This window comes from Lampetra planeri, chromosome 34, assembly GCF_965212315.1.
Source record: "Lampetra planeri chromosome 34, kcLamPlan1.2.h2, whole genome shotgun sequence".
Classification (NCBI taxonomy): domain Eukaryota; kingdom Metazoa; phylum Chordata; class Hyperoartia; order Petromyzontiformes; family Petromyzontidae; genus Lampetra; species Lampetra planeri.
Window position 1 is genome coordinate 1 of NC_136140.1, and position 136,615 is coordinate 136,615.

General features: G+C 53.0%; 5 protein-coding genes and 1 long non-coding RNA gene across 9 annotated transcripts; 1 reads left to right on the top strand and 5 right to left on the bottom strand.

The window, feature by feature from the left end:
- Nucleotides 1-20,601: 20,601 nt before the first annotated feature.
- Nucleotides 20,602-45,650, top strand: LOC144729984 (sialate O-acetylesterase-like). Of its 2 annotated transcripts, none has more exons than XM_078610406.1 (11): nt 20,602-20,819; nt 22,385-22,506; nt 22,744-22,935; nt 25,257-25,447; nt 26,235-26,373; nt 26,895-27,081; nt 27,561-27,646; nt 28,495-28,628; nt 29,060-29,214; nt 41,118-41,313; nt 41,593-45,650. In XM_078610406.1, the coding sequence occupies exons 1-11, from the start codon at nt 20,755-20,757 to the stop codon at nt 41,974-41,976; spliced, it is 1,851 nt and encodes a 616-aa protein (XP_078466532.1). In that variant the 5' UTR covers nt 20,602-20,754; the 3' UTR covers nt 41,977-45,650. The 2 variants fall into 2 exon arrangements, with proteins under 2 accessions (XP_078466532.1, XP_078466533.1); XM_078610407.1 differs by having other exon boundaries at nt 22,388-22,506.
- Nucleotides 45,651-46,056: 406 nt separating this feature from the next.
- On the bottom strand, nt 46,057-61,523 carry LOC144729945 (FYN-binding protein 1-like). The gene is made up of 19 exons (XM_078610373.1): nt 61,101-61,523; nt 60,197-60,359; nt 59,029-59,098; nt 58,651-58,778; nt 57,750-57,802; nt 57,285-57,325; nt 56,952-57,042; nt 56,144-56,306; nt 55,850-55,931; nt 55,662-55,675; nt 55,331-55,379; nt 54,829-54,915; nt 54,100-54,125; nt 53,755-53,803; nt 50,585-50,663; nt 48,813-48,969; nt 48,170-48,212; nt 47,256-47,287; nt 46,057-46,943 (listed from the first exon to the last, which is right to left on the bottom strand). Exons 1-19 carry the CDS (start codon nt 61,521-61,523, stop codon nt 46,936-46,938), a joined length of 1,758 nt encoding a protein of 585 aa, XP_078466499.1. The 3' UTR covers nt 46,057-46,935.
- An 18,988-nt stretch (nt 61,524-80,511) lies between these two features.
- LOC144729946 (cyclic nucleotide-gated channel alpha-3-like) lies at nt 80,512-86,229 on the bottom strand. Its single transcript, XM_078610374.1, has 3 exons — nt 86,108-86,229; nt 84,739-84,845; nt 80,512-83,143 (listed from the first exon to the last, which is right to left on the bottom strand). Exons 1-3 carry the CDS (start codon nt 86,227-86,229, stop codon nt 81,696-81,698), a joined length of 1,677 nt encoding a protein of 558 aa, XP_078466500.1. The 3' UTR covers nt 80,512-81,695.
- Nucleotides 86,230-110,909: 24,680 nt separating this feature from the next.
- On the bottom strand, nt 110,910-117,473 carry LOC144729985 (uncharacterized). Its single transcript, XM_078610408.1, has 4 exons — nt 117,237-117,473; nt 114,647-114,818; nt 112,981-113,063; nt 110,910-111,733 (listed from the first exon to the last, which is right to left on the bottom strand). Exons 1-4 carry the CDS (start codon nt 117,402-117,404, stop codon nt 111,110-111,112), a joined length of 1,047 nt encoding a protein of 348 aa, XP_078466534.1. The 5' UTR covers nt 117,405-117,473; the 3' UTR covers nt 110,910-111,109.
- A 6,339-nt stretch (nt 117,474-123,812) lies between these two features.
- On the bottom strand, nt 123,813-132,656 carry LOC144729986 (dual specificity tyrosine-phosphorylation-regulated kinase 2-like). 3 transcript variants are annotated; one of them, XM_078610412.1, is made up of 4 exons: nt 132,581-132,656; nt 130,196-130,293; nt 127,994-128,932; nt 123,813-126,491 (listed from the first exon to the last, which is right to left on the bottom strand). In XM_078610412.1, coding segments are annotated over exons 1-4 (1,824 nt in total). In that variant the 5' UTR covers nt 132,582-132,656; the 3' UTR covers nt 123,813-125,705. The 3 variants fall into 3 exon arrangements, with proteins under 3 accessions (XP_078466538.1, XP_078466537.1, XP_078466536.1); XM_078610411.1 differs by having other exon boundaries at nt 132,577-132,652; XM_078610410.1 differs by lacking the exon at nt 132,581-132,656 and adding an exon at nt 131,098-131,200.
- A 2,075-nt stretch (nt 132,657-134,731) lies between these two features.
- On the bottom strand, nt 134,732-136,124 carry LOC144729987 (uncharacterized). Its single transcript, XR_013587776.1, has 2 exons — nt 135,989-136,124; nt 134,732-135,803 (listed from the first exon to the last, which is right to left on the bottom strand). It is a non-coding gene; the product is annotated as an uncharacterized LOC144729987 (long non-coding RNA).
- Between the last annotated feature and the right edge of the window lie 491 nt (nt 136,125-136,615).

Here is a 136,615-nt window from a genome sequence, read left to right on the forward strand (position 1 = left end):
CCTAACCCCCCTAACCCTAACCCTAACCCCTAACCCCTAACCCTAACCCCTAACCCTAACCCCTAACCCTAACCCACCCCTAACCCCCACACCCTAACCCCCAACCCCTTACACCCTAACCCAAACCCCTACCCACCCCTAACCCCCTAACCCTAACCCCTACCCCCCTAACCCCTAACCCCTACCCCCTAACCCCTACCCCACCCCTAACCCCCTAACCCCAACCCCCAACCCAACCCCTAACCCCACCCACCCAACCCCACCCTAACCCCTAACCCACCCACCCCTAACCCAACCCCTAACCCCAACCCCCCTACCCACCCCTAACCCCAACCCCCAACCCCAACCCCACACCCCTACCCCTAACCCCCAACCCCTAACCCCCAACCCCACACCCTAACCCTAACCCCTACCCCAACCCCCAACCCCCTAACCCCTACCCCTACCCTAACCCCTAACCCCTAACCCCCTAACCCTACCCACCCCCAACCCCTAACCCCTAACCCCTAACCCTAACCCCTACACCCCTACCCCCAAACCCTACCCCTAACCCCTAACCCTAACCCCCAACCCCTACCCTAACCCCAAACCCACCCCAACCCCAACCCCAACCCCTAACCCCCCAAACCCTAACCCTACCCCTAACCCCTACACCCCAACCCTAACCCCTAACCCCCTAACCCCTACCCACCCCTAACCCCTAACCCTAACCCCCTAACCCCTAACCCCTAACCCCTACCACCCTAACCCCTAACCCCAACCCTAACCCCAACCCCTAACCCTAACCCCCAACCCTAACCCCTAACCCCCAAACCCCTACCCCTAACCCCTAACCCCACCCCAACCCCTAACCCCACCCCTAACCCCCTAACCCCTACCCCTAACCCCACACCCCTAACCCCACCCCCAACCCCCAACCCCTAACCCACCTAACCCCCTAACCCTAACCCTAACCCCTAACCCCCTAACCCCTAACCCCAACCCCAACCCTAACCCCTAACCCTAACCCCCTAACCCTACCCCACCCCTAACCCCTAACCCTAACCCCTAACCCCTAACCCCAAACCCCTAACCCTAACCCCTACCCCCTAACCCCCTAACCCCTAACCCCTAACCCCTAACCCCTAACCCCAACCCTACCACCCCTAACCCCTAACCCCCCTAACCCCCTAACCCTAACCCCTAACCCTAACACCCTAACCCCCTAACCCCCAACCCTAACCCTACCCCCTAACCCCCCTAACCCCCTAACCCCCTAACCCTAACCCTAACCCCTAACCCCTAACCCACCCCCAACCCACACCCCAAACCCTAACCCCCAACCCCTAACCCCTAACCCCTAACCCCTAACCCCTAACCCCTACCCAACCCCTAACCCCAACCCCTAACCCCACCCTAACCCCTAACCCAACCCAACCCTAACCCTAACCCCCCCTAACCCTACCCCCTAACCCACCCCTAACCCCTAACCCTAACCCCTAACCCTAACCCTAACCCCTAACCCCTAACCCTAACCCCTAACCCCTACCCCCTACCCACCCCCTAACCCTAACCCTAACCCCTAACCCCTAACCCCCTAACCCTAACCCTAACCCCTAACCCTAACCCCTAACCCTAACCCCTAACCCTAACCCCCTAACCCTAACCCCCTAACCCTAACCCCTAACCCTAACCCTAACCCCTAACCCCTAACCCCCCCTAACCCTAACCCCTAACCCCTAACCCTAACCCCTAACCCCCTAACCCCTAACCCTAACCCCTAACCCCTAACCCTAACCCCTAACCCCTAACCCTAAACCCCTAACCCTAACCCTAACCCCTAACCCTAACCCCTAACCCCTAACCCCTAACCCCTAACCCTAACCCCTAACCCTAACCCCTAAACCCTAACCCTAACCCCTAAACCCTAACCCTAACCCCTAACCCTAACCCCAAACCCTAACCCTAACCCCTAACCCTAACCCCTAACCCTAACCCCTAACCCTAACCCCTAACCCTAACCCTAACCCCTAACCCCAACCCCTAACCCTAACCCCTAACCCTAACCCCTAACCCTAACCCCTAACCCTAACCCCTAACCCTAACCCCTAACCCTAACCCCTAACCCTAACCCCTAACCCTAACCCCTAACCCCTAACCCTAACCCCTAACCCTAACCCTAACCCCTAACCCTAACCCCTAACCCTAACCCCTAACCCCTACCCCTAACCCTAACCCCTAACCCTAACCCCTAACCCTAACCCCTAACCCTAACCCTAACCCCTAACCCTAACCCCTAACCCTAACCCCTAACCCTAACCCTAACCCCTAACCCTAACCCCTAACCCTAAACCCTAACCCTAACCCCTAACCCTAACCCCTAACCCCTAACCCTAACCCCTAACCCTAACCCCAACCCCTAACCCCTAACCCTAACCCCTAACCCCTAACCCCTAACCCTAACCCCTAAACCCTAACCCTAACCCCTAAACCCTAACCCCTAACCCTAACCCCTAACCCTAACCCCTAACCCTAACCCCTAACCCCTAACCCTAACCCCAACCCTAACCCTTAACCCTACCCCCTAACCACTAACCTTAACCCCTAACCCCAACCCCAACCCTAACCCCTAACCCCCAAACCTAACCCTAAACCCTAATACCCTAATACCCTAAACCCTAACCCTAAACCCCAAACCCTAAACCCCTAAACCCTAACCCATAACCCCTAAACCCTAACCCCTATTACTAACTCTAAACACAGGATAGGCCTCGTAACTTTGTTTGCAAAAACATTTCCACCGAATGAGCTGGTAACTCACCTTGAAAAGCTGGTAATCCACCTGGAGGAGCTGGTAATTCACATGAACGAGCATGTGGCGACCACGTGATAGAACTTCAGCGCCCCCGTGTGACCACCACGTGATACAACTTCAACGCCACCGTGTGGCCACTACGTGATACAACTGCAGCGCCCCCGTGTGGCCACCACGTGATACAACTCCAGCGCCACCGTGTGGCCACCACGTGATACAACTGCAGCGCCACCGTGTGGTCACCACGTGATACAACTGCAGCGCCCCCGTGTGGCCACCACGTGATACAACTCCAGCGCCACCGTGTGGCCACCACGTGATACAACTTCAACGCCACCGTGTGGCCACCACGTGATACAACTCCAGCGCCACCGTGTGGCCACCACGTGATACAACTGCAGCGCCACCGTGTGGCCACCACGTGATACAACTGCAGCGCCACCGTGTGGCCACCACGTGATACAACTGCAGCGCCCCCGTGTGGCCACCATGTGATACAACTGCAGCGCCCCCGTGTGGCCACCACGTGATACAACTGCAGCGCCCCCGTGTGGCCACCACGTGATACAACTGCAGCGCCCCCGTGTGGCCACCACGTGATACAACTGCAGCGCCACCGTGTGGCCACCACGTGATACAACTGCAGCGCCACCGTGTGGCCACCACGTGATACAACTGCAGCGCCACCGTGTGGCCACCACGTGATACAACTGCAGCACCACCGTGTGGCCACCACGTGATACAACTGCAGCACCCCCGTGTGGCTACCACGTGATACAACTGCAGCGCCCCCGTGTGGCTACCACGTGATACAACTGCAGCGCCCCCGTGTGGCCACCACGTGATACAACTGCAGTGCCACCGCGTGGTGGCCACCATGCGTGTGGGTGTGTTGGAGAGTACCCACAACATTGACAGCAACACACCGGTGTGCTGTACTCGTAACGATTTGCCATGTTTTGTTTAAGTGATAAACCTTTATAATTGGCTGTGTTGGGTGGTGGCGTGTTTAACATTTATATTTACGCGATATAACCCAAACATTTCTCTATTTACTGTAGTCGTGCATTTGACCACAAGAGGGCAACACGTGACTCTAATCTATAATGCTCATATAACCACCTCAGCCCTATAGCTTTGATTTAATTGAATATCTGGCTTGCATGCCACAATGATTGTTATAATTCAGTTGCTATACTTTATTGAAGGGATTTTGGAATATAAATAAATCCCCACTCGTGCTATCCTATGCTTACCTATGTTTTTAGTACAATTCTTGGATGTAGAAATTGAAAATGCTTTTGGCCACTAACTTCACGGTGGAAATATTTTTTATCAAACCCTCCGGACAATTTGTAGCCTACAAATGGTGCAGTCAGGAAATGTAAAAACTGACGCTGGTCTCTTGGTTGCAATGTTATTGACAAGAAAAATAAAGGCTTTTTAGTAATATTTTGCTTCAGGTTTGACTTTTCCTAAGGGAAATTGTATTAACAAATTGTCAACAATGAACCTTAACAACATTTATTCTGAAATACATTTCGGGAATTTTTTTTTTGGAGGGGGGGGTTAAGGTTGACAATCACTGTCAGATTACACAAAATGAACAAAACGATCGTAGGGAAGTATATTTTTTAAAACCCTCGCAAAAAAATCTATATTCAACGAGCATGGACTCGCCTAAATTAAGCATAGACTGCGGATAATCACCACCGCAGGCTGCAATCTCAACACGTGTTGATGCACGATGTTAAACTTCATCCCTCTTGGGGATGTATTACAGCCTCCTCCTCGCCTCATTACAATGAAAAACAATCTGAGGATTTTGCGCTTAAAATAGCTTAAATGTTTCGCTTAAAAAGCAAAGGTCTATGAGTCTAGCTATTACTAACTCTAAACACAAGACAGGCCTCGTCACTTTGTGTTGACAAAACATTCCACTGAATGAGATCGTAACTCACCTTGAGGAGCTGGTAAACCACCTTGATGAGCTGGTAATCCACATGGTCGAGCTGGTAATCCACCTTGAGGAGCTGGTAATCCACCTTGATGAGCTGGTAATCCACCTTGGTGAGCTGGTAATCCACCTTGGTGAGCTGGTAATCCACCTTGATGAGCTGGTAATCCACAGTTTACTTCACGCTGCTGACAGGCAGCGTGAGAGGGATAGAGAGAGAGAGACGCACTGCCACGTGGCAACTCGGAGCCCCGCTCCCGCGTGGCCTCTCCCCTCTCTTTGTTCCCGTTCTGACCACGTGTCTTTCATCTCCACGCCTATTTAATATCCGGGTCACGTGGTACGTTTCCACCAATCCTGGTTAGCCCCTGACTCGTCTCCCCATTGGCTGTGGCCAAAGCCAGCAGAAGCAATCCTCTCCTTACAGCTGTCACCTTTCCATTACGTCAGGGCCACGCCCCTAGGCTTCCCCCCATTGGCTATGAACCAGGACCGACAGAGCCAATCATCATGACGAGTTTTGATACGTCAGTGAGACGGATATAGCCTCACATTACACATGTAACGTGTATTTTCTATTCAATCTCCTACACTTCCATAATACGTAACATACCATCTATCTTCTATTTATGCACAGTATATGAAAATGAAAGTCTGTTCCAAACACAAATCCACACCGTTAAAACAATCGCCACCAAACTTGGCTGTTGCATTAAATTCGTGGTTACGTCTGCTATGCGGTGGACATGTGCAGTACAGGCCAACACAGTTCGCCAGCAGTTGCCGCTGTCAGGCGTCACCCCGCGTGTTCCCCGTAGCTGTGAGTCGCTGCTGCTACGGCGTCCTGGCGTTAGTCCCAAGCGGGTTGGCGGCAATGAAGCCGTGAAGACGCCGCACAGCGCCACAGCTGCTGTCACCGCGACAGGCACTGCAGTGGTACCACGTGACCACACGGTGGCGCTACAGCACCATGCTGCTCTTTGGTTCCTTCAGTAAAGTCACGGAGAAAACAAAATCAAATAATAAAATACGACGTTTCGGTTGCAACACAAGCAACCATCATCAATTTCGATTTAAAGCTTTCGTGACTGCAGGGATTCATTTATTGGTTCTTTCGGTAAAGTCACATAGAAGGGAAATAATAAAAATAAAACATGATAAAATACAATTTTCACGACGTTTCGGCCACAACGCAAGCAGCCGTCCTCAGGTGAAGAACAGGTCTGTCAGAAAGACAGCGTCTGAATGAACACCACCAAGCTTGGCAGCGTTTATTTAATCTGGGTTAGAGGAGGAAGGGCGCCTTGACAAAGGAATTTGCATATCAACAGATGATTTAGCATATTTATGGAAAATGCAGATATGGGATTAGTCACTACTTGTGGAATGCGTAGAAGGTGGGGGGGGGTTTAAAAGTCATATTATGCCCGTGCATTATGTAGGATTAGCAGCATCAAAGGGTGGGAGTAGGGTTAGCAGTAATAAAGGGAAGGAATTTTAATAGTAAGAAGCTGCAGCAGCCAAACCACCACGTAAAAAAACTAAAATAAAAACTACATCAATATCATCAATATACTAAATATACTCTCCAATAAGCTGAGCTACTAACAGTAAGTCATACATTACAATTCTATGTCGCAAAAAATATAATATGCCTCCAGCTAAACTTTTTTCTCTTACATCACACGGGTCTTCCTCCTTACTATATACTGCCATAGACAAACCTAACATCTTATCTTATCTTTCTTCTTTTATATATTAAAGTCTCCGCGCACTCACGCTTGCGGGGGATTTGGCTCTTGGACGGTGGGCTATATGTGGAAAAAAAATTGCCGAGCGGCACGCCCTAAGCCCCGCGGTGGGAATAGGCTATTTCGTTTTCCTATCCCTAAACTTTAAAGTAGTTTAATTAACACATTTGTGTGGGAGGGGCGGACCCTGCCAAGGGGGACATTTCCTTTTACGTGTTTAACAGCCAACACATACACACATCACGCTGCGGATATTTCTTCACAGTGTAATGTCCTCTTCGCCCCCCCCCCCCCCCCAACACGATGTGTCCAGTTTATACTACAGAAGACTCCCTAGATAATAATTTTTTACTGCTTACATACCATTATTCTTGCACGGGCGGGGGATGCTGGGGGGGGGAGGGGTAGCGGCCCAGCCCCTAGCCTGGCAACGTGCCAACTCTGCCGCCTCGCCAATGTAGGCCAGGAGGGGGGCTACAAGGCCTCAACACGCCGATGATAAGTACAAATTTCCAAGCTTCTTACACTAACAAATCAAGTCCAATGTTTTCTATTATTAAACACATTAGTTGACAAACATTACAATAATAATGTTTGTGTGCACAAAACTTTTTATTTTTAGGTTGCTAAATTTTCCCTTTTTTTGCTGCGCTTTTATGACGCTGCGACGGTCTGCCAGTCTGTGATGTGGCCATGTACGTCCATGTGTATGTGTGTGTTAGTCCACATGTGTATGTAAGTCTATACATGTGTGTGTCACTCGATGTGTGTGTGTAAGTCAATGCGTTTGTGTGAGTCCATATGTGTGTGTTCATCCATGTCTGTGTATCTCAAGTAGATGTCTGTGTGTCACATGTGTATGTGTGTACGGCTGTGTCTGTGTCAGTCTATGTATGTATGTATGTGAGTCGCTGTATGTGTACGTCCATATGTGTGTGTAACTCCATGTGTGTGTATCTCAAGTGGATATCTATGTGTGTGTCAGTCCATATGTGTGTGTGTGTGTCTGAGTCCATGTGCGTGTGTGTTAGTTGCTGTGTGTGCATGCCTACATGTTAGTCAGTGTAAGTCCATTTCTTTGCATGTCTGTAGGCCCATGTGTGCGTCTTAGTCCATGCGTGTGCTTTATTGACCTGCTCAAGGCCTATGATACCATCAGTAGGCCTGGCCTCTGGGTTGTTCTTCGTGCTTTCTGAGTCCCTCACCCACTGCTCACCATCCTTAATGACCTTCATGATGGTGAGCGGCCCTGCGTCAAACTACGTGGCTGTGAGTCAGAGCCATTCCCTGTACACCTTGGGGTGCAACAGGGATGTCCTCTGGCTCTCACATTATTTTACATATATTTGGACCATGTAGTTCCTGAAGCCTTCAATGGCTGTACCGGCCATCCATCTAGTACAGATACAATGGGGGGCTGATCGATGCCCGGGTGCGGTCAAGGGATGGCTCCCTATTGCTCAACCACGTTATGTATGCCGATGATCTGCTAATTGCTGCTCACTCGGAGGAGGAGTTTGAGGTGCTGCTGCTGAACCTGGAGCTTGCCACCAAGAGGTGGGGCCTTACCATCAGCCCCACCAAAACTAAGCACCTGCCTGAGTATTTTCTACCATCGGACACTCCACCCCCACAACTCCCAATTGGTGATGGGGCAGTTGTGGAGACAGTGGAAAGTTTCCCATGCCTTGCCAGTGTGCTAATGACCGGCTCCGGTTTAACAGCAGAGGTCTCACTCCGAATCAGTCGAACCACATTATCTTTTCATTGGCTGCGTAACGCTGTGTGGAAGCTACCTGGTCTATCACTCCGCACGAAGCTTTAGGTCTTCTCGGCCACGGTCATTTCCTCTCTTCTCTACGCTTGCGAAACTTAGACTCCCCTAATGGATCATCTTCGCCGGTTAGAAACATTTAGGATGGCCTGCCTACGATCCATCCTGGATTTAACCAGGCTGCATTGTGTGAGGAGTTCACAAATCCTTGAAAGATCTGGACAAAGTCCCATCGGTGACCTCCGCCAGGCAAGGCTGCGTTGGCTGGGTCATGTAGCCCGCATGGCCAGTCACCACATGCCTAAACAGCTTTTGTTCCGCCGGATCGAGGGAGCTAAATGGGCGCGGCATGGGCTGGAGAAGACATGGAGTGATGTGCTACAGGAGGACTTGGAGCTGAGTCCTCTTGCGGATGACTGGTACCAGCCATGTCAAGATCGGCCACTGTGGAGGAGGCTCCTGAAGGACGCTACTGGCCAGTTGGAGGCAGTCACCCTCCAACAACAACGGAGGGCGGAGGAGCGACGCTCACAACAACGAGTGGAGCACCGGGTGGCTAAAGCACAGCAAGTTGCCACAGTAAGGGGCACAGGTGGTGCATCAGCCAGTCGTCTCAATCAGTCGACCTGTGCCATCTGGGTCTGCCCCGTGACTTCCTACCAGCAGGCGTTCGACACTTTACGTGGCCTCAAGGTGCACATAACCTGGTACAAGCATTGTGGTGATGTCACCGCCACTTACTGGCGAATGGCGGTTGTTGTTCAATCTATGTATGTGTACGGGTGTTACGGAGGGGCTGTTATAGAATGGGATCACACGGGAAAGAAACACAGTGGGCGTGGCTATGTCGGTGCACGGGAAGGTGCTCCCAGCGACGTCCGCATCGGGCAGCCTGGGGGGCTGACTCGGAGCTGGGATCCCCCGGGGCCCCACCCCTCAGCGGGGGTTTTGGTATAAAAGGGGACGAGCCGGAGGGCTCGGGGAGAGATGTTGAAGCTAACCAGTGAAGACAGAAGGTCGTCTAGATAGAGCCCTGGACTCCCCTGGATCGCAGCCCTTATCAGGGCCGAACAGGATCGAGCCAGCGGCGTGGTCCCGAGAGCCAGAGCCGGTGCTCTTGTAAGAGCTGGTCTGGGACTCCGGGTACCGTGAGCCCGACTTACCAGTGTCGGCTAGCTAGCCTCCCCTAGCCGACAGTGGAGGACCAAGAGGTAGGCTAGGCGTAGCTAGAGGGTGTATTCCCAGTTAGACGGGTGAGGGGGCCGATACCCCCTCCAGTGTTGTATGTCCAGTGTTGTGCTGTACCCGACACGGAATAAATACGTGTGCCTCCAATCCCGGTGTCCAAGTCTCCTGGAACATTATTACATATGTAATAAAAGACTCGGACGCTTCTCTCTGTCCTGTGTCCTTTATTTGGGTTCGATCTCTTTTCCCTCACTGTACTCCCCTATATACTCTCTGCTCTGCAGCCCCAGGCTGCTGTCGCTCACGTAGCCCAACTCCCTCCTAGCAGACCCGCTGCTGTCACGTCGTGCAGACCCCTGCTGCCCGGCTCCTCCCTTGCAGACCCGCTGCTCTCTGCAGCCTCCTCGCTGCTCCTGCTGCCCGGGGGTCGGTCACCGTTGGCCGACGGTGCCGATCCTCGTGGCTCGGGTGTGTGGCGATCTCGCCACTCTCTCCTCACCCTTCGCCCTGCGTGGCCTCCCACTTTCCCAGTCCCCGATCACTCCCGACTGCTTCCGGTTACCCCCCTTATAGACCCTTACCCTCTCCCCCACGTGACGTAACTCCTCCCCCCATGACGTCACTTCCGGGAGGTCGTTTACGCCCGCATTACACCACCCTCCCCCGTAGAGAAAATCCAGCCGACCTCGGCTGAACACAACTCCAATAAGCAATGCGAGCGAACACGACCGAATACGAAAAAGGACACAGAACACATGATAATATACCGAAAGAACAAGAACACAACACAATAATTAACGAAATGTGAGGGATTTCGAGCGGGTGCAGGTCGCCGGGCCGTCCCGGATGGTCGGTGGCCCTCCCGCCGAGCGGGAACGTGGCAGGGTTTTAAGAGCGACAGGCTGAAGTTCGTCTGTCGCTATTGGAGGCCTGGCAACGTCCCGGTCCCCTATTTTCGAAGGCGCAGCATCAGAGGCGTTCTGCAATCGTGTCCGCGGCGGGGTTGGAAGGGCTGCGGGCCTCAAAGGTTCCGCAGCCGTGGTAGGCGCACCCCGAGCTGAGTCTTCTTTCCCCTGCCGCGTCACGGCCGGCTCGTCTGTGAAAGGCACGACAGGCGCTCTAGCAAAGTCAGCAGGCACAGGCAAGGGCGAGTCGGCAGCAACAGACCCCGGCAAGGTAACCTCAGGAGATGACGCATCCGGTCGAGGGGCCACGTATGGTTTCAACCGAGATGTATGGACGAACCAACGCCGAGAACCAAACCGAACACGCGCCGACTGTGGGTTGGGAACCTCGATGAGGCGAACCGGCCCTTGCCATGGCTTATGTAATTTAGGAGAGGTACCTGGCCGCACCTGTGGACAATGGAGCCAGGCCAGGTCCCCTGTTTTCCAAGGGCATTCCCCTTTCGAACGTCGCGCACACCGCTCGTTCCGAGCCTGGGCTTTGGCCGTAGCCATGTGAGCCCCCACCCGCGCCGCAGTGACTCGGCGAACGGTGTCCTGAATATAATCAGGAAGAGGCTTGACAGGTCCCCTCGCTCCGGTTCCCAACTGTTCATTAATCGGCGGTACGTTTTCACGACCGTACATTAGAAAAAACGGCGAATATCCTGTAGCCGCATGCGGCGTCATCCGGTACGCTGAAAGCACCCCAGGGATATGCAAATCCCAATCCGATTGTTTTTCACTAACCGTATGGCACAACATGGCGGACAGGGTCCGATTAAGCCGTTCCACCATACCATCCGTTTGTGGGTGGTAGGGAGATGTCCGTATTTTTTTTGTACCCAGCGCCGCACACACCTCCCCCAACAATTTCGAGGAAAAATTCCGGCCTTGGTCTGTAAGGAGCCTCTCCGGCGCCCCTTTGTCCATAACATACCAAAATAGAAAGGCGTCTGTGATAGACGCCGCTGACTGGTCAGGCAAAGGCCAGGCCATCGGCCAGCGGGAGAGGTACTCCACCCCTACCAGCAAATATTTATTTCCCCTAGCGGATGGCGGAAAGGGTCCCAAAATATCTAACACCACCAACTCATTAACTCGAGAAACCTGGATGGATTGTATCGGCGGCACATATGGATGTTTAGGTGGCTTACGGCGGGCACAATCGGGACACGCGCGAACGTGCCCGACGACATCCGTCGTCATGCCGTGCCAATAGTAGTCTCGCTGCAGCGTCAATAGCGTCTTCTGCACCCCCAGATGTAAAAGCGTGTCACAATGCAGAGTCCTAATCAATTCGTACCGCAATGATGCCGGTACAACCAGACGCCAGCGTTCCTGCATCCCTTCCCTCCACATCAGCAAGCCATCACGGAGAGCGGTTTCCGGCACGCCTCCCGCACAGAGTCGCCCACTCCCCTTCACAGGCCGCTTACGTAACGTTACCAAGGAATCATCCAACATCTGTTCCCGAATCCACACAGACCTCGGGAGATGTAGAATGCCATCAGCCGGTCCCCCATCAGCCGACCCCGCATCAGCCGGCCCCGGCTCAAGCGGAGCTTCCGGCACTTCGACTGCCAGCGCGACAGGCGGAGGGGGGTGCTGAATCGGGCCACACCTATGCGTCCCCGACGCACACGCGCAAGGGGATCGCTGCGGCAGCCTGGAAAGTGCGTCTGCATTAGCGTGACGCACTCCCTTCCGATGGTGAATTTGGAAGGAAAATTCTTGCAGCGTGTCCAACCATCGCGCCAGCTGGCCGGATGGTTGGTCCATTTTAAGAGCATACTGCAAGGCCGCATGATCCGTGCGAACAATAAATGAACGACCGTACAGATACGGTCGAAATTGGTGGAGAAAAAAAACAATAGCCAAAAGTTCCCTGCGAGTGACGCAGTAGTGGGTTTCAGCGGGAGACAAAACCCGGCTACCATACGCGACCACGCATTCTACACCACCTTTGGACTGAGATAACACCGCCCCAATGCCCGTGTCACTCGCGTCCGTATCCAGAATGAAGGGATATGCAAAATCCGGATAATCCAACGTCGGTGCCGTAGCCAATAGATTGCATAGGCCTCGAAACGCCGCCTCCTCTGGCGGTCCCAAGCAAATTTGTGTCCTTTACCCGTCAGGAGATGCAAAGGCCTCGCGATCGTAGCAAAATTTGGAACAAACCTCCGATAATATGAGGCGAACCCCAAAAACCGACGCACATCCCCCACCGTGGCAGGGGTTGGCCAATCACGGACGCACGCAGTTTTGTCCGGATCTGTGGCCACCCCGTCCGCACTGACGATGTGCCCCAAATAACGCACGGAGTGTTGCAGTAGGTGACATTTCTTGGGCTTAAATTTCAAATTAGCAGAACGCATCCTGGTGAACACGGCCTCCAACCGCGATAAATGCTCGTCAAATGTGCGGCTGAAAACGATAATATCGTCCAAATATATAAGACATGTCTCCCACTGCAACCCCGTTAATACCAACTCCATCAACCTCTGAAAAGTGGCAGGGGCCGCATTCAGCCCCATTGGAAGACAGTTAAATTGAAATAACCCCTGCGGCGTACGGAAAGCAGTCTTTTCTCGCGAGGACTCGTCGAGGGGAAGCTGCCAGAAGCCCGAAGAGAGATCTAGCGTTGAAAAGAACTTCGCCCCCGACAAGGCATCGACAGAGTCGTCCATACGCGGCAGGGGATACGCATCTGCCACCGACACCTTATTTAGTTTACGAAAGTCTACACAAAATCGCAATTTGCCATCTTTTTTCTTGACCAAAACAAAAGGTGCGCCCCATGGGCTGTTAGATGGAGATATTATGTCCGCAGCCAACATGTCATCCACTGCCCCTCGAACATGCTCCCGCTCAGCCGGACTCATCCGATGCGAGTTCAACCGAATAGGGGCAGCGTCCCCTGTGTCAATATGATGGTAAAGTAACGAGGTGCGTCCTAAGTCCAAATCATCGGAGCTAAACACATCAGAATAGCTCGATAATAATTTACGAATCGCACAACGTTGTTCCCCGGAAAGAGCTGAATTCTCCCCACACAATTCAGCAATCCAGCGGTCATCTACAGCTCCGGGGCCCGAAACACCTCCAACAAACCCCCGGCCGGACAGATCAGCATGAGCTGTAAACGCAGTAGTGGCATGTGCCACAACGGTACCCGCCGGCACACACACGCTTTCGGCACTCGCGTTAAGCACCTGCAAAAACGGCTGCTGGTCTGGCCGAACAATAGTTTGTGCCCCAACCAGCGCCGATCCACCCGTGATGGTGGCGGACGGCGACAACAAAACCCCAATCGCTCCTTGACGACCAGGTACAGGCTTCCGATAACGCAACGGAATGAGAATCTGTGAGCCAGGTGGAATATCAACAGACACTTCGGACAACGCCTGCACCTGGGCGACAGGAGCAGGTCGCCCCCAGGGCGACGGCAAAAAGGCAATTTTACGGCCTTCCGGTAATTGAATGCAGTTCTCATTAATTCTAATTAGAATGGGCATTTTGGCCAGAAAATCGGTCCCTAATAAACAAGGAACCGCAAGAGACCTCGAAATTAACACAATTCCCGAGGCCGACACTCCCCCGATAGCGATTGTAGCGTACACCTGGCCCACAATGCCCATGCTACCCCCGTTCGCGGCGACGCAGGAAGCGTAAGCCGGACTCACGGCCTCTGGTGGGATGTTCAAGAGATGGAATATTACATCCGAAATAATGGTCGCGGACGCTCCGGAATCTACCAAAATCCGTACGTCCACCCCTTGTATCGACCCAGGTACGGTGGACGAACCGGTAGCGGCCGCGACGACCCGCCGAGCCAACTTACGCCACTGTGTTACCGAACGACAAGGCGCAGTCAATGGTCTCCCGTTATTAAAAACACCCGGATCGCATGACAACGGTGATGAGTGAGGTGTCAAGCCTTGCCGGGTGTCTGGTGCGCACCGACTTGCCTGTGCTGGCGAATCCTTCCTTGGAGCGGCCGCTGTCGAGGCCTCCTGCTGGGGCGGACCCGGGACGCGGGCCCAGCAGTCCCTGGCATAATGGCCCTTACGCCCGCAGCGGAAACAGTCGATGTTGTTGCGCCTTGCTGCGGGCGCCCCGTCCCGACGCGGCCGTGTCGGCGGCGCAGCCCGCGGCTCCGGCCACGGAGCAGCGGCAGCCGACAGCTCCTGCGGGCTCCTGTCGTCCGGCACATAAACTGCTTTCTTGGGGTCCCAACCCATGGCTCCCCCTTCGACGATGGGCCCACCCGTCCACACCGTAACTTGCTTCCACCGGCGCAGGTTGAACTGTTGAACTGGGCGTCCAGACACTTAGCCACAGCCCGGGATGTGAGCTTCTCGTGACCGCACACCGGCATGGGAATGCCGAGATCCCGGGACAACTCCAACATTTTCCCCAGGATGAGAAGTTCCAACAGGTCAGGCTCCATCTCCGGGTATGCGGCCATTGCCAGCTCCAGTACCGCGCCCCTATACGCCACCGGAGACTCCTCGGGTGCGCGTTGTCGTTGCACAAACCGGCGATGAGCATCATCCGGCGGCTCGTAAGCGTCTGCCATTTCGTCGAACACACCACGCAATGTTTTCTTCTTCGCGGCTTTTATAGAGCGAAAGAATCTAACGGACTCGTCATCAAGGAGAGTCGGAAGAACTTCTAATGCCTCGGCGTCAGTCCACCTTGCCGAGCGTACCGCTGCCAAAAATCTGCAGGCGAACGCACTCCAATCGCCCCCGATGGAGAATTCCTTGACAGTCGTTAGGTGACGACTGCGACGCCTTGGCGCGTTCCCTCCAGCCGCTGACTCTTCCGGTGGCATGTTCAACATGGCGTCGCAGCGTGGTGTCGACAAGATGGCGGCTTCCCGCCTTTCGTCGTGCGCCACGCCCAAGATGGCGTCTTCGTGCCGCGTGGCTGATGGCGTCGACATTGAAGACAAACCGGGCTCCTGCGGACCACCAACATCGCCTTCCGACGCCGTCCTCGGCGTAACGAGCTCACACAACTGTGCAAGTACGTTCTTGAGAGTTTCAAGTTGCTCCGCCATCTGACTCCATCTTAAATCCGCGTCCTTTGGTGCAGACTGGTCCGCCAACGCGGCGACATCTTGGACCCCTGGACCCGCACTCGTCCCAGCACGGATCTCCTCCTCTGCCGGAGTCGGGTCCACCGCAGGAGGAAGGTCATCGTCGTCGGAAGATGAAGCCGATGCCGGAGACGGAATATTCTTTTTTCTCAGTTGTTTAGCCATACCGTTACACTTCTGACACCAGTGTAATAAAAGACTCGGACGCTTCTCTCTGTCCTGTGTCCTTTATTTGGGTTCGATCTCTTTTCCCTCACGGTACTCCCCTATATACTCTCTGCTCTGCAGCCCCAGGCTGCTGTCGCTCACGTAGCCCAACTCCCTCCTAGCAGACCCGCTGCTGTCACATCGTGCAGACCCCTGCTGCCCGGCTCCTCCCTTGCAGACCCGCTGCTCTCTGCAGCCTCCTCGCTGCTCCTGCTGCCCGGGGGTCGGTCACCGTTGGCCGACGGTGCCGATCCTCGTGGCTCGGGTGTGTGGCGATCTCGCCACTCTCTCCTCACCCTTCGCCCTGCGTGGCCTCCCACTTTCCCAGTCCCCGATCACTCCCGACTGCTTCCGGTTACCCCCCTTATAGACCCTTACCCTCTCCCCCACGTGACGTAACTCCTCCCCCCATGACGTCACTTCCGGGAGGTCGTTTACGCCCGCATTACACATATGTGTGAGTCGATATGTGTGTGTAACTCTACGTGTGTGTGTCAGTCGATTTGTGTGTGTAACTACATGTGTGTCTGCCTTTTTCGCCCGGGCAACGCCGGGTACTCACCGCTATTAAATTATATACTGTATTACTATACACCACCCTATTACCTTAGACTATACATTGTAATATTACACTATGTATTATTCTACCCACCCTACTGTATACCACACTGCTATATATTCACTATACAATTAGGATACTATATATTACCTTATACATTATATTAAACATTACACTTTTCTATTATATATTATTATACAATCTGCTATACACTATACCATTGCCCGTCGCGTGAAAGGTACTAAGAGGAAGCAACGAAATATGTCAATGGCAGAGTAGTGGTGTTCATTCAGACACTGTCTTTCCGACAGACCTGTTCTTCACCTGAGGACGGCTGCTTGCGTTGTGGCCGAAACGTCGTGAGAATTGTATTTTATGATATTTTATTTTTATTATTTTATTATTTCCCTTCTACGTGACTTTACCGAAAGACCCAAGAAGATCAACCATCATCAGGTAAGAATTAATGATAAAACACAGACACGAAAACAACATAGGCAGACACGTCTTTGTGTGTGTCTCTCTCTAAATGTTGTCTGCCTATGTTGATTCAGTGTCTGTGTTTTATCATTCATTCTTACCTGATGAAGGTTGCTTGTGTTGCAACCGAAACGTCGTATTTTATTATTTGATTTTATTTTCTACGTGACTTTACCGAGAGAACCAAAGAGTAATTCCTGCAGTCACGAAAGCTTCGAATCTAGTGATGTCATATAGGGCAGTCTGTGCACAAACGCCACCCTCTCTCAGCATTTTGCTTGGGAGATCATCTCTGCCCGGTGTCTTTCCTGGTCTCAGACTCCGGATCGCCTTCAGTACTTCCTCAACAGATGGCACCTCAGCCAGCCACTCACAGGGGGTGACCTCTTCCAATATTTGAGGCACCGCAGCCTCAGCAGGGTTATCCCCACTTTGTGCCATGATGTTTTCCTGGCTGAGGGATTTCCCCTCCCCCAGGACCTCACAGAAATGCTCAGCAAATCTGCAAACCTGTTCCTGGGGGTCGGAGATTGGATCACCGTTTTTTCCCCTAATGATGGTAATAGATGTGGCGCTGCAGGTTACTTTTTTGATGGAGTTGAATAGTGTTTTGTGATCGCGGGCCACTGAGGCAGACTCTATCTCCTCAGCAACCCGCGACCACCACCCATCCTTGCAGCGCCTTACAGCTCTCCGGACCTCCGAGCAAAGGCTGAGGTAAACCTCATTCTCTCACGTGGGATGCTCTAGCCGATAAGAGTGGGCCTGTCGCTTTTTCTCAACTAACCTGAACACCTCCTCTGTCAGCCAGGGTTTCTGGGGAGGTCTGGACCGCGTACCCAAAGCAGCCATTGCAGCTGCATGAGGCACAGTCCTAAACCTCGCCCATTTACCCTCGACATCAGGAGGAGTGGGGGACGATGCCAACCCCAGCTGCAAGCGATGATGAAATTCTCGCTTGCAACTTTCATCAGCTGAGACCAGGCCACTTTTGGTTTGAATGGGGTCCTGGGTGTACACCCACCACCGGAGTAGAAGAATGGCAGGCGCAACTTACAGATGACTAGTCGATGGTCAGAGGGCAGATCAGCTCCACGGTAGGTCCTGGTGTCAAGGACATGGGCTCGCATCCGCTGGTCCGTCACTATGTAGTCCAGCAGATGTTCTTGCTTGGACCCGGCATGCATCCATGATGTTGTGTGGATGCGCCAATGCCGGAAGAGTGTGTTGGTAATTACAAGCCCATGGGCTGCACAAAAATCTAGCAGCCTCCTACCGTTGTTATTGAACTGATCTGGCCGATGCCTTCCAATCACTCCAGACCAGGTGCCAGCATCATGACCAACTCGGGCATTGAAGTCACCCAACAAGATGACTCTGTCCCGAGTGGCCACTTTAGCCAGCACCTGTCACAGGAGGTCATAGAAGGCATCTGACTCATAGGCATTTCCTGCATCCCTCCACGGATGTTCGTCTTCAGTGGGGGCATAAGTAACCACGACCACCACTCCTCGCCTCCGGTTGATGGGAAGGCGAGCCCAAAGTTTCCTGGGGCTTACATCTTCCCACAGCTCACCGCCACGCTCCCACGCCCCCTTCATTCTTTTGTTCAAAAGAAGAGCCACACCCTGTTGTTTGGCAGTCTCCTGCCCCGAGTAGAGGACTGTCCACCCCTCATGGTGGCAGGAGCCAGAACCGGTCCACCGGACCTCCTGAATGCCACAGAGATCCAGGCGGTACCGGTCCAGCTCCCGACAGAGGAGTGGCAGCCTCTCCTCCGCAGTGAGCGTTCGAACATTCCACGTGGCCATCCGTAATGGCTTTTCGTTGTTTCTGGAGGACCCTCACTAACACACACACACTAACACACACATTCATTAACACACACTCACTAACACACACACTCACTAACACACACACTCACTAACACACACTCACTAACACACACTCACTAACACGCACACTCACTAACGCGCGCTCACTAACGCGCACTCACTAACGCGCACTCACTACCGCGCACTCACTAACGCGCACTCACTAACGCGCACTCACTATCGCACACTCACTAACACACACTCACTATCGCACACTCACTAACGCACACTCACTAACACACACTGACTAACGCACACTCATTAACGCACTCTCACTAATGCACACTCACTAACATACACTCACTAACACACACTCACTAACACGCACACGCACACTCGCTAACACACACTCACTAACACGCACACTCACTAACACTCACACTCACTAACGCACACTCACTAACACACACTCACTAACACGTACACTCAGTAACAACAGAAAAAGACAAAGATCCCCCGTATAGCCTTAACAGACTGTAGGGCCAAGTGCTGTTAGCGAGCACCTATGAAGTCCAGAACGGTACACAAGGGGGTGGGTGGCCAGCACCACGCCCGACCGCCTTTGTTTCCATAGTGGCGATGTTTACACACCGCACCGGGTACTCATTTGAGGCTGAGTCGACCTAGGGGAGGCCCTGGACCGGTTCAGATAATTGTCACTGGTGGTGGCCGTGAGCGGGAATTGAACCATGGTCCCTAGGTCCGTAGCGCAGCGCGCTAACCGCTGCACTACCGCTCCCCACACACACTAACACGCACACTCACTAACACGCACACTCACTAACACACACTCACTAACACACACTCACTAACACACACTCACTAGGAAGCTCGTTCTTCACCAACTTCTCTAATCCAGCGCTCCTTCGTCCATTGCCTCACTCACCACCCCTCCTGGAAACATTCCACAAAAGCGCCGTCCCTTCTCCTCCTGGTTGCCCGCAGAATATCTTCTTTGGGTGTGGTCCCAAATAACCCCAGCGTCACCACCGTAACACCTGAACGAGGACAAAGATTCCCCATATAGCCTTAACAGACCGTTGGGGCAAGTGCTGTTAGCGAGCACCCATTAAGGCCGACACGGCACACGAGGTGGTGGAGTGGCCAGCACCACGGCCGATGGCTGCCGAGTGGCGATGTTTACAAATCACCACTCGATGATCATTTGAGACCACCTCGGGGAGGCCAAGGACCGATCCAGATAATCGCCACTGCTGTTGGCCGTGAGAGGGAATCGAACTCGGATCGCAGGGTTCGGAGCGCAGCGCGCTAACCGGTGCACCACCGCTCCCCGCGAGAGTAAGACCAAGTGCTGTGTGCTGTGTGCCCTGAACAGACTGCTGCTAGCAGAAGCGCCTGCGAAGAAGAGGCCGGAACGATCGACGAGCGCGTGGGTGCCTAGGACCACGCTCGACCGCCTTTGGGGCCATCCATAAATGACGTCACGCACCTGGGGGGGGGTCAGACATTTGTGACGATGTGTGTCGAGGGGGGGTGTGAGAAATGTGACGTCACATCAAAATGCGCAACTTTAAATAAATATAGACAACATCAGAGTGCAGCGCCACATTAAATACGCACTGTAATAACAATAGTTTAAAGCGATTTGAAGCATGTTTCATTTTGGGGGGGGCAGAGCTTTGTGACGTTATATTTGAGGGTGCGTCTGACTTTATGACGCCGTGTGACGAATGGGGGGGGTCAAAAATCGGGTGACGTCATTTATGGACGGCCCCTAATTGTCTCCCTAATAGTGATGCTTATACGCCGCACCAGGCTGAGTTGATCTAGGGGAAGCCCAAGACCGTTTCACATATAATTGTCACTGGTCTTGGCCGTAGGTGGGAATCGAACTCGTGTGGCCAGGTTCGTAGGGCAGCGCGCTAACCGCTTCGCCACCGCTCCCCACGTCCCCACGTCCCCGTGTACCCGCCCACACCTGCATCCCCCCCCACCACCACCACATGCTGCACCTGCCTCCCATTCACACGTTCACTTTAACTCTCCCCGTGCCTCTCGCACTCTCCGTGAAGCTCTCTCCCCTCTATCTCGAGCCGGGTTTCTCTCTCCCTGTGTCTATCTACCCCCGCATCTCCCTAACCGTATCTCGCTCGGAATGGAAGACCTGTCCCCATCAAACGTCTTCGCTCCCGGTGTTTACGTCAGGATAAACCAAGAGAGGTGAGACACGAGGACACCCGGGAGACACGGGGGGTCACTCAGGGAGACACTCAAAGAGACGGGGATGTGCAGGGAGGCGCCGAGACACAGGGAGCGGCAGAGATATGGGGAAACATTCACACAGGGACACGGGGAGACAAGGTGATGTAGGTAGACGAGGTGATGTAGATAGACAGGGTGATGTAGGTAGACAAGGTGATGTAGGTAGACAAGGTGATGTAGGTAGACAGGGTGATGTAGGTAGACAAGGTGATGTAGGTAGACAGGGTGATGTAGGTAGACAAGGTGATGTAGGTAGACAAGGTGATGTAGGTAGACAGGGTGATGTAGGTAGACAAGGTGATGTAGGTAGACAAGGTGATGTAGGTAGACAGGGTGATGTAGGTAGACAGGGTGATGTAGGTAGACAAGGTGATGTAGGTAGACAAGGTGATGTAGGTAGACGAGGTGGTGTAGGTAGACGAGGTGACGTGTGAATTCTAGATTTGAAGCTTTCGTGACTGCAATGATTCATATTCTTAGGTGTTTTCGGTAAAGTCACGTAGGTAAAACATCAAAATTAATTTAAAAAAATGACGTGTGAATGTTGTGCGTTTAAATACGGGGAGCGGTGGCGTTCAGGTTAGCGCGCTTCACTACGAATCCGGCGACCCGAGTTAGATTCGACTCAGGGCCAACACCAATGACGAGTAATGTGAGTTCACGGACATGGGCCTCCGCAAGGTCGACTCAGCCATATAAATGAGTAGTGTAGCTGGAACAGTGCATGAACATCTCTGCGGAGACAAAGGCAGCCAGGCTTGGTTCTTGCCACACCCACCCATTTGTGTACCGTCTCAGCCTTAATAGGTGCTCGCTAACATCACCTGCCCCAAGTATATTCAAGCCCATACAGGTACCAATGGGCCCATTCACACTTGGGGCGTTTCCCCCGAGCGAATCTTTGTTCGCGGAATCGAGTTTCGGCTCTCGCCTTGGCCGCGAAGAGAAGCCGCTTTTCCAGTTCTGTGAACGCGGCACGTGGCAGTGACGTCACGGGTGGAATCTGCGAGTCTCCGCGACTCCGATCATGCGGGTGGAGCGGTGTCAATTCAAGTCTTGACGTCGTACGACAATGGGCATTGAAAGCGATGTGTTTCTTAACACGAGACATTTTATCTCGAGTCTACTGATGTACTGAAATGTGGAACACATTTGGTGAAGAACAAGCTTTTCAATCCACACACTTTTTATTTGCACTCTAAAGTACAAAACCAATTACTTTGACCCCAGAATTAATCAAATTTGAAGTTCTGAATAAAAGTGGTGTCCTTTCGATATGTTTAATTTCCTTTTATTCAGTACTTCGAATGTGATTAATTCTGGGGTCAAAGTAATTATATTTTGTACTTTAGAGTGCAAATATAAGTGTGTGCATTGAAACTCGTGTTGTTTGCCTTGACGCACTTGCCAGTCATATGAAGCGCTTACGCACAAGTTCTAGAGGCGTTAACAGTGAACTGGAAGACGGCCTCGAGTCTTCTCTGTGAATCTATGCCCATGTCCCCCACCCTGCATGATGTCAGCAGGAAAAAACTCTGTGTGCCTGCGCTGGTGGTGCTGGTGGTGCTGGTCGTCGGGGTGACGACGGTGGCGTGCTTGGTGGTGCTGGTGGTGAATTGCACACGCGAGCCTCCTGACAACACCTGTGAGTGCTTGACACATGCCTGTACCTTCCAGTCACCTCCCCTCTGCCCTCCACTATCACCATCAGCTTCATCACCACCTTCACTACTACGGTACTATGACCACCACCACCAATACCTTCATCACTACCACCATCACCATCACCACTTATCACCACAACAATCATTTCCACAACCATCAGCACCAACATCACAACAATCACCACCGTCATAACCATTGGCACTCTGTACCTCCCCAGCCCCAGGTACCTCCACACGCTTGGTTGAAACGTTCCGCTTGGCCTCCTATTACGGGGACCACATGGTCCTGCAGAGGGGACCACGCGGCGCCTTCGTGTGGGGGTTCGGGAAAGCGGGAGCCAAGGTGGTCGTGAGACTCTACAACGCGGATGAGGACTTGCTACAGGAGCACGGGAGCAACGTGTCGGCAGGTCTCTGTCTCCGCCGAGCTGTTAACAGCTTTGTCCTGATTTGCTTTTTGCTTCATTGCTGGACCCCCCGCACCTACGACCTAATTGGTTCCTGGACGACGGTCGCAAGTGGAGCCGTCGTAAGCCGAATCCTCATCTCCCATAGGCGCAATGTTATACATTGGGGTTCCGTTCCTGGAAACCCATTACATACCATAAAATACCGAAATTGATCACGAAAATAAATAAAAATTACCCTAGCAAACATTTATTGAAACTTAACATTACTTTATATTCTTGGGTTTCTCGGTAAAGCCACGTAGATAACTTTTTTTTATTATTTATCGTATTATTATTTGATCTATCCACGTGGCTTTACCGAAAGACCCAAGCATATGAATTCCTGCAGTAACGAAAGCTTTAAGTCAAGATTTAACATTACTTTTACAAACATTTATTCAGAAATTACATTTAAAAATTCTGAAGTACTTTTCTGCACGTGCATCACATTTCCTCTTCTCAGACATAGCGAAAGGCGAACGTTTTTCAAAATTTGAAGAAAAGCATGAATGATAGACGATAGTCAAGAGTGATAATGGAGTGGCAGCCAAAGAATGGAACGTGTCCAAGAAGATGTTCATCGAGCAGATGGACTAATTCAGCTCATGTGCAGGTGCTGGATGCATTGTTGCATTACAAGATCATGAGAGGTGGTGGTGGTGGTGGGGGCTTGGGATAGCCTTCATCCAGCAGTGGTGCGATCACGACTGATGGTGATGGTGATGATGAAAAAACAATTTATGTCAAGCGGCACATGTCCTGAGCAAAGTGGGTTATCAGTTCCCTCACGACTGGCCACAACCGGTTCTTTAGCCCACGAGTTGTCATAATTAAATCTTTGAGTTGATCAAAGGGCGAACCCTTTTTACAAAGCGACGAACGCAATAGCAGTGCTTCTTCATTCGTATGGCAACTGATGTAGATGCAGAGCAACAATTTCACACACACAGGTGGTCAAGCAGCAGAGTAGTGTATCACTTATGTCTCCTTCGTGTTTGTGGATTGGGCATTGCATCATTGTATGTTGCATTGTCTATTCTACATGGCCACAGCCGTACACTGGAGAGTTTTTAATTTTGCATTTGTGCATCCAATGTGAAATTAAATCCACAACAAACCAGCTGCCATGGTTTGTGTTGATGCGGTTTAGGGTGGACCATGAGCTTCGTGGAAGATCAATACAAGGGATCGTCTGCGTTGCGTCTTTCATAAGATGTTAGTTCTTTTGAACTCCAGCTTTCCAAGCAAGCGCCATCGGAGTTGAATTCGCATTGTTTCAGGTTAAATGCATGGGTCCAAATGGGCCTGCGGGACTTGAAGTGGTGACTAGGGGCGTTATTGAGGTCCTGATGAATGGGAAGGGGACTGTTTTCCTCGATTCCCAGGACTTCCCGGAGGGTTGCGGTGGATGGGTGGGAGAGAGATTTGTGACAGCATAGGCAGCCAGGGTGCTGGGGTTGACTTGAAGGTTCCAGTGATACACCGCATTGCATTGTTCAGTGAGACATCAACACGTTAAACAAGGGCAATGATTAATCAAGGACCCGAAGACTGTGTGTGTGTGTGTGTATGGTGAGAGGTTTTGTAGCAACGCACTGCAATACAAACCCGGCGAGTTAGATTCCCACTCACGGCCAACACCAGTGATAATGATCTCAACCAGTGTTGGGCCTTCCCTAGGTCGAATTAAGTCTCAAATGAGTATCTGGCGCGGTGTGTAAACAGCACTGGGAAGACAAACGCAACTGTGTGTGTGGTACTGGCCACTCACCCCCTCGTGTGCCGTGCTGGTGCTAGCTAAGAGAACTTGCCCAACTATCTCTTAAGTCTCGCCGGTTTGCTGTGCTGTATTGGCTCTGCAAGTAATCCAGCAGTGTGAATGGTTGGTGGATGACACAAATGTTGTGAAACGCCTTTCCCATGGGTGCTACTAAGATGCCGTACAGCAATTGTGTAGACTCCAGCTGTTCCGTCTGCATGAGGCAAAGTGTTTCCTCCTCCTCGCCCGTGTGCGTTTTCTCCAGGTGCTTCATTTTCCTGCAACTTGTAAGCGCTCGTTAATTGGCCGATCACACCTTCATATATAGAGGACCACGGAGCTTGGGCAATTGTTGGCTCCGGCTCATCACGTGGCTGCCTTCCTGGTTGTCGTTCCTCGTTCCCGAGTCGTTCTGTCTGTCTCTCTACACGAGTAGGCGAGTACTGTGTGGCGTGTTACTATTATTATAAGTTTATATGGTGGACATGTGTGTGTGTGCATGTGTGTGCATGTGTGTGTGTAGAGTCAACCAGGTGGTCCGTAACCCTAGACCCCATGGATGCTGGGGGGCCGTTCTCTCTCAATGCCACCCAGTGGAGCCCTGTCAGGAACGGCACTGGGGGGGAAGTGGCAGAGTTTGTGATCAGCGACGTCTGGTTCGGAGAAGTGTGGCTTTGCGGTGGGCAAAGCAACATGCAGATGACTGTAAAGCAGGTAAAGAGGTTTCGCTTCATCACAAACCACTTGTCCAGCACTTCCCCCCCACCCAGGCCTCAGAACACGCTGCAGATAGAGCCCGCCCCAGCCACCATCACCCTTCATTCGCTGTGACAACATAATAGCTGTCTATTCTCCCCGTGTCTCTGTATCTGCATGTCCGCATGTCTCTGTGTCTGCGTGTCCTCATGTCTCTGTATCGGCGTGTCTCCGTGTCTGTGTCCCCATCTCCCTGTGTCTGCGTGTCCCCATGTCCCTGTGTCTGCGTGTCTCAGTGTCTCTGTGTCTGCGTGTTTCTGTGTTTCCGTGTCCCCATGTCTGTGTCCCCATCTCCCTGTGTCTGTGTGTCCGCATCTCCCTGTGTAACCCCGTGTCTGCGTGTCCCCATCTCCCTGTGTAACTCCGTGTCTCTGTGTCTGCGTGTCCCCATCTCCCTGTGTAACTCCGTGTCTCTGTGTAACTGCGTGTCCCCATCTCCCTGTGTAACTCCGTGTCTCTGTGTCTGCGTGTCCCCATCTCCCTGTGTAACTCCGTGTCTCTGTGTCTGCGTGTCCCCATCTCCCTGTGTAACTCCGTGTCTCTGTGTCTGCGTGTCCCCATCTCCCTGTGTAACTCCGTGTCTCTGTGTCTGCGTGTCCCCATCTCCCTGTGTAACTCCGTGTCTCTGTGTCTGCGTGTCCCCATCTCCCTGTGTAACTCCATGTCTCTGTGTCTGCGTGTCCCCATCTCCCTGTGTAACTGCGTGTCTCCGTGTCTCTGTGTAACTGCGTGTCCCCGTGTCCAGGTCGTGAATGCAAGTTGGGAGCTGGCTCAAGCCGCCAACTTTTCTCTCGTCCGCCTGTTCGCTGTCTCCTTGAATGGTTCGCTGCAGCCCCTAGCCGACTTCACGTCGGTCGCACTCCCTTGGAGTCTCCCCACAGCTGGTGAGCGCTCATCACCTCTCTGAGTTTGACACGGACAGTCCAATGATTGGCACCTGTGTGGCAAGAATTTTATTATATTGAGATATGGTACCAGTATTGTGTTGAAATCTATCGCTCAGTGGTGCGGACGGTGAACTTGTTCGTTGTGTCTATGGGACCCTTTGTGCCGATATCAAGGTGATAAAAACAAATCGAATACTTTACTTGAAGGCACATCCACTCACAGGCCATCAATTGTGCAACCAATTTGCTCTCAAAAATGTGCAATGCATTCGCACCAACAGCCAACGTTGGTCGTGAATACCTTTCCCAGGTAGACGAGCCCCAGAATGAGTGCTTGGGGCAGTGTACAAATGTCACTGAGGCAAAGGCGTAGCTGAGTGTGGTACTGGCCAACCACATCATGTGCCGTGTCAGCCTTAATAGGTGCTCGCTAATGGCACTTGCACAACCAGTCTGTTAGAGGTTACACGGGGAATCTTTGTCTAAACCTGTGTGTGTCTGTCTCTCTGTGTTTCTAGACCGTCTGGGCATGGGAGAATACACCGTCTTCTCAGCCGTCTGTTGGTTCTTTGGTAGGAACCTACACCGCACTCTGGGGGTCCCCGTGGGGTTGGTGCAGTCCTGCTGGGGTGGCACCTTCATCGAATCCTGGTCCTCACCCCGAGCCCTCGCACACTGCGGACTCAACGCACAGCCTCAAAGCAAGTACGTGTAATGGGGAAATGCGTGGTCTCACACGGAAACCCATTGACTTGCACAGAGACCCATAGACCCTCATAGGGGACATACAGACCCACAAAGTCTATGGGTGATTGTTTAAAGGCTATTTGCCATGTCGCTCCAGAGCCAAGCCACGATACTCTGGCCTCACAACACATCTGCGTCCGACTCAGGGCCAAGCATCACCTCCACGTGTCTCCACTCATTCACTGCGTGTGACGTCGGCAATACAGCTCAGTTTTGCAGTGGAAAATAGTTATCAGAGGCAACTGAATCACTCGTGGCAACTTCAGTGCACTCACTATAAGCCTTTTCTAGTCTAATTATGTTTGTAATCTTATCAGCATGGCACTGGCAGACGCCACCTCATTGGATGCTGTAACGGCATTCATAGGAGCTCGCTGACAGCATTTATCCCAAAAGTCTGTGTAGGCTATACCAGGGATCTCTGTCTTTTAATGTAGTGATCGACTGGAACCAACAGTGCTGTGGAACGCAATGATTAACCCTCTGCTCAATATGAGCCTCAAAGGGGTCATCTGGTACCAAGGTCAGTGACATACATTAACACATAAACGTAAATTAAACAACAGCTGCCATTCGCCACTTAGTGGTGGTGAAGTCACCACGGCGCTTGTGCTAGGCCAGGTGCACTTTGAGGCTATCACAATAAGTGTAATGAGGCTCAGTGGCAGGAGGTCATTGGACAGACGCAGGTGCCATGGGTTGATTGAGATGACTGGCAGATGCACCACCTGTGCCCCCGAATGTGCCAACTCGCTGCATTTTATCCATCCAGTATTTTGCTCATTGTTGTGAGCATCACTTTTCCTCCCTCTGTTGTTGGAAGGTGACTGCATTCAACTACTCATGAGTATCATTGATAATCATGTGCAAAATATAAACTCACTACTCTACAGGACGTCTGGAAAAAATCTTAGCAAGATGCAGCACGTGTCGTGATGGGTACTGCAAGATCCGACCGTGTCCGCCCGCTACTCACCGAGCTGCATTTGTTTACGGTTGCTGAATACATTCCACAAATGAACCACAATACCTTGCTGATCTCAACAAGGGGCATAAACCATCATGCTAACTCCGGTCATCCTCGCAGTAACTTTTGGCTTGCCATCGAACAAAGATGGTTACCGCATCGCGTACTTCAGATGTGCTTCTGCGGTCGTCTGGACCGACCTTTCAATATTAGGAAGCCGCTGGAGCTATGATGCACTTTTAAATCTCGATTGGAAACAAATATTTTAGAACTGATTTTTGCGTTTAGTTTGTTGTCCTTCCCCACACCTCCGATGAGCATGGTTGGCTATGTACGGTGCGAAAGAAGTTCAACATACATGTGCCACTCTAGATGCACATCTCTCTTCCTTGTTCCTTGAGCAGGTGAAGCCAACACTGGGTACAACACTGACCTCTACAACTGCAGCTTCCCGGCCATGATTAACGACTGGCGTCAGGGATTCTCCATAGCCACCAATGGCAACACAGACCCGCTTCTGCCATTTGGATTTGCGCAGGTGAGAAGTTAAACCATCCAGCAGTGTATTCGTCATGGCTGCAAATAACAACCGGCATGACTGGGATGTCTGACTTAATTACCATGGCATGGCTGAAAAAGCTTATCCTTTTAGTGCTTGTTTTTTTTTACCAACTTTTGGGAAACTCTTTGATTAATGTGTTTAGATTTGTCAAGGGTGAGTCCCTAATAGCAATACAACTTTACACTAAAGTTTGTATCATATTGGACCATCTTTATCAGAATTATCTCTCTCTGCCCATGTTTATCTCCCATGTCTCATTCAACATCTTTCTCCCCTGGTCTCTCTCCTCGAATCTCTCCCTGTCTTTTCCTGTCTCTCGCCCCTATATCGCTCAACATCTCTCTCCTTTCTCTTTCTGCGTAACTCCTCGTATCTTTCTCCCGGCGTCTCTCTACCATTGTCTTTAGATCTCCACCAGTAACCCAGACGACAAGACAGACTCGTATCCACGCGTTCGCTGGCACCAGTCTGCAGACTACGGTTTCTCCCCTAACTTGCGAATGCCCAAAACCTTCATGGCCGTGACCATTGACTTGTGTGACCGCAACTCCAACTACGGGTGGTGAGTGGCTGACTTAAGCATCGTGCTCCCTGACTCCTCTCCCTTTACTCTCCCCTATCCAGTCAGTTGAATTACTTGGGCAGTTTCAATGCCCGTGTTATTTGATTTGGTTTTGGCATTCAATGCCCTGTTGATTTGTGCATCATTGTAACCGTTCATTTGAGGCGCTTCTTTAACGTGTTTAATTTCACTTCTCAGACTATCACCATCTGACACTTTCTTAGCGCGATGAATGAGCGTCTTGATAAGAGCAGATTTCTGTGCGGGGCGATGGTGTGACTCTGCATTCAGATAGGCGTCAGTGTGCATTTTCTTTCCGTAAATGCTGTGTTAAATCTTGACTTAAAGCTCTCGTGACTGCAGGAATTCATATTCTTTGGGTCTTTCGGTAAAGTCACGTAGACAGGTTCATTGAAATAACAAACCTCCTTTTCCTGATGACGACCGCTTGTGTTGCGATCGAAATGTCGCAGTTTTTTGTTATTTTTGTTATTCCTTTGAACCTATCTATGTGACTTCACCGAAAGACCCAAAGAATATGAAATGCTGTGTTATTTTGCCATTTCCACTACGTCCAAGCAGAATATCCAGAAATGGTAGAGTTCTGTCAGCTTCCACTTCCATGGTGAACTGGGTGGATGGGTTTTGCGAGTTGAGATGATTGAGAAGTTAGTTAAGTGCATCTTTGCCATGTGGCCAGATCACCAATGTGTCATCCACATATCTAAACCAAGTAGAGGGTTTTAGTGTGCTTGAAGCTATTGCTTTTGTTTCAAAATTTCCACGTACAAATTCGCTATCATAGGAGAGCCCATTGCTGCTCCTCCCTTTTGTTTTTAGAAGTCATCTTTCCAAAAGAATAGGTGTTCTTTAGACAGTGTTCAGCTAGTCTTGGTATATCTTTGGCTAAACCTATGTTTATTACCAAAGTGTCGAGTAATTTAATTTAATTATTGACCGGAACCCTCGTGAACAGAGAAGCCCCATCAAAACATATGTAGGGGTGTTACAGAGAGCCCGTTATGCATGGCAGCCTATGGTAAACAAGCACAGTGGGCGGGGCTACGTGAGTGCACGGGCAGGTGCCCTCTACGACGTCCGCGCTTCGGACGTTACGATCCCCCGGGGCCCCACCCCTCAGGGAGGGGGGTGTATAAAAGGGGAATGTATCGGGGGGCTCGAGAGTGATGTGTTAGCTAAGAAGAGAAGACGGAAGACGTCCTAGATAGAGCCCTGGTCTCCCCATGTCAGGACCGCGCAGGCTCGAGCCAGTGGCGTGGTACCAGAGCCAGAGCCAGTGCTGGTCTGGACTCTGAGTACCGGGCCCGACTGACCAGTGTCGGGCCAAGATAGCCTCCCCTAGTCCACGAGAGGAGGACTCTGAGGCAGGCTAGGGTTAGCTAGGAGGTGTGTCCTCAGATAGACGGGTTAGGGGGCCGATACCCCCTCAAGTGTGTATGTCACAACGTATGGTGTTAAATAAACCAGTGTGCCTCCAACTATCCGGTGTGAACGAGTCGTGAGAGTTACTACACATACGAGAATACCATTAGGATTAAGCTTAATATCTTTATACTCATACTCTTTGGTTCTTTTGGTAAAGTCACGTAGGTAGAAAATAATAGATCACAACGTTTCTATCGCAACAGAAGCGACCGTCACCATGTGAGACAATCACAGCAGGGAAACTGCTGAAGCAGGCGAGGGCGTTGCCGTGACACGAGGCTATATAGGGGAGGGTAAGGGGCGGGGCTAGAGGTGGGGGAGAGGGGGGCGGGGCTATATAGGTAGGGTAAATGGGTGGGACTAGAAGTGGGGGAGAGGGGGGCGGGGCTAGAGATGGGAGAGGGGGGCGGGGCTAGAGGTGGGGGAGAGAGGGGGCGGGGCTAGAGATGGAAGAGAGGGGGCGGGGCTAGAGATGGGAGAGAGGGGGCGGGGCTAGAGATGGGGGAGATGGGGGCGGGGCTAGAGATGGGAGAGAGGGGGCGGGGCTAGAGGTGGGAGAGAGGGGGGCGGGGCTAGAGATGGGAGAGAGGGGGCGGGGCTAGAGATGGGAGAGAGGGGGGGCGGGGCTAGAGATGGGAGAGAGGGGGGGGGTCGGAGAGGTCGCCAGATAGAAAAATAATCAAAAAAATCACGACGTTTATCTTGAATTATGTTTACGAGATGATGAATGTATGTGGCAGAGTCTATTGTACTATGGGTCTTAATGGTACATCGGGTTTGTGAATTTTTGGTAGCCCATAAAGTCTTGGTGGTTTTACGCCCTTGATTTGATCAGGTATTGCTCTTCCTTGGGAATTGATGACTTGGCAATGATTGCTGTTGTTTTACGTTCCAAAGTGTTGGTTGGGTCTCGTCTAATTGTAAGGTGGGTACCTTCATCAAGTAAATCTTTGATTTATTATCGTAATCCTCACGGGGCATCACAACAGTTGATTGGCCCTTATAAGCAGCAAGAATTTGGATATCTGTATTTGCTCTCAATTCTCTTAAAGTTTTTGTCTCACTGAAACTAATATTTGTTCTTGTAAATGTACTGTTCTCAATCATTTTGGCAACCTCATGCCTAATAATCTCAGCTTGATTGTGGGAGCTGTCTAACTGCTGATTCCACTTCAGCAGTTATCTCTGATCGCGGAATTATCCGATCTCAAAAAATATCTTAAAATCTGCGATTTTTCTGCAGATAGTTTGATCTCTGTCCCCGCAGGCAACAGGAGTTGCCGAGAACTACGCCGTGTGCCATGTGAAATCCCGTTCACCCGCAAATTTGCTTGTGTTATTTGAAAGTGTGCATCATTTTTCAATTGCGTCAACACAAAATTTCGTAAACCAAACGTTAATAAATCTAGGGATACTTGAATATAATGTAGTGTATAGTAGTGTAGTATATAGTGTAGTGTAGTATATAGTGTAGTGCATAGTAGTGTAGTATATGGTGTAGTGTGTAGTAGTGTAGTATATAGTGTAGTATATGGTGTAGTGTATAGTAGTGTAGTGTATAGTGTAGTATATAATGTAGTGTATAGTAGTGTAGTATATAATGTAGTGTATAGTAGTGTAGTATATAATGAAGTGTATAGTAGTGTAGTATATAATGTAGTGTATAGTAGTGTAGTATACAATGTAGTGTAGTGTATGGCGCAGTGTATAGTAGAAGCAGTATATAGTGTAGTGTATAGTAGTGTAGTATATGGTGCAGTGTAGAGTAGTGCAGTATATAATCTAGTGTAGAGTAGTGCAGTATATGGTGCAGTGTAGAGTAGTGCAGAATATAATCTAGTGTAGAGTAGTGCAGTATATGGTGCAGTGTATAGTAGTGCAGTATATAATCTAGTGTAGAGTAGTGCAGTATATAGTGTAGTGTATAGTAGTGTAGTATATGGTGCAGTGTAGAATAGTGTAGTATATAGTGTAGTGTAGAGTAGTGTAGTATATGGTGCAGTGTAGAGTAGTGTAGTATATGGTGCAGTGTAGAGTAGTGTAGTATACAATGTAGTGCTAGTAGTGTAGTATATGGTGCAGTGTATAGTAGAAGCAGTATATAGTGTAGTGTATAGTGGTGTAGTATATGGTGCAGTGTAGAGTAGTGCAGTATATAGTGTAGTGTATAGTAGTGCAGTATATAGTGTAGTGTATAGTAGTGCAGTATATAGTGTAGTGTAGAGTAGTGCAGTATATAATGTAGTGTATAGTAGTGCAGTATATGGTGCAGTGTAGAGTAGTGCAGTATATAATGTAGTGGAGTGTACAGTAATGTAGAATATAATGTCGTGCAGGATATAGTTGTGTAGTATAAAATATAGTGTAGTGTAGGAGATCATGTGTTGTTGTGTATTGTTATATAGAGTATAACGTAGTGTAGTATATAATATAGTTTACTGTACAGAAATGTAGAATATAATGTTGTGTAGTGTATAGTTGTGTAGTAACGCTTATGACTCGTTCACACCGGAGTTGGAGGCACACTGGTTTATTTAACACCACACGTTGTGACATACACACTGAGGGGGTATCGGCCCCCTCACCCGTCTATCCGAGGACACACCTCTAGGCTAACCCTAGCCTGCCTCTGAGTCCTCCTTTAATGGGCTAGGGGAGGCTATCTTGGCCCGACACTGGTCAGTCGGGCCCGGTACCCAGAGTCCAGACCAGCACGGGGATCTGGCTCTGGTACCACGCCACTGGCTCGAGCCTGCGCGGTCCTGATAAGGACGGCGTGCCAGGGGGAGACCAGGGCTCTATCTAGGACGTCTTCCGTCTTCTCTTCTTAGCTAACACAACACTCCCGAGCCCTTCGATACATTCCCCTTTTATACCCAACCCCTCCCTGAGGGGTGGGGCCCCGGGGGATCATAATGACCGAATCGACCCCCCAGGGTGTCTGGCGCGGACGTCGCAGAGGGCACCTGCTCGTGCACACATGTAGCCCCGCCTACTGTGTTTGTTTACCATAGGCTGCCATGCATAACGGGCTCTCTCTCTAACACCCCTACATCACTCCCCCCCGCATAGCATGCAGCCGTCCCGGCTGCCAACATACAAAAATTTGACAATAAAGGTGCCTTCACCCCCTGACCGCGCGTGTGCCTCACTATTTTTGAACAATAACAGGAACCAGAACAAGAACGCAACAGCAAGATGAGAAAACAACCCGTCGCACCCCCCCCGAATAAATACGAATTCCGTAAAAAAAAACAGCCTATATACAATCAGCAGGGAACCCACCACGCACACACAACACACGGTGAAGCCAACATATGTACATCCGAGGAGTGGGGAACACACCACCCACACAACATCCAATGAACACAACAGCTATGTACACATTTTCCGGCCTCACAACAGTTTGCGCATTTTAGCGCGCGTCCTTGCAGCGGGCCCCTCACACGGGGTAACCGCGCGTGGCGGACCATCAGGTGGCAATTGTCCGTCTTGGGGTGAGCATTCATCCGACTCCGCGTGACCCTCGGTATCCGCAGGAGGGGTGATTGGGCGTGAGCCCGTCACTCCTGATGCACCTGAAGGTGGCACAGCCGGCAAGGCATTAGGTGAGAGCGACGGAGACGGACCCAGCGAGTCGGCCGACCCCCCACATGCTTGGCCACGCGCGTGTGAAGTGTGATTGTGTACCGCAGAGAAGGGTTTTAACCTAGAGGGGTGCACGAACCATCGCCGCTTCCCCCACTTGATGCGCACGCACTGCGGTCGTAACACCTCCACCACTTCCACAGGGCCCCGCCACGGCCGCACCAGTTTAGAGGAGGTTGCCAGTGGCACCTGAGGGCAGTGCAGCCATGCCTTGTCCCCCGGCTTCCACTGCAGCATGTGCGCTCGACTCAATCTGAGGCGCTCATTCGCCTTCTGACGGAGGTCAGAGTTTTGCATTGCAGCATCCCGTGCCTCGGTCAATTTGTCCAGATTAAATTTAACGTGGTCAGCCAGATTAGTTTTTCCCTGCGGCACGGGGATCTGCAACTGGGCACGAACAGGCGGGTCTGGTTCTCGGCCGTACATGAGGTAAAAGGGAGAAAACCCCGTAGCTGCATGGGGTGCCATCCGGTACGCCGCCAAGACCCCCTGAATTTGTAGGTCCCAATCCGTTTGCGAGTCCGAAACTTGTTGTGATAACATGGACGTGATGGTGCGATGCAACCGTTCGACCATCCCGTCAGTTTGTGGGTGATATGGGGAGGTCCGAATTTTCTTTGTGCCCAGGAGATCACAGACTTGTCTGAGTAGTTTACCGGAAAAATTTCTGCCCTGGTCGGTCAGCAGCCTCTCCGGAGCACCTTTGTCCAGGACATAACCCTGAACAAAGGCCTCCACGATGGCTGCTGCCGACTGGTTGGCCAGAGGCCAGGCCATAGGCCAGCGTGTAAAATACTCGACACCAGTCAACAAATATCTATTCCCCCTGGGGGTGGCGGGGAATGGTCCCAAAATGTCCAGAGCGACCAGCTCGTTTATCCTGGACACTTTGATCGATTGCAAGGGCGGGTTAGACTCCCGTGCCGGCGGTTTGCGTTGTGCACATCGAGGGCATGATCCCAACAAATCCCCAACATCCCTCGTCATGCCAGGCCAATAAAAATCAAGTTGCAGCAAGGCGAGAGTCTTTTGGGTCCCCAGGTGTAGGAGGCGCTCATGAGCGGCCCATACCACCCTGCCCCGCAACCCAGTAGGGACCACCAGCCGATGTCGACGCGACTTCCCGTCCCAATGCATCAGCAGGCCTTGGCACATTTCCCATGCGTCGGAACCACCTCTTTTTCCCCCCGCCGCACCGCCAACGTGACGTCGCCACCCGAGGAGGGACACATCCTCCATCTGGAGGCGCCCCCAGTCAATGACGGGCAACCCCAACAGGGAATCTTTGCCCTGTTGTTCGATCAAATTAGTAACTACTGTATCGTCGTCGTTGGCGGCCGCCAAGACAGGAACCGATGTGTCCCCTGGAGGTCTGCAACGTCCAGACCCCAGGAGGCATGCACACTCGGAGGTGGTTGGCAAGCGCGACAGAGCGTCCGCGTTGGTGTGGCGAACGCCCTTACGGTATGTGGTTTGGAAATCGTAATCCTGGAGGACCTCCAACCATCGGGACAATTGTCCCGATGGCTGTTGAACCCTCAGGGCGTACTGCAGTGCCGCATGATCTGTGCGGACGGTGAAATGCCGACCGTACAGATATGGGCGATACTGTTGGATGAAATGGACAATTGCCAACAGTTCCCTACGGGTGACACAATATCGTTGCTCCGCTGGAGACAACACCCGACTGCCGTACGCAACCACACGTTCCACGCCGTCAACCACCTGGGAGAGCACGCCCCCAATACCCGTGTTGCTCGCATCGGTGTCGAGCAAGAATGGTTTTGAAAAATCAGGGTAAATCAGGGGAGGAGCGTTTACCAAAGCGTCCCGAAGGGAGCAAAAAGCAGCTTCCTCCTCCTGACCCCAGCAGAACCGAACCCCTTTTGATGTTAAAGCGTGTAGGGGTTTTGCTATAGTCGCAAAATTAGCGACGAAGCGTCTATAATACGACGCAAACCCAATAAAACTCCTAACCTCTCCCACTGAGGTGGGAGTCGGCCAGGAGCTTACACACTGCGTTTTGGCGGGATCGGTAGAAATACCTGAGCGTCCCACGATGTGCCCCAAATAACGCACTGACTCGCGTAACAAATGGCATTTTTGGGGCTTAAATTTCAAATTAGCAGCCCGCATCTTTAGGAAAACCGCCCGCAACCTCTGGAGATGTTCATCAAAAGTTTTGCCAAAGACAATAACGTCATCCAAATAAATCAGGCACGACTCCCATTGCAATCCAGCCAAAACCAATTCCATCAACCGCTGGAAAGTTGCCGGCGCTGAGTGTAAGCCCATCGGCAACCGGTTGAATTGAAACAGGCCGTGCGGAGTACGGAAAGCAGTTTTAGGCTTTGAATCATCGTCCAGAGGAAGCTGCCAGAATCCCGAAAGTAAGTCCAATGTGGAGAAGAATCGCGCTCCCGCCAAGGCGTCAAGCGATTCGTCCATCCGTGGGAGCGGGTATGCGTCGGCAACCGTAATTTTATTAAGGCGCCGAAAGTCAACGCAAAACCGCAACGAACCGTCCTGCTTCTTAACCAGGACGATCGGCGCTCCCCAAGGGCTGTTGGAGGGAGAAATGATGTCGGCGGCTAGCATGTCATCAACAGCCGATTTGACATGGTCCTTTTCGGCGGGACTCAACCGAAAAGGATTCTGGCGTATTGGCGCGCTGTCACCCGTATCAATATGGTGACGCAGCAGATTAGTGCAGCCCAAATCGTATTTATCCCGACTGAAAACGTCGGAAAATTCCCTTAGTAGTGTCTTAAGACGTTGACGCTCTAAATTTGACAGGTCCGTCGATCCCGCACAAAGCGCCTCGAGCCACCCTTCATCGCTGTCCGAATGTGGTCGCGGTGCAGGGACAGCGCCGACATGACTCGCGACGGGTTCCTCACAGGGCACCGGCGTTGCGTGAGCAAGCACGGTCCCCTGTGGGACCACCACCGTCTGCGAGCCCACATTGAGGACCGCGATGAAGGGTTCTCCTTCCCCTCTCACTATGGTCTGGGCCGGGAGTAAATCAGGTCCACTGACCCCGGCCCTAGACGGTCCCAACAGAACCCCTTGAGCCCCAATGCCCTTAGCGAAGGGCCGCCGAAGTTTCAAAGGAATCAACATTTGCGCCCCCGGAGGAACGCGCACCGTTCTATCTACGAACGCCGGCACCGTCGCGAACGCCGTCCGGCTCGTAGCGGGGGATGGCAGAAACGCCATGCGTCGGCCCGATGGGAGCTCAATGCATCCCTGGTCGATTAATATCCTAATCGGCATTTTGGCCAGGAAGTCCGTCCCCAGCAGGCACGGAACCGCCAGCGAGGAGGAAACAAAAATCGGCCCAGACAATTTAATATCCCCGACACAAATTTGGGCACGAATTTGTCCGATGATGCCAAGTGAACCCCCGTTAGCAGCAAAGAATGGCACGTTAACAGGCATCAAAGGACGGCTTTGGGCAGGGAGAATGTTATAAATCAACTCCGAAATAATGGTCGCCGATGCTCCTGTATCGACCAGGATGCGCACCTCGACCCCATCGATGTGGCCCACAACGGCCGACGACCCTGATGACGCGGCTACAACCCGATGGGCCAACACGGACCACTGGCTGGGTTCAATCTGAGTACCCAGAGCGGTGCGTGTTGGTGCCATGGTACGCGATATTGGCCCCCCCTTCGCTGCGGTGTTTGAGTGTGTGACGGGCGTGTGCGTGGGCCAAGCATGAGGGGTGCCGCGACTCGCCGGATTATGATGGTGGAGCTTGTGACGAGGGCCGGCGTCCCGTTGAGGTGTCGTCCTGCGCTGCCCAGGAGAGCGGCACCCCGAGGCGACGTGGCCCCGGATGCCGCAGTTGTAACAGCGTGGAAGCGCTGGTGACGACGATGGATGTTGTAGACGGCTTGAACCGGCCCGGTCCTCCCGTACTCCCGCTCCATGCTGCCGTTGATGGTCGATGGCGCAAACCTCTTTTTTTTTTTTTTTTTTTTTTTTACGATCAGTGGAAACAAGAAGATGCTCGGTGTATTCGGCACTTTGTTTCGGTCATCATTTCGTAAATTTTTTTTTTTTTTTTTTTTTTTTTTTTAAACTGGGCTTTATGTAGCCCTCGCTCGCTCTTTCGCTCACTCTCTCGCTCGCTCGCTCTCTCGCTCGCTCTCTCGCTCTCTCTCTCACTCGCTCTCTCTCTCGCTCGTTCTGTCGCTCATTCTCTCGCTCACTCTCTCGTTATGTACGGCGCCCCCCTCGCAGTCCGACGGCCTCTGACGGGTAGCTCATAACAGCATGCAGAGCTCCCCGTCATCTGCCACGGAGCACACGGCCTCCTCCATCGCCCACTGTTCCATGAAGGCCGGCACGGCGTGGGTCAACCGCGCATGGCGGAACTCCAGCCACACCCTGGCTCCGACCAGAGCGCGGAAGATGCCCAGGCTGCTGGCCGGACGTTTCCCCTCCAGGGCCACCTTCCTCGCCCTGTAAATGGCGAGCTTGGCGTAGCCGACGAGCACGTTGACTAGCCTCTGAAGATGTTGGGATCCGTCGCCCTTTCGGTATCCAAAGATGAGGACCGTCGGGGAGAAGTGGAGGCTGAACTTTAGTAGGATGTTTCTCAGGACCTTGAACAGCGAGTCCAGGCTCTTGCACTCCACGTATTGGTGCGCCACCGTCTCCACTTTACCGCAGAACCGGCACTCCGGGGGCGTGTCGGTGAAGCGCGCCAGGGAGGCGTTGGTGGTGACGGTGCCGTGGGCGATGCTCCAGCTGAGGTCGCCGATGCGGTTGTACGTCGGGCTGGAGTAGAGTTGCCTCCAGCGAGGCCTCTCCGGAGAGATGCAGGGCAGGGCTTTCCTCCAGGCATGGTCCTTGTGGCTCCTCAGGGTGTCCTGTTGGTGAAACCGGACCATGTAGGAGTAGAGCACCTTCCTCTTGACATTTGCGAAGGCCACCTCTGGTAGGTCTTCCAGCCGGCACAGGTTGTGATCCGCCTTCGCTTGTCGGCATTGGCGACTCAGTGGCACGACGGAGAGCTCCGGTGGAGGGGGACCGAGAGGGGCCTCGTCATCCCCAACGCCAATGGGGGGCGTTCTTCCCGCTGCCTCCGCCGGGAGGGTGGCTGCAGCGACGGCACGCCCGCTCGCCGCCTTGCTGGCCTTCCGTCGTTGAGAGGACAGGTTTGCGTGGAGAAGACGGGCCGCTTGGAGGGAGCACATCTCTGCATCGTCCTGTGCGACAATGACGATGTCTAAGTCGTCCGCCAGCAAAAGTATCTTCTCTGTCACCATGGCGTCGACACCCTCGTCATCCATTCGTGGAAAGGCCTCCTTCGCCAGTGCCAGGAGGCTTGTGCGGTACGCCAGGGGCGACTCCTTCGTCCCCCGCTGGCGATCGTAAAAGAGTTGGCGACAGTCCGATGGTGGACCATATACCGCCGACAGCACCTGCATCGCCTTCCGCAGCGTGGAGCGCCTCTCCTTCGAAGCCGATGTTAGAGTGGCGAGGGCGTCGCTGTCGAGAAGTGCTGGCAGCGCGCGGAGAGCCTCGGCGTCTGTCCACTGTGCCATCTCCTGGTGAGCGAGGAAGCGCCGCTGGAAGCCGCCCCAGTCGCCATCCTCGCCCACAAATTCCTTGAGTGGAGGTAGCCGCTGATGTAAGGCAGCGGCTGCAGAGGAAGAACGTACTCCCTCGTCTGCCTCACTCAAGTCAGCGTCGGCACGAACCAGCGATGGCATCGCCGGTTGCACCCGTGGTGACGTTCCGCCCGTTGGTGGTGACGCGGCAGGTACTGTACTCCCGCCGTTGGACGCGATGCTTAGAGCGGCCACGCCCTCAACAGCAGCTGCGGCGATGGCGGGAGTTTCAAAATGTTGCTCCGTGGAAATGGCGGGAAGGCGCTGTGATCGTCGGCTGCCGTTGCCCCGTGGCGGTCCCGCAGCCCCCAGCTGCGTGATGGTGTCGAGCATGGCGGCTGCGGCGTACAGCAGCTCGGTCAGCTTCGCGTGCGCCTCCCTCAGCCCCTCCATCGACGGCTCCCCTTCCTCCAGCTGCTGTGGCGTGGATGCGCCCAGCCCCGGCTGGTCGATGGCATCTTCAGCCGTCTCGGGCCCTCCGACTGCAGTGGTGTCTTCTGCCTCTGGTACCCCGACTCGAGTCGTCCGGCGTGTATCCATGTTCGTACTTTGTTTCACTTCTGACGCCAGATGTAGTAACGCTTATGACTCGTTCACACCGGAGTTGGAGGCACACTGGTTTATTTAACACCACACGTTGTGACATACACACTGAGGGGGTATCGGCCCCCTCACCCGTCTATCCGAGGACACACCTCTAGGCTAACCCTAGCCTGCCTCTGAGTCCTCCTTTAATGGGCTAGGGGAGGCTATCTTGGCCCGACACTGGTCAGTCGGGCCCGGTACCCAGAGTCCAGACCAGCACGGGGATCTGGCTCTGGTACCACGCCACTGGCTCGAGCCTGCGCGGTCCTGATAAGGACGGCGTGCCAGGGGGAGACCAGGGCTCTATCTAGGACGTCTTCCGTCTTCTCTTCTTAGCTAACACAACACTCCCGAGCCCTTCGATACATTCCCCTTTTATACCCAACCCCTCCCTGAGGGGTGGGGCCCCGGGGGATCATAATGACCGAATCGACCCCCCAGGGTGTCTGGCGCGGACGTCGCAGAGGGCACCTGCTCGTGCACACATGTAGCCCCGCCTACTGTGTTTGTTTACCATAGGCTGCCATGCATAACGGGCTCTCTCTCTAACACCCCTACAGTTGTGTAGAGTAGTGTATAATATATCTCTCTGTACAGGATCCACCCACGCTACAAGAAGGAGGTTGCCTCCCGTCTGCTGCTGGGTGCGATGGCCGTTGCCTACAATGACAGTTCCTCCATATTCCAGGGGCCCTTCCCAGAATTGGCCACTGTGAACCTCACAACCCAGATGCTTGTCATCAGATATGGACAGACGCTGAGCCACCGCAATGACGGACGGGGCGAATTTCAGGTCAGAGGTCATGTTCCATGATACCATACGATACAATATCAATTAACGCGTTATCAGTACTTTTCTCTACTTCCAGTACGAATACAGATTGTCTATTGTTCAACTGCAGTTCACTCCACATTATCCTGCTACACGTTTTCTCATCATTGTATAATCATAATCTCTCCTCTTTCTCTCTCCTCTACTCTCCCTCCTCCCATCTCCTCTCTGAACCACTACCCTCTTTTCCCCTCCCCTTCCCTCCTCTCCCCCTTCTCTGTCATCTCTTCTTCATCGCAGATCTGCTGTTCCCAAGTCCTCGGTCAGTGTCTCGACCCAGATTGGCACCAAGCCCCAATCCTCTCTGTACAAGCCCAGAATGTCTTCCTCAACATCTCCACCTGCATCACCACCAGCAGGGCCGTGACGTCCGTCCGTTACGCTTGGTCCAACTGGCCGTGCGAACTCCACGCTTGTGCTCTCTATGGAGTGGGGCCCACCGCACTACCAGCACCCCCCTTCATAAAGGCCGTGCCGTTGGAGGGGGTTTACATTGGCAGTACCGCGGGGGTTCCTAACGGCCGTGTTGATGGGGCCCATAATGGCCGTGTTGGGGGGATAATAATGGCCGCGTTGGTGGGGTTCACAATGGTCATGTCGGTGGGTTTGTGCCATGGCCTCTAAGCTGTCCCTCCTCATGTGGAGTTTGCGGGACCTTGGCTTGGGTCACCACCTTTCTCAGAGACCAAGACTGTAATATATATTGCGAGGTCAACACTACAGAGTATACCACAATTAAATTCCACATAATACCTGGACCAAATGTCAGTTTAAATAAATTCTTGTCACGCGAACACAGATGCCAATATCCAGACATGTGGCAACTCTGTTAGGTGCATGAGTGGGCAAGCAGTTTGTGGTGTACTGATTTGCTAAATACAGTGAGGGAAAAAAGTATTTGATCCCCTGCTGATTTTGTACGTTTGGCCACTGACAAAGAAATGATCAGTCTATAATTTTAATGGTAGGTTTATTTGAACAGTGAGAGACAGAATAACAACAAAAAAATCCAGAAAAACGAATGTCAAAAATGTTATAAATTGATTTGACCCCTCTGCAAAACATGACTTAGTACTTGGTGGCAAAACCCTTGTTGGCAATCACAGAGGTCAGACGTTTCTTGTAGTTGGCCACCAACCTAAAGATGATCCAAATAACTACCGACCTATCTCAATTTTGTCCCCGTTGATGAAAATTTGTGAAAAAATTATTGAACAACCAAATTAGCAGTTTCCTGTCCGACAACAATCTATTACATCGAAAACAATCTGGGTTCCGAAAAAATACAGCACCACATCTGCTGCATTAGACTCTCTGAATCACATTTACAGTAGCCTTGATAATAAGCAGTACTGCGCCAGTCTTTTTCTTGACTTGTCCAAAGCCTTTGATACAGTCGACCGCAACACCCTGCTTAGTAAACTAAGTTGCCTCCGTTTCTCCAAACACAGTAGAATGGTTAAAAAATTACCTCTCTTTTCGCACTCAAACTGTACTAACCGATGGTTGGAAGTCAAACAGTGTTAAGATAACAAAAGGGGTTCCACAGGGTTCAATCCTCGGCCCCCTCTTGTTCTCTTTTTATGTCAATGAATTGGGCACTGACCTGGATCATTCCAGAGTAAATCTTTTTGCAGATGACACAAGACTGATTACTGCTGGCCGCTCTCTGGATGACGTGATTGCTAAGCTCCAGGGTGATTTCAACAAACTACAACATCAGCTAGTTGCTCTTAAACTAGTCCTGAATACCTCCAAAACCAAGGTGCTATGCTTCTCACCAGGACTAAAGCAGGAAGTTATTTTTCCCCAATTACATTCCTTAAATAATTATCAAATAGAGCAAGTCAAGATCTATAAGTATATTTGGGTCATTCTTAATTCAAAACTGAATTTTGAAGATCACATTGATGATATTGGTAAAAAGACAAAAATAAAAATTGGTTTTCTGTATCGACACAAGCACTGCTTCCCCCCTATGTTCCGTTTGGAATTGATAAAAGCTACCATACCTCCTCTACTTGATTACTGTGACATCGTGTATACATCAGCCCCCAGTACTGTACTGAAGAAGCTTGACTCAATGTATCACTCGGCCTTAAGATTTGCATTGAACTGCCCATATAGGACTCACCACTGCGATCTCTACATTGGGTCAAACTTAACATCTCTCAATGTTCGACGGCTTGTGCATCAGATCTTATTTATTCATGATGTACTTACAAAAAAAAACGCAGATTACCTGCTGGATCTACTCTCTTTATCAAATAACAAATTTGACCTAAGGTCTTCGCTCATTTACCAGCTTCACATTCCCTATTGCCGAACAAATACTGGAGGAAGGGCCTTGTTATTGATGCCCCCAGGGTCTGGAATGCTATTGCCAATAAACTGCAACTTGAATCACTACTTATGAGATCTTCACTCAAAACTGCTCTAGAGGACTTGTACACCCCTAGCTGCCACTGCAATTCAGTGGCCTAAAATAAAATGTTTCGCTCCGGATGATCGCTGCAAAGTATGATCTGTGTTTTGATTTAGTGTGCTGATCTTAAAGGTGCATTGAAAAATGTTGACACTCCGACTGATGCTCCTGCTGTTGTGGAGTGACTCATGCAGCCAGCGATGGCTGCAGAGTTTGGTAGTACATGTTGTTTACATCGTTTATTGTGAAAATTCGGTCACAGTTCCTATGATCACTGTTTCATTGCTTTTATGGCTTTATTTTGGTGATTTCGAAAAGTTTTTCGGTTTGGCCATGTTTGTTTGTTGTAGTACAGAGTTAGACTGATGGCCTTAATCTAAGTTGTCTTGTGGTTGTTGTTGTTTGACTTGCATCCCACTGGGATTTTTGCACAGTGTTGGTGTACAGTGCTTTTTCTGCAATATTTTGCTGTCTTTTCTTGGATTTTCTGTTTGCACATAGTCACTTTAAGATGTTTTCTTGTTCATGTTTTTGTTTTTTGTTTGTTGCGGTTGCACCCGATTCAAGAGCCGAATGGCTCACAGGGCTATACCTAATAAATTAAACTTGAAAACTTGAAACTTGAAACCAGGTTTGCACACATCTCAGGAGGGGTTTTGTCCCACTCCTCTTTGCAGATCTTCTCCAAGTCATTAAGGTTTCGAGGTTGACGTTTGGCAACTCGAACCTTGAGCTCCCTCCACAGATTTTCTATGGGATTAAGGTCTGGAGACTGGCTAGACCACTCCAGGACCTTAATGTGCTTCTTCTTGAGCCACTCCTTTGTTGCCTTGGCCGTTTGTTTTGGGTCATTGTCATGCTGGAATACCCATCCACGACCCATTTTCAATGCCCTGGCTGAGGGAAGGAGGTTCTCACCCAAGATTTTACTGTAAATGACCCCGTCCATCGTCCATTTGATGCGGTGAAGTTGTCCTGTCCCCTTAGCAGAAAAACACCCCCAAAGCATAATGTTTCCACCTCCATGTTTGACGGTGGGGATGGTGTTCTTGGGGTCATAGGCAGCATTCCTCCTCCTCCAAACATGGCGAGTTGAGTTCATGCCAAAGAACTCCATTTTTGTCTCATCTGACCACAACACTTTCACCCAGTTGTCCTCCGAATCATTCAGATGTTCATTGGCAAACTTCAGACGGGCATGTATATGTGCTTTCTTGAGCAGGGGGACCTTGCAGGCGCTGCAGGATTTCAGTCCTTCACGGCGTAGTGTGTTACCAACTGTTTTCTTGGTGACTATGGTCCCAGCTGCCTTGAGATCATTGACAAGATCCTCCCGTGTAGTTCTGGGCTGATTCCTCACCGTTCTCATGATCATTGCAATTCCACGAGGTGAGATCTTGCATGGAGCCCCAGGCCGAGGGAGATTGACAGTTCTTTTGTGTTTCTTCCATTTGCGAATAATCACACCAACTGTTGTCACCTTCTCACCAAGCTGCTTGGCGATGGTCTTGTAGCCCATTCCAGCCTTGTGTAGATCTACAATCTTGTCCCTGACATCCTTGGAGAGCTCTTTGGTCTTGGCCATTGTGGAGAGTTTGGAATCTGATTGATTGCTTCTGTGAACAGGTGTCTTTTATACAGGTAACAAGCTGAGATTAGGAGCACTCCCTTTAAGAGTGTGCTCCTAATCTCAGCTCGTTACCTGTATAAAAGACACCTGGGAGCCAGAAATATTTCTGATTGAGAGGGGGTCAAATACTTATTTCCCTCATTAAAATGTAAATCAATTTATAACATTTTTGACATAGGTTTTTCTGGATTTTTTGTTGTTATTCTGTCTCTCACTGTTCAAATAAACCTACCATTAAAATTATAGACTGATCATTTCTTTGTTAGTGGGCAAACGTACAAAATCATCAGGGAATCAAATACTTTTTTCCCGCACTGTAAATGAGTAGATGGATGGGTGAGTGTGTAGCAGGTTTCATCCCCTTCCACAGATCACAACCAGAAATATTTATAACCAATTTCCATAATCTTAAACCCTAACCCTCTAACCCAACCCATCCCTAACCTTAAGTGCTAACTCTAAAACGCTCCAACCTTAACACTAAACACAACACCTTACCCATAACCACAAACCACTAAACTTCAACCACTAAACCTCAAACTTAACTATACACTCTAACGCAAACTCATGAAACCGAAATTAAGAGTACATAGTCCAACCTTATAATAAAAATGAAACAATATTACGCGGCTTAAAGACACTGACGCAATTATTAGTAAAGAATTTACTACAGAGTTCACAGTAAAATCCATAAAACATTTGGATAAATTAGATTGTCAAAGTTAGTTTCACAGCGATGTCACATTCATAATCGTCAGAAAGGCGAGAAGTGTTAATGAATGGCTGGGTTCACATGGAGGGGTCATCCTTGGTTCTGGGACATCTCCAAGAGCTGGGTGAATGCACCCTGCCCGTCTCTCCCACACAACGAGGCAATGCCGAGAGAAGATGGATTTCAATTGTTACACATTACCCACTATGACGCACGGATCAAAAACATGGACACTGGTATAGAAAATGGAACAAAAACTGAAGAGTGCACAGACGTATGGAGAGGTGTGCCTCCTCAGAATTACACTGAGAAAAAGGAGAGAGGAACACGTGGATTAGAGAAAACGCCAAAGGTTAGAGACATCACGTCAACTGTTATGAGAAGCAAATGGGCTTGGGCAGGATTCGTCACAGCCGGAAGGGAAGATGTTCTGTGGTCGAGGCGGGTAAAGAAATGCAGCCAAAGGAGGAACACCTATCTTGGAGATGGAGCATTTTAAATTGACATGTATACTAGGAGCTAGATGGGTCGTTGCATTACCAGGCAGTGGCAAATGGCACTGGATTGGGGAGCCCTTCATCCAGCAGTGGACTGACAATGCCTGATGATATGTTTTGTGTGTCCGCACCTAGCCTCGTACAAGCATCGGAGTGTGTATATAGTATGTATGTCATGTATAGTAGCTTCTCGGTTTGATTGAGTCGACCGAGAAGTTGCCCAGTCCCACACATCAGTCAGAGAGCAGTGGTGAGGATCCAGTGACGCGATCATTAGAGAAGCTGTCCATGATGGACCTCGATGACATCAAAGCAAAGATCAAGGATCTGCAAAGGAAACGCCATCAAAAAGTGAGAGTGAGGGTGGAGGTGATATTGGTATTGGTGATGATGATGGTCTATGTATGTTGACCTTTTTTGCACTGTATGTAGCCAACCGTGCAAATCGGTGGTCATGATGGCGATTATGGTGATGACGATGGTGGTGTTAGTGGTGGTGAATGTGATAGTTATGGTGGTGATGATGCTGATAATGATGGTGGTGTTGGTTATGGTGGTAGTAGTGATGGAGGTGGTAATAGTAATGGTGGTTGATGGTAGTGATGGTTTTATTGATGATGATCATGATGATAATTTTACCTTCATCCAAATTGTCGTAGATGTCAGAGTCCCTGCAATAAAAACAGGAAGGCCAGTTTTTACGTGTCCATAACGCCCAATCCCACAGAGAGTTTCCTTGTCTGACTCCCCTTCAATCCCAGTGAGAGTGTCTCCTCGTATCAAGTGAAACTGAGCAGCCTCGGAGGTTGTGTTTGTTTGTGATTGTTGTGGTCGTATTCACATTGGTTGTAGTTATTGTATCCATGGTTGTAGTTATTGTATCCAGTGGCGGCTCCTGCAAAATCTCTCAGGGGGGGCAAATGTCTGGATGATTTATAAGGATAAGGTCCACCCATGCAAAGGATAAATTAACAGCTTAAGCATGTAAAGGCAACTTCACTTATTTAATATTAATGAAAAATAAAGTGACTCTTAGAATACATCTTGTTTGTTTCTATACTCACTATCAATACAATCCACTCAAGTCTCTTTTATTAAAGATTCCACTAGGTGGCGATAAATAATATTGTTGGATGAAACGTGCTTACGTATGATGACGTAAGCACGTTAGTGCGAGCCCTCCCGGAAGCCATAGAGAATGCATTGCAGCGCCCCCCATTCGAAAAAAAACATCTTTGAATGTAAGTCTATGGGAACACTCTGGGCGATTCTCAGCCAGAGTGAAATCGCCCAAAAAGAGGCGGTACTCCACAGAACGTGACATGACGCTGATTGGACTATATCCAGAGGCACAGTGACGGCTAGCATGACTCTGTGGTTGAATGACATTGGTGGTGCGTCGCCCAATCGCCCTAATGAAAAAACCGCCCCTGATTGTATCGATGGTGGTTGTGATAGTGCTTTTGGTTGTTGCTGCGCTTATGTCTGGCCATTGTGGATGTGCTGCTTGTAGCGATTGTGGTTGCTTTGGTTGTGATTGTTGTGCTTCTCACTCTTGGTCCGGTTGAGATAAGTGCTCTCTGGGAATATACCCATCTGAAGACACAGAAACACAGGGTCAACGTTGAGGTACTGCCTCTGATTGATTGCTTGTGACTACTTGTAGTTGCGCATGATTTATCGTGGCTGCATGCACTTAAACGTGATTTGTGTCACACTTCATCCCTCATTTCCGCACTTCGGGAAACTCCGCTGTGGTTCAACCGCAACTGCCAAACAGCAGCCTTTTCTGAAGATTTTTGCCTGTGCTGAATAAATGCTGCCAAATTAATTCAATCCCAGAAGGCCATGCGGCTGACGAGGTGTATAAAGAACGCCCCTTGTTTTTAACATGCGGAGCGACGGACATGGAAAGCGGACTCAGCCCTGTCTGCACATCGGTCATGGTGCGTATATTCTCCACAGCGACGCTACTTAGGGCCACTTTGACTCTCTCAGTGACAGAGAGTTGGTGTCACTGTCTCTTCCTTTGCCGAATACAAATCACTCGCATCGACCGCAAGTGTGCCCTCAAGCAAGCAACACTTGTGTTGTTGTTCAAGTGTTGGTCGTGGTTACGTGTGGTTACTCGCGATTCTTTGTGATTGCTTGTGGTGGCGTGCGTTTGTTCGTGGTTGCGTGTGATTACATGCTCACATTTTCCCAGGCGGTTGCGGCACAGTGCCCGCATCTCATCCGTGTTTTGTACGAGGTCAAAGGTGTCGCCCTTTGACCCCGAGAGGTCAAGGCGCCCCAAGGGTCGGAAGTCACGGAGCAGCGAGACCACAGAGAGTGTGGGGAGGTCACCAGAAAGCTGCAACCACCACAACAACTATTATAATCACCACACCATCCACTATAACCACAACAATCACTATAATCACCAGCATCACAACAATTACTATAACTACCACCACAACAAACGCCGATCACCACTAAGTGGTGGGTCCTGATGTCACCACGGCGCTTGTGCCATGCCAGGTGCACTCCAAGGCCACGTGAAGTGCAAAAGGCTCGCTGACAGGTCACGGGTCAGACCCAGTTGCTACGGGTTGACTGAGATGTCTGACAGATGTACCACCTGTGCCCCCTACTTTTCAAACATGCTGCACTGCACTCCAATCATTGTTGTGAGTGTCACTCCTCTGCCCTCCACTGTAGCTGGAGGGGCGACTGCCTCCGATTTCCCAGAAGCGTCCGTCACACCCCTCCTCCATAGAGGCCAATCTTGTCACCGTTTGGTTACCTGTCTTCGGCAAGTCCGCTCAGCTCCACATCCTCTCAGTCCATCTCTTCTCCAGCCCATGCCATGCCTGTTCAGCCCCTCTATCTGGCCAAACACAAGTTGCTTGAGCATGTGGTGGCTCGGCATGTGGGCTACATGATCCAGCCAGTGCAACCTCACCTGCCGGAGCTCAATGACGGGAATTTGTTCAGATCTTTCAAGAATTTGTGAGCTCCTCACACTGCAGCCTGGTTAAACCCAAGATGGATCATGTGCAGGCCACCCTTCGTTTCTCACTGCCGCAGCTGTTCCATTAGAGGTTTCTACGTTGTGCAAGCAGAGCGAAGGGAGGGCATAACTGTCCGAGAAGACCTGGAGCTTCGTGTGGAGTGACATACTTGGTAAATTCCACACAGCGTTACACAGCTGATGAAAGATAATGCTGCTCTGCTGATTCAGAGTGACACCTCTGTTGCCAAAGTGGAGTTGGTCATAAACACACTGCCCAGGTAATGAAAAAATTATCCACTCTTCGCAACTGCCCCATCGCTCATTGGGAGTTGAGGGGATGGAGTATTGGATGTCACAAAATACCCAAGCAGGTACTTCGTTTTGGTGCGACTGATGGTAAGGCCCCACCTTTTAGTGGAACACTCCAGGTTCAGCAGCAGAACCTCCAACTCCTTCTCAGAGTGGCAGTAATTACCAGATGATCAGCATACAAAACATGGTATGCTGATGAACATGGTATGCCCAGGTGGGGCCATCCCTTGATCCCACCCGGGCATCGATCAGCCTCCCATTGTGTCTCTTCCAGATGGAAATTCGACTAGTACAGCCATGGGAAGTTTCTCGAACTACGTGGTCGAAGATGTTTCATAATGTGGGAGCCAGAGTAGATCTATGTCGCGCCCCAAGGTGAACAAGGAATGGCTCTGACTCCTGGCCATGCGGCTTTTAATAACTCGCAACCACATCTGGTATGCGGGGATGGTCGTGGTGAGGATGGTGGTGATGGTGGTAAGGAATTATTTTAAGAACTTACGAATAGTTTCATGCTCTTTAAATGGAATTTTTTTAATGTTATGCTTTCTAAAATATTGTTTGCTGTATGATTTTGTGTGTTTGATATAATTGTGCCTGGGATGGCAGATTTATGCCAGAAAGATACCAATAAAAAAAATGAATTGTACTTGACTATCACCTTAAACTTTTTCCGGGCCTCCCTCTCTTCCCGCTCTCTTATTTTTCTCATCTTCTCTTCTGCCTTCTTGTCTTCCTTCCTGCAGCACCAGCAACGTCATCGCATCTCATTATCTCACAGTGGTGACACTCGCACCTCGCAGCAAGAACAGCCTGGGTTCGATTCCCAACTCAGGTGTCTGTATGTGTGGCCTGTCCTGCAGTGTGTGTGGCAGTGGGGAGCGGTGGTGCAGCAATTAGCGCGCTGCACTATGAACCCGGCGACACGAATTCGATACCCACCTCACGGCAAACACCAGCGGCGATAATCTGAACCGCTCCTCGGCCTGCCCTAGGTCGACAAAGGTGGCCAGATATGGTGCTGGTCACCCCCCCCCCCTCGTGTGCCGTGCCAGCCTTCATCGGTGCTACTTGCGAACGGCACTTGCCCCAACAGTCTGTTAAGAGACTACATGGGGGATCTTTGTCTTTGTTATGAATTCTAGATTTGAAGTTTTCGTGACTGCAAAGATCCATACTCTTTGGTTCTTTCGGTAAAGTCACGTCGGTAAAAATAAAAATAAGAAATAAAAATAAAAGTTAATTAAATCACGACGTTTCGATTGCAACACAAGCAATCATCATCAGGTGTGAAAATCACAGCTAGAAAGTTTTTACTAAAGTGGGAGAAATGCCGGGGCTAAGGAGTTTAAATAAGTGTGGACGTCAGGCACTGGGACGTGAGACTGTGTGGGGGGGGGGGAGTGGGCGGGGCTAGAAGCGAGAGGTTGAGGGAGAGAAGCGCGGCGGGGGGAAATGGGCGGGGCTAAAAGCGAGAGGTTGAGAAGCGCGGGGGGGGGGGGAAGTGGGCGGGGCTAGAAGCGAGATGTTGAGGGAGAGAAGCGCGGGGGGGGGGAAGTGGGCGGGGCTAGAAGCGAGAGGTTGAGGGAGAGAAGCGCGGGGGGGGGGTGGAAGTGGGCGGGGCTAGAAGCGAGAGGTTGAGGGAGAGAAGCGCGGGGGGGGAAATGGGCGGCGCTAGAAGTGAGAGGTTGAGGGAGAGAAGCGCGGGGGGGAAGTGGGCGGGGCTAGAAGTGAGAGGTTGAGGGAGAGAAGCGCGGGGGGGGGGGGAAGTGGGCGGGGCTAGAAGCGAGAAGTTGAGGGAGAGAAGCGCGGGGGTGGGGAAATGGGCGGGGCTAGAAGCGAGAGGTTGAGGGAGAGAAGCGCGGGGGGGGGAAGTGGGCGGGGCTAGAAGCGAGAGGTTGAGGGAGAGAAGCGCGGGGGGGGAAATGGGCGGGGCTAGAAGTGAGAGGTTGAGGGAGAGAAGCGCGGGGGGGAAGTGGGCGGGGCTAGAAGCGAGAGGTTGAGGGAGAGAAGCGGGGGGGGGGGAAGTGGGCGGGGCTAGAAGTGAGAGGTTAAGGGAGAGAAGCGCGGGGGGGGGGGAAGTGAGCGGGGCTAGAAGCGAAAGGTTGAGGGAGAGAAGCGCGGGGGGGGGAGGAAGTGGGCGGGGCTAGAAGCGAGAGGTTGAGGGAAAGAAGCGCGGGGGGGAAGTGGGCGGGGCTAGAAGTGAGAGGTTGAGGGAGAGAAGCGCGGGGGGGAAGTGGGCGGGGCTAGAAGCGAGAGGTTGAGGGAGAGAAGCGGGGGGGGGGGGAAGTGGGCGGGGCTAGAAGTGAGAGGTTAAGGGAGAGAAGCGCGGGGGGGAAGTGGGCGGGGCTAGAAGTGAGAGGTTGAGGGAGAGAAGCGCGGGGGGGGGGGAAGTGGGCGGGGCTAGAAGCGAGAAGTTGAGGGAGAGAAGCGCGGGGGTGGGGAAATGGGCGGGGCTAGAAGCGAGAGGTTGAGGGAGAGAAACGCGGGGGGGGGGAAGTGGGCGGGGCTAGAAGCGAGAGGTTGAGGGAGAGAAGCGCGGGGGGGGAAATGGGCGGGGCTAGAAGTGAGATGTTGAGGGAGAGAAGCGCGGGGGGGGGGAAGTGGGCGGGGCTAGAAGCGAGAGGTTGAGAAGCGCGGGGGGGGGGGAAGTGGGCGGGGCTAAAAGTGAGATGTTGAGGGAGAGAAGCGCGGGGGGGGGAAGTGGGCGGGGCTAGAAGCGAGAGGTTGAGGGAGAGAAGCGCGGGGGGGGGGAAAGTGGGCGGGGCTAGAAGTGAGAGGTTGAGGGAGAGAAGCGCGGGGGGGAAGTGGGCGGGGCTAGAAGCGAGAGGTTGAGGGAGAGAAGCGCGGGGGGGGAAGTGGGCGGGGCTAGAAGTGAGAGGTTAAGGGAGAGAAGCGCGGGGGGGGGGAAGTGAGCGGGGCTAGAAGCGAGAGGTTGAGGGAGAGAAGCGGGGGGGGGGGAAGTGGGCGGGGCTAGAAGTGAGAGGTTAAGGGAGAGAAGCGCGGGGGGGAAGTGGGCGGGGCTAGAAGCGAGAGGTTGAGGGAGAGAAGCGGGGGGGGGGGGGGAAGTGGGCGGGGCTAGAAGCGAGAGGTTGAGGGAGAGAAGCGCGGGGGGGGGGGGAAGTGGGCGGGGCTAGAAGCGAGAGGTTGAGGGAGAGAAGCGGGGGGGGGCGACGCAGCGACGACTGCAGTTACAGTCGATGTTGGCACCCAAAGCAAAATGTCAGCGCTGCTAAACGCTGGGGATGCAATTGACTCGGTAAATAGCAGAGGTGGGACAAAGTCATTGTTATGCAAGTCCAAGTCGAGTCGCAAGTCATCAAATTCATGACTCGAGTCTGACTCGAGTCCAAGTCACATGACTCGAGTCCACATCTCATAGGTGGGACAAAGTCATTGTTATGCAAGTCCAAGTCGAGTCGCAAGTCATCAAATTCATGACTCGAGTCTGACTCGAGTCCAAGTCACATGACTCGAGTCCACACCTCTGGTAAATAGACTAGTACCTGTTAAATAAGATGGGACAACTATGCGCAGTTAAATATTTTTTTACCTGGTTAATAACATCTTTCCAATGATTGCTCAATGTGTACCCATCTTCACGGTTGAAGGTACGTCTGTGTTTGTATATCTGGATGGCTTCATGAACAAACCTTTGATGGTAGCCAAACGGTTTGCAGAGCACCTTGGTCTCGGAAAAAAACAATATCATGAGAGCCCACAGCGTTGTAACAATGATCAGCAACGGCGAAAGAAATAGCTTTGCCGTGTTTCAGGGCAAGGACAACTAAACACAAGAAGCAGTAATGAGTGAGTAATGAGTGGCATCACCTGACTGAGAGACGCAAATCCTGAGACTCCACGTCATCATACACCTCATCTACATGGAGACACGCGGAGACACAGCCAGCACAACGTGAACCTCGTCCACTATGATACATGGAGACACACGGAGATACACGGGGACACAAAGATTCATGGAGACACGAAGAAAAACAGAAACACGGGGATATGGAGAAATTAAAGCATGGAATCTAATCTTGATAATCACAGAGACAAAGAGAGATTAGGATCATAGACACATACACAGAGAGACACTTTGAGACAAAGACACATCGAGACACGGAGACAGAGGGACCTGGAGACACGGGGACAAGGAGACCCAGAGACACTCACCGTCTCCTGGAGGGACGTCTTGATCTCTGCGAGGAGACGAAACACAAAGACACATTGAGGCACAGGAACACAGGGAGGCAAGTGGACACATAAAGAAATGGAGACAGAAACACATGGAGACACAGGGACATATTGAGACACAAGACAAGACAAAGATCCCCCATATAGCCTGAACAGAGTTTTGGGGCAAGTGTTGCTAGCGAGCACCTGTGAAGGCCAACACGGCACACGAGGGAGTGGGTGGCCAGCACCACGTCCAGACATCTTTGTCTCCCCACACACCGCACCAGGTACTCATTGAAGCTGAGTCAACCTAGGGGAGGCCCAGGACCAGTTTAGATAATCGGAGAATTGAACCCGTGTCGCCAGGTTTGTAGCTATCACTCCCAATATTGGAACACAGCTACAGACTGGGACACACTGAGACATCCAGAAGCACATTGAGACACAGGGACACACAGGGACACATTGAGTGGTATGCGAGTGGTGTGTTAGTGGAGAGTGGTGTGTGTGTGGTGATTGATTGATTAGTTAGCAGTAAGTGGTGAGTGAGCAGTGATTCAACAGTGAGCAATGTGTGAGTGGTGAACGAGTCGTGTGCGAGTGGTGAGTGAGTGGCATGTTAGTGGTGATTGGGTGGTGGGTGGTGTGGTGAGTTAGTGATGAGTGGTGAGTTAGTGGTGAGCAGTGAGTGGGTGGGTGGAGAAGGAGTGGGTGAGTGAGTCTCACTCCTCTTCCTGTTTCTTTACGCTTCTCTTCTTATCACGTCTCAGGTTGATGCCTTTGAAGATTTTCCAGGTCTTCCCCTTTCCACCACTCACAATCACAACCACCACCAGCAATGCTACCACAACTACCACAACTGCCTTCACTCAAAATCACCAACACAACAACCACCACCACTACTACCACGACTATTACCACAACAACCAGTCCATTTATCCGTGTCCCCATGTCCCCGTGTCCCCATGTCCCCATATCCACATTTCTCTGCATTGCCGCTCGTCTGCATGACTCCCGTGATGCTGTGTCTCCATGTGTCCTAATGTCGCCACAGCCCCGTGTCCTTTTGTCCCCTTGTCTGCATTTATCTGCATATCCGCGTCCCCATGTCAGTATGTTTTCTTTGTGTCCGTGTCCACATAACCCCGTGTCCCCACGTACGCCTGTTTCTTTATCACCATGTCTGCATGTACCCGTATCTTAGTGTCTCCGTGTCTTCATGTCTCACCTGCTGCCTGATTCTGTCTCGTCATCGTCGGGGGATGGAAACTGATCACCTATATCGTAATCATCAACAACATCATCATCAGACACCATTAAGTCATCAACACCAACAGCAGCATCAGCATCAATGCAACTGGCCTTCCGGTTACAACTCTGGGACCCATTTTCCAATTACAGGGTCTCATGTCTCGCATTTGATGTATAATTGGTGTTTGAACATCTTAACACCTGTATTCATGCCAAAAAGTGTGAAGCCTTTTTATCATTCAATGTCTCCCTGTGTCTCCCCGTGACTCTTAATGCCTCCATGTCTTCCCGTGTCTCACTTTGCTTACCGGAAGCATTTGCTCTGAAAAACAAAAACAAAAAACATTCAGTGATCATGGCGATGGTGGTGATGATGGTAATGATGGTGTTGGTTATGATGGTGGTGGAGGTCGTAATGATGGTGATAATGATGGTATAGTGATGGTGGTTGTGGTGGTGGTAGTGATGGTGGTGGTGATGATGATGTTCGTCTCACTTCGTCTCCTCTGCCACGTCATCATAGATATCTTGGCTTGAGTCCATCTCAAGATCCAGCAGAGAAGTCTCCACCAGCCCCACTACAACCACCACCACCAGTAGTACAACCATTACCACCACAACCACCACATCCACCAGGCCCACTTTAACCACCATCACAACTACACAAGTGAGTGTTGCTTATGAGTGGTGAATAAGTGGGAAATTATGTGTTTGTGTGTGCGTGTTTCCTTGGCAGTGGTGAGAGTGGGTGGCTGTGCGAGTGGGTGGCTATGGGTGCTGAACGCCTCACCGCTCCCCGTCTCGTTCCTCACCACCCACGTGCCCTCGGGGGTGCCCGTGAGCAGCAGCACGGCGACGCGCTCGCCCTGGCGCACGCCCAGGTCGAGGCGGCCGGACGGGGCGGAGCCGCGGCTCGCCACGGCCACGTGCAGCGCCGGCGTGTCGATGCCAACCTGCAGCCGCAGCAACAGCAGCAACAGCAGCCACAGCAGCCACAGCAACATAAAGTGTCAAGTTGATGTTGGGTAACCCGGTGAGAACTCAAGAGGCCAAGATAGACGAGTCTCATTGGAAAAGAGACTTGGGTTACCAAGACGACAAAAACTAAACAAATGAAGAGTCACAACAATGAGGCAAATTGAAATCAAGACAAAAATAACTGCCCGTTGAAATAGAATTAATTTAATGTGAAAAAAATTGTCTCATAAATTACTTTTAAAAAGCATTCACTGCAAAAATACTCAACATAACCTTCGTCATTCTCATGAGGCTGCTGTTGATGATGATACGTGATTCTATATCTTCATCATCAGCATCATAATCATCGCTATCAGCATCAACATCACGTAGATTATAATCATGATGATGAGGCAGCTGCTGATGATCATGCTGCTGACGAGGCTGCTGCTGATGATGACACTGACGATGATGAGACACCATCATCAGTGCCATTATCAATGAGGCATCATCAACATGAACATCAACAGTCTCATCATCAGCAAGAGCAGCAGATTATTTAGAATCATGACCATCATCATAAACATCAACTACCACCATCATGCTGATGCTGCTGCTGCTGATAATTCTGTTAGTCTCACCTTGTATTTCTTCTTCATCTCCGTGTCTCTCCGTTCCCTCTCCTTGGCCTCCTTCTTCTCTCTCTCCGTGCGTTCACGCACCGTCTCCTCACTCAGCACACACACAACTTTACTCATCACCCGGCTATATGCACACCCGTACACTCGCACACTCACCCGTGAACTCACTCTTGTACACAAATTGGTACTATTTTACAGACCCCAGAGGGGAGGGATGATGGGCGTGGTGCTGGCCACCCATCCCCTCGTGTTCTTTGTTAGCCATCACGTGTCCCTGCTCATAGCACTTGCTTCAACAGTCGACTGAAAACTACACTGGGGATCTTTGCGTACCTTTTCTCCTCTAAGTCTTCATAAAAGTCTTCATACACGTCCTGCGGGAGAGAGAGGACACAAGGCGAGTCCGAGTGAGAGTACGCGCACACACGTACGTGCACATACGTGTATGTGAGAGTTGTTTTGTATATGCATACGTGTGTGCACATGAGTTTATATGTACACGCATGTGCGATTCAACTGCCGCCCCGGGAGATGGAAACGGCAACCTCTGGATCGCAAGTCCAGTTCAGATGCCCACCACCACCACCGCCACCGCTGTGGTAGCAGTGGTGGTGATGGCTGCCTTCTTGTCTCCACTAAATTCCAAACTCACCATGTTTGCTGCGAGAGACAGTTGTGCAGCTAACCGGTTTGGTCATCGCAGTTACCGGCAACACAACAAACACTGGTGTCATTAACCCAGTGAGGGTGCGCGAGAGCGAGGGTGTAGGGAAGGGGGCGCAAAGCCCCCTGTGTTACCTGCTGCTGCTCCTCGACTTCGGCGGCCGGGGCTTTGCCTCTGGTGGAACTGGCTGCAAGTGTGGGGGGTATGGGGAGACACAGGGAGACACGGCGAGACAGAGAGACACGAGGATAAGGGGAGACATGGCGTGATAGGGACCCAACGAGACACGGGGAGATACGGGGACATGCGGGGAATCACAGGGAGACACCATTAATTAGCAGAGAGGAAACCCAGATGACATCAGGTGGGATATGTCTGACCAGCTCAGGGAAGCTCAGCAGGTGTGAGCCTGGAGAATCTCAGATGGGCAACCACCATGTATAACAGGTACTATAGGCTGCTACTGTTACTGCGGAACTACGTGTGGAATAGTGGCGCAGCAGTTAGCGTGATGCGCTACAAACCCAGCGACCCCAGTTTGATTCCTGCTTACGACTCAGCCTCAAAATGAGTACCTGGTGTGGTGTGTAAACATCGCCACTGGGGAGACAAAGGCAGCCAGGCATGGTGCTGGCCACCCACCTCTTCGAGTTCCGTGCCGGCTTTCATAGGTGCTCACGAAAGCACTTGCCCCAACAGACTGTTAAAGGCTATATGGGGAGCTTTGTATTTGTATGTGCAAGTGGGGAGCAGTGGTGCAGTCGTTAGCACGCTGCGCTACAAACTCAGAGACCCGAGTTCAATTTCCCCCCACGTCCAACATCAGAGGCAATATTTTGCTTGATTCAGTAACTGGTGCGATGTGTACGCATCACCACTGGGGAGACAAAGGCGGCAGGGGTGGTTCCGGCCACACCACCCCCTCGTGTGGCATGCCAGCTTTCATAGGTGCTCACTAACAGCACTTGACCCAAGAGTCAATTCAGCCAATACGGGGGATCTTTGTCTTTATGCACACGCATGCCCCCCACGTACCAGGCACCTCCGGTCTCGGTGTGGGCAGAGGGGGTGCGGTGCCCCTGCCGGGCAGAGCTGGCCCCATCATCCAGGTTGGGGGGCCAGGCAGCTCCACGTCATCATAGTTCTCCTCCACCAGTTGCGCCCTGAGCACACAAAACACACACACACACAAAGGTCCCCGTATAGCCTCAAAAGACTGTTGGGGAGTGTCACACTGAGACCCACAGATGCACATAGAGACCCATAGAGTCCCACATATTCTAACCCTAATCTGTCGTGACTCAAACACTCCATTGCCCTGACTGGCGAGATAAAGCATACTCTACCCTCACGTCGTCGAGCGACCCTCACCCCGCAGTGGATTGACAAATGGGCTGTGTGTACGGTACTCACGTTGGGACCGTTGCCTTGGTTATGAGTGTCATGGTGGCCGGGAGAGAAGGCGGAGTGGCTCCCATTGCTCCTAGCAATGAGGGGGGGGGGTGTTACCCACAATGCTGTGCTGGAGAAAGAACGGCCATTTTGCATGCTTAACATAAGCAGCATTATCCATACAATTCATCAGCAGCAATATGAATAGTAGTAGCAGCAGCATCTCCACCATCAGCAGCAGAATCAACAGCAGCAGCATAAGAATCATCAAAATCACCAGCATCATCAGCATTGATAATTATCATGAGCACCATCATCATTAGCAGAAGCAGCAGTACCACCACCATTACCACCATCACCACCCCCATCACCACCCCCATCACCACCACCATAAACCACAACAACAACAAATAAGGGAGGGCATAACTGGCCAAGAATACCCAAAGCTTTGTGTGGAGTCATAGGCCAGGTAGCTTCCACACAGCGTTACGAAGCAGGTCATTAACGATTGTGAGTAGAGGGTCAGGGACCCCAAAAGCATGAATAATAACCCAGAGCCCTAGTCTATTGATTGTATCAGACTTTGACCAGGTAAATAAGGCAGAGAAGTCCTGTTTAAATTCTCTACACCTCTGCTGTAGTAGACGGATGGAGAATATGGCATCCATGCAGGAACGCCCCAGCCTGAAACCATATTGGGGCTTTGCAAGCCTCTCCTTAGCTTGCCTGGGCCACAAGGGCATCATTCCAATCCTGCAGAATCCGTCCTGTGTCCAGACAATTGTAATGATGTCAAACAGAGCAGCCTGGAGACCAATACGACCCTCCCTCAGCAGTTTGCTTGGGAGATCATCTCTGCCCGACGCTTATCCTGGACTCAGGCGCTGAATCGCCTTTTTGCACTTGTTCAACAGATGGCACCTCAGACTGCCACTCACAGGGGGTCGCTACTTCTTCAAATATTTGAGGCATAGCAGCTCCAACAGGGTCAACCCCACCTTGCCCCATGATATTATCTGAACTGAGGAGTTTTTCTTCCCCCAATACCTCACATCACCACCATCGGCACCACCACCACCACTATCATCAACACCACTATCATTACCACCACCACTATCAACACCACTATCATCATCCACAACAACATTTCCACTACCCTCACCATCACCACCTCCACCGCTGTTCTTACCTCGCGTGGCCACTTGAGCCCGGAATCGGCTCAGCTCCACACTTGGAGGTCGCGCCGGTTTCTTTGGCGCCTGGCCAAGCAGTAACGGCTTTGGCAGCATCTTGCGAGGGGGTGCAGGCCCCCTCAAGAATCCCGCGGGACCTCCATTGGCCTCCTGTGTGAGCTGAGCAGGGGAGAAGGTGTCAGCGGTGGATCTTTTTCCGGGTCCTCCGGTTTTTCCCTCAACATTTAGAATTATGCGCCTAGATGGTTTGGCTGATATACATTTCCACATGATAAGCCACTTCATTGAGCTATAATTTGTGGCCAAGTCGCTCATATTGGCGCATTCCCTGTCCCAAACTCATTAAAATGCAAATCAATTTATAACATTTTTGACATGAGTTTTTCTGCATTTTTTGTTGTTCTGTCTCTCACTGTTCAAATAAACCTACCATTAAAATTATAGACTGATCATTTCTTTGTCAGTGGGCAAACGTACAAAATCTGCAGGGGATCAAATACTTTTTTCCCTCACTGTAACTAGTTTTGCACAGCACTCAAAATCAATTGAGTGTCCTTGTTGGAACGCGTGTTCTGCCACTGCAAACAGTTTTATTTGTATTTAATATTCCTTTGGTGTTCTTTTAGTCTCGTGCTGATCATTCATCCTGTCTGACCCACATAGCATTTTCCACAAGAGCAATTAATCCGGTATTGGCAAGTTCTGTTTACGTGACAAACCTTACTTATTGGCTGTGTCGGTTGGTGGCGGGTTTAACGACACATTTATATTTACGCGATCTCACCGAAAAAAAACCCCTCTATTGTTGATATTGGTTGCAAAAGCCTACATGTTAAACGCGCTACCTAAATGTACAAGGAATGCTGATGATATATACCGCTGATGATGTTAATCTCTCACCGTTCCTCCCGAGGTCCCTGCTCCTCCCCTCTTCCACCTCTTCTCCCCTCCCTCCTCCTCCTCCTTCCCGGCGGTCCTCCCTCCACTCTTCACACTCGCGATTTGAGCCCTCAGCTTTGCTGCCAGTGGAGACACTGCCGGCGGAGCCCCGCCCACTCCCAGCATAGTCCCGCCCACCCCCGATGTTGCCCCGCTCACCGCGCTGCCAAACCTGCCGACACCCACCCCAACGCTGGCCCCTCCCACTGCGGGCCTAGCTCCGCCCGTATCATCCGAGGCCACGCCCACCCGGTTGCCGCCAAACTTGGCTCCACCCCCTCCAAATTTGACCCCGCCCCCGACGCCGTCGCCGCTGCTGCAGGCGGAGGCCGCGTTGTCGCCCTCTTTGGCCCCACCTACTCCATCCGTAGCCCCGCCTGTCATAATTTTAGCTCCGCCTACTCCTTCAAATTTGGCCCCGCCCCTTCCTCCAAATGAGCCACCTCCATCTGCCTCATTAGAGGCACCGCTCCCCCCGGGTTTGGCTCTGCCTGCAACGTCCATTGGCACGCCCACTCCAAACTTCGCTCCACCAACACCCCAAACTTTGGCCACGCTCACTCCTCCGAATTTGGCCACGCCCCTTCCCATGCCTCCTGCCCCATCCGAGGGGCCGCTCACTTCGTACGGCGTCTCCCCCACACCTGATTTGGCCCCTCCCACGCCTTCAGTGGCCCTTCCCACTTCTGGCTTAGCTCCGCCCATACCCCACATTTTGGCTCCGCCCACCGCTTCAGAGGCCCCGCCTACTCCAAACTTTGCTCCGCCTCTTCCGAACTTGGCCCCGCTGACAACTTCTGAGCCCCCTCCCCCATCTGTAGCCCCGCCCACCTCGAATGAAGCCCCGCCCACCCCTCCAAACCTGGCCCCGCCCCTTCCGGTGAAGCCAACCCCCACACCACCCCCTCGTGCAGAAGCCCCGCCCCTTCCAGGGAAGAATGGGGAGGAACCGGAGAGTTTGGGTCCCGCGGAGAGGAGAGGCTGGGGCACGGAGGTGGCCCCGCCCCCCGCCTCCTCATTGTTGAAGCACGCCATGAGCTTCTTGATGTCAGGGGCCGCCTGAGAAACACGCACACCACACACACCATGAACACCCCACACACGCCATGGACACCACATGCCCCACGCATGCCACGCACACACCACACGCGTCATGCACGAGGTGCGTTGCACGCTTACTGGTATAATCGGCTGTCAGTTCCCAGTCACCGGTAATCGTTTCCAGTATAATGTCAGAAACGAATACACCGATGGGCACTACGCATGGACGTACAACCCGCATGGTAGCCCAAGTCACCGCTGGTTACATTTCTCCCCGGTTCTCCGTTAAAAGGTACAGGTGTGTCCCTGTAACGGCCTTGTGTGATGCCGCAGCCGCGAAGCCGCTCTGCGGGCGGCCCACCTACGACCCCCTTCACCAACCCGCCACACAAACACTCGCACACCCCCACATACAGCCTCGCGGGGAAGTCGCCTGACCCACAGGTTTTCACCCAGGAGCCCCCCCCCCCTCGTAGGGGGGGACATTCTCCACGGTTTTCCCTGAGGCCAGGGAATTGACTGAGGCTTTCCCCAGGCTGAATTACACTGCGGCGCCGTGGATCAACGTGGAAGCACAGGATCACGACGAGGCTACGCAGCCACCGCGGATAGAAAACACACACGACACACACGGATCAGCGGGCAGAGAGGGGGCGGAGCCACGTACGGCGAGAAAACGGGTCGCCCCTTTAATGTAGAAGGCAAAATGTGGACGTCGCTGAGATCAACGGTCCGAGTAGAACTAGAGTACAGGTGAGCGATCTGATTGGCGGAAAAGCCCAGCGATCTCATTGGCCAGCGGGTCGGCGCCAAGTTATCTTTGATGTAGGTGACAATAAAAGGGCCGTAGAAAGGGCAAGAGGCTCTCTTCTGCTCAAGTGGAGATCGGGGTAGTCACCTAGCCGGCCACTGGAACGTCCGTGAGACGTGTCTCAGCGCAGCCAGGCCCCAGGAGGACTCTGTGCAACCTCACCCGTCCGCGGCTCCCCACACATCCGAGGAGAACCATGAGTAAGAGAGAGAGTTGGGATTTAGCTTAAAAGCCAAAAGGAGTTTAAGTCCTAACAGACTAGGTAAACCGGGTTCAGACCATCGGGAGATAGGTTAGTCCTGCCTTGCTGATTCCCACTGATTCGGTGAGAGTGACTCGCAGACGCGCCGAGAATAAATCGTTAGTAATTGATCACAGCCTCGTGTGAATTCTACGAGTGTGAGGGAAGTGCATGGTGGTGTGTGTGCGCTCGCCGTAACGTGTATGGCTCGGCGCACAGCGTCCCGGTGGAAGAAACGCTGTGCCCGCAGGACTCCGCGAGTGCGCGTCTCGTCCTGTGGCCCCTGACCTCCGCGCTGCGTGTGTGTGCATAGGCGTGAACGACGGGATAATGCGCGGATCTGACCCTCTATTCGGTCATCATTACGCTTGCGCTTCGTTAACTGTTTAGCGTGTGCCCACGGTGAGCGACGGCAGACTCGCACGGGTACACGTGTAATTATTCATACGGCTTTGGTTTAGTGTGTGCCCACGGGGGTGTTGAAAGTGCGTGGTGGTGCGTGTGTGTGCTCGCCGTCACGTGAGGTCGGTGCTTCCGCGGGTGCACGCTTCGTTCTGTGGCTGCGGACACCCGTGCTGCGTGCGGGCTCACACCCACCGCGATCACCCGCCCCCAACGGCCCTTTAAACGAGCGCTATCAACCGCCCACGGCGGCCGCGCGTGTACGAGCGACGTCACTGCCCTCCGACCTCTGACCCCCCATTCAGCGCGTGTGATTGGTGTGCGGGGTAGTGAGAGCGGAGACATCGCGTTTGAGTGGCGGTGCGTACACGTGCGAGGGCCGTGGTGTGCCAAGGGAGTCTCCTACTAATGTTTGAGGGGATGCACGTGGAGAGTGGGGGTGAATGGCCCGAGGTGGCCCAGGGTCAGCCAGGGGGGAAACGGCAGCAGCGAGGGAAGGAGAGGAGGAGAAAGGGGGAGAGGAATCGGGGGCCAACAGCCCTGACACTTGCTCACGTCACAGCTGGCGGAAGGTCACCCACTCGGCGGAGCTAAAACTATTCCACACCTACCAGACGACTTGGAAGAGGTAGGCATACCCACATTTTACCCCACCACATGCGACCTGCCGATCGACGTGATGTTTCTGTCGTGACCCACCAGTCGATCGTACGGGGCATGTGTTTACTGCGAGGGAGAGCGGGGCAATGGCAGTGGGTCGCCAGGTGGAGCGAGGAGGAGGACTTTGCTGGGCTGCGGGGGGGGGGGGTGCTGCTGCACGTGGTCGCCTGTAAACCAGCACTGTAGCGGCAGCAGCGAGGGTTGGTGGATTGCAAAACGTTATTCCTGTCGGCGTCGAGGAGGGACCATACCTTGGCTCTGCTAAGAGGAGGCAGTACAGGAGACCCTTGAATATCTTGGGGGTTACGTTCTTGGAAAGTGACGCGAAAGCCAAAACCGTGATATTCAATACTTAAGAAGCCTTACCTAAATAATGTGGTTCGGTACACGACTATACAAATTAAAATAAGAACTGTATTAAATCTTCTTCTTCTTATATATAAAAGTCTCCGCGCGTTCGCGCTTGCGGGGGATTTGGCTCTCGGACGGTGGGGTTTAAGACCGAAATAATTTGCCAGCCGGCATGCCCTAAGCCCCATGGTGGGAATAGGCTATTCCGTTTTCCCATCCGTAAACTTTAAAGTAGTTGAATTAACACATTTGTGCCGTTTCTATTATTCATTATTTACTTATTGCACGACATCGACCATACCAACTGACGACAATTGCGTGGGGGGGACGGACCCTACCAAGTGCTGCGAGTTCACTCGAGCTCACGGGGGACATTTTCTTTTACGCGTTTTACAGCCAACACATACACACATAACGCTGCGGACATTTCTTCACAGTGTCATGTCCTCTTCGCCCCCCCCCCCCCCCCAACACGATGCGTCCAGTTTATACTACAGACTCCGTAGATAATATTTTACTGCTTACATACCATTATTTTTGCACGGGCAGGGGATGCTGGGGAGGGGGGGTAGCGGCCCAGCCCCTAGCCTGGCAACGTGCCAACTCCGCGGCCTCGCCAATGTAGGCCAGGACGGGGGCTACGCATGGCACAAGGCCTCAACACGCCTATGATAAGTACAAATTTCCTTGCTTCTTACGCTAACAACTCAAGCCCATTGTTTACTATTGTTAAACACATTAGTTGACAAACATTACAATAATAATGTTTGTGTGCAGATAGCAACTCAGGTTCATTGTTTACCATCATAAAACAAATTGACATGTTACAATAATTATGTTTGTGTACACAAAACTCTTTTTGGATTTTTGGGTTGCTCAATTTCCCCTTTTTTGCTGCGCTTTTATGACGCTGCCACGGTCTACTGCCAGTCTGTGATTTCTGCTTATTTCTTCAATGCATTTCTATTGTTTCCATCGCTTGCGTCACGCTATTTACTCATACGTAGTACTGCGATACTGATAGCTGTACCATCATCGGGGATTGCTGTGTCCGTCGATGTGTGTGTGCGAGTCCATGTGTGTGTCTTTGAGTCCATATGTGTGTGTGAGTCCATGTGTGTGTCTTTGAGTCCATATGTGTGTGTGTGAGTCCATGTGTGTGTCTTTGAGTCCATGTGTGTGTGTGTGCGTGTAGAGCCATGCGTGTCTTTAACTCCATGTGGGTGTCTTTTTCGAACGGACGTCAAAGTGTTTATGTGTGTGTGTTAGCCCATGTGTGTGTCAGTCGATTTGTGTGCGTGTACCTCGATGTGTATGTCAGTCCATATGTGTGTGTGTTAGTCCACATGTGTGTGTAAGTCTATACATGTGTGTGTCACTCGATGTGTGTGTGTAAGTCAATGCGTCTGTGTGTGAGTCCATATGTGTGTTAATCCATGTCTGTGTATCTAAAGTAGATATCTGTGTGTCACAGTCCATATGTGTATGCGTGTGTAGGGCTATGTGTGTGTCAGTCTATGTATGTGTAAGTTCATGTGTGTGTTTCTTAGTCCATATGTGTGTGTGAGTACATATGTGTGTTTACGTCAATGTGTGTTTTAGTCCACGTATTGCTGTGTGCGAGTCGGTGTGTGTGTGTGAGTCGCTGTATGTGTGTATGTCCATATATGTGCGTGCAACTCCATGTGTGTATATCTCAAGTGGATGTCTGTGTGACAGTCCACATGTGTATGTGTGTGTACGGCAATGTGTGTGTCACTCTATGTATGTGTGTGTGTCGCTGTATGTGTGTACGTCGATATGTGTGTGTAACTCCATGTGTGCGTATCTCAAGTGCATGTCTATGTGTGTGTGAGTCCATATGTGTGTGTGTCTGTAAGTCGATGTGTTTGTGTGTGTCAGTCCATATGTGTGTGTCTCAGTCCATGTGCGTGAGTTTTAGTCGCTGTGTGTGCATGCCTCCATGTTAGCCAGTGTAACTCCATTTCTTTGCGTGTCTGTAGGTCCATGTGTGCATCTTAGTCCATGCGTGTGCTTTATTGACCTGCTCAAGGCCTATGATATCATCAGTAGGCCTGGCCTCGGGGTTGCTCTTCGTGCTTTCCGAGCCCCGAACCCACTCATCACCATCCTTAAGGACCTTCATGATGGTGAGCGGCCCCGCGTCTTAACTACGTGGCCGTGAGTCAGAGCCATTCCCTTTACACCTTGGGGTGCAACAGGGATGTCCTCTGGCTCCCACATTGGACCACGTAGTTCGTCGAGCCTTCAATGACTGTACCGGAAGAATTCCCATCTGCTACAGATACAATGGGAGGCTGATCGATGCCCGAGTGCGGTCAAGGGATGGCTCCCTATTGCTCAACCACGTTATGTATGCCGATGATCTGCTAATGGCTGCTCACTCGGAGGAGGAGTTCGAGGTGCTGCTGCTGAACCTGGAGCTTGCCACCAACAGGTGGGGCCTTACCATCAGCCCAACCAAAGCTAAGCACCTGCCTGGCTATTTTGTACCATCGGACACTCCACCCCCACAACTCCCAATTGGTGATGGGGCAGTTGTGGAGACAGTGGAGAGTTTCCCTGGGCAGTGTGCTAATGACCGGCTCCGGTTTAACAGCAGAGTTCTCACTCAGAATCAGTCGAGCTGCAGTATCTTTTCATTGGCTGCGTAACGCTGTGTGGAAGCTACCTGGTCTATTACTCCGTACGAAGCTTCAGGTCTTCTCGGCCACGGTCATTCCCTCCCTTCTCTACGCTTGCGAAACTTGGACCCCCCTAATGGAACATCTTCGCCGGTTAGAAACATTTAGGCTGGCCTGCCTACGATCCATCCTGGGTTTAACCAGGCTGCATTGTGTGAGGAGCTCACAAAACCTTCAAAGATGTGGGGGGTAGAGATAGGTGGTGGCGTTCACCCTCGCTGGATAGAGGGCAGGTGCACACCAGCTGGCATGACGGGAGAGTGGCGTGGGGGTCTTCAGCGCAAAGTCGGCAGGCGACTGACCATCAGAGTGTAAGTACGGCAAATGTAAATATGTGGATAAGCAAGCTACATAGGTTATGCGTAGGAGAATGGTATTTTAAAGTGCACTCTACCCCTATCACGACTCCATTCTGAGACATTCCACTATCACTACCTCCAACCCTATCACTACCCCCACTCCAATCACTATTTGCACCCCGATCACTATTTGCACCCCGATCAATACTCCACCTGTTTCAGTAGCTCTACAGTCTACCCCTATCAGGAGCCCTTCCCCGATCACTACCCCGATCACTCACTCTCCAAACCTCCGATTAGCACAATTGGTTATGTACGGTGCAAATGTTCATTACCCCTATCACTTGTCATACGTTATCACTACCCCAATCACTACCCATACCCCGATCACTATCCCGACTCCTATCACGACTCCCCACTTCTATCGCGAGTCTTAAACTTATCAATAGCCCTACCCCTCCCCCGGCTCCCATAGCTGTAGCCCTCGCTCTTCTCACCGCGGTTTCTGCCGTTTCCCTGTTCTACAGGAAACTTGCCCTTCCTCTCCCGACCCCCACACACGAGGGCGCCAGGGGGTGTGTGTCTCCGTAAGATCCACTGAGCCTGAAACGAGTGCTGTACTACCTGCTGCGGAGTAAATCATCGGCGCAGGGATACAAAGGCGGCTGGCCTTCATAGTTGCTCGCTAACCGTACTTTCCCCAACAGTTTGTGTAGGCTAGACGGGGGATTTTTGTCTTTTTGTGTACGTACACTGAGTAAGTACTGTCCTGTTGTCTCTCCCGGTACTCGCCAGGGCGTCTGTCTCCGACTGCTGCCGAGTCGTTCCACCTTCTCGGCGTCGTTCCACCTTCTCGGAGTTGTTCCACCTTCTCGGTGTTGTTCCACCTTCTCGGCGTTGTTCCAAGAACGCAACTTCTCTCTGCCTCTTTACGAACGTTTCAGTTTCATTTGCTCCGTCGTCGGGCGGCAGCGCGGTGGTGACACTCGCACCTCACAGCCACAATCACCTGGGTTCGATTTCCAACTCGGGCACCTCCCTGTGTGGAGTTTGCATGTCCTCACCTTGTTCTGCATGGGTTTCCTCCCATAGCTAAAAACAACACGCACAATGTAACTGGTATTGGCCAAACATCGTAATGCTGAACAATTGCCTGCAATTTACTCAATTGGGATCACACAGAACAATATCAACATCACCCTGCGGAAACTTGACAGGACCCTCCTGAAAGGGAGTGTCGAGAGTTATGGGAGGAAATGATAGAACCCGGAGGAGAACCACGCAGAACTGGGGGAGAAATTACAAACTCCACAGAGACGGGCGCCCGAGTCGGGAGTTGAGCCCTGGGGCTTGTGGCTGTGTGGCGCACGTGTCACCCTCTGCGCCACCCCTCTGTCGCCCATATCATGAGATTGATCCTCGTGTCTCCCTTCAACAATCGCCCTCGGTGTATCTGCCGAGTGTTCTAGTCGTGTCTCCCTCCAATCGCCGCCGCCAGTGTTGAGCGAACTCACTGGCACCGTACTCGAACACTGCTCTTCTCTATCCTGAGCCGCATTTTGCAAGCATGAAATGTTAAGTTCCCCTCTCGTTTCCTGCTGTTAAATTCTATCGCTTGCAATAAGGACCCGGACTGTTAGAAGAGTTCCTTTTTACGTTACCGATAACCGCATGGAAAACACCTCGAAAAACCCCGGCTATCGCCACACATCTACAATGTCGATAGCGACAACGCACTCGGCTTTGAACTGAGAAATAAGAGCAGCTGCCACCGCGGTGGTGGTAGAGGTAGTGGGCAGAAGAAATTGACTCGCAATCCAGAGGTCGCCGGGACCACCGCATCTCGGCGCGGCGGTTGTGACCCACTGGGGCCGCTTCCTCAACCCGCCACCGCTCGTGTGCCCCAGGCAGTGTCCGTTGGTGCAGTCGATCGGCAGGGCGCATGTGCTGGGGGGTAAGATGTGGGTACGTCCACCTCTTTCTACTCAAATCACACTGTAAACGGATTCCTGACTTTAGGAAACAGTTATCGATTCTCAAAACGGTTATCGATTCCCGTTGAACCAGCCTCGTCAATTCCGATTGTTATAACATTCTGTCGAGATTTATACTTAATCTACAGCCTTTGATTAATCCACTGCTGCCTGAAGGCCTCCCCGCACCATGTTTGACAATTCTTCCTGATGCTGGTCATTGTGAGCTCATGGTGAAGGGAAACCGTTCAGATATCACTCGCCACTGATGTTAGCCGTGGCCAGGCATCAAACGCAGGTAACTTCCTCGTCTTTATATGTCTATACATAAATGGCAACGTACTGTACTGCTCAACGAGCAATGAAGCATCGGTGCTCCTCTGTTTACAACCCTGCAGCAGCCCCAGTGGTGGAAGTTCCACATTCCTCTGGCGGGGGGCGCGTCTATCCATAGGACAACCGCGTTTTACTTCCCCACAAAGTGGTACTCAACCACGGTTCTAACTCCCGCAACCTTCCGATTGCAAGCTGCTCGCTCTGCCACTGAGCACGGTGTGTTTAAGAGGAACAAACCCTGACCACCACCATCACCACCACCACCACGATCACCACCACCGCCACCACCATCACCACCACCATCACCAGCAGCACCACCACCGCCACCACCATCAGCAGCAGCACTGCGCAGCAACAGGCAGCGGCGAGGTGACCGCTGCCGTCATGCGCGTGATGGCAGCAGTCATGAGTTCAATATCGAGGTCTGCTGCTGCTCGCCACGGGGAGAGGGCTTCGGCGGAGAGAGCTCGTTGGGCGCTGCCGCCCGTCCACACGCGTCACTCAGCGGACACCTCCTGACATGCACGTGGACCTTGGTGTCTCCACACCAAGGTCCACGTGTAGCCTTCACAGGCTGTTGGGACAAGTGCTGTTAACAAGCACCTATGAAAGCCGACACGGCACACGAAGGGGTGGGTGGCCAGCACCCCACGCCCGGCCGCCTTTGTCTCCCGAGTGGCGATGTTTACACACCGCACCAGGTACTTATTTGCGGCCGAGTCGACCTAGGGGTTCGTAGCGCGACGCGCGACCCGCGAGACACGAACACTTCACATCTTCAAACGGAGTTCCTGCTCGGACGCGCATCGAGACGTCCAAACTAATCTCCCACAGCCCTGAGCCGTGGTGGAAATTCCGCATTCCCAGGGCGGGGACGAGTCTACCCGTAAAACAACCGTTATTGACTTCCCCACACGTGTTTACATTGTGTACACACAGACACAACAACCACATGTGTTTACATTGTGTACACACAGACACAACAACCACATGTGTTTACATTGTGTACACACAGACACAACAACCACACGTGTTTACATTGTGTACACACAGACACAACAACCACATGTGTTTACATTGTGTACACACAGACACAACAACCACATGTGTTTACTAAGTCGCGGTGACATCACCACTACGCTTGTGCCAGGCTAGATGCACACACATACGCTTCCACACATAGTCTACTTATATATACACACACACATATATATACTTACATATGCACTTATACATACACTCGTACACATACACACAAGGTGCACATGCACATTGCTACACAAATACACTAATTAGAGCATGGGCAACAGTTGTGACTGTAAGAGCTGTTAGTAGCGGAGACCGCTACACTCACCATGATCTTCACTTCCTAAGCGACTCGCATCTGAGGGGCGGGGCCATATCTAGAGGGGGCAGGGTGGGCGTGAGGGGCGGGGCTAGTGAAGTGAGTGGGGGAGGGGAATGAGGGGCGGGGCTAGTAAAGTGGGGGGTGGACGTGAGGGGCGGGGCTAGTAAAGTGGGGGGGGTGGACGTGAGGGGCGGGGCTAGTAAAGTGGGGGGGGTGGACGTGAGGGGCGGGGCTAGTAAAGTGAGGTGGAAGTGGACGTGAGGGGCGGGGCTCGTAAAGTGGGGGTGGACATGAGGGGCGGGGCTAGTAAGTGGGGGGGTGGACATGAGGGGTGGGGCTAGTAAAGTGGGGGGTGAACGTGAGGGGTGGGGCTAGTAATGTAGGGGGGTGGAAATGAGGGGCGGGGCTAGTAAGGAATCGGGATCTGTATTTAGACTGCAGGAGGAATCCGATGAGCTGTGAAGCTCGTTTTACAGTTCTCCAGTACTGGCGGGTCAGAACATTACAACGATAGGAGTGCAAAGTATAGGAAAGGTAAACAAATCACTTAAAAAATATATATATATATATATTTTCATGTGACCAGGTAAAGCCCACTGACTGAGCGATTAGCTTGTTTTTTTTTATCAGAAGCGGCCTGGCCACAAATGATAGCTCAACAAAGTTGCCGTATTACGTGGAGATTTATAGCATAAAAATACTCTAAATAATCTAGACGCATGATGCCAAATGCGGAGGGAAAACTGAAGGACCTGGAGAAAAATCCACGCGACCACGAGAAGAACATACAAACTTCAAATACACAGGCGTTCCGGTTGGGATCGAACCTCCGATTCTCCTCCATACCTGGCTGAGGAAGATAACGTCACACCACCGTGGCGCCCCTTGACTAAACAAAGTATTGACGTTACAATTGCATCGTCAATTCCCAAGCTTGGCGAAGGCAGTTAAAACAGCAGCAAACACAGTCCCAGACCACACCAAGACAACGTACAGTCCCTCAATAAAAGTGGACATTAAAATTTTACTATCGATACATTAAGAATCTAATGTACAAATCACATTTGGTAATGTGGCTGTATCCAGATGGGAAAAGGAATGGGCGGGGCTATGTGAGTGGGTGTGAAGATAATATTGGTACAGTACAGTAATACGAATCAAGATTACGGTAATAACATTGATGCTTACTTAAAGGTCACACGGAGTCTGATTACTCATTGTGAGGAGGGTCCCCGCTTTGGGTTTTTGTCATGAATTATTTCAGCAAATCAATGATAAGTGTGTATTGTACGTGGGCGGAAACCGCAGTGCTCGTACAGGAAACCCACGCGTGCGAGGGGGCAACCCTCGATCCCCAGAGAGGCGGCTGCTCCCCACGGGGCGGAGTGAAGCCTGGACCGCAGGAGGCTGGCGAGATGCTCCCATCTCAGGCTGGCCCTTCTCCTCACTGCATCATTCATCATCATCGCCGCTCCAGAGGAGAGTGGTGCGGTGTGTTTTACACCTTGACCGATTGGACAGGACGGGTCCGTCATCATTTGGCGATAATTACCAACCATAAAACGTAACTATCAAGGAGTTTAGAGATGTTTCAGGAAAGGAAATGCTGCTCTGCAATCCAAATGTAGCGATATGCAGGTAATTTGGAGGTACATTTTCAGCATTGGGATACTTGGCCAATACGAGTTACACTGTGTGTGTTCTTTTTAGCCCTGGGAAGAAACCGCAGAAGCCATGCCCAGCAGAGGGAGGGAGAGAACAACCCACACACACGAGCCCATGCCCAGCAGAGAGAGAGAACAACCCACACACACGAGCCCATGCCCAGCAGAGGGAGGGAGAGAACAACCCACACACACGAGCCCATGCCCAGCAGAGGGAGAGAGAGAACAACCCACACACACGAGCCCATGCCCAGCAGAGGGAGGGAGAGAACAACCCACACACACGAGCCCATGCCCAGCAGAGGGAGGGAGAGAACAACCCACACACACGAGCCCATGCCCAGCAGAGGGAGGGAGAGAACAACCCACACACACGAGCCCATGCCCAGCAGAGGGAGAGAGAGAACAACCCACACACACGAGCCCATGCCCAGCAGAGGGAGGGAGAGAACAACCCACACACACGAGCCCATGCCCAGCAGAGGGAGGGAGAGAACAACCCACACACACGAGCCCATGCCCAGCAGAGGGAGGGAGAGAACAACCCACACACTGCGCGCTGAGAGGCGCCCTGGTCAGGAGCCCAGCCCAGGCGCTTGTGGGGCAAAGTTCCACTTCCCCCTTCCCCACAAAGACATCCCGTGTAGCCTTCACATTACAGTGTGTGTGTGTGCAGTATGTGTGTGCAGTGTGTGTGTGCAGTGTGTGTGTGCATTGTGTGTGTGTGCAGTGTGTGTGTGCAGTGTGTGTGTGCAGTGTGTGTGTGCAGTGTGTGTGTGCAGTATGTGTGTGCAGTGTGTGTGTGCATTGTGTGTGTGTGCAGTGTGTGTGTGCAGTGTGTGTGTGCAGTGTGTGTGTGTGCAGTGTGTGTGTGCAGTGTGTGTGTGCAGTGTGTGTGTGCATTGTGTGTGTGCAGTGTGTGTGTGCAGTGTGTGCGTGCAGTGTGTGTGTGCAGTGTCTGTGTGTGTGCAGCGTGTATGTGCAGTGTGTGTGTGCAGTGTGTGTGTGCAGTGTGTGTGCAGTGTGTGTGTGCAGTATGTGTGTGCAGTGTGTGTGTGCATTGTGTGTGTGTGCAGTGTGTGTGTGCAGTGTGTGTGTGCATTGTGTGTGTGTGCAGTGTGTGTGTGCAGTGTGTGTGTGCAGTGTGTGTGTGTGCAGTGTGTGTGTGCAGTGTGTGTGTGCAGTGTGTGTGTGCAGTGTCTGTGTGTGTGCAGCGTGTGTGTGCAGCGTGTGTGTGCAGTGTGTGTGTGCAGTGTGTGTGTGCAGTGTGTGTGCAGTGTGTGTGTGCAGTATGTGTGTGCAGTGTGTGTGTGCAGTGTGTGTGTGCGGTGTGTGTGTGCAGTATGTGTGTGTGCAGTATGTGTGTGCAGTATGTGTGTGCAGTGTGTGTGTGCATTGTGTGTGTGTGCAGTGTGTGTGTGCAGTGTGTGTGTGCAGTGTGCAGTGTCTGTGTGTGTGCAGCGTGTGTGTGCAGTGTGTGTGCAGTGTGTGTGCAGTATGTGTGTGCAGTGTGTGTGTGCAGTATGTGTGTGCAGTGTGTGTGTGCGGTGTGTGTGCAGTATGTGTGTGTGCAGTATGTGTGTGCAGTGTGTGTGTGTGCAGTATGTGTGTGTGCAGTATGTTCGTGCAGTGTGTGTGTGCAGTATGCGTGTGCAGTGTGTATGTGCAGTGTGTGCAGTGTGTGTGTGCAGTATGTGTGTGCAGTGTGTGTGTGCAGGTGTGCAGTGTGTGCAGTGTGTGTGTGTGCAGGTGTGCAGTGTGTGTGTGCAGTGTGTGTGTGTGCAGTGTGTGTGTGCAGTATATACTGTCAGAGCATGTTTTGATTCCTTGCAAAAGGTTTAAGTTTGGTCTTTTAACATCTTAACAGCTGTTTTGTTGCCAGAAAAAAGTGGGAAACCTATTCTCCTATTCTTACATTTTGACACCGGAAAAGGAGGCCCCATGACGTAGCCGTGACATTGTTGGGGCAAGTGCAGCTGTCCGTGAGCACCTCTGAAGGGGGTTGGGGGGGGGGCCCGGCACGCGGCGGAGTGGGCGACCAGAAGCACGCACAGCCGCCGAGCGCCGTCTCCCGAGTGGCGATGTTAAGTTGTTTACACAGCGCACCAGGTGCTCGTCTTTTGAGGCTGGGTCGACCTAGGGGAGCCCCAGGACCAGTTAAAATAATCACCATTTGTACCGCATTGACCGTGAGCGGGAATTGAACTCGGATCGCGGGGCTCTCACCACGACACACGCACCTCCTGCCCGCGATCCCAACACCAACACCCATGGACCGAGTAATTCACCAACACCCATGGACCGAGTAATTCACCAACACCCATGAGCCGAGTAATTCACCAACACCCATGGACCGAGTAATTCACCAACACCCATGGACCGAGTAATTCACCAACACCAATGGACCGAGTAATTCACCAACACCCATGGACCGAGTTATTCACCAACACCCATGAGCCGAGTAATTCACCAACACCCATGGACCGAGTAATTCACCAACACCCATGAGCCGAGTTATTCACCAACACCCATGGACCGAGTAATTCACCAACACCCATGGACCGAGTTATTCACCAACACCCATGGACCGAGTAATTCACCAACACCCATGAGCCGAGTAATTCACCAACACCCATGGACCGAGTAATTCACCAACACCCATGGACCGAGTAATTCACCAACACCCATGAGCCGAGTAATTCACCAACACCCATGAGCCGAGTAATTCACCAACACCCATGGACCGAGTTATTCACCAACACCCATGGACCGAGTAATTCACCAACACCCATGAGCCGAGTAATTCACCAACACCCATGAGCCGAGTCATTCACCAACACCCATGGACCGAGTAATTCACCAACACCCATGAGCCGAGTTATTCACCAACACCCATGGACCGAGTTATTCACCAACACCCATGGACCGAGTAATTCACCAACACCCATGAGCCGAGTCATTCACCAACACCCATGGACCGAGTTATTCACCAACACCCATGAGCCGAGTTATTCACCAACACCCATGGACCGAGTTATTCACCAACACCCATGGACCGAGTAATTCACCAACACCCATGGACCGAGTTATTCACCAACACCCATGGACCGAGTAATTCGCCAACACCCATGAGCCGAGTTATTCACCAACACCCATGGACCGAGTAATTCACCAACACCCATGGACCGAGTTATTCACCAACACCCATGGACCGAGTTATTCACCAACACCCATGGACCGAGTTATTCACCAACACCCATGGACCGAGTTATTCACCAACACCCATGGACCGAGTAATTCACCAACACCCATGGACCGAGTTATTCACCAACACCCATGAGCCGAGTAATTCACCAACACCCATGGACCGAGTTATTCACCAACACCCATGGACCGAGTTATTCAACAACACCCATGGACCGAGTAATTCACCAACACCCATGAGCCGAGTAATTCACCAACACCCATGGACCGAGTTATTCACCAACACCCATGAGCCGAGTTATTCACCAACACCCATGGACCGAGTTATTCACCAACACCCATGGACCGAGTAATTCACCAACACCCATGGACCGAGTAATTCACCAACACCCATGAGCCGAGTTATTCACCAACACCCATGGACCGAGTTATTCACCAACACCCATGAGCCGAGTTATTCACCAACACCCATGAGCCGAGTTATTCACCAACACCCATGAGCCGAGTAATTCACCGAAACCCATGGACCGAGTTATTCACCAACACCCATGGACCGAGTAATTCACCAACACCCATGAGCCGAGTAATTCACCGAAACCCATGGACCGAGTTATTCACCAACACCCATGGACCGAGTTATTCACCAACACCCATGGACCGAGTAATTCACCAACACCCATGGACCGAGTTATTCACCAACACCCATGAGCCGCGTTATTCACCAACATCCATGAGCCGAGTAATTCACCAACACCCATGGACCGAGTTATTCACCAACACCCATGAGCCGAGTAATTCACCAACACCCATGAGCCGAGTAATTCACCAACACCCATGGACCGAGTTATTCACCAACACCCATGGACCGAGTTATTCACCAACATCCATGAGCCGAGTTATTCACCAACACCCATGAGCCGAGTAATTCACCAACACCCATGGACCGAGTTATTCACCAACACCCATGGACCGAGTTATTCACCAACACCCATGAGCCGAGTTATTCACCAACACCCATGAGCCGAGTAATTCACCGAAACCCATGGACCGAGTTATTCACCAACACCCATGGACCGAGTTATTCACCAACACCCATGGACCGAGTTATTCACCAACACCCATGAGCCGCGTTATTCACCAACACCCATGAGCCGAGTAATTCACCAACACCCATGGACCGAGTTATTCACCAACACCCATGAGCCGCGTTATTCACCAACACCCATGAGCCGAGTAATTCACCAACACCCATGAGCCGAGTAATTCACCAACACCCATGGACCGAGTTATTCACCAACACCCATGGACCGAGTTATTCACCAACACCCATGAGCCGCGTTATTCACCAACACCCATGGACCGAGTTATTCACCAACACCCATGAGCCGAGTAATTCACCAACACCCATGGACCGAGTTATTCACCAACACCCATGAGCCGCGTTATTCACCAACACCCATGAGCCGCGTTATTCACCAACACCCATGAGCCGAGTAATTCACCAACACCCATGAGCCGAGTAATTCACCTCTCGTGGCGTGCGGCCCCATCTCCAAATAAATACGAGGGTGTTGCCCAAAGGCAATAAGCGACAGGCAATTAGAAATCGGCAATAGTTAATGCACCATCGGTAATGCGCGATCTGCAATATGCAATACACAACACGGAATAAGCAACAATAGACGATCCACAAGGGGCAATACGGAAATTACAATCCGCAATGGGCTAAAGCTTGCGTCCAGATTCTTTGTAAATGTTCTCGTGTTTGATCAGTAAAACTTGAACCAAAGGTTGGCATTACAATGGAAATGAGGAGTGCGTGGATTGGAGGGCATACAAAGGCGGAATACAGAATCAAGCCGAGACACTTTAGATATGCAGACAAACGCCCTGACACGGTGAGACACAAGGAGACACACGCAGACACACGCGGTGTCTTCACTTTCTTGCGTTGATGTTGTGCTGTTCACTTGACATGAATAACACCGCTCCTTCGTGTTGAGTTAATCCCCCTTTTCCCCCCTTTAATGTAAAATCATCTTTTGGAAGGTCCCAGAAGGGACGGGGATGTACCAGCAACACGACTCCCGCCATGAGTGCGTGGCGGGAGTCGTGCTGCTGGAACAATAAGGTTCCCTTACCAGTCCTCGTGTGGACTCCATCCACTTACATGCAGAGACACGGTGAGACATGGAGACACGTGGGGACACGGAGATACGTGGACACATACACGAGGAGACACGGAGCCATGCACCTGGTCGCGAGAGTAGTCCGGTTGTCTCGGATCCTGTGAAAAAGTTTCCACTTCGATTCAGCTGGACACGTTTCCATAGTGTACCCCAATCAAGTGTGTTTATCCATAGTGTACCCCACCATCAAGTGTTGGTGTTTATCCATAGCGTACCCCACCGTCAAGTGTGTTTATCCATAGTGTACCCCACCATCAGTCAAGTGTGGGTGTTTATCCATAGGGTACCCCACCGTCAAGTGTGTTTATCCATAGTGTACCCCACCATCAGTCAAGTGTGGGTGTTTATCCATAGTGTACCCCACCGTCAAGTGTGTTTATCCATAGTGTACCCCAGTCAAGTGTGCGTGTTTATCCATAGTGTACCCCACCATCAGTCAAGTGTGGGTGTTTATCCATAGTGTACCCCACCGTCAAGTGTGTTTATCCATAGTGTACCCCAGTAAAGTGTGCGTGTTTATCCATAGTGTACCCCACCATCAAGTGTGCGTGTTTAAATCTTGACTTAAAGCTTTCGTGACTACAGGAATGCATACTCTTTAGGTCTTTCGGTAAAATCACGTAGATTGAAAAATAGTAATAATAATACATAAAACACACCGTTTCGATCGCAACACGAGCAATCGTCTTCCGGTGGAAAAACACAGCAGGCGGACTGCTGAGTCCACACGAGGACTGAGGCAGTCCGCCTGCTGTATTTTTTCACCTGAAGACGATTGTGTTGCGATCAAAACGTCGTGATTTTTATTTATTTTTCTATCTACGTGGCTTTACCGAAAGACCCAAAGAGTATGTGCGTGTTTATTCATTAAAAATCATCCAAATTCAGTGGGCGGATCTTAAAAATGTGGAGGAATTAGCCACCGGAGAAGGGACTGGCTAAAATGTCACCTCCCCAAGAAGCCAGTGTGTGTTTATTCATCGTGCACCCAAGAAGTCAGTGAGTGTTTATTCATCGTGCACCCAAGAAGTCAGTGTGTGTTTATTCATCGTGCACCCAAGAAGTCAGTGAGTCTTTATTCATCGTGCACCCAAGAAGTCAGTGAGTGTTTATTCATCGGGCACCCAAGAAGTCAGTGTGTGTTTATTCATCGTGCACCCAAGAAGTCAGTGAGTATTTATTCATTGTGCACCCAAAAAGTCAGTGTGTGTTCATTCATCGTGCACCCAATAAGTCAGTGTGTGTTTATTCATCGTGCACCCAAGAAGTCAGTGTGTGTTTATTCATCATGCACCCAAGAAGTCAGTGTTTATTCATCGTGCACCCAAGAAGTCAGTGTGTGTTTATTCATCGTGCACCCAAGAAGTCAGTGAGTCTTTATTCATCGTGCACCCAAGAAGTCAGTGAGTGTTTATTCATCGGGCACCCAAGAAGTCAGTGTTTATTCATCGTGCACCCAAGAAGTCAGTGTGTGTTTATTCATCGTGCACCCAAGAAGTCAGTGTGTGTTTATTCATCGTGCACCCAAGACGTCAGTGTGTGTTTATTCATCGTGCACCCAAGAAGTCAGTGTGTGTTTATTCATCGTGCACACAAGAAGTCAGTGTGTGTTTATGCATCGTGCACCCAATAAGTCAGTGTGTGTTTATTCATCGTGCACCCAAGAAGTCAGTGTGTGTTTATTCATCGTGCACCCAAGAAGTCAGTGTGTTTATTCATCATGCACCCAAGAAGTCAGTGTTTATTCATCGTGCACCCAAGAAGTCAGTGTGTGTTTATTCATCGTGCACCCAAGAAGTCAGTGTGTGTTTATTCATCATGCACCCAAGAAGTCAGTGTGTGTTTATTCATCGTGCACCCAATAAGTCAGTGTGTGTTTATTTATCATGCACCCAAGAAGTCAGTGTGTGTTTATTCATCGTGCACCCAAGAAGTCAGTGTGTGTGTTATTCATCGTGCACCCAAGAAGTCAGTGTGTGTTTATTCATCATGCACCCAAGAAGTCAGCGAGTGTTTATTCATCGTGCACCCAAGAAGTCAATGTGTGTTTATTCATCGTGCACCCAAGAAGTCAGTGTGTGTTTATTCATCTTGCACCAGGGGCGGTTTCTTCATTAGGGCGATTGGGCGACGCACCATCAATGTCATTCAACCACAGAGTCACGCTAGCCGTCACTGTGCCTCTGGATATAGTCCAATCAGCGTCATGCTACGTTCTGTGGAGTACCGCCTCTTTTTGGGCGATTTCCCTCCAGCTGAGAATCGCCCAGAGTGGTCCCATAGACTTACATTCAAAGATGTTTTTTTTCGAACGGGGGCGCTGCAATGCATTCTCTATGGCTTCCGGGAGGGCTCGCCCTAACGTGCTTACGTCATCATACGTGCCTACGTCATCATACGTGCTTACGTCATCATACGTGCTTACGTCATCATACGTAAGCACGTTTCATCCAACAATATAATTTGTTTCGATTTAAAGCTTTCGTGACTGCAGGGAATCATCTTCTTGGTTCTTTCGGTAAAGTCACGTAGAAGGGAAGTGGAATCTTTAATAAAAGAAACTTGAGTGGTTTGTTTTAATAGTGAGTATAGAAACAAACAAGATGTATTGTAAGAGTCACTTTATTTTTCATTAATATTAAAGAAGTGAAGTTGCCTTTACATGCTTAAGCTGTTAATTTATCCATTGCATGGGTGGACCTTATCCTTATCAATCATCCAGACATTTGCCCCCCCTGAGAGATTTTGCAGGAGCCGCCACTGTCTTGCACCCAAGAAGTAAGTGCGCGAAGCCTCTGGAGGAAGCAGCCACCCCCAACAATGAATTTTAATTAACACATCAACGTATTCAACACTTAAGAGTGGTGCAAGTGATACATGATATATATATAACCAAAGTTACAGTATTGAGCGGTAGCGCATTGACCACTCGTTGCAGAGGTTCACGGTTTGGTTCTGGCAGTCCGCCCTGGTTATAACTGCGGGTGTCGTCATTACAAATGCGTGCGGTCTGCTTCACAGATGTTAAAGATCCTGTGATTTCGTTCGTGAAAAGTAGGCCATTGCGTGCTGGCTTCATGGTCCAAATTTGTCAAAATTACACCGCTAATTACTCAATTGTGATAAGACACAGGAGCAACATCCTCCCCTATTGCGAAACTACTGCAGACTTTATCTGCGAAACAATGGTGACTCCCTTTGTGATGATTGCCCTGCACGATAAGAACGATCGCGCCAATACCCAACGTGCTCGATTATTATTATTATTATTATTTTATTCTGATGCAAGAAGTATATTCAGTGTCCTGCGTGTTGATGTCAGAGCCCACAAATTAATCGGTCCCACTGCTACCCTCGTGGGAATCCGCTTCGCCCCAGATGTGTTCCAGCTCGCAGAGCCGCGCGTTCATCCTCCTTTGCATGGAGCGGTGCTCCGCGAGCAATCGCGCCACCTGCACCTGCAGGGCCCCCACGGAGCGCTCCACGTCGCCCAGGGCTGCCCCAGGGATCGCGCAGCAACCGCCGCCGCCGCCGGGAGGCGCGGCGACGTCGTCGCTCAGAAGGGCCATGCCCGCCAAGATCTGCCTGCCCTTCTCCTCCATGATGTCGCGTGCCGCCGGGTATTCGCACAGCACCTCTTCTAGGTCGCCCTTCGAGAGACAAAATAGGTCCGAGTAACCGATGCTCCTGATGTTTGCCGTGCGCCGATTGCCCGCTCTGCTGCCGGTGATGTTCAGGAGGCTGATCTCACCAAAGTAGCTGCCCTCCGCCAAGACGGCGTGCAGCGTGACGCCGTCGTCCGCGACCACCGCCAGGTTCCCATCCTTGACAAAGTACATCTCCCTGCCGACGTCGCCCTTGCGGCACACGTAGTCTCCCGCGCTGTAGAGCTTGGGCCGCAGCTTCAGCACCAGCTCCTCCAGCAGCCCCATCTCGCAGTTGCGAAACAGCTCCACTTTGCGCAGCGTGTGCATGTGCACGTCGATGGCGATGGCGGCCCTGAGCGTGATGGGCAGCCGCCGCAGCGCCGCCTCCTCCTCCTCCCCGCCGCCGAGCGCCTTCTTGCCGAAGTGCAGGAACTCGAGCCAGGCCACCACCCTGCGCTCCGTCTCCCGCCCAATGCCGTGACGCTCGACGTACTTTCTCACCTCGCAGAAGTTTGCTATGAACCGCACGTCGGCTTTGTCCCGTAAGACGATGCCCGAGATGTACTCGACGATGGTGGCGAACGCGAATACGGTGATCAGCAAGTCGACGATCGTGAAGGCGAACTCCGCGTCCCGCTCGGCCCGGGGCATGTTGCCCACGGTGAAGAGGACGAGCGACGAGAAGAAGAGGGAGTGCAGGTACTGGTGCGCCGTGGGCGCGAGCGTGCCCGTCGAGGTGTTGGGGTAGACCCAGCCGTCGGTGCCAAAACCGATGTGGGCGGAGAGCAGGAAGTAGACGCACGCGTTCCAGTGGACCATGACGAAGATGTACACGACCAGCTTGAAGATGCGGAAGCTCTTCGGGTATTTCGTCCGCGTCTCGATTTGGTCGAAACAGTCGAACACGCACGAGACTCGCAGGAGGCGGTTGAACCGCAACTCGGGGCGGTTTGTGCCGACCCACAGGTAGAGGATGTCCGTCGGGAGGACGGACAAGACGTCGAGTTTGAACCGTGATGACTGCAAGTAGCGGTCACGGATCCTGGCCGTGTCCGTTACCAGAAACCCACGCTCCATAAAACCTGCAAACACCACATGGATGACGAGTTCATGGTGCAACCGCACACATTTAACTTTGTTTTTTTAAACCCAAACAAACATCCCAATACCTATAAATTACTCAATTTGGATCAGACTCGGCACATGCATATGAATATACTGCGCATGGCTCACAATTTCATGTCGGAACAATCCTTGCCACTGTGACGTTGGTGTCGGACGCATCTCACGCGACTCCTAAACCCCGTCAATCCGGTTGCATTCGATTGTTGTGGCCAACAATCGAAAGCCCAGAGAGAAGACTGGGGATGGACACCAGACCGGATGAAGTAGTGGCTGTCGCCAGACTCCGCAATGCCTGTGACGAGTTTGGGCTTCTCTCATCTGTGTGGCCCAGTTGATTTGCTGATGTCACTGTTTCCTAACTTTTATTCTCTTTTCCAGAAGGGTTGCAGCTGTTGGAAATAGTCAGGGTTTGTGGGTTTTTTGGGCATTGGGTTGTTCGTTCAATGCACGTGTCACGGGGTTCGTGAATGGCTGATCTATTAACATCTACACCTAGCAATATTGGAAACGTGACATTGAATGTGTTGATAATGAATTATATTATCAGCCATGCTGCAGTGCTACGCCGGGAATAGATCAACTTGTGTTGAGAAAGGTGGAAGGAGCGGTCCTGGAGCGATTGGTTACTCGGTGGCTGAAGTAGGAATAGTGTCTGATTGATATCGCATGCAAAATGCGGTGGGCATGAGGCCACGGGGTGGCAGAAACCCCGTTGGCTTGGCCACTACGGGGAGGAGAGGTGTTGTTGTGCCGTCGGTCTCGAGTTTGACTCTTTCTGAAATAAAGAGTTTGCGCTGGATGCCAGTGACCTGTGTCTCTCCTGCGTGCGTTTGTATCGCGCCATGCACAACGCTCGCGGTTGGATCTGAGGTGAGAATTTTGTTTTTCCACACACCATTGTAGAGCACATGGACACCTAAATGCCACACTAATGTCACGGAGCGAAAGCTCACTACTCCGTGTAACCACTCGACTTGGACAGCACGTACACAGCTTGAGCTGCGCTCACGGCCAACTGGACAACTGCCTTATGGTTGCCTGGATCGACTCGTCCCCACCAAAGGAATGTGGGATTTGTACCACTGCCTCAGACTGGAAACAGGAGAGCAGCACCACCTCAATGCTCATTTTAGCGAGGAATCACTTTTACTCTGCAGGTGTGAAATGTGTGTCAATGGCATAGTGAGAAGCGGTGGCACAGTGGTTAGCGGACAGCACTAATAAATAGGCGATCTAAGTTCAATTCACTTGCAACCAACACGAGTGAATATCTGATCCATTCGTGCACCACCCCTAGGTCGACCCAGCCTGAAATGAGTGCCTGCCACACCATCACGCCTAGGTGCGCCGTGCCAGTCTCCATAGCTGCTCGCTATGAGCACGCGAACCACACAACCTGTGGGCCATGCTGACGCGGTGCCGGTACCAGTGTGGCTCGCAAGGGTCACGTGGGAGTGGGGCTATGTGCTGACACGGTGCCGGTACCAGTGCGGCTCGCAAGGGTCACGTGGGAGTGGGGCTCTGTGCTGACACGGTGCCGGTACCAGTGCGGCTCGCAAGGGTCACGTGGGAGTGGGGCTCTGTGCTGACACGGTGCCGGTACCAGTGCGGCTCGCAAGCGCCATGTGGGCGAGGTAGACGGCGTCGCAGAGGAAGTCCACGGGGAGCAGCAGCGCGCCGTGCTGCCTCTGGATGTCTGGGAAGCTCGCCCTGCGACCCAGCAACAGCAACAACACAACAAGCACGCCATAGGCCTCAGACCTGTCCCTCCACATTCAAAACAACGTTTGTTTTAACACGTAGGCTTTCGCGACCAATATCACCCATAATAGATGTTATTTGGGTTAGATCGCGTAAATATATAAATGTGTCGTTAAAACCCGCCATCACCCGACACAACCAACTAGCAGGGGTTGTCACGTAAACAGAACGTGGCCAATTCGTCACTAGTGTAGGGGTGTTACAGAGGGGCTGTATACATAGGATCACACGGGAAACAAACACAGTGGGCGGGGCTTCGTGAGTGCACGGGGAGGTGCTCTCAACGACGTCCGCACAGGGCAGCCTGGGGGGGCTGGCCCCACCCCTCAGGGAGGGGTTTTGGTATAAAAGGGGATGAGCCGGAGAGCTCGGGGGAGAATGTTAAAGCTAAACCAGTGAAGACCGAAGATCGTCTAGCTAGAGCCCTGGACTCCCCTGGGTCGCCGCCCTTGTCAGGGCCGCGCAGGACCCTGCCAGCGGCGTGGTCCCGAGAACCAGAGCTAGTGCTCTGGGACTCCGGGTACCGTAGCCCGACTTACCAGTGTCGGGCCAGACAGCCTCCCCTAGCCCGTTAGTGGAGGACTAGGAGGTAGGTCAGAGATAGCAAGCAGTGTATTCCCAGCTAGCGGGTGAGGGGGCCGATACCCCCTCCAGTGTTGTACGTCCGCGGTTGTGACAACTGTTGCGGAATAAATACGTGTGCCTCAACCCCGGCGTCCAAGAGTCCTCAACGATATTACACTAGTACAGCACTAGTGTATAGTAGTGTAGTGTATAGTAGTGTAAAGTGTAGTGTATAGTGTAGTGTATAGTAGTGTATAGTGTAGTGCAGGGGTCGGCAACCAAAATAACAAGAAGAGCCATTTCTTTACAATTCGGTACAAAATTCAGTATTTCAAGAGCCGCAATGCATCTATGTGCATACGTACATATCGTCAAGAAGCAGCCCGTAAAGAGCCGCATGCGGCTCCGGAGCCGTAGGTTGCCGACCCCTGGTGTAGTGTATAATGTAGTGTGTAGTGTATAGTAGTGTAGTGTATAGTGTAGTGTGTAGTGTATAGTGTAGTAAACTAGTAAAGCACTAACCGGTGTGTTGGAGAGCCAAGCCACAACATTTACAATCTGAGTACGACGTTTCGCCAGTAATTCAACTAGCTTCATCAGGCGACAGACAGATTTGTGGACAAGTCTGACTGCTGCTGCTGCGTCACCTGCAGACGACGGCGAGCCAGTTGTAGACGACGGCGACACAAGCCACGAGCTGCCAGCGGCTGTGCCACCCTCCGCCTGGCTCCACCACGCGCGCCTCGCCATCCTGCTCGCTAGCACACATAGTGGCGGTGTGGATGTAAACGGTATGTATATGGTATGGACTTTGTGTAAACGGTATGTAAATGGTATGTACTTTGTGTAAATGGTATGTAAATCCACACATGATTGAAACAGTTTCTGAGCACAAGCCCAAAGGCCCAAAATGTCAAGTAACCAGCCATATGCAAGATTTTTATAATTCTAGATTTTAAGCTTTCGTGACTGCAAGGATTCATACTCTTAGTTTTTTTCGGTAAAGTCACGTAGGTAAAAAAAGCATTAAAAATAAATAAAAACAACTAAATTAAATCACGACGTTTCGGAGGCAACACAAGCTTCCGTCTTCAGGTGGAAACCGTCACAGCTAAATTACTGTATCAAGTGAAGAGAGCTCTAAGAGACACGAGATTATACTGGTAGGAACGAAGTGGACCAGACCACCAATAGATTAATGTGTCCGTCCGTCCGCGTCCATCCGTCCGCGTCCGTCCGTCCATCCCTGTCCGTCCGCGTCCATCCGTCCGCCCGCGTCCGTCCGTCCATCCGCGTCCGTCCGTCCACGTCCGTCCGTCCGTCCGAGTCTGTCCGTCCGTCCGCGTCCGTCCGTCCGTGTATCAACATCGCCCCCTACTGCAAACACTTGGCATGACCCTGTCCGACAAGATGGCCGCCCGCTCCCCCTGCGATCTGTGAATTAAACAAGATGGCCGTCGCTTCCGGCGCATCACGGCAAAACTTTAAACTTCGCTTCAAAATTACTTTACTGAAACGCAGCACGTTTATTTAAAAAATTACTTTACTGAAACGCAGCACGTTTTTTTAACACAGAGACAAGAAACATTTATTAACACAGAGACGAGATACATTTAATCGCCTTATTTGTGCATGAAAAGCACGGCGCGAGGCCTAGTGCGGCAGGCTTCGCGAGGCCTAGTGCGGCAGGCTTATTAACACAGAGATGAAACGCAGCACGTTTATTTAAAAAAAAATTACTTTACTGAAACGCAGCACGTTTTTTTAACACAGAGACAAGAAACATTTATTAACACAGAGACGAGATACATTTAATCGCCTTATTTGTGCACGAAAAGCACGGTGCGAGGCCTAGTGCGGCAGGCTTCGCGAGGCCTAGTGCGGCAGGCTTATTAACACAGAGATGAAACGCAGCACGTTTATTTAAAAAAAAATTACTTTACTGAAACGCAGCACGTTTTTTTTTAACACAGAGACAAGAAACATTTATTAACACAGAGACGAGATACATTTAATCGCCTTATTTGTGCACGAAAAGCACGGCGCGAGGCCTAGTGCGGCAGGCTTCGCGAGGCCTAGTGCGGCAGGCTTCGCGAGGCCTAGTGCAGAAGGTGGTGGTGGGGGGTGGTGGGGTGGTGGTGGTGGGGTTGGGTGGTGGTGGGGGGTGGTGGTGGGGGGTGGTGGTGGGGGGTGGTGGTGGGGGGTGGTGGTGGGGGGTGGTGGGAGGGGTGGTGGGAGGGGTGGTGTTGAGGGTGGTGTTGGGGGGTCTTTAAATCTCACAGCGTTTCTTGTCAAAACAAACACTTTTAATTAACGTTACACTAGAATACAGTAATTTTTTCTTTAACTTCTCTATACCCGGTCGATATCCCTGTACCGGTACTAAGTATTATTCCTACCAGCCCACCCCGCAGGGTCCTGTTACTGGTAGGAACGAAGTGGACCAGACCACCAATAGATGAATGTGTCCGTCCGTCCGTCCGTCCGCATCCGTCCGTCCGTCCGCGTCCGTCCGTCCACCCGTCCGCGTCCGTCCGTCCGTCCGTGTATCAACATCGCCCCCTACTGCAAACACTTGGCATGACCCTGTCCGACAAGATGGCCACCCGCTCCCCCTGCGATCTGTGAATTAAGCAAGATGGCCGTCGCTTCCGGCGCATCACGGCAAAACTTTAAACTTCGCTTCAAAATTACTTTACTGAAACGCAGCACGTTTTTTTAACACAGAGACAAGAAACATTTATTAACACAGAGACGAGATACATTTAATCGCCTTATTTGTGCACGGAAAGCACGGCGCGAGGCCTAGTGCGGCAGGCTTCGCGAGGCCTAGTGCGGCAGGCTTATTAACACAGAGACGAGATACATTTAATCGCCTTATTTGTGCACGAAAAGCGCGGCTTCGCGAGGCCTAGTGCAGAGGCTTCGCGAGGCCTAGTGCAGAAGGCTTCGCTAAGTCTACTGGAGAGAAGGCTTCGTGAGGCCTAGTGCAGTAGGCTTCGCGAGGCCTAGTGCGGCAGGCTTCGCGAGGCCTTGTGCGGGAGGCTTAACACAGAGACGAGATACATTTAATCGCCTTATTTGTGCACGAAAAGCGCGGCTTCGCGAGGCCTACTGCAGAGGCTTCGCGAGGCCTAGTGCAGAAGGCTTCGCTAAGTCTACTGCAGAGAAGGCTTCGCGAGGCCTAGTGCAGTAGGCTTCGCGAGGCCTAGTGCGGCAGGCTTCGCGTGGCCTAGTGCGGGAGGCTTATTAACACAGAGACGAGATACATTTAATCGCCTTATTTGTGCACGATAATTTTTTCTTTAACTCCTCTATACCCGGTCGATATCCCTGTACCGGTACTAAGTATTATTCCTACCAGCCCACCCCGCAGGGTCCTGTTATACAGGTTAAGGGGGGGAGCCAGGAAGGGGCCGTGGGGGGGGCTAAGTTAAGCCGCCTTTTGTTATGCTGCAGGGGGTCAGGGGGACGGAGAGGCGATGGCGAGCGGTTGTCAAAAACGAAAGTGACCAACTGTACGAAATGGAAATGGCTGTACAATTATAAGGCAGCTAAAGTTTGACTTGGTTGATGACATCTTTCCAATGATTGCTCAATTTAAAACCATCCTCTCGGTTGAAGTTGTGTCTATGTTTGTATATCTGGATGGCTTCGTGGACACATCTTTGGTAGTATCCGGGAGGTTTGCAGAGCACTTTGGTATCGGAGAAAACAATATCATGAGAACCCGCTGTGTTGAAACAATGATCAGCTACGGCCGAAGAATTCGTTCTGCCGTGTTACAAATCTGATTTGTGCTCGCGAATTCGGTCATAAATATGTCGTTTCGTCTCCCCGATATAGCAGTCACCGCAGATACAACTCAATTTGTAAACACCGGGGTACTGTAAGTGAGTGGGTGGCTGGTAAGTCTAGACCTGCAGTGTGGTGAGTGGGTGGTGAGTGGGTGGTTGAGGTGTGGCCTGCAGTGTGGTGAGTGGGTTGCTTGAGTCTAGACCTGCAGGGTGGTGAGTGGGTGGTGAGTGAGTCTAGACCTGCAGTGTGGTGAGTGGGTGGTGAGTGGGTGATTGATTTGTGCCTGCAGTGTGGTGAGTGGGTGGTTGAGTCGAGACCTATAGTGTGGTGAGTGGGGGTGGGTGGTTCAATTGTTTAACGCTGTGGTTTCCAAACAGCGTAATTGGAGGTGGAAACGAGAGCAGAGTTTTCTTTGGGGAGAAGCGCACACGCTGGTTTTGCTGACATTGGCAGCCAGTTTGAGTGACGTGAATTGGTTTTGCATTAATTGCCGACAAAGGGGCAAGGGCGAGGTTTGTTTAAAGCAGTCGGCGGTGAAACGCGAAGCGGTTTCCTCGGCCGTGTCTCTGTAAACACACGGGGGGGGGGGGGGGTTACAACGACTCGAAGCCCAGGAGACACTAGGACACGCTCGTGCTCTGGGCTTCTCGTGGACAGTTCGTGTGACCCGGGGTGGCACGTCCGTAGATCGACTCGGTTGGACTCCCGACACGCGCGCTTCGTGTGACGCCTCGTGAACTCAAACCCCGTGCACCTCGTCAAAACGACTCCACAAGAAACAACACGATCTGGCTGGCTGCACCACAGCAGTGTGTTAGTACATATTCACACGAAGTATTTAATTTGACGTTTCTGCAACATAGTTTCAATTGTACTTGTATAGATTTTAAAAGTTTATGCACTTTCGTTCAGAGTAATGTGTCCTATTTTCAGTGTTTAATCCCGTTTCAACTAAATAAAAGTGAAAACGCATCGCACCAGCCACGCGACCTTATGGGAGTGCATCATTTCAAGAGCATCGGTTCAACACAAACTGGACCCGTTTCACAATTCAGCGTCTCATCAGCATCTTTAATTATCCTGGAGAAATCCGATGAGCCCTGAAGCTCTTTTTCACATGTCCAGTAGGGGGCGGTCAGAAAGTTACAACAAACAACACAAAGTATAGGGAAGGTAAGCAAGTAATTAATAATAAATACAAAGAAAGTAAACACGTCCAAATTGCATAAGTACATCAATTCCCAAACTTGGACAAGGCATCAAAACAAGAGGGAAACAGTCACTGATCACACCAAGACAACAACACAGTCCCTCAATAACATCGAACTATCGACACGTAGTAGGCAAGGATGAAAGTTACAAATCAACATTCAGGCTCGCTGTGACCAATGCTGGTGACCTACCAGATATTTGTAGGCAGTGAGCCCCTCTCTTTGTGCGAGATATGGGTCGGAATTCGACACAAAACTCCATAGAGTGATATACACAAAACAATAATGATATATTAGTTGTGTACTTTGTTATATCTCCCACGATGGTGACAGGAATTGGCGTTCGTTGGTCACGGCAGAGACGGAGGCGACCGTCCAACTCACCTCTCCACGCTCGCCGCCTCCTCCTCCATCGCAGCAGCAGCAGCAGCGACGACGACGCCGACGTCCGCGCCGAGAGTGCGGAGCGCCTCATCACCCCCCCACCACTCCCCCCCCCACCACTCGCCCCCCCCCACCACTCGCCCCCCCCCACCACTCGCCCCCCCCACCACTCGCCCCCCCCACCACTCCCCCCCCCACCACTCGCCCCTCCCTCACCACTCGCCCCCCCCCACCACTCGCCCCCCACCACTCCCCCCCCCCCACCACTCGCCCCTCCCTCACCACTCGCCCCCCCTCACCACTCGCCCCCCCCCACCACTCGCCCCCCCTCACCACTCGCCCCCCCCTCACCACTCGCCCCCCCCACCACTCCCCCCCCCCACCACTCGCCCCCCCTCACCACTCACCCCCCCCAACACTCCCCCCACCACTCGCCCCCCCTCACCACTCACCCCCCCCACCACTCCCCCCCCCTCACCACTCGCCCTCCCCCACCACTCGCCCCCCCCCCACCACTCGCCCCCCCTCACCACTCGCCCCCCCCCCCACCACTCGCCCCCCCCCCACCACTCGCCCCCCCTCACCACTCGCCCCCCCCCACCACTCGCCCCCCTCACCACTCGCCCCCCCCCTCACCACTCGCCCCCCCCACCACTCCCCCCCCCCCCACCACTCGCCCCCCTCACCACTCGCCCCCCTCACCACTCGCCCCCCTCACCACTCGCCCCCCCCCTCACCACTCGCCCCCCCCTCACCACTCGCCCCCCCCACCACTCCCCCCCCCCACCACTCCCCCCCCCCACCACTCGCCCCCCCCCTCACCACTCGCCCCCCCACTCCCTCCCCCCCCACCACTCGCCCCCCCCACCACTCGGGTGGAGCAGGGGGGTGGAGCAGGGGGGTGGAGCAGGGGGGGGTGGAGCAGGGGGGGGCAGGGGGGGTGGAGCAGGGGGGGGTGGAGCAGGGGGGGGGTGGAGCAGGGGGGGGTGGAGCAGGGGGGGGCAGGGGGGGTGGAGCAGGGGGGGGTGGAGCAGGGGGGGGGTGGAGCAGGGGGGGGTGGAGCAGGGGGGGGGTGGAGCAGGGGGGGGGTGGAGCAGGGGGGGGGGGTGGAGCAGGGGGAGGGGGGAGCAGGGGAGGGGGGTGGAGCAGGGGGAGGGGGGAGCAGGGGAGGGGGGTGGAGCGGGGGGGGGGTGGAGCAGGGGGGTGGAGCAGGGGGGGGTGGAGCAGGGGGGGCAGGGGGGGTGGAGCAGGGGGGGGTGGAGCAGGGGGGGGGTGGAGCAGGGGGGGGGGGTGGAGCAGGGGGGGGGGTGGAGCAGGGGGAGGGGGGAGCAGGGGAGGGGGGTGGAGCAGGGGGAGGGGGGAGCAGGGGAGGGGGGTGGAGCAGGGGGAGGGGGGAGCAGGGGAGGGGGGTGGAGCAGGGGGGAGGGAACAGGGGAGGCGTCGTCACGAGAGCAGCGAGGCGGAGTGGCGACACTGGCTCCCCACAGCAAGGAGGGACTGGGTTCAAGTCCCCGGCCATGCAGGCGTCAGCGTGGAGTTTGTATTCTCTCCCAGCGTGCTGCTGGAGTTCCTCCGGCTCTTCTGGTTTCCATCCACAGCTAAACAAATGTCACTGGTAATCAGTCAAACATCGCCAATGCTGAAAATGTACCTGCAAATGGCTAGACGAGGTGTACAGAGCGCAGCAGCAGCAACATCGCCCTCTACTACAAACCCGTGGCAGGACCCTCCTGAAGAAGAGTATTGAGACTCAAAGAGACGTTCTTGAGACTCGGCGATGTGAACAAGTGCAATGCGAATGAATCACGTCCGATGGCATTTCTCATGAAACAGATTCAGGAATGTCGCGACGTCCGGGACGGTGTCGAGCTCGTGGAGTCCGGGGCCCGCCAGGAACCCTGACCAACAACCATAACCTGACCAACAACCATAACCACCAACAACCATAACCTGACCAACAACCATAACCTGACCAACAACCATAACCACCAACAACCATAACCTGACCAACAACCATAACCTGACCAACAACCATAACCACCAACAACCATAACCTGACCAATAACCATAACCTGACCAACAACCATAACCACCAACAGCCATAACCTGACCAATAACCATAACCTGACCAACAACCATAACCACCAACAACCATAACCTGACCAATAACCATAACCTGACCAACAACCATAACCACCAACAGCCATAACCTGACCAATAACCATAACCTGACCAACAACCATAACCTGACCAACAACCATAACCTGACCAACAACCATAACCTGACCAACAACCATAACCTGACCAACAACCATAACCTGACCAATAACCATAACCTGACCAACAACCATAACCTGACCAACAACCATAACCTGACCAACAACCATAACCTGACCAACAACCATAACCTGACCAATAACCATAACCTGACCAACAACCATAACCACCAACAACCATAACCTGACCAATAACCATAACCTGACCAACAACCATAACCACCAACAACCATAACCTGACCAATAACCATAACCTGACCAACAACCATAACCACCAACAACCATAACCTGACCAACAACCATAGCCTGACCAACAACCATAACCACCCCCCCGGAGAGCAGACGCGTGACTCGTGCCCTCTCTTGGCAGGCGTTATTATATATAGATGTATGCATTCTTAGTCGGTGATTGTTATTTGCCATTAGCCGTAACGAAACTTATCAGCTTGTTAGCGTCTGGTCTCCTTTGTCCTGGGATTCACAACTACATGGTTTGCGATCAACCAGCAGTGGATCGTGGCCACCTCTCGCGGGTCAATGTCGGCGGGCTGAAGGAACCTCTCTGCTGTACTCCCATTTCGTGAGCGTCTCACGGCCATGCACGAACTGTTAGCAACTCTTCGATATTAGCATCGAAGTAAGTTTAGAATCTCCAAGTGCTGCTTATGCATCCAACTAAATGCGTCTTAAAAATACTTTATTAGAATCATTATTTAGCCTGGAGGAATCCGACGAGCTATGGAGGTGTTTTTCACAGACGTCCAGTGACAAGAGCACACGGCTGCACTGCGGCTGCACTGCGGACCTGGCTTGTTCTCGTCACGAGGCGTCACACCAACCGTGGGACACGGGAGTCCAACCGAGTCGATCTACGGCCGTGTACCCTCCTGCGTCTCGAGTCGTTGTGACCCCACCCCCCTGTGTTTACAGTGACACGGCCGAGGAAGCTGCTTCGCATTTCACTACCGACTGCGTTAAACCAACCTCGCCCCTGCTCCCCACCACCCGTCCACACGGGACACCACCACCTGCGTGGGTCAGTGTGAGAACCACGTGCAGAGGAGCGCTGGTGTGCGTGGGGTTCACCGACGTGGAGATCGTCGTGAATTGAGCCTTATTTTGAATTGAGCCTTATTTTTTAGAAGGGTCCAGTCAAGTTCTCGCAGTAGAGGGCGGTGCTGCTGCTGCTGTGTGATGCCAATTAAGTTATTTGCAGGTACATTTTCAGCATTGGGATGTTTGGCCAACACCGGTTACAGTGTGCGTTCTCTGAACTATGGAAGGAAACCAAAGAACACCCACGCAGAACAGGGGCAGAATATTCAAACTCCACGCAGAACAGGGGCAGAATATCCAAACTCCACACAGAACAGGGGCAGAATATCCAAACTCCACACAGGCCCCAAGACAGGAGTCGAACCCAGGAATGTCTTGCTGTGAAACGCGAGTGTCACCGCTGCACCTCCAACGCCACCCGATAATTAACTTCAGGTTTTACGAGATTTATTTGTTTCTCCGAGTTGATACAAACCATGCACAGAAGCAATTACCTATCACACCTGAAAAACAATGTGGATAAATAATCAATGTTCCGCTTGCTTACCCAAGAAAGCCCCACGGAGTCTCAAGACTTTTTTTCAGGAGGGTCTTGCCAAGTAAAATTTCAAATTTGTCCAATTTGGACTGTAATGCCGGCACTCAAGGGCCTACTCTTTAGAATGACGTCACGGGAACTTTAACGTCCGGTGCAAGTGAAGCACGTGGCGCGGACCAGTGATTTGTTATTAATCCACGCCGCAGCGATAACCAGCACGGCCTGCTGGGTTCAAACCACAAACCTCCACCCCAAGCGGCGACCACGCAACCGCTGGGCCACGAGGAGCGGGCCCCCCAAGGAGGGAACATTAAGTGTCTCATCAGCAGTCCGGCTCGCTTGAGCCAATGCTGAATTCGCGACCTTCCCATTGTGAGCCGCTCACTCTACTGCTGAGCTGCCACTCTTGGGATGAATAAGCAGTCAACACGCCCCCTTCCCGCATCTGTCCCACTACACATCCCATCGGCCACACGGCCTTCCGGGCGTGCATTATTTCAGCATCATTGGTTCCACAACACAAGCAAAACTCTGGACCAGTTTCGACATTGAGTGTCTCATCAGCAGAGTCGAGCTCGCTTGAGCCACTGCTGGAGAACCACAAATGTATATAATCGAGGATCCTCTCTGCTAAACACAGTCCTAGCTTCACGCAAGCTTATAGCGCTCACACAAGCCGTGATCCAGATGATGACGCCAATTGTTTTCTGCCCCCATTCTCAGGAGACACCGTTCGCTCCAGTCGAGTCGATCTCAACCACCGCGAGTCTCGGAGCAGTCACAGCCCCTTGGGCCTAGTGGGCGCGTCCTGCGCCGCTCGCGGCCGGCCCGCCGCGGGGTCCACGGCCGGGCGCGCGGCGGGCGCCACGGCGGGCGCCACGCGTCCGCACAGCCACGCGTAGCCGAGCAGCAGCGGGGCCGCCGCGCGGGCCCAGCGGCCGCACGCCGCGTCCACCCCGGCGCACGCGCGCGCCGCCCAGGCGCCGGCGGTGCGCGCCCCGCGGCACAGGGCGCAGAGCGCTCCCAGGCCGCGCTCCAGCCGCTCGCACAGCAGGGCCAGCGCGGCCAGCAGACGGCCCAGGCCCGCCAGCGCGGCCAGCACCGGACCCGGCATCCCGAGCGCCGCGGCAGGGCCGCCGTGCGTGGCCGCCGTGCGTGGCTCGCTCCGGTGGAGCGTGGACGGCCGCCGGTGTCTTCGGGGGTTTGAAGTGAATCTGGAAAACAAAACACACACGCACGATCGTCACTCCATCTTATATAACGCTTGAGAAACACGTTTCTTCTGTCGCCAGGATTATCAGACTGGATTGTTGATCCTTATACTCAACGAGTTGTTCATTCCTACGGATTGGGTAGTGGTGGCCAATACGTGGATCACAAACGTTGTTGTGATTCATACTCTTTGGTTCTTTCGGTAAAGTCTTGCTGTGGTTTTCCCACCTGATGATGATTGCTTGTGTTGCAATCGAAACGCCGTGATTTATTTTATTTTCTACCTACGTGACTTTACCGAAAGAACCAATGAGTATGGATCCCTGCAGTCACGAAAGCTTCAAATCTAGGTTGTCGTGATTGTTGACGTTACTCTTGTCATGTCACACGGTGTTGTTGTTGTTGCTGTTTATTTAAAAGCAGAAAATCCACATCGCTCGCAATTCACTTGAATTAAATCCCAAGCGAGTGCGAGGAATTCTTCCGCTCATTCACCCAAGAAATCCTCACCGAGTCTCAAGACTCTTTCAGGTGGGTCCTGCCAAGTTTCACAGTGGGGGGGCGATGCTGCTGCTGCGTGACCCCTGGTGCGTGACCCCTGGTGCGTGATCCCTGGTGCGTGACCCCTGGTGCGTGACCCCTGGTGCGTCACCCCTGGTGCGTGACCCCTGCTGCGTGACTTGCAGGCAATTGTTCAGCATGAGGATGATGTTTGTCCAGACCCAAGCAGATTGGGGGGAGGACACAAAACTCCACACGGAGAGGCACCCGGTTCGGTGTTCGAACCCAGGTCATTCTGGCTGTGAGACTTGGGGGTCGCCGCTGCTCGCCTCGTCAGAGTTCTTGATGAAGCGAGTTACCTGATCTCGCAAAGAAGAAGAATTCGCCTCGTAGCGCCACGGGTCTCAGGGACGCGGCTGGAACGCGGAACCCGCGGGGAGGTCCGCGGGGAGCGGCTCGGCCGTCTTCATCAGAGCGGTGGCGAGATCGTGGCTGACGATGATGGTGACGGTGGTGGTGGTGGTGAAGGTGACGATGGTGACGGTGGTGGGATAAAGCGTGGTGGGTCCCTCCTGGTCTCGGTGCGGAGAGGGTGGGGGGCCTCGCCACCGCTCCCCTGACGCCGTCTCCTGCACCACGGGAGCACAGCTGAGGGGCCCCGGAGCGAGCATTGGGCACCCGGCAGGGGGCCCCGGAGCGAGCATTGGGCACCCGCCAGGGGGGCCCCGGAGCGAGCATTGGGAGCCCGGCAGGGGGCCCCGGAGCGAGCGTTGGGAGCCCGGCAGGGGGCCCCGGAGCGAGCGTTGGGAGCCCGGCAGGGGGCCCCGGAGCGAGCGTTGGGAGCCCGGCAGGGGGCCCCGGAGCGAGCGTTGGGAGCCCGGCAGGGGGCCCCGGAGCGAGCGTTGGGAGCCCGGCAGGGGGCCCCGGAGCGAGCATTGGGCACCCGGCAGGGGGCCCCAGAGCGAGCATTGGGAGCCCGGCAGGGGGCCCCGGAGCGAGCATTGGGAGCCCGGCAGGGGGCCCCGGAGCGAGCATTGGGAGCCCGGCAGGGGGCCCCGGAGCGAGCGTTGAGAGCCCGGCAGAGGGCCCCGGAGCGAGCGTTGGGAGCCCGGCAGGGGGCCCCGGAGCGAGCGTTGGGAGCCCGGCAGGGGGCCCCGGAGCGAGCGTTGGGAGCCCGGCAGGGGGCCCCGGAGCGAGCATCGAGAGCTCGGGAGGGGGCCCCGGAGCGAGCATCGGGAGCCCGGCAGGGGGCCCCGGAGCGAGCATTGGGAGCCCGGCAGGGGGCCCTGGAGCGAGCATTGGGAGCCCGGGAGGGGGCCCCGGAGCGAGCATTGGGAGCCCGGGAGGGGGCCCCGGAGCGAGCATTTGCAACCCGGGAGTGGGCCCCGGAGCGAGCATTTGCAACCCGGGAGGGGGCCCCGGAGCGAGCATTGGGAGCCCGGCAGGGGGCCCCGGAGCGAGCATTGGGAGCCCGGGAGGGGGCCCCGGAGCGAGCATTGGGCACCCGGCAGGGGGTCTCCTCCAGCACCCACGTGGGGCTGCTCGTGTCGCGAAGCGGGAGGAGGGCGCGGGCCACTGAGGCCACTCTGGTGAACGCGCATCGCAGTCTCAGCGCAGACATTGCACGACTTACGCCAATTACCGATGCCAAACATGGTGGGCATTGTGTAACCTTGCCGTGTCGTGGGCCGCTGTCACGCTCGTCCACGGTGCGGTGACGGCGTCGTGTTGGCTTCAGCGCGCCATAAACGAGGCTGTCGGTGCGGTTCGCGTCCCCAACATCATCCTGGCGCAGCAGCAACAGTGTGGGGGTCGCTAGCCCCCGAGATCCCTCCCTCGATAATGCTAACGGCCGGGCTAGCATCATCAATCGCCCCCCCGCTGCTAGGTTCCTCACCCGTGGGGTGGGAACCATCGCCCGAGGATTCCCCTCCCCCGCGGGTCCGCGTAGCCGGCATGGCTAATTACCGAGTAGTATTCTGCCCCTCCCTACTACGATACCTCCCTGTCCTAATCGCGCGCCTGCAACCCACACGGAGCGAACGTACGCACGCCCACACACACACACGCCGCTTCGCGCACTCCAACTCAACTCGCGTTATGATCGCGCACCTGTATCGCACACGGGGTGGTCGCACGCACACACACGCAGCTCCCCACGCGACACACTGCTCAACAAGATCACGCGAGACCACGCTTCGCTATTAATGATTTATTATATGCTACCTGCGAATTGATGTGGAATCAGTGAGTCGACGAGGCTGGCCTATTCCACCCAAACCTGTACCTATTCCCTATGTATCGGCTTACGCTACCCTACTTCACCTCCCCACTCACTGTTTGGTGCCCGCGGTGGTTCGCTGCTCCCGGTGCTAACAGCGCACCTCGATGCGTCGCACGGACGTCCGGGTCGCTGGCTGGAGCTGCTGCGGGTCCGCTGGCCTGGAGAGAACCGTCCGATTTCCCCTTTGCGCTTCCCATTTATCCTGATTCCCGGACCCCTACCCCCTTCCCACGCACCGTGCGCCTTCGCTATGCTAATTAATCCTCTGTCCGCGCGGCGTGAACTCCAAACAATGGCACGCGCCCCCCTCGCCCGGGCCAGGCAGCTCCGCGGTGCCTTTGTTCCGCTAATCAATGAGCGACCTGCACGGCGCAAATGTCATGCCGCCGCCACGAAGCCGTTCAGCAGGCGCCCCATCTAAGACCTCGCCACCACCAAGCGACGGAGCCGACCCCGCGTCCCCCTCACCTCACCTCGCACGAACACACCCGCACGCATTCCCCCCCCCCCCCCATAGAGCTCGTGGGGAGGTCACCTGGCCGACCGGTTTTTATCCGAGAAGCCCTTATCGGGATTAAACTTTCACGGTTTCCGGCGATCAGGGAATTGGACGACCTCCCCCGTGCTACGTGGCGCCGCGGCGCTGCGACCAGCCTTAATATGGTGGGGTCGCGGCATGGGGCATTCGGCCACCGCGGTGGAGGCGCATTTTCCCCCCACACACACCCCCACGGGTCGACGAGACAGGCGGAGGAGGGAGGGGACAGCATGAATAGCGGGACCGCATGGACTCTTGCGCATAGTCATGGAGGGTTGGGAACATTATGCTTGAGCGCACAGGCCCCATTGTTAGGAAGGGTAAGGGAGTAATTAGGATGTACGCCGCCAACGCCGCTCACTGATTAGCATATCAAAAGCGCCGGAACCGCCGTGCGCGGGCTCGAGGTGCACGAGCCCATTGTTCAGCGCAGCCTCCCTTTGATGTAGGGAGGATAAATAGTGGGGCAAAAAGGGGAAATGGCTCTCTTACTCCAGCGCAAGGCGACGAGACACAGCTCCAGCCAGCGACCCGGACGTCCGTGCGACGCACCGAGGTACGCTGTTAGCACAAGGATCAGCGGACCGCCGTGGACACTTAACAGTGAGTAAGAAGGTGAATTAGAATCATAGCAGATAAATCGGGAATAGGTATAGAGGTATCAGCGTAGGCCAGCCTCGTCGACTCACTGATTTAACATCTAGTTCCAGGTAGCGGATAATAAATCATTAATAGCTGATCGTGGCCTCGTGTGATCTCGTGTTATAAGTGTGAACGCGTGTGGTACTGTGTATGCGTGAGCTCGCGGCGTGCGTAATCAGCGTACTCCAGGTGCGCGATCATAACGTGAGCGGCGAGCGCGGCGCAGAGCGGCGCAAGAGTGGGTATCGCGTGTGGAGCTGTAGGCGTGTGTGCGCGCACGTTCACGACGTGTATAATACAGGTGCGCGATCCTAGCGTGAGTGGTCAGGGTTGAGTGAGTGCCGCGCAGAGCTGTGTGTGGGTGTGCGCGTACGTAATTAAACATGCCTACTACGCGGACCCGCGGGGGAGGAGAATCCTGGAGCGACGGCTCTCACCCCATGGGTGAAGAACGCAGCAGCGGTTCGCCTAGCAGCGAGGGGGCGAGTAATGAGGTTAACCCGGCCGTTAGGGGTACCGAGGGAGGGATCTCGGGGGCTAGCGACCCCCACATATTGGTGTCAGAAACGGGACGATCCCCCGCACCCCCAAGCGAAAGAGGCCCCCCAACCCAGATTAAAATCAAATGCACATTTACGGGCAAAGGAATTCCATCATGGAAATCGTTTGCCCGCAGCATCAGAGGGGCTAAAAAAGTTAATGGGTGGTCAGATGAGGAGGCGTTGCAGCAGTTAGAGTTACATTTAGATGGGCGGGCAGCTGACTTTGTGGAAGCTTTGCCCGCAAGCGCACAAAATCAGTGGGAAAAATTAATGTGCGAACTCGAACGGCGCTTCGGCGCCTATGACGAGGAGGATGCGCAGGCGGCCTTAGAGGCACGCCGCCGCCAACCCGGCGAAGATCTACGAGATTACGCCGAGGATGTGCGCATGTTGACCCAGCTCGCGTACCCAGAGTACGAGGCAAAAATAATTGAGGGCCTCGCCGCCGGTAAAATCCAGCGATATTTGGCACGCACCCCGTGGTGGCAGCCAAATGTAGACGGTGCACGCCTCTCCTTTAACACCCTCGTCGAGCGCGCGCGAAAATGCGAGAAACTCTCGGGTGAGCGCGCGCAGCCTCGAGGGAGGGGACGAGAGTGCGCCGTAGCGAGCCTACTCTCCGACGAGGAGGAGGAGCTCGCCATTGCAGTAAGGGGACGGGCAAGGGAGCCCCAGAGACCCAGCGAAACAACTCCGGGGTGGGTAGCTGGGTTACAGACCGGCATGGGAGATATTGGTAGCCAGGTACACCAAGTACGCGAGGAAGCAAATAAAAATGTGAAGACCCTCCAGTCTGAGATGGGTGAACTACGCTCGACAGTAGGGGGACTAGCCGGGAGGGTGTCCCAATTAGAGTCCGATGTGGGGCAACTGCGTACTGGGGGAGGGAGAGGGAGCGGACAGGGGACCCGCTACGGAACCGCCCCCCCCTCCCCGGGCATGTTATATGTGCGACCGCCGAGGGCATCTAGTGAGAGACTGTCCTGAAATCACCCGAGCCTCGGCAGGCGCGGGGGTTAAACTCCAACGCCTCCTAGTGAGCGGACCAACTAGGGGTGCAATCGACGCGGTCCCGATACAAATAGACGGTAATGAGAATAATGGCGAGCGAGTGATCTCCACACAGGTTCCAGCAACAACGCCCACGGAAACGGTGACTCCTGGCGACTGGCTACGGGAGCTGGTGGCGGGGATCACGGGGGCCACGTCGCTGGTGGAAGGGGAGGTTAACGGAGTGCGTACCCGAATCCTGCTAGACACGGGGGCGGTGGCCTCGCTCGTGAGCGCAGCGCACTGCAGCGCGATCGGGGTCGACGTGCGTCACCTGCAGGCACCGGACCGCGCGCTGCACACGGCGAGCGGAGCCGGAATGGGGCTGCTGGGGAGAGCCACCCTAGAGGTCCGCATAGGCAGTCAGGTGTGCACCCAGGAGTTCTACGTGTCGAGTGCGTTGTGTCACGAGTGCATCGCAGGTACCGACCTCTTAGAACGGCTGGGACTCAACGTGCAACCCCGCCAGCGATGCGCCACCATGGAGAGCAACGGCGAGCGGATACCGTTCTTGGGACGAGAACCGATGCGCCCCCGCTTCGCACCTGTGGCCGCTATCCTGGCGACGGCAGTCACCATCGGCCCGCTCACCGAGATGCTGGTGCCGGTGGCAACATTCCCCACCGACCCCGCGCTCCGACCATCAGGAGAGGTAATGCTAACTCCTCACCCGGAGTTGGCAAAACGGTATGGGATAGTGGGATCCGCCACGTTGGTAAACGCAGATGGGGACCGATTGTTTATGCGGATGTTTAACCCCCACAGTACCCCAGCGATACTGCGGCGGCGCACCCCGATAGCCACTGTACACCCCCTGCACGCACGCCACTCTAACGACTCGGTGTTCGCACTCTGGGCTGAAGACCCCGGTCGTCCTGAGGGTGACCAGGACCTGGCCTGGCGAGTCGGCCCGACTCCCCGAGCCGAGGTCATTCCCCTGCTCGACGCGTTACATGTACCATGGGCGGATTTACCTAAGGGAGAGGCCGATCGGCTGCGCGAGTTACTGCGGGAGTATGCCGACGTATTCAGTGAGCACGACTCGGACGTGGGTCGGACCGATCTTGTTAAGCACCAAATTGACACCGGTGCAGCCCGACCCATCAAACTCCCTTCGTACCGAGTGGGCGCACCCGAACGCGCCCAAATCAAAGAGGCAGTTGGGGACATGCTTCGCGATAACATAATTCAGCCCTCGGCGAGCCCCTGGTCAGCCCCAGTGGTACTAGTTACGAAAAAGGATGGGTCAACCCGGTTCTGCGTCGATTGCCGTAAACTAAATGCAGTCACGCTCGGCGATGCCTTCCCCATACCCCGCATCGATGACACCTTCGACAGCCTCGCCGGAGCGCGATATTTTTCCACCCTCGATCTCGCGTCCGGGTACTGGCAGGTGGAGATGGCGGAGGAGGATCGGCCGAAAACCGCATTCACCACCCCGATGGGACTATTCGAGTTTCGAGTACTCCCGTTCGGACTCACCAATGCGCCTGCGACGTTCCAGCGGCTGATGGAGTTGGTGATGCGGGGCTTGCAATGGGAACAGTGCCTGATTTACTTGGACGATGTGATAGTGTTCAGTAGATCTTTGTCTGAGCATTGGTCCAGGCTACGAGAGGTGTTCCAGCGATTGCGAGCGGCTCATCTCAAGCTCAAGCCACGTAAGTGTTACATCGCACAACGCGAGGTGGGGTACCTCGGGCATCGCGTCAGCGAGGCAGGCGTGCACACTGATCCGGAGAAGGTACGCGCCGTAGTGGAGTGGCCACGGCCAAGGAATCTGACGGAGATCAGATCATTTTTGGGGCTCGCCACCTATTATCGTCGATTTGTAAAGGGATTCAGCGAGATTGCACGCCCCCTCACCCAACTCACCTCCCCTAAGCACCCCTACCAGTGGACGGGGGCCTGCCAGACGGCCTTCACCACTCTCAAAGACCACCTCACCCACGCCCCCACCCTCGCGTTCCCCGATTTTACCACCGATTTTATTTTGGACACCGACGCCTGCAGCAGCGGGCTGGGCGCGGTGTTGTCACAGGTACAGGATGGGACGGAACGAGTCATCGCGTACGCCAGCCGGACCTTGAGTGGGGCCGAGCTGAACTATTGCGTGACCCGCCAGGAGTTGTACGCCGTGATTTTCGCATGTAAGCAGTTCCGGCCGTATTTGTACGGCAGGAAATGTCGCGTACGCACTGACCATTATGCTCTGCAGTTCCTTCTCACATTCAAGGAGCCGCGGGGGCAGATGGCCCGGTGGTTGGCGCAGTTGCAGGAGTACAACCTGCAAATCGAGTATCGGGCTGGCCGGACGCATGCAAACGCGGACGCCTTGTCGAGGCGACCCACGGTGGACGCTGAGACAAGGGCGGAGGAGGCCTGCCCGTGCTTCACGGGGGGACGCTGCCGGCAGGCAACGGACCCCCGAGCGGCCGCGGCCACTGACCCCCCCCCAGCGAGAGAGAGTGCAGTGTGCGCCACAGAGGCCCTCACAGGTGGCACCGAGGATCCCGTCGACCGCACGGCAAGCGCGGGACCCGCGGCTCGGGACCCGATCGGACGGATCCAGGAGGACGTCGGCTGCGCCTTCCCGGGCCTGAACGACGAGCAGCTGAGACAGACCCAGCAGCGAGATCCCGATCTGGCGGCAGTGGAGGCGGCACTGCGGGAGGAAAAGAGCGCCCTGCCAGGACCCTGGAGCGGTTTGTATGCCCGGTTGTGTGTGCAGAACGGAGTGGTACGGGAGTTAACCGAGGCCGGCCAGCCGGGGTGCATCTGTGTTCCTGCCCAGGTGCGACCCCAGCTGCTTCGGCTGGTGCATGACCACCCACTCGGGGGCCACGATGGGGAACGACGCACTCGAGAGACCCTGCGTCGCCAGTATCTCTGGCCCAAATTGGCACAAGACGTGGCGGCCTGGGTACAGGGCTGCCGCGCCTGTCAGCAGTGCGGGCCGAAACCGGCACGATACCAGGTACCCCTAAGGCCGTTCCGCGTCAGCCGCACGAATCAGCTGGTCGGGATTGACCTACAGGGGCCATTCCCGCGATCCCATCGAGGCAACCGATATATCCTAGTCGCAGTAGAGTATTTCACCCGCTACCCCGTGGCAGTGGCCATCCCTGATAAAACGGCCTTGGTGGTGGCCCGGGCATTCGTGGAACACTACGTACTTAAGCACGGGATCCCAGAACGAGTCCTCACCGACCAGGGTAGCGAGTTCGAGGCCGAGTTGTTCCAGGCACTGTGCCGAGAGTTCGGAATCCAGAAGGACCGAACCACAGCGTACCACCCCCAAGCGAACGGTATGGTGGAGCGCATGAATCAGACCCTAGCGGGGAAACTCAAACGTATGGCGGCCGCAAATCAACGGGATTGGGACGAACACCTCCCCTACGCCCTTTTCGCCTACGCCACCACCGTACACACGTCGACGGGACAAACCCCGTTTTTAATGATGTTCGGCCGTGAGTCTCGTTTACCCGCAGATCTGCTATTCGGCGTCCCTTCCCCCCAGCCGGAGGAGGGAAGCCGCCCCGTGGAACACCTGTTGGAGACCCTGCGAGAAGCCCGAGGTCGAGCATACCCGCAAGGGGAAGCCGCGCATCGGCGGCAGGAACAGGGCACCCGACCCCGCATGGAACCCCCCTTATTCCTGACAGGCGCTAAGGTGTGGCTACACACCCCTCGCGTCGGGGCCGGGCAGGTGGGGAAACTGACGACCTACTGGCGGGGACCCTGGACCGTGGTGCGACAGATCTCCCCCTGGACGGTACTAATTTATGGCGGGGAGAGGGATCGAGAGACGGTGGTCAACGTCCGCCGCTTAAAACCGTGGAAAGCGGCCCCGGCGAGAGAGAACCCCGTCACTCGAAGGCCCCGTAATCCCGGAGTACCCGCACCCCTCGTGTTGGGGGGCCTCGCACCCTACATGGGCCCCGCCGGGCCCCCGAGACGCCCCGACCCCGCCAGGGGACGGCGCGGACGACGGCCCCTAAACCCCTCCGCTTCTGAGTTTGTACCCCAGCCCGCAGGTACCGAGGTACAGGGAGAGCCGCTGGAGTGGAGGAGGAGGCCGCCGCAGGAGCTGCAGAGGACGGAGCCACCCACCCCGAGACCAGCCACGAGGGCCGGACGGACCCCCCGGATCCCGCAGCGTTTCCTCGTGGGCGCGGCTCAAGCAAGGTGCTCCAGTCAACCCGGGACGGGGACCAGCACCTCGGGGGGCTATGTCATGCCGCCGCCACGAAGCCGTTCAGCAGGCGCCCCATCTAAGACCTCGCCACCACCAAGCGACGGAGCCGACCCCGCGTCCCCCTCACCTCACCTCGCACGAACACACCCGCACGCATTCCCCCCCCCCCCATAGAGCTCGTGGGGAGGTCACCTGGCCGACCGGTTTTTATCCGAGAAGCCCTTATCGGGATTAAACTTTCACGGTTTCCGGCGATCAGGGAATTGGACGACCTCCCCCGTGCTACGTGGCGCCGCGGCGCTGCGACCAGCCTTAATATGGTGGGGTCGCGGCATGGGGCATTCGGCCACCGCGGTGGAGGCGCATTTTCCCCCCACACACACCCCCACGGGTCGACGAGACAGGCGGAGGAGGGAGGGGACAGCATGAATAGCGGGACCGCATGGACTCTTGCGCATAGTCATGGAGGGTTGGGAACATTATGCTTGAGCGCACAGGCCCCATTGTTAGGAAGGGTAAGGGAGTAATTAGGATGTACGCCGCCAACGCCGCTCACTGATTAGCATATCAAAAGCGCCGGAACCGCCGTGCGCGGGCTCGAGGTGCACGAGCCCATTGTTCAGCGCAGCCTCCCTTTGATGTAGGGAGGATAAATAGTGGGGCAAAAAGGGGAAATGGCTCTCTTACTCCAGCGCAAGGCGACGAGACACAGCTCCAGCCAGCGACCCGGACGTCCGTGCGACGCACCGAGGTACGCTGTTAGCACAAGGATCAGCGGACCGCCGTGGACACTTAACAGTGAGTAAGAAGGTGAATTAGAATCATAGCAGATAAATCGGGAATAGGTATAGAGGTATCAGCGTAGGCCAGCCTCGTCGACTCACTGATTTAACATCTAGTTCCAGGTAGCGGATAATAAATCATTAATAGCTGATCGTGGCCTCGTGTGATCTCGTGTTATAAGTGTGAACGCGTGTGGTACTGTGTATGCGTGAGCTCGCGGCGTGCGTAATCAGCGTACTCCAGGTGCGCGATCATAACGTGAGCGGCGAGCGCGGCGCAGAGCGGCGCAAGAGTGGGTATCGCGTGTGGAGCTGTAGGCGTGTGTGCGCGCACGTTCACGACGTGTATAATACAGGTGCGCGATCCTAGCGTGAGTGGTCAGGGTTGAGTGAGTGCCGCGCAGAGCTGTGTGTGGGTGTGCGCGTACGTAATTAAACATGCCTACTACGCGGACCCGCGGGGGAGGAGAATCCTGGAGCGACGGCTCTCACCCCATGGGTGAAGAACGCAGCAGCGGTTCGCCTAGCAGCGAGGGGGCGAGTAATGAGGTTAACCCGGCCGTTAGGGGTACCGAGGGAGGGATCTCGGGGGCTAGCGACCCCCACACAAATTCCAATCAATCCTTTTCTCACGCAGGCCCCCATCATCGAGGTTCATGCGGCGGTGTCCATCACAAAGGCCCGTCGTGGGAAGCTGTGCATGGCTCCTCGCGCGCCTCCCCTCTCCCAATTATTTATACTAATAGCCTTATCCTTTAACTCCCCTAACAATGGTGCCTGCGCGCTCAAGCGTAATTATCCCAACCCTCCATGACTATGCGCAACAGCTCCTGCGGTCCCGCTATTCGTGCTGTCCCGTCCCTCCCCTGCTTGCCCCGTCGACCCGTGGGGGTGTGTGTGGGGGGAAAATGCACCTCAACCGCGGTGGCCGAATGCCCCATGCCGCGACCACACCATATTACGGCTGGTCGCAGCGCCGCGGCGCAACGTAGCACGGGGGAGGTCGTCCAATTCCCTGATCGCCGGAAACCGTGAGAGTTAACCCCGATAAGGGTTTCTCGGATAAAAACCGGTCGGCCAGGTGACCTCCCCTCGGAGCTCTATGGGGGGGGGGGGGGGGGAATGCGTGCGGGTGTGTTCGTGTGAGGTGAGGTGAGGGGGACGCGGGGTTGGCTCCGTTGCTTGGTGGTGGCGAAGTCGGGGGTTTGGGCGCCTGCCGAACGGCTTCGTGGCGGCGGCATCACAACAGCAATGTTGAGCTCAATGCCGATGGCTGCTGCTGCTGGCCACCAGAGCGCCTCGGGAGGGAGTTCGCGTCGTTTTGCTGTTGAGACGACGCTGGTTTTACATTTCGGCCCAGTGGGTTGCATGTCCGCAGTCGCACTCCTTGTGGGCTGTCTTCGATGTTCCATTTCTGAAGATGAGGGCATCTACCTGGTGTTGCGTCCTTCCCCCCGCACATCCGATTAGCACGGTTGGCTACGTACGGGGCGAAAGAAGTTTAACACGTTAATGTTCTGATGCGGTTGAAGGTCACAGTCTCGTTTTTTTTTTATTTTATTCGCGTATTTCGTTTAAGACCGTCAAATACCTCGATTTGCATTATTTAATACGGACCCCGAATTCGTTCTCTGCATTGTTGATGTCGTCTTTGTTTTCTTGTCGCTGTGCTCACGGCACGACGCATCTCACGTGTATTGTTATTACCGGGCAACTGGCTAAATGGGATTATCCGTGGAACAAAATACATTTCGAGGAATGTGAATGCCAGGAGGTGCGATGCGTGTCGATACAGCACGAATGGATACCAGGTGAAACTATCACTGTGAATTGTTACCAATGACATTCGGTTACATAGTTTATCGTCTAACCAGGACACATATCCAAGTGCTTGCCCATACAGTTCGCCAGCATCGGCTCAAGCGAATCGGACTGCTGATGAGACACTTAATGTTGAAACGGGTCCAGTTTTGCTTGTAATTGAACAAAAGCTTTTGAAATTATGCACTCCCAGGATGCAGTGAGGCTGATGGATGTGTAAAAATATACTTTGAGTTTGAGGGACAGATTTATGAAGGAGACTACGCAACATTTCCTGCTTTTTGCGAAGGTGGCGAGCTGGCTCCGAGACGAGATGTAGCCAACACACACGCCCAGATCACCGATGTTTAATTGTAAATAGAAACAGGATACGATATATACAAAGACATCATGATTTTGAAATATCACGGCATTTTCCAGTTTTACCAAAACAAAAGCCAACACAGGATTGGGGATTCTCTTGCGACATCTCGTCCAGAAGCAACAAACTCAGAAATGAACTCGGCCCCGCTCGGTGGAGCGAGGCGGCCACTCGGGACCAACAAAGTTCTCGTAGTTTCTGAATGGCCCCCAATGGCCCCGTGCAACCACTTGGGTTGCCACCAGCCCCTGTTGAACTCTCATCAGATATACTGCCGTGTAGACAGACCGAGGCTGACTGAGAAACGTGTTCAGATTTAGTCTGTCGTGGAAAAAGTGGTGACCCGAACCCGCAGCCCAAGTGTCGCAAAGGACACGCGCACAGGACGCGGAGTCGGAGTCGAGACGCGGCGCGCTTTGGTACCCCCACCTACAAGCTCAACGTGTTTATTTCAACCACCGATTTGAAGGCAGATTCGGTACATAAAACAGAATAGTATTACGTAATAGTTTAGTTTATATGGTGAGAAAACCCTAATAACTGAAAATAAATGCAAGTGCTACGGTTTTATTTTTAAACGCAGGAAGTGGTGTTCACTTTACCGACCCTAGGATGATGGGCTGAGTCAACCGCCCACAACTTGCTGACCTCGTCAAGGACGATAAACCATCACACGAACTCCAGTCATTCTCGCAGCAGCTTTTGGATGACCATCGAACAAAGACGGTCACTGCATCACGTGCTTTCAGATGCGGTTCTGCAGCCGTCTGGAACGCTCTTCATTGCAATATTAGGAAGCCACTAGATTTAGCACTTTTAAATCTAGATTGAATACTAATTTCTTTAAAATTCTTTTTGTCTTGTTGTCCTTCCCTCGCACATCCGATGAGCACTTGTCTACATACGGTGCGAAAGAAGTTCAACATACAGTACATACAATAACCAGGATTTGAACTCGCAACCTTCCAATTTCAATTGGCTCGCTCTGCCGCTGCACCCAGGCCCAACTCAGCACTGTCAAAGTTGTAATCGATTCAAGTTGACACACGTTTCTTGAATCGAGCAGACAGCTGCTGCTGCTGTCTGGCCTGGCGACACCGTGGGGGGGTTCCCACCGCGGCCTCCTCCTCGCTGCTGCCAGTTCTCTGTTAACATCGCAGACTCGTGCAGTGGCTTCCAATGCACGATTACATTTCTCATTCCATTCCATTTCCATTGTGTATACAGATTAAACATACATATGATAGGAAGAAAATGCACTAAACCCTACACTATAGCATTTATTACAAAGTAAAATGTTCACGGCACGCAAAACAGACTTATTGATACAAGTTCAACAGAAAATCACTTTACATCGCCCGGGAGACGACCGTTTGCCAAATATGAGCGGTGCAACTCCCAACATGCACAACGGCCACCCCGCGCCGAGTTCCACCCGCACTACCCACCACCACCCGGTACACAACTCCTCGTGTCTGAGCAACAACCACCTGCCAAGACTACCACCGGGCCTGTCCGGCAGCAGAGAACCCAACCGATCCGAGACCACTCCTTGCAACGAGTCCCGTGAGAGCAAACGCAGGATGTTCCTGCACGTGGGGGGATATACACCAGCACTATTCAATGTAAGCTTCTTCAAACTAAATTGTTCCGAGCCAAATTTCGCTACAGGAAATGTATTTAATTAAATATAGATTCACGTTTTTGCAGTTTTAAACGCGGTTTTACACCAACTTATGTTGGTTGTTTGACACCAATGTATATTGGTTGTTTTACACCAACTTGTGTTTGGTTGTTTTGGCACTGATTTCTATTTGCTTCATTGCTGTCCTCTTTATTGTGATTTTGGTGACCCACGGTCACTCTTGAAAATTACACTCATCGTTGTCTCTTGAATTCTCACCTGGTTAAGCAAAATAAACGGTTTACTCTCCAAGGGCACATGTGGCGCAGTTGTGCTTCGTGCCACATCAGGGCTCAAGGAGCATGGGGACTTCCTCCTGGACACTGACGCTCACAAAGCCCAACAAGAAACGCTCCTGTCAGGACAGTTAATCTGCAAATGTACGATCCACAGCATCACGCTGAGAGGAATCACGCTGCAATGATGAAGGGTTAGGGGTCTGCAGCGCGGCAGGGTAGTGGCACAGTGGTAACACTTGCCTAATACCAATAATTTATTGGGTCGATTCCCGACTTGGGCGCCTATGTGGAGTTTGTATGTTTTCTCCCCATGTTCTGCATGGGTTTCCTTCGGGTTCTGCGATTTCCTCCCGCAGCTAAAAAAAACAGTAACTGATATTGCCCGAATATCCCAATTCTGAAGTATTCAGGAGTTATGGTAAAGTTTACAAATTAAATATATAAAGCGTTCTCTGTACATTACATCATGTGGCAATGAGAGGAGTGAGGGGATAGTGATAGCGAAGGGCTACAGCGTCGATGGTCGGCTCTACTACTGCGGCATCACGAACCCAATTTGTGCCGGGCCAGAGCGGGGCGGCAGGGGAGGAGGCTGGGAACCTATGTTCCACTGCCCAGGCCGAGGAGGGGGATTGGGAGCCCTGTGCAGGATGGGCCCCCAACCCCCTGGTTGCTGGGGGGCTCCGTAGCCCGGACCCTGGTAGCTAAATGGGGCTGGCATGGAGGGCCCCTGGCCCCGGTGCTGGAGGGGCGGCAACGCTCGATTGGGGTCGAGGGCCTGGGCTGGCATGGAGGCGCCCTGGAAGTAGGGGTAGTGCATGGAGTTGGGCGCTGAGTTTTGGGGGCCGGGCTGTGGGTGCACAGGGCTGGATGTCCTCCCGGGCATGGGGGGCAGTGGAGCGGGCCTGGCGGGCAGTGCACACTCAGCGTGATGCCGTTGCTGCTGCTGCTGCATATGTTGCAGCTGCTGTATATGTTGCAGCTGCTGCTGCTGCTGCTGGTTCGCCTGTGGCTGCTGTTGCTGCTGCTTGGCGATGATCTCCTGCAGCTTCTCAATCTTGATACGGCGCATGTGAGCCAAGCGCCGCTTGTTCTGGTAGTCGTCCACAAACTCCTCCAGCGTCAGCTGCCCCTCCATAAAGTGTTCGGCCATTTTCTGCAATGGGGGAAAACCCAACTCAAATGACCGAGGACAAATATCGTTATTATTCCACTTGTTTACCCACAAGGCTTGAGTCCCAAGATTTTTGCAAGAAAGTCCTGCCAAGGTTTCACATAACATAATCGATGTTACTACTGTATGTAATCCAAATTGAGTAAATTGCAATTAATTTATCAGCATTGGGATGTTTGTCCAACAGCAATTACCTGTATTACGAATGATATTGGTTGCACTGTGTGGGTTTTATTAGCTATGGAAGGAAACCGGAGAATCCGGAGAAAACCCATACATACTTGGAGGGGGAGAACATACCAACTCAACACAGAAAGGGGCCCGAGTTGGGAATGAAACCCAGGCGCTTCTTACTGCGAGGCACGAGCGCCATCCTGCCGCCCAATAAAAATATTTACCCAAAAAGTCGTAAATAACTTTTGTGCTTCCACAGTGCACATGTGGACCTTTCCTTTAACTGCTAAAACCACAACCACTGCTATCAAACCCCATCTACACCAACAACAATCAGCAAATAACATCGCCCGCAATCACCACCAACAACCTCAGCCAAGTGATAACAGGCATTTGCGTCGCTGTGGATAATACAACTAAATAAATAAGCTGACAGCCTCCACACCTCTGTCCCTCCACGTCGGAAATACAAGTCTCGTGTGAAGTGACCCCACATAAGGGTACACAGCTGTGCCACACCCGGTACAACATGGACAGAAGCATCAATTGGCACCGAGGAGTCTGAGAGTGGTCAACTGGCACTGCTGCTCGCACTCCACACGCTGCCAGGGGGTTCAGTCGTGGAAAGCAGGAACTAGAGTTTCAAAGTAGCAGTCAATGCTGAGGCTGGCAATTTGTCGCAGGACAACTTCCACCCAGGATGTGAACTCACGTCATTCCCACTGCGAACCACTTACTACCGCTCAGCTGACACTATTGGAAATGAATAAGCAGCCAACATGCCCCATTCCTACATCTGTCCCTCCACATAAAAATACTCGTATTTTACACATCCCATGAGCTTCTGGAAGCGCATTATTTCTGCAGCACTGGTTCAAAACGTGCAATCTCTGGATCAGTTTTGACAATCAGTGTCTCAACAGTCAGGCTTGCTTAAACCAATTCTGGTGAAATTCCAGGTTCCCATAGGCAAGGACCGGTTTTGACATTCATTGTCTTACCAGGAGCGTTCAAAACATTGACGGTAAATGTGGAGAAATGGGACCGGCACCCACCTCTGTTTCGTCCTCGATCTTGGCACCCTCGGCCTGCAGCAGTGCCAGCAGGGTATCCACACCCTGCGAGTCCGCTCGGCTCTCTGCGCACACAGATAGCGCCATCGCCGAGCTCACATGTGGCCCCAACTCACACAGCCACTCACAACACACCACAGCCCTGACTCACACAGCCACTCACAACACACACGGCCCCAACTCACACAGCCAATCACAACACACCACAGCCCTGACTCACACAACCACTCACAACACACACAGCCCTGACTCACAGAGCCACTCACAACACACACACAGCCCCAACTCACACACAGCCACTCAACACACACAGCCCTGACTCACAGAGCCACTCACAACACACACACAGCCCCAACTCACAGAGCCACTCAACACACACAGCCCTGACTCAGACAGCCACTCACAACACACACACAGCCCCAACTCACAGAGCCACTCAACACACACAGTCCCAACTCAACCAGCCACTCACAACACACACAACCACTCACAACACACACAGCCCTGACTCACACAACCACTCACAACACACACAGCCCCAACTCACACAGCCACTCGACACACACGGCCCCAACTCACACAGCCACTCACAACACACACGGCACCAACTCACACAGCCACTCACAACACACAGAGCCACTCAACACACACAGCCCTGACTCACACAGCCACTCACAACACACACAGCCCCAACTCACACAGCCACTCAACACACACAGCCCCAACTCACACAGCGACTCACAACACACACGGCCCCGACTCACACAGCCACTCACAACACACACAGCCCCAACTCACACAACCACTCACAACACACACAGCCCTGACTCACACAGCCACTCAACACACACAGCCCCAACTCACACAGCCACTCAACACACACAGCCCTGACTCACACAGCCACTCAACACACACAGCCCTGACTCACACAACCACTCACAACACACACAGCCCTGACTCACACAGCCACTCAACACACACAGCCCTGACTCACACAACCACTCACAACACACACAGCCCCAACTCACACAGCCACTCAACACACACAGCCCCAACTCACACAGCCACTCAACACACACAGCCCCAACTCACACAGCCACTCAACACACACAGCCCCAACTCACACAGCCACGCAACACACACAGCCCTGACTCACACAGCCACTCACTCAAAACACACACGACCCTGACTCCCACAGCCACTGATTCACAACACACGTGGCGCCAACTCACACAGCCACTCACTCAAAACACACACGGCCCCGACTCACACAGCTACTCATCTCACGTGTGAATCATGTTTCATAACTACTTATTTACCCAAGAAACCACAATGAGTCTGAAAACTATTTTTCAGGAGGGTTCTGCTACAGGGAGTGTGAGAAGAGCAAGAGAGTGTGGAGAGAGGGGCAGGCAGTGTGGGGAGAGAGGCAGGGAGAGTGGGGAGAGGGGGAGATGTGTTATCAATGCCAGCCCGACTCACAATGATTAGCCATGAGAGTAGAACTCCGCTTACGTATGGCCCTATCGCCCATCTATCCTATTACGAGCAATCCCAATGGACCCGCGGAAACGGCCGCTATCTGCCCTGTGTGCAGCGACAGAAGTGTGCAGGAGGAAGTGTCGCATTGTCTGCACCCCTGCCGTACCGATCCTGGCAGCCTTCTCCGTGAAGGCTTCGTGTAGCGTCTTAAGCTGCTGGTACTTCTGCGCCAGGAGCAGTCGCCCCTCCTCCAGCTGCGGCTGCTGCTTCAGGTTCTCCTCGGCCAAGCTGCGGTTGCTGGCCAGGCACAGTTCCTTCTCCATCTGAATGTTTTCCAGCTGCGTGCGTGGCGCGTGTGGGCACAGATGCAGACACATTCAAAGTGAGCTCCTGAAGTGAGCGTTGAGGCACCGTTGCTCAGCTCCCGTTTACAGCCCTGCAAGAGCCAGTGATGGAAATTCCACATTCTTATGGAGCGACACAAAGCGGTAATCATCTTATTGTCAAAACATGTCCCACCAATCATATCATTCAGTCACACTTTCGCATCATCACTTCCCACCATCACACAAATGTTACACCATCATGCCCCAGTTACATTGTGTGGAGTTTTTTTTTAGCTATGGGAATAAAACGGAGAACCCAGAGAAAACTCTTGTAGAACAGGGGGAGGGGAACATACAAACTCCACACACGGGAATTGAACCCGGGTACTTCTAGCCGTCAGGCACGAGTGTCGCCACTGCGCCACCACCCTGCTGCTACCGATTGTGTTCCCCGACCATATGCACATGCGTCATTGAACACAGCAGCACTGTAAATACCATAGCCATGATACGTTTTCTGTGTACACAACAGCAGTTGTAAGCGTCTCAACGCAGCTGCGTCTTGCTTCACGTAACCGGTATCGGCAGAACATCTAAATTGCTTACATTTACTGAAAAGGGGTCACACACAGCTACAACATCGCTCACTACTGTGACAAACTTGGTAGAACCCTCCTGAAAACAAGTCTTGAGACTCAAGTGTAGATTTGCTGGGTAAACAATAATAAACGATATTAATATACAGTATGAATATACAGTATGAATATACAGTATGAATATACAATAATAAACAATATGAATATACAGTATGAATATACAGTATGGCACAGCATCTCGAACCGCTGCGCTACACAGCCCTGGGTCACGGCCACGGACCAAACCCACGACGCAACCCGTAGGGCAGATGACGATGTGTACAGTACTGTATGTGTGTACAGTACTGTATGTGTGTACAATACTGTATGTGTGTACAGTACTGTATGTGTGTACAGTAATGTATGTGTGTACAGTAATGTATGTGTGTACAGTACTGTATGTGTGTACAGTACTGTGTATACATACATCGCGGGGCAACAACGTAGATATGTTGAACTTCTAAAGAAAATATTTTTCAATTTAGATTTCAAGTGCGTACACAAACAGGGGCTGGACTGGCCAGTCGGGGTACTGGGCACGGCCCGGGGCCCCTGAGGCAACGGGGCCCCCGTAAAGGTGACTCATACAGGTGACACAGGTGACACGTGCAGGTGACACAGGTGACACGCCTGAGTGGAGGTGACACGCCTGAGTGGGGCTGTCAAGCGATTCTCGAGACGTCGATCAGTGGCTTCCTGACTGGATTCTCGTTTCCTGAGCCATGAAGTCGACGATTACATCCGATGGAGGGCGAGAATCCGATGCCCCGATTGGTGCGAACAATCCACGCGGTGGGCGCACACGGAAGTGGATGATGTCAGCGGCCCGCCCGCGCGAGAGGCCACAGGGGGGACCCCGCTGGGGCCTCAAGAGGGGAAAATCCACTGGGGGCCTTTGTGGTGTGAATTCAGATCTAATGAGAATTCCCATTTTTCCTCACTGAATGAGTCTCCCCATCACCCACCGAGGCTCGTCCTCACAGAGTCTCACGCTCCCTCACACTCCCACACCCCGTCTCACACTCCCTCACACCGTCTCACACTCCCACACACTCCCACACCCCGTCTCACACCCCGTCTCACACTCCCTCACACCGTCTCGCACTCCCACACACTCCCACACATTCCCTCACACTCCCACACACTCCCTCACACTCGTTCACACTCGTTCACACTCGTTCACACCGTCTCACACTCCCACACACTCCCACACACTCCTTCACACTCCCTCACACCGTCTCACACTCCCAAACACTCACACACACTCCCACACACTCCTTCACACTCCCACACACCCCGTCTCACACTCCCACACCCCGTCTCACACTCCCACACACTCCCTCACACTCCCACAAACCCCGTCTCACACTCCCACACACTCCCACACACTTCCTCACAATCCCTCACACTCCCACACACCCCGTCTCACGCTACCACACACTCCGTATCACACTCCCTCACACTCCCACACACTCCCACACACTCCATCACACTCCATCACACTCCATCACACTCCCTCACACTCCCACACACTCCCTCACACTCCCACACACCCCGTCTCACACTACCACACACTCCGTATCACACTCCCTCACACTCCCACACACTCCCTCACACTCCCACACACTCCCTCACACTCCCTCACACTCCCTCACACTCCCACACACTCCCTCACACTCCCTCACACTCACTCGTACTTCCTCACCCCGTCTCGTGAGTGCCTCACCCTCGCACTCCCCGCGCCTCACTTTGGGCCTCGCGGGACGCCGCGGTGCTCGCCCGCCCGCTCGCTCACCTCCTCCATGTCGCGCACCATGCTCTCCAGCTTGGCGTCATCCTCCAGCAGCTGCTGCAGCTCCTGGGTGCTCATCTGCCGCAGTTTGTCGCCGTGAGGCGGCCGCAGCGAGGCACAGGCGCCAGTGCGGCCGCTCCCCGGCTCCGCGAACCCCGTGGCCGCCATCATCGCCTTCTCCACAACAGCCGCGGTGACGTCACGAGGTCGTTGCGCCGTGACGTCACTGCATTCGAGTACCGCAGAGCTAATCCATGACGTCACCTCTATGACGTCACTCCACCACGACGCGTGCACGTCACGCGGATCCAGTACACGGGAATAAGAGGTTGCATGACGTAATAGCCCATGTGCCTTGCCCCCCTGGTGGCCAAAGCTACGAGTTGGGGCCCCCTTGACAACCACCATGAGATTTGTTTTGAACAGTTTTGGGGCCCCGCCTGACCGATTGGCGAACCCCCTGAGCTGATATCGTTACGCCACTGGATCCCGTCTTCCTTATAAAATAGAGCAAGTCAAGATCTGTAAGTATCTTGGGGTCATCTTTGATTCAAAACTGAATTTTAAAGATCACATTGATTATATTGGTAAAAAGACAAAAATAAAAATTGGTTTTCTGTTTCGACACAAGCACTGCTTCCCCCCTATGTTCCGTTTGGAATTGATAAAAGCTACCATACCTCCTCTACTTGATTACTGTGACATCGTGTATACATCAGCCCCCAGTACTGTACTGAAGAAGCTTGACTCAATGTATCACTCAGACTTAAGATTTGCATCGAACTGCCCATATAGAACCCACCACTGCGATCTCTACATTGGGTCAAACTTAACTTCTCTTAATGATCGACGGCTTGTGCATCAGATCTTATTTATTCACGATGTACTTACAAAAAAATCAGCAGACTACCTGCTGGATCTCCTCACTGTTTCAAAGAACAAATGTGACCCAAGGTCTTCGCTCATTTACCAGCTTCACATTCCCTATTGCCGTACAAACACTGTAGGAAGGGCCTTGTCTATTGATGCCCCCAGGGTCTGGAATGCTATCGCAATAAACTGCAACTTGGATCACTACCTGTGAGATCTTCACTCAAAACTGCTCTAGAGGAGCTGTACACCCCTAGCTGCCACTGCTATGCAGAGTGGCCTGAAATCAAATGCATCGCTCCGGATGGCCGCTGCAAAGTATGATCTTGAGTTTTGATTATAGTGTGCTGATCTGTAAAGGTGCATTGAAATAGTTTGATACTCCTGCTGATACTCCTGCTGTTATGGAGTGACTCATGCAGCCAGCTATGGCTGCAAAGTTTGGTCGTACATGTTATGTAATATTGTTTATTGTTACATTTGAATCACAGTTCCTGTGATCATTGTTACATTGTTTTTATAGCTTTATTTTCATGATTTCGAAAACGTATGGTTTAGCCATGTTTGTTTGTTGAAGTAAAGAGTTAGCCTGATAACTCTAATCTAAATTGTCTTATGGTTGTTATTGTTTGACTTGCATCCCATTGGGATTTTTGCACACAGCGTTGATATGCGGTGCTTTTTCTGGAAGACTTTGCTGTTTTTTCCTGGATTTTTCTGTTGCGCTTAGTCACTTTAAGATGTTCTTTGTTCATGTTTTTGTTTGTTGCGGTTGCACCCGAGTCAAGAGACGCATGGCTCACAGGGCGACACCTCATAAATGAAACTGAAAGACGTAAACTTCCTCAATCTCTCTCTACGTGTTAATAAACTCTCAGTGTAATCATCATGGTCTATACTCTTTGGTTCTTTCGGTAAAGTCACGTAGGTATAAAATAAAATAAATCACGTTTCGGGCGGAACACAATCGTCCGTCATCAGGTGGGACAAACACATCAGGTGGGACAACCACAGCAAGAAACAAGTCACATCAAGAAAGAAACAAGTGTTTCTTGCTGTGACGGACGCTTGTGTTGCGCCCGAAACGTCGTGATTTAATTTCTACCTACGTGACTTTACCGAAAGAACCAGAGTATGGATCCCCGCAGTCACGAAAAGTTCAAATCTAGAATCACCATGGTCTATCCACTGCTGGGTAAAGGTCAATGCGATGTTGTTGATGTAAGTGCAATTCCGGGCATCTCTCCATCCCTCTTTGCACACTTTTCAGTTTTGTAATTTCCGTGGGTCCAACATTGCAGGGAGTGCACTGAGTGAGTGATTGGCATCTGGGCGTGATCCCCTGAAGTGTCTTGGCAGTTTATGAAGTTTGTAGAGGTTAAGATGTTTAAATTGCCCTTACATTTAATCAACCAATTACCTAGTCGACACGTAGGCTTTAGCAGCCGGTGATGTCATGCTTCATACGGGAGGTGTATGGGTTGGGTTGGGATGGGCTGCCCGCCGAGCGTGAGCCTCACCGAGTCTCAACTCTTTCCCAGGAGGGTCCTACCAGGCTTCCGCAGTAGGGGGCGATGGTGCTGCTGCTGCCGCCGCCGCTGTATATCATCCCAATTGAGTAGCTTGCAGGTCATATTTCAGCATTGGGATGGGTTGACCACCCTTCTGCGCTCTTGCACAATGTGGGGGGGGGGGATTACTGAGGCAACGTACACTATGCATGCGCATTATGCGAGCCCTTTTAACTTGTCCTTCCTGTCTATTGTGTTTATTCAAATAACCCTATACCAACGGTAATCCCTTTTGAAGTACGCTGCCCTTTGTAGGCATGCATTTTAACAATGTATTATTTGATGATTCGCTTCCACGCAGCACTAAGGCGGTAGCTATCCGAACGGTTAAAGTTATTTTTATTTCTTTTACTTTCTATAGATTATCAAATTAGTCTTGGACAGGAGTATCTCGTTTTGCAAAAAAAACTTCAACGTTATCAAAATCAATTGAGTGTCCTTGTTGGCACGCATGTTCTGATACTGCTGACAGTTGCATTTGGGATAATTTAATATTTCTCTGATGTTCAATGGCGGAGCCAGGATTTTCAGGTAGGGGGGACAACCACTTCAGCAATGAAAAATGATAGGAGTTGTTAGTAAGGACTTGTCCCTTGTTTTTTATTCGACGCGTGTGTGATCGGCATCGCGCTCACTGAAGGTGTTTACCTTCAGGGAAGTCGCGTACTGTATACGCAACTGCGCACAATTCTGAGTCACTTATAACCGCTTTGCCGTTACTTATTGCCAATTATGGACTCAGACTATTGTCCTATCATCTCATAGAGTGCCTGGGACATAATAATATGCTCCACAGTGGCAGTGGGGGTCGCCGATTTATTACTAATAAACCCCAATGATCCAATTAAAATGAGGGATTTCGATCGGATGATTGGGGGGGCACGTGCCACCCCACCCCCACTGGCTCCGCCAATGCTGATGTTCTTTCAGTCTCATGCTGATCATTCGTCCCGTTTTCTCCACAAATCTGTCTGTCGCCTGATGAAGCTGGTTGTAATTACTGGCGAAACGTCGTACTCAGTTTGTAAATGTTGTAGCTTGGCTCTCCAACACACCGGTTAGTGCTGTACTATTTACGAATTAGCACGTTCTGTTTACGTGACAACCCTGACTAGTTGGCTGTGTCGGGTGGTGGCGAGTTTAACGACACATTTATATATTTACGCGATCTCACCCAAAAATCTAGTATGGATGATATTGGTCGTGAAAGCCTCCTACGTGTTAAACTGAGCATTGGGATGGTTACATTGCGCGTGTTCCCTTAACTACTGGAAGGACCCAGAGGAAGCCCATGGAGAACAGGGGTAGAACATACACACTCCACACACGCCTAACAGCACCACACACTCCTCACAGAATCGCCACTCCTAACAGCACCACGCGTGTGCGTGCGCCGCCACTATTCACAGCGGTTCATATTCCCACACCGCGATGAGGGAAAACGGCAGTGAGGCCAAGTGTCTGTGAGTGTGCTGTGTGAGTGTGCTGTGTGAGTGTGCTGTGTGAGTGTGCTGTGTGAGTGTGCTGTGTGAGTGTGCTGTGTGAGTGTGCTGTGTGAGTGTGCTGTGAGAGTGTGCTGTGTGAGTGTGCTGTGTGAGTGTGCTGTGTGAGTGTGAGGGCGAGTGTGCTGTGTGAGTGTGCTGTGTGAGTGTGCTGTGTGAGTGTGCTGTGTGAGTGTGCTGTGTGAGTGTGCTGTGTGAGTGTGCTGTGTGAGTGTGCTGTGTGAGTGTGCTGTGTGAGTGTGAGAGGGCGAGTGTGAGAGGGCGAGTGTGCTGTGTGAGTGTGCTGTGTGTGTGCTGTGTGAGTGTGAGAGGGCGAGTGTGCTGTGTGAGTGTGCTGTGTGAGTGTGCTGTGTGAGTGTGCTGTGTGAGTGTGCTGTGTGAGTGTGCTGTGAGAGTGTGCTGTGAGAGTGTGCTGTGTGAGTGTGCTGTGTGAGTGTGCTGTGTGAGTGTGCTGTGTGAGTGTGAGGGCGAGTGTGCTGTGCGAGTGTGCTGTGCGAGTGTGCTGTGCGAGTGTGCTGTGCGAGTGTGCTGTGTGAGTGTGCTGTGTGAGTGTGAGAGGGCGAGTGTGAGAGGGCGAGTGTGCTGTGTGAGTGTGCTGTGTGTGTGCTGTGTGAGTGTGAGAGGGCGAGTGTGCTGTGTGAGTGTGCTGTGTGAGTGTGCTGTGTGAGTGTGCTGTGTGAGTGTGCTGTGTGAGTGTGCTGTGAGAGTGTGCTGTGAGAGTGTGCTGTGAGAGTGTGCTGTGTGAGTGTGCTGTGTGAGTGTGCTGTGTGAGTGTGAGGGCGAGTGTGCTGTGTGAGTGTGCTGTGTGAGTGTGCTGTGTGAGTGTGCTGTGTGAGTGTGCTGTGTGAGTGTGCTGTGTGAGTGTGCTGTGTGAGTGTGCTGTGTGAGTGTGAGAGGGCGAGTGTGAGAGGGCGAGTGTGCTGTGTGAGTGTGCTGTGTGTGTGCTGTGTGAGTGTCAGAGGGCGAGTGTGTTGTGTGAGTGTGAGAGGACGAGTGTGCTGTGTGAGTGGTGATGAAGTGGTTAGAGTGCTGCGCTATGAAGCCACCTATCCGAGTTCGATTCCCCCTCACGGTCAACACCAGTGACGATTATCTATAGCAGTACTGGGCCTCCCCTGGGTCGACTCGACCTCAAATGAGTACCTGGTGTGATGTGTAAAACATCGCCACTGGGGAGACAAATGTGGCCGGGTGTGGTGCTGGCCACCCACCCCGTCGTGTGTCTTGCCGGCCTTTAAGGCGACAGGGTGTGTGAGGGGCTGCGAGTGGATCTCTGAGAGAGACTGAGAGCATCAGTGAACATGGGCTGCTGCAGGGTGATTCGCTTTCATCGCGCCACCCTACATCGACATGCGCCACCCAGGTCCATGTATGTGTGTACATTGAACTTATTTCGCACCGTACGTAGCCAACCGTGTCCCACAGCGATCTGATTACACCGCCCTGTAAGGGCTACAATGTTATTCCCACAGCGTGATATCATTATCATTTGTTCTAATGGATCGTTTAGGTCTTTAAACATTTTTCACCTGGGAAATATCTGGAAACAGAACGCCTCAATTGCACAATTGCCACTGCAAGCACACTATGACGCGCGCACAAGCACCGTTCTGCTGCCCTAGTTCTATAAATATAACGCGACAGGTTTTGCTGCCAGTATCACGACTCATAACTGATGTTTGTATTCGGGTTCCATTGTGTGGCCGAACCCAAGAGTCAATAAAATATCTTAAAATATAATATGCATGTTTCTGAAATGTTTATTGAAATTGACCTGCAACCAATGTAAAAATGGTGCATTATCGTTGTTATACTTATTTACCCAGGAAAGCCTCAACTCTTTTTCAGGAGGGTCCTGCCAAGGGTTTCACAGTAGGGGGCAATGTTGCTGCTGTGTGGTCCCTATTGGGGTATGTGGCGAGTCACAGTTGCATTGCACTGTCTGTGTTTTTATTGCAATGGGAGGAAACCGGTGGAAACTGGGGACAACATACTGTGCTAATCCACGCAGAAAGGCGCCCGAGTCGGGAGTCGAACCCAGGAGGTTCATGCGGTGAGGCGCGAACGTCACCTCTGTGCCGCCGCCGCCCCCACATTGCCACTCATATCAACGACGAAGCGGTCTGGTTATAAAACGCGTAAACTCGAGTATAAACTGCCGATTCACGGTGGTCACTGTTCACGTTTGAAGGGGCCTGGTCGCCAAGTAACTGGCTGTGTGCGTATCAACGCTTCACTGCGCTCGCCTTGTGGTGGAAAATTAACGCGCGTGTCCCAACACCGCAAATTGGCAGCCATTTGTCTGCAGTCTGAATTCAGCACCATGGTTAACACGAGCGTCGCCACCTTCTCCACGATGGACCAAACGTGGACAATGTTTCTAAGTTAGCCTTAGTCTATCTGAAATGAGCAATGTATCGAGTAAGAGTTCAACATGAAGCCACCGGATCTCAGTACACATTAATCCCTGCCTTCTGAATACAGGTGCCAATTCCCGCATCGTGAAGAGTCAAACTCGGACGGGTGGCGATTCTCGTGTTCGCAGACATGAATATGAAAACAGTGATTGCTAAAACATCATCGGTTACAGTTGTATGTACAAGAACCCACTTGCGAGTGAACGATGCGCACCAAAGTTGCATTTATATTTTATTTAGCTTTTGTCCACAGCAACGTTAGTGTCAGCTAGCATATACGAGACACGTTACAGATACACGGTCTGCACATTAAGAGCGATCAGAAATGTTTTTGGTTCTCCTGCCGGCAACGTGCCACGATGGGTACGCGGTGTAACGTTGACCCGACTGACATCTACCTCCATCAGCATCTTATTCGTTCACATTTCATCAGTTTAACTCCTCAAATCCAAGTGCCTTGAAATGGATTCACACAACACTGTCATGCGTACGCACCACTTACAAACGTCACTTTGGTACGACAAATACCACGGCTAACATTAAATTAGTACGCGATCATCCTGCGACTGTACGAACAGTTGTGCAAAGTATAAAAATAGGATGTTTCACGTGATAACTTTGTTTAAAAAAAACACTCTAGCCAAGTCACCCACAGTTATTTTTATAAGTGTGTCCGTAGAGAGATTCTGGTCACCAGTGAATCGTCGTCGCAACGATGTTCGGTAAGGCACGACGGCACTGACATCTTAACAAGCACTGTACTGCTGGCGAGCTCTGCTGTAGTCGAACCAGTGCAACTCTGAGTCACGTACACACACTGCATCGTCAGTTATAAAATGAACCATGGTGCAAAAACCAAATATAAAACACGAGACACGTTTAAGAAAAGTCACACATTTCCTCAACAGCTTGAAGACCCGAGTTACTGCTGGAATTCATTGGAGAGACATTGGCCTGTAGTCACAGCTTGGCTCAGGCTTGGCTGTGGCACAAGTGAGCCATAGATCAGTCACCATGCTTAACCTGAGCTGGCTCTGGGCAATGGTCACAGACGTGTACGAGATATTCGCATGATCCGTGCCGAACCACGACTGTTCACTCACGCGTCATTGAAATCATCTGAGCGGCTCAAGCCTGAGCTGGGCTGTGATCGAGGACATGGTCCATAGACTGTGTCGTGCTTCATTGAGAAGGGCAAGGGTATCCTCACTGCTATTCATCAGCAAACCAAAACGCCACCGCCGCCACTGTCACAAGTCACACATTGGACAGCAATGGCTGATTATATCAGAGGCAAACTAAAGGTTTTCCCAAATGCTTAAATATGACGCTGAATTGATACGTCTTTTAGTGTTCATTATTTTGCTTGCTTACCTAGAAAAGCCTCACTGAGTCTCAATAATTTTAAAAGAAAAGGGTTCTACCAAGTTTTCATAGTAGGGGGGCGATGTTTCTGCTGCGCGTAATCCTAATTGAGTAATTTGCAATACCAGTTACATTTGTCACGTTTTTTTTGCTATGGGAGGAACCCCGCGCAGAACAGGGGGAAGAGATGACAAACTCCACAGACAGGCGCCAAGCTAGGACTTGAACCCAGGCGCTTCTTGCTGCGAGGCGCACGTGTCACCACTGCGCCTGATCAGTGTAGTCATCAAACAGCGCGAGTCACCCCCCGGGATCACACGCGGACGAGGCATCAGAGTGCGCGCGTGTTTGCAGACACCCTCTCTCTTCCTGCTCTTCATATAAAGCGGCGGCTGCTCATGCTGCCACTGCTGCAGTGGGACTCATCAAGCCATTTAGGAACGGCACCTACGCAACAACAAAGATGCACTAAGTGTTTTTAATTTTGCTGATTTTGGACACCACTGTTATATTTTGATCTGAAAGGTACAGCTTAGGTAAAAAAATTGCTTAAAAACCAAAAAGTCATTCACTTTAGCAATAGTATTGTAAAATATTTTTTTCATTACAAAGAATCGTGAAAAAAATTTCGCGTAAAAACGTGTACTGCAAAAGTCTGGACCCTGGTAGCGTTCTTAAGATTAAAAAAACAAACTTTGTAAAAATTCAAGTTTTGTGCAGCTGTAATGTCTTCTCGCGTCAGAGACGTCAGCCCAGGATCTTGGGGAACACGGTTCTCGGGGGCCCCGCGGGGCTGTGCTCGTGCTGCTGCTGCTGCTGCTGGTGGTTGTTGGCGGACGCCGTAGCGCGAGTCCGGTGCTTCCCCGACGAGCCGGCGTGCGGCGCCGGCGGCAGCTTGGCCAGCGGGTCCGAGCGGCCTCCGCGGCGGCCCCCGTCCCCCCCGGCCGCCGCGGTGCCGGCGCCCGCCCCTCCGCCGCCGCCCCCGGCCCCCGACTGCGGGGGGGGCCTCGGCAGGCGGCGCCGGAGCCACGGGTGGCGCAGCGCCTGGGCGGGCGTGAGGCGCTCCGAGGGCTCCCACTCGAGGCACCCGCGCAGGAAGTCCAGCAGCAGGGGGTCGTCGCAACCGCGCAGCGCCGCCGGCAGCTCGCGACTTGCCGGCGGCCCGCGCGGCTTCCCGCGGCGCGAGCGCCCCGCGTTGAGCACCACGGCGCCGTCGGGCGCCTCGGTTACGCTGCAGTAGCGCGGGTGGCCGCGCGAGCTCACAAAGTTGCGCGAGCGCTTGCCCTGGGCGAGCAACCGCTGCGGCGGCATGCCCAGCAGCTCCATGGCGCAGGCCAGCTGGTCGCCCTCGTCCTCGCCCGGCAGCAGCGGGCTGCCCGTGAGCAACTCCGCCAGGATGCAGCCCAGGCTCCACATGTCGATGGGCGGGCCGTAGCGGGCGCCCAGCACCACCTCCGGCGCGCGGTAGAAGCGCGACTGGATGTACGTGTAGACCCGCTGGTGCTCGAAGCAGCTCGAGCCAAAATCTATCACCTGCGCCGGCAGCATCAAGAAGTTAAAGCAAACATTTACGTTTGGTAAAATGGTGAACGTACAATTTAAATACACGGGAATACCATATTAGGTACTATATCGTGTGTAGGCGATGCACTATATCATTAAAAGGCAAAGTGACTACCTGCTCAGATGATTATGGAGGCATTGGTGCTCATCTCTTGATTACATCTCTGAGCCTATGCTGGAAATTCTACATTCTTATGACAGGGCCGAGTCTTTCCATAAGGCAACCATCCCCAAAAAGTGGTGCCAATTTTATCGACCCGGAGGGATGATGGCTGAGTTAACCCCTAACAAGGATTTATGTTCATTCACCCAGGAAAGTCTCACTGAGTCTCACAACTCTATTTGAGGAGGGTTCTGTCATATTTTTCACAATAGGGTTAGATGTTGCTGCTGCTATATGCGATCCCAATCGTGTAATTTGCAGGTAATTATTCAGCACTGGGACGCTTTGCCAATACCAGTTACATTGTGCGTGTGTGTTTAGCTAGAGCGGGAGAACATACAAACTCCACGTGCCGAGTCAGACCTCGAATCCAGGAATGTCTTGCTGTGAGGCATGAGTGGCACTACTGCTCTGCCTTCAGTCTAAATGAATTACTCATCACAATGAGATGATGTCAATGACAGGACGACATTTTTACCATTTCCACTGACGCCTCCATCACTCCCGCTGCTTCACCTAACGGTTGACTCCGCAGATTGAGCTTGCCCTGCCCCAAAACATCAGCCTTGGTCACTCTACTGCTGGATGAAGGCCTCCACAAGCCACCACACGAGTTGATTTCCTCGCATCCTCTCGGACGCGCTGTGTAAAATTATTCTTGATCGTCGCCCATCATCGTTTCCTTCCAGTGGCAACGTGTTCTGCCCAGGCCCACTCACCTTCCTTCCCAGTTTGAATGGCGTCTCTAGCCCGCGTGTTTCCTCTCATCTATGCCATCCTCTTCCTCTTTCTCATTGTCATTTTAAGCAGGTGTCTCTCCACGCTTCTTTGCGCACTTTTTGTTCCGTATTTTTAATGACCATGTTTTTGAACGATGTGTCCTAGTAGATAGTCGTGTGCACTTTCTCTTTATGCATATGTATGTAGGCACATGGACCAGTGGTCCATGTGTCTACATACAGTTAAAGGGAGGCAGGGTGGCAGGGTGGCGGTGCAGTAGCAACACTCGTGCCTCACAGCCAGAAGCACCTGGGTTTGATTCCCGACTCAGGCACCTTTCTTCTGCGTGGAGTTGGCATTCTCTCCCCCTGCTCTGCATGGGTTTCCTCCCATAGCTAAGACACACAACGTAACTGGTATTGGACAAATGTCCCAGTGCTGAAAATGTACCTGCAAATTACTAATTTGGGATTACACACAGCAGCAACAACATCACCCCCACTACCAAAACTTGTCAGGACACTCCTGAATTAAATACTGAGATTTGAGACTCAAGTGAGGCTTCCCTGGGTAAAGGAGCAACGCGTACCTTGATGCCGCTGCGCCCGGGCTGCTTCAGGAGAATATTCTCTGGCTTCAGGTCGCAGTGAATGATGCGGTTCCGGTGCAGCGTGTCCAGACACTGCAGGATCGAGTGCGCAAACTTCCGCACCAACGCCAAACTAAACCCCTGGAACTTGTTCTTCTTGATGAGCTCGTAAAGATTCATGCTGAGCAACTCGAAGGTCATGCAGACATGCCCGCGGAAAGTGAAGCTCTCCAGCAGGTGGATGATGTTCATGCTGTTCTCCCGGTCCTGCTTGCGCAGGTGCTCCAGGATGCGGATCTCCTCCGCCGCTTGCCGGTGAAAGCGTTTCTCGTTGCGCACCATCTTGAGCGCCACATGCGTCTGGGTCTTGTGGTCAAAGGCCTTCACCACCTGCCCGAAGCTGCCCTTGCCGATGACCTTGAGCACCTCGTAGCGGTAGGCGATGTGGTCGTGCGCGACGTGCACGTACGAGCCCTGCTCGTCGTCGTAGCCGCAGTTGCTCGCTCCGCCCACGACCCCCGGCCGCTTCTTTGCATTGTGCCCCACGAAATATATCTCCGCGTAGTTGTAAATCTCCTGGTGCTCGTACGCCGTAAGCTTCTGCCCATACAGCCGCACCGCCTGCTCGGGAGACGCCGGCTGGCTCCGCTGCTTGCCGCCATTGTTGTTGTTGGGGGACGCGGAGCACGAGGCGTGATTAGTGCGGTCGCCGGACTTGGTGGAGGCTGGGCTGGCGCCGGCGCCGAGCGTCTTATCGGCTGCGCGCACCGCCGGCAGCGCGTGGGCCTTGCCGGCCAGCGGTGCGCCGTTGGGCTGCGACGCGAGCACCGGCCGCCGGGCACCGACGCCGGGGCTGTCGACATACAGCTGCTGCACCTGCAGCTGGGAGTGCGCCGAGAGCAGCGGATCGCCCGCGCCAGGCCTCGACGTGCCGCCCTGCTGTGGCCGTTCGGCGCGCACGTTGCCGAGGGAAGACACGCAGTCGAGTCAGTGCAAGGTCGGTGATTAGTACCGGTTATTGTTGTGCCAGCGGTATATACGGTGAAAATCGGTTCGTACTCGTTTACAGCACGTATAGAAAAGTCTCTTGCAATAAACACAGCGCGTTTTGATTGGAACCGAGAAACGAAGGGAGCTGACGCTGCCGTGGTGGTCGTGGTGGTGTCATGGGCAGCAGCATAATGGACTTGCAATCCAGAGGTCGCCGGTTCCATTCCTTTCCCAGCGCAGAAGTTGAAACAATGAGGCACGTTTATTAAATCCTCCAACCCCTGGCTTTTAGAACCAGTAATCGATTCTCAAAACGGTTACCGCTTTTCGGTGCGGTGAACCACCCCTGCGCTCAGTGGCTCGGCAGTAAAGCAATCAGAAGGATGAGAGTTCAATCCTGGATGACGATAATTATAATTTTCTTTGTTTAGTGTCAAGACTCTTATTAAGAAGGGTCCTAAAAAGTGTTTACAGTCGGGGGCAATGCTGCTGTGTGTGATCCCAATTGAGCAATTTGCAGATAATTTTTCAAAATTGGGATGTTTTGCCAATACCTGTTACATTGTATATTTTATTTGTGGAAACTGGAGAACCCATGCAGGACAGGGGGAGAAAACATCCTCCACACAGAAAGGCACCCCGAGTCGGGTATAGACCACATGTTGTGCTGTCTGCGAGTCAAGAGCGTCCACCACTGCGCTGGCCTGCCCCTCATGTCTCGTCATTACGGAAAACAATGTTGTCACAAAGGTTTGGATCCACAAGGGCCTGCAGGACCTAGTGATTCTGTAGGACGAGGGACCGTGGCACTCGCGAGCGAGATGGGAGAAGATGATCCCTGTGTCCACAGATATGTAATGTACTACTGCCAATTACCATTTTTAACAACCAAGATAAAGAAGCAGAAAATTTGCCTCCTTCCCTCAACTGTTCATTCACATAAAATATACAAATATTTTGACACATCCCACGGCCTCCTGGAGTGCATATCACAATCAGCAGTCAGGCTTGCTTGAATTAATTCTGGCCAACTGCCAGATGTCTATAGGCAAGAACCCTTTCAATTCGACATTGGTCCTGGTTCAAGACAAAACTATGTAAGTCAAGAGCTCGAAGTGTTCCCGTGTCCCCATGTCTCTGTGAGACTGCGACCATTTTGCAGGCCACGCGCGACGTTCACGAGGTGAACGCTCCCTGGCGCCGCGTCCTCACCGGCTGGCTCCTCAGGGGCGGTAACTCCACAGGCGTGACCGGATCTCCGCGGTGGCGTGGGGGGCCGGACTCCGGGCCCTTGTCTCCGGAACCGGCCACTGCAGCAGCAAGAAGACAAGAAATCGTGTCACTTCATTCACAACATCTGTAATTGACGAGGAAACCCAGCACAACAGAAACATTAATGCCGGCTGGGAATGGAGTTAGCAAAACACAGAGGTGCACAGCATGGCATGTACAAAGGATCTCAGCCTTATTCAGACCACCAGCGGAAAATAACTGGCCGGCTACATTTTTTCAACTCTTTGAGTTGGTGGTCTAATCTAAACATTGGCCACACGTTGTTATTTTGCACTGGTGGTCTGGAAAAGGCGGAGACCTTTTTACATGCAATGCTGTACACCTTGGTGTCGTTGAATATAATCTTATCGCTTAACATTACACTTCATAACGTGTAATCTGTGCCCCACGCTCACACCATCATTCACGCCCCGTGATGTCACCAAACCTCTTGCATTATTGGCCAACTCCACATAATTTAATGTGCTCCACACGCGCAGCACCAGACACCCTGGACTATGGACACCCTGCGCCACACAACCAGCCCTGCACGCCTTGCACCAGACACCCTGGACACTTGACACCCACCACCCCCGAGCAGTGCGTCCTGCACCCCCCTTGCGTGGCCCGCATCTTCCCCGTGGCTGCGAGTCGGGGGTGACACTAAACGCGAATTCGCGGCGTTGGCAAAACTCCCCAATGCGGGGCTCCGCAACCGATTCATGAGACGCGGGCTCCCTCGGGCACTTGCAACGAAGATGTATCCACCCAAGTGGCAACCGACGACTCCTCCGACCACATCACCGCCCGTGTCGCCCCGCTCCTCCCCGGGGCTCCGGTACCTGCTGGGGCTGACGCCGCCTGCAGCGGCCTCCTCGTCACGAACATGGCGACTCTTGCCGGCCAGAGCCCCCAGTCTCCCCCCGTGTCTCCGTGTACCCGTGTCTCCCTGTCTCCCCCCTGTGTCTCCCCCGTGTCTCCCCCTGTGTCTCCCCCGTGTATCCGTGTCTCCCCCTGTCTCCCCCCTGTGTCTCCCTGTCTCCCCCTGTCTCCCCCCGTGTCTCCGTGTACCCGTGTCTCCCCCTGTGTCTTCGTGTCTCCCCCCTGTGTCTCCCCCGTGTCTCCCCCCTGTGTCTCCCCCCGTGTCTACCCCTGTGTCTCCCCCTGTGTCTCCCCCCGTGTCTCCGTGTACCCGTGTCTCCCCCTGTGTCTCCCCCCGTGTCTCCGTGTACCCGTGTCTCCCTGTCTCCCCCTGTGTCTCCGTGTCTCCCCCTGTGTCTCCCCCCGTGTCTCCGTGTACCCGTGTCTCCCCCTGTGTCTCCGTGTCTCCCCCCGTGTCTCCGTGTACCCGTGTCTCCCCCCGTGTCTCCGTGTACCCGTGTCTCCCTGTCTCCCCCTGTGTCTCCCCCTGTGTCTCCCCCCGTGTCTCCGTGTACCCGTGTCTCGCCCCGTGTCTCCGTGTACCCGTGTTTCAGATGACAGGCTCTCAATTGTGTGTGTTTCTCGTGTCATGCACCTCTGTTTCCCCTCATCTCTATCTCCCAGTGCCTCGCGTTCCTGTATATCTTTCTCTGCCACTCGTGCGTCTCCAGGTCCCTTGGTATATTTGTCTTTCCGTATCTCTCTCCGTGTTTATCTCCGTGCCTCTGTCCCCGTGTCTCTCTCCGCGTGTCTCTCTCCGCGTGTCTCTGTCCCCGTGTCTCTGTCCCCGTGTCTGTCCGTGTCTCTGTCCCCGTGTCTCTGTCCCCGTGTCCCTGTCCCCGTGTCCCTGTCCCCGTGTCCCTGTCCCCGTGTCCCTGTCCCCGTGTCTCTGTCCCCGTGTCTCTGTCCCCGTGCCTCTGTCCCCGTGCCTCTGTCCCCGTGCCTCTCTCCCCGTGTCTTCGCGTGTCCCCGTGTCTTCGCGTGTCCCCGTGTCTTCGCGTGTCCCCGTGTCTTCGCGTGTCCCCGTGTCTTCGCGTGTCCCCGTGTCTTCGCGTGTCCCCGTGTCTTCGCGTGTCCCCGTGTCTTCGCGTGTCCCCGTGTCTTCGCGTGTCCCCGTGTCTTCGCGTGTCCCCGTGTCTTCGCGTGTCCCCGTGTCTTCGCGTGTCCCCGTGTCTTCGCGTGTCCCCGTGTCTTCGCGTGTCCCCGTGTCTTCGCGTGTCCCCGCGAACCGGACCCCGCATCCCAAGATGGCGGCTCCCTCCCTTGCACCGCTCGGCGCCAGCGCCCCGCAACGTCTCCCACTCCCTCGCCTCACGCTCCCTCACACTCCCTCTCACGCTCCCTCTCACGCTCACTCACTCACACTCCCTCACACTCCCTCTCACACTCCCCTCACTCACTCACTCGCCGAGTTCCTCGTCTCTCGACCCGCGCGTCTCGGCGCCACCGCGTCTCCCTCACGCCGAGCCCAGGGACCGCGGGGGCGGCGTCTCTATGGCGACGCGTGGCCCCGACCTCGGCCCCGGGGACCGTGGCGATTTCACCGCGAGGCTCCATCCAGACCGCCCACGCGAGGCGGCTGCTGCTGCCCCCCCCCGCCCCCCCCCCCTGCCCCCCCCCGCGCCCCCCCCCGCGCCCCCCCCCCTCGCGCCCCCCCCGCACCCCCGCCCGCACCCGCCCCCCCCCCGCGCCCCCCCCTGCCCCCCCCGCCCCCCCCCGCCCCCCCCCGCCCCCCCCGCGCCCCCCCCCCGCGCCCCCCCCCGCGCCCCCCCCGCGCCCCCCCCCGCGCCCCCCCCGCCCCCCCCCGCGCCCCCCCCGCGCGCCCCCCCCCGCCCCCCCCCGCGCCCCCCCCCGCGCCCCCCCCCGCCCCCCCCCGCGCCCCCCCCGCGCTGTGCGCCCGCGACCAACCCCGGGGGGCGGCCGCCTCCATTCAATCTCCCGGTGCGGCAAGTTGGGGGTGGTGGGTGGCGGTGGCGGGTGGCGGGTGGTGGGTGGCGGGTGGTGGGTGGCGAGGGGCGGTGGTGGGTGGCGGCCTGCAGTGTGGTGGGTGGCGGTGGTTGAGTCGCGGTGTGTGTCACTCAAAGGCTTACGCGCCCATAGTTGGTTCATTAAGACGTGTGTGTATATTGTTAGTTTAACACGTAGACTTTCGTGACAAGTTTATTGTTACGAGATAATTCTGAGTAAAGTCACCTACTTTTAAAAGTTAAGTTTAAAAAAATGTATTACCAATACCATTAAACATTTACTAATTTGTCCAGGAAAGCCATGCTGAGTCCTCTGAATCTCTTTCAGGATGGTCCTGCATTTTTTTATTTTAAGATGTTTCGAGACTGTTTATATCATGGGACCTCCTTTGCCAGTGTCAAAATATGATTATCGGTTTTCCCCTTTTTTCTGGCAACAAAACAGGTGTCAGGATTCATCTTCTTGGTTCTTTCGGTAAAGTCACGTAGAAGGGAAATAATAAAATAATAAAAATAAAACATTATACAATAATTCTCACGTTTCGGCCACAACGCAAGCAGCCGTCCTCAGGTGAAGAAATAGGTCTGTCGAGAAGACAGCGTCTTCAGAAACAGGTCTGAGAGAGAGCGTCTGAAGATGCTGTCTTCTCGACAGACCTGTTTCTTCACCTGAGGACGGCTGCTTGCGTTGTGGCCGAAACGTCGTGCGAATTATTTTGTTTTATTTTTATGATTTTATTACTTGCCTTCTACGTGACTTTACCGAAAGAACCAAGAAGATGAATCCCTGCAGTCACGAAAGCTTTAAATCGAAAAAGGTGTCAGGATGTTAAAACATCAAACTGAAACCTTTAACATGGAATCATGTCGACATTAACCACAGCTACTTGTGGTGAAAATACAAACAAAAACATGCTCTGACAGTATATGCAGCATATATGCAAATACTTGTTTTGATTCCTTGCAAAAGGTTTCAGTTTGGTGTTTTTACATCCTAACACCTGTTTTGTTGCCAGAAAAAATGGGAAAACCTCTTCTTACATTATTCCCTTACGGATGGAAACAGATGGCGAGAAGTCGACCTGCTGTAACTGCCTTCCAGTGAGCCAGGCCATGGAACCTCGACACTCGCGCGGTGATCCACCAACCCTGGCTGCTGCCTCCCGGCAGTGCCACGTGCTGCAGCACAGCCAGCACCGCCTGGCTGGGAGGAATCGTACCGAGCTGACAATCGATGTCAACTCCCGTGGCTGAGCTCAAGCGAGCAGCTTCGCCATCCGGAATGTTGCAAGTTCAAATCCTGGTTGAGAGTTGACTCGGCCCACCATTCCTTCGGGGATAAATTAAATACCAACTTTGTGGGGAAGCCAACCGCGGTCGTCCTCTGGGTCGACTCACCCCGACATAGGAATGAAGAATTTCCACACGAGCTCCGATGACTTATTGTTCATCGGAGCCGGAGCTCGCTCGGACTCGACACACCGTCTTGGGTACTTGCTGCCCATGGGAGGTGGACGCGGGGCACAGACAAACACATCCCTCTCGCTCCTCTTACTGTGTGAACGCAATGCAACTGTAAACACCAGGAGAGTTTTTTGCTTGTATTTATTATGAAACAAATTCAAATACAAAAAAAGCATACAAATGTATTTCATGTTGTAGCACAACGGAAAAGTGGAGTTTGTTCAACTCTTTGGTAATAATCTGATTTTAATTCCACTGTATACCGAGTGACACTGATCGCAGCCGTTCCTTTTCAGTGTTGCTGTGCTGTACTTCCTTCTACTGGCGAGCCAGGGTATGGCTCCTCTTCAATGCCCATGGGAAAGAAGTTTTGCAACATGTGTGATCCACCAACCCTTGCCTTCAAAGTGCGAGATTACAGGCTACTTGCATACCCACCAACAACATCCTGCTAAATTACCAATGGCACGTTCTGGTAATTTACAGTAGAAATATGTGGACGGCTATATAGACTTTGGAATTAAGGCTGCAGGAATGATGAGTTCAGTTGATGTGTAACGAGCTGAGAACTCAACAGACCAGAATGAGTCTCACTGCAAGAGTGAGCGGGGTAAAGCAAGGTTGTCATTATGCTTGTTTAACCAGGAAAGAGGGTCCTGCCAAGTTTTGGCAGTAGGGGGCAATGTTGCTGCTATGTGTGATCCCAATTCAGGAATTTGTAGGTAATCTTTTAGCATTGAGATGCTTGGCCAATGCCAGGAAACCAAATTTAAGACAGAGGCGCCAGAGTCAAACCCGGTCGCAACTTGCAGTGTGGCACAAGCATCACCACAGGCGCAACTTGCAGTGTGGCACAAGCATCACCACAGGCGCTGCCACCCTGCTGCACAGCGAGTGGAGTGAACGCGCATTTGAAGGCAGCAGAGACGCAGACCGCCCACCCCGTCGTGCACACTGGTGACAGTGCTACTCTTTTTTTGAGCGCATCGCTTGCGCGGGCCTGGCTTGCGGCCACACGAGCCTCCAAGGCACCATCACGACTGTGACGGCCGCCAGCAGCAGTAACGCGGCGTGTGCGGGGTGGTAGGCCAGCCAGCTGAGCGCAACGACGGTCACTGAGAGCGACACGGCGCCGATCGCCGCAAACACCGACAGGCCAAGGTTCACGAGGTCACGCACCAGCGGCAGCCAATCCACTGCAGAGGCCAAAGGGACACACGCACACGCCCCCCCTCAACGTCTTAGTCACCACCACACACCGCTCGCATTTCGGACAAAAATTCACGCAGTTCTCAATCGATCTTGGTTAATTCCATACAAACACCCGCAAATACAGCACGTCTACAGTGTCCCTGCTGCTGCTGGCCGCGACATTTCTTACCGAGCGTGTGGACGATGTTGACCATGAGCCTGATAGCCAAGTACATGAGAAGCAGGCCGGCGGCACGCAGTGCCCAGCTCAGCTGCCGGTTGCTCTGGTGCTCCAGCTCAAAGAGCTCCTGCGGGGAGGCAGAGAGCCATCATAATAGAGCACCATCGCTTTGAGACCCGGAGTGCAGGTGCTACAGAGGAAGCAGCAGCATTGGTGGCCCTAACCTCTTGACCTTGCATAACAATAATCGACGTCGTCCTGGAGAATAAAATTAACTAAATAAACAAGCGGACAATACACGCTGCATTCACATCCCATCGGGCCACACCTGGGAGTGCACCACGACAGTAGCGTTAGCTCAACGCAAGCGAGACTCTGGACCGGTTTCGACATCCACTGTCTCAACAGCAGAGTGAGGCTTGCGTCACCTTACAAATAGTTCTCTTCAGAGTAGTTTATTACCACACTCAGTGGCTGAATGGCAGCAGGAGCTCCTCCATCCCTCTCTTCAGTTTAACCACCGGCCAAGTGGCTCGGTGCGAGTGGCTCACAGCAATCGGAATGTTCTGAATTCAAATCCTCACTTGGGGTCGACTCAGCGTGTGTAATCGTCCCTCCGGAGTCAATGAAATAAGC

Coding starts and splice junctions, on each gene's coding strand:
- LOC144729984 (XM_078610406.1), top strand. CDS start 20,755: ATGGAAGACCTGTCCCCATCAAACGTCTTCGCTCCCGGTGTTTACGTC. Junction 20,820..22,384: donor GTCAGGATAAACCAAGAGAG/GTGAGACACGAG, acceptor GCATGATGTCAG/CAGGAAAAAACTCTGTGTGC. Junction 27,082..27,560: donor AACGCACAGCCTCAAAGCAA/GTACGTGTAATG, acceptor CTTTTAATGTAG/TGATCGACTGGAACCAACAG.
- LOC144729945 (XM_078610373.1), bottom strand. CDS start 61,523: ATGACAGGCGGGGCTACGGATGGAGTAGGTGGGGCCAAAGAGGGCGAC. Junction 56,307..56,951: donor AGATGAAGAAGAAATACAAG/GTGAGACTAACA, acceptor CTGCGGCTGCAG/GTTGGCATCGACACGCCGGC. Junction 53,804..54,099: donor AGACGTCCCTCCAGGAGACG/GTGAGTGTCTCT, acceptor GTCTCCATGTAG/ATGAGGTGTATGATGACGTG.
- LOC144729946 (XM_078610374.1), bottom strand. CDS start 86,229: ATGTGTGCTAGCGAGCAGGATGGCGAGGCGCGCGTGGTGGAGCCAGGC. Junction 84,846..86,107: donor TGGCTCGCCGTCGTCTGCAG/GTGACGCAGCAG, acceptor GCTGGGTCGCAG/GGCGAGCTTCCCAGACATCC. Junction 83,144..84,738: donor GGCGCTTGCGAGCCGCACTG/GTACCGGCACCG, acceptor AAAAAAACAAAG/TTAAATGTGTGCGGTTGCAC.
- LOC144729985 (XM_078610408.1), bottom strand. CDS start 117,404: ATGATGGCGGCCACGGGGTTCGCGGAGCCGGGGAGCGGCCGCACTGGC. Junction 114,819..117,236: donor TGGTGCGCGACATGGAGGAG/GTGAGCGAGCGG, acceptor CCACGCACGCAG/CTGGAAAACATTCAGATGGA. Junction 111,734..112,980: donor AGATCGAGGACGAAACAGAG/GTGGGTGCCGGT, acceptor CCCCCATTGCAG/AAAATGGCCGAACACTTTAT.
- LOC144729986 (XM_078610410.1), bottom strand. CDS start 131,143: ATGTTCGTGACGAGGAGGCCGCTGCAGGCGGCGTCAGCCCCAGCAG. Junction 128,933..130,195: donor CGCCCCTGAGGAGCCAGCCG/GTGAGGACGCGG, acceptor GAACGGCCACAG/CAGGGCGGCACGTCGAGGCC. Junction 126,492..127,993: donor CCGGGCGCAGCGGCATCAAG/GTACGCGTTGCT, acceptor CTGCCGGCGCAG/GTGATAGATTTTGGCTCGAG.